This window comes from Palaemon carinicauda, chromosome 5, assembly GCF_036898095.1.
Source record: "Palaemon carinicauda isolate YSFRI2023 chromosome 5, ASM3689809v2, whole genome shotgun sequence".
Classification (NCBI taxonomy): domain Eukaryota; kingdom Metazoa; phylum Arthropoda; class Malacostraca; order Decapoda; family Palaemonidae; genus Palaemon; species Palaemon carinicauda.
Window position 1 is genome coordinate 85799711 of NC_090729.1, and position 125000 is coordinate 85924710.

Here is a 125000-nt window from a genome sequence, read left to right on the forward strand (position 1 = left end):
GAACAATGGTTTGATTTTGGAGTGTCCTTATTCTCCTAGAAAAGCTGCTTACCATAGTTCGTGTGTCTTCTGTCTTTACCCTTAAGAGGAAAGTAGTCATAGTCTTCCTTCTTATCGGTCAGTAGGAATCTGGTATATGTATTTAGACACGTACGAGAGAGAGAGAGAGAGAGAGAGAGAGAGAGAGAGAGAGAGAGAGAGAGAGAGAGACTTTCCTGAAATTTTCTCTAACTTTTTGCCTATTCAGAATTTACTCAACGGTTGAAGTGAAGTTTGTTTAAAGTTGTTTTTCTTTATCAAGTTAACATGGATAGTTTACTAGGCTGCTAAACAGTTTTATCTAGTATAAAATGGATAAAGTAGAAAATGGTAAAACTCATATAAAGGTTTTCAAAGTAAACTAAAATGTTTGATAAGGAGTTTTCTCTTTTTACCCCAAACAAAGGAATGGGCCTACGACGTTCATAATGTCTGTAATATGATTGAGTAATTAGCTTATAGTTAGGCAATTCGTTAATTCCTTGAAAATTATGAGAAGTCGTGTGGTGTAGAGATAAACTATTATAACATTAATGCTTTCTTTTGTGAGATATACTTTTACTTATTCAAGTCTTTTCAGATTTTGAAATAAGTGTAATTTAATATTTTCAAATGTCGACAACTCTTTAAAGTACATTCAGTTTACAATTTCATATTTTAAATAGTTCAATTTTTCTTCCAGGTGTGTATAGCTGTTTCCATGCAAACTACAAGGGCGATAAATGCTTTTAAATTGCGTGACTTTCAACTGGAGGAAATAGAATGACTGGAAAAATGTCTAAAGGCGAAATCAGAGCTTACCAGGATTGGATTTTGAAACTGTTGGAGTTGAAGGCGAGTTGAAACCCAAGTCATTTTCTAAACACTAACACCAGTTAGGGTAAAAAGGAGTGAAATAGAAGGGCGCTCAGTAGAGAGCACACTTCCACCACGGCAGCTTATTTCTCGAACTTTATCCTGAGATTGACCTTTGACCTTTTCCTTTACCTTTAACATTTACTTTTACCTTTAACATTTACATTTACCTTTAACTTTAACCTTGACATTTACCTTTAACCTTGACATTTACCTTTAACCTTGACCTTGACCTTTAACTTTGACCTTGACCTTTGACTTTGACCTTGACATTTACATTTAACCTTGACCTTTACCTTTGACTTTTACCTTTGACTTTTACCGTTGCCTTTTACGTTTTAGCTTTGACTTTACCTGTTATCTCTACCTTTTACCTTTACCTTTGACCATGACCTTTACCTTTGACCATGACCTTTACCTTTGAGCCTTGACCTTAACCTTTGATCTTTGACCTTTACCTTTGATCTAGGAGGATTAATACTACTGGAGATGCCCTGACTCAGAATTCTTTCCTGAACCCGTGAGGCCAGGGGTTTGGCCAGATTCACCCCTTCAAACTGTCAAATCTCGATCCCAAGTTAATCCTCTGACAGCGTACTGGTACTTAGTCAGTTTTACTCAGACCTTTATTTATAGCTGATAACTATTTACTTGTTCTATTTTATTACCGATGGTCCCTTCCTGTAATACTTTATTAAAAAAAAATAATAATAATGTTAAACTTGTTGCTCAACTTATTGGTGAATCAGTTACAAACTCCTTTGAATAATGAACTACAGTAAAGTCGTTGACCTTTATAGCCGTCTATGGATGACATTGAACACAGCTTGTGTTAATCTCACAACTGTTGTTACTGATTTTTGCCTAAAGGCAGGCAGCTGTGTGTTATCATGGGCTCAATCAAATCCTACTTAAACTATCTTCCAGAGTAATCCATAGACTCTTGTCAAGTTTGAAAACCCAAATCCAGGTGTTTTGGTTTACAGACAACCAATGTTAGTAAAGTAGAAGCAAACAACATATATTGTATCTTGCTTTATTGATACTGTTATACCTATCCACAAATTTACTTTATCAAAACTTAAATACAGAAATCATGATAAAACATTTACAATAGTAGACCTCATACATTAAAGAATGAATAATCCTTATATATTAGCTTACATAAAATAAATCACATAGAAACAATTTTATGACATTATACGCATATATATATACATATATATGATATATATATATATATATATATATATATATATATATATATATATATATATTTATATATATATATATATATATATATATATATATATATATATATATATATATATATATATATTTATATATATATAAATATATATATATATATATATATATATATATATATATATATATATATATTTCTACTGGCCACTAAAATGAATAAGTTTTGAAAATATCTGGCGACTTTTCATTTTATTATTGGCCTGTATGGTGGCAGTAAAATGCTTTCCTGCATATGAATAGCGTACCTGCAGGTACTTCTCAGCTATTGCCCTTATCAGTAAAACTAAATGATTTTGCAGTGGGTCACTGTCAAACATATGTTTTCTAATTTTTGAAAAAATTACTTTTCCTGTGTAATACTTCAAAACCCCACATACAATTTTTTGAAACTCTTTTCTACCAAGGCTTATGTCTGAGTTTTCATTGAAGGATATTGATCTTCTAAACAGAAGCTCACATCTCTGGCAGATTTCTACAACATCATCCGAGGGATTAATCAAATATCCCTTATTCTTCAATTTGATTAAGCTTGGTAACATATTTTCATTGGAAGTCAAACCATCTAAGCAGGCTTCACAACGCAAAGATTTCTTTAATTTATAAACAATAAAACCTGCAATGTAAGCAACAATACTACTTGAACAAATTGATAACTGATGAGATGTAGGAATATAAGTGTAGTCTTCGTTATTATCCCTTGCATCTAAACTATGATCTGCTATTAACCTGTTCTTAGGAGAAGACATATTTATAATATCAACAGAATTACGAAAATGAGCTACATTACTTGAACACTTAAGTATGGGGACGGATTCTAGGGGTAAGCAATTTCCACGGAGGACATCCTGAATATCATTTTGAATTAAAATTTTTTTATAGGCAGCAGAAAACTGCACAGAAGTAGGGTTATTATTACACCCACCCATACTTCTTATTTTACCGAAGAAAAGCTCAATATGATCTTGGCTCATTTTATATGATAGTAAAAATTTCAATTTTTTATTAGGACATCCAATTAATTGGTCGTATAGATTTACCAAGCTCCGAATACAAACTATAAAGCCTTGAAATCCCGTTCTTCTGTTTGAATTTAAAATATACTTTCCATCAGAAAGTTTTAAATCCCTAATATAAGCTTCAGCCTTAACTAAAAACTCTTTGATCAAACTTGCATTTTTTGGTTGCATCGGGCATTTGAAGTCCCGACTACAAAAATTTCTTGAGTTAAGAATATCGAATAGATCATTGAATAACCTAAGAAATTTGATTGTTCCCTCACATCCTTCGAAGCCAGCAAGGTTATTTTCTACGCAATACTTCAAGGAGTTTCCAACGGATTCACTTAGAAGTTGCGCAGCAAGCTTTACATTCATTTTTCGTTTTATCCACGCAATGTGTTGCGATCTAAGTTTATTGCCTAAATGCAAACCTTCACACTCCTGCAATTTGTGCAGTTTCTCTATGAAACCCCATTGAATGTGATTTCCTTCTCCGTCTATGAAATTCTTTCTTTCTCCAAATGCATTCCTTACTAATTTTAACATATGGCAAGGATCAAAAAATATGCATACGGGTTCCTGTGTCACTGGATGGGGGAAAGAAGTTCTCATATTATTGTAATCTAAATAGCAACCAAATTCTTTAATCATTGATACATTCGTTGCTGTACCATCAAAAGTTACTGACACAACAGTTACATTGGCACTATGTAACATTTCCAAGCACTGACCAAGCAAATTAGCACGTTCTTGAGCCCCAAGCCCTGCAATAAGAAAATATCCCACTGGTAATTTCCAAGTAAAGTTTAACGCGTTAACCATAAACACCAGAGCCTCTTTAGCAATAGGAAGTCTATCATCGTCAAGCTCAGTGCCCATATCAATATACCCATGATATTTTTTTCCATCCCACTCGACCTGTTGTTTGATGGCTATTTCGTCCATTATTAAAGTGCATAAAACATTTTTATTAATTTTTGCTGCAGCTTCGGCTTTCATTTTCAAAGCTGTAAACGAGTAATTAGTGAACCCTGGTTTCCCATCCACCTGCTGATACCATTTTGCTATTGTTCTTGGATGTGGCAAACACGTGTCGAAAACCTTTCGTACATAACGATACGCGCTCGGAGAATAGAAGTGCAACTTTAGAGCAAAACTTCTAAGCGCTGGTGAATATTCGTTATGTAGCGGTTTTTCATTATGTTTTGCAGTTTGCCTTTTCAAAAGGTCTGCAACACCTGTAGCACAGTTCTCTAGCACAACCAAACTTTCATCACTTACAAAAGATTTTCGCTTTAGTTCACCTATAATGTTATTCAGATCACCATTTTTCTTTATAAGACGACGTTTGCTTTGTTGCAATAGTTTTACTTTCTTTTTTGCAACGGTCAGCTTATTTTCAATATAACGATTTTCCGCTTTAGATTATTAACCTCACTTTGTGAATTTTGTGGCGTTGGGCATTCAGACGTGGAAACCTCGGCTTCTTGGCGTTGCAAATGTTCAGGAAAAGCTTCAAATACACTTGGTACAGCTTGACTGTGCAAATAAACTTTCAGTGTTGTCCGAATAAAGTCCTCCTCTCTAAAGTGCTTAGAGCATAATCGCGAGTATATCGTTGGAGTAAAGTTTTCACGTCCCAAAGCACGAACCCATTCATTTCTCATGACCTCATCTTTTGGAAAACTGCAAGAGAAAGAAATCCAAGAAAATTTTCAGTTAAATTATAAATGTTTCCGTCATAATTTTATCTTGTTTTCTTCAGATTAGTATGACGACAATAAAATAAGAAACATTATCTGCATATTTTTGAGCAAAAAATCAACGTTCTTGACGGAAATACAAATCATTACTACTTACCGATGAAATGTAATAGATGGATTTGAAATCTTGTTGAATTTTTTCGTACAACCAAGAACAGCACAGGAAGGAGCCATCGCTAATGAAGGCACAATAAGGGTTACCGTCTCTAAACAAAGGTCTGAATAGAACTGACTACAAATTCCAATACAGTGACAGAGATTAACTTGAAGGATCAAGAACTGACAGTTTGAAGGGGTAAAACCCTGGCTTCTCTTAATCCGGGTCAGGGCATCTCCAGTTATTTTTCCTCCAAGCCTTTGATCTTTGACCTTTACCTTTGGCTTTTGAACTATGACCTTTGACCTGTACCTTTGATCTCTGACATAGGACTTTCAAAATAATAATAATAATAATAATAATAATAATAATAATAATAATGAGTCCCTCTTAAAACACTACCTTGGGGCACACCACAGTCAAGATTGTAATATTCGGTATAAACATTCTCTATACGGTTTGTAATGTTCTTCCACTAAGATTTCTAATAAAAATAGGAAGGCATCATTGAAAACCATTATGATTATAGGATTTCAGTACTGAATGCTTTGTGAATGTCAAAAACTACGGCTACGGTGATTTTCTTTTATTCGAAACATCTACTTATATAATTTTCTAAGTGTGAAAAGAAAGTCCAAAGTGGATTGACTATTTGCGAACGAATTTTTGAAGCTGGTACAATATTATTACAATGTAAACACCAAATCAGTTCATGATTTTTTTTTTTCCAGTAATTTGCAAACACAATTTGTCAGAGAATTCGGCTCATAATTATTTAGATTAATGGGATCTTTTCTTGGCTTAGTTATTGGTACAGTATGACTATTTGCCCTTTCACCCACAAAGGACGTACCGGTACGTTCTTGCAAAACACTGTTATTTACATTTTTTTTGCAAATTTTTGAAAATTCTATGAGAAACTTCTGGCATTTTCCAAAAGAATGAGACCAACCTGACCTCTCTATGACAAAAATTAAGCCTGTTAGAGCAATTTAAAAAATATATATAGCAAAATGTGCTTGAAATTTAACCTTACATTGGGGGTAAAAGGGTGAAATATTTCCATGCCTTCAGAAATAGAAGTTTGGTCCAAAGACGATTCATCACCATCATCTCCTCCCACGCCTATTGGCCCAAACGGCCTCGGTTAGACTCACTACGGGCTGCAAGATTGCAAGAGCCCGTGTCTGGCCAAAAGAGCCAGGCAATCTTCAACAACAACGGTTAGATTTCGTCAGTCGTCTCTATCTCGAGCTTTTAAAATACTTCTCCATTCATCATCTCACACTTCACGTTTCATAGCCCTCCAAAGATGATTATAAACCTCTAATAGATAGGCCTTTGCCAAAAGAGCTAGATTTCTTATCATACGGAAATTGATATTATCTTTACCATGGAACTGCAATTTGATTAGGAAAATTCCATATCCTCTTCAGTAAATCTTTTATTATAATAGATATCTTCCAGTGTATCAAAATTCAATGTAATTACTCCTTCCTTTCAGGAGAAACAGAATCACTAATGTCGCCACATAAATATTTATTACAAAAGTTTCGAGATTTCAAATTATTATTATTATTATTATTATTATTATTATTATTATTACTCGCTAAGCTACAACCCTAGTTGGATAAGCAGGATGCTATAAGCCCAAGGGAGAATAGCTCAGTGAAGAAAAGAAACAAGGAAAAATAAAATATCTAAAGAACAGTATCAACATTAAAACAAATATTTCCTATATAGACTATAAAAACTTCAACAAAACAAGAGGAAGAGAAATAAGATAGAACAGTACCCTCAAGCAAGAGAACTCTAACCCAAGACAATGGAAGACCATGGTACACAGACTACAGCACTACCCAAGATTAGAGGAAGCACCCTTAAATTAGCAAAGCAGTTTTGGGGAAAAAAAGAGAAATTGAGGATTTTACAAGTCATCTTATTTTTAGTGCTTCAGGCCAAGATGGCGGCGTTTATGACATCATCCGAGTGCCCATAACAGTAACGAAGGAGGAGAACTTTGTAACGGCTCCTCCCATATCTTGCCACCAACTTCCCCCTCGAAGCGTAAATGCTATGTGGGGTGCATATAGCTATGTGGCGTGTCAAGCATACGTCCCCTGTTATTATACGATATCCTAAAGGGAAACCTTAAGGGTACTCGCGCCAGAAGTTAGAATTCTGTGAAACCTCTAGTTTAATTCTCTGGGAATATCTACTGTAGTCATATATACCCTTAGGAAGCTACTGAAGGAACCTTCCATCAGGACGACATGGCCTGAGCCCAAAAATAGATTTTTCGCTTCGCTCAAAATCCGTTTTACATTCAAACAGTGTTGCCAAATGTTCCTAATCAAATTTATTTAGCAAGTAAAATTCCAGAAATATATTCAAAATTCCTCATATACCATATATCTTAACACAAACTTAATCTTTGGACAAAGAAGTCTCTAGAAATTCTCCTATGAGAAATATATTTGCTAATGTACGTGATTTTAGGTCTAGTTATCTTTCTGCTAACAGGGTAGCGCTGCATTCAACCAACAGTGAGATGTTTATTACCTAAGGTTGTATTCAGCAACAGATTCCAAATCAAACTATTGCTTCATTATAAAATATAAAAAATTATGAGAAAATAAAAAATACTGCATAAATAGCTTATATATGTCTAGAGTCGTCTGCTACGAGACCACTAGTTGGCATGTTTGCTCGTGGAAGGGGGTTGGTGATTTATCAGCTGATTACCAAAACAAACATACAACTTGCTACTGTACTTCATTAAACGAAGTTCAATATAAAAATAGATCCATTTATTACATATGAATGATAAATGTAAGTCTATATTTCATGTCAGGTGAAAGCGGGTGTCTTTGTCAGTAGTTGGGTGTTTAATGTTTGTCAAACTCCACTATACAACTTTTTCTTAGTGTTAAGGCCTGGCGTGAGTTTTGGGGGCACTTTTCTGGAATAAAGGTGCGTCTTATAATGTGGGAAATACGGTGTGTTAGGCCTATGGAGGACTAAGACTACATCCTATTGAAGCAGTGACCTAGACTGGCCTTAATCTCCTTACGATACTCTAGAAAAAGGCTTTCAAAATTGCCTAAATACCAGCAATTTTCATTTCCTTAATGACAACTGCTTGACTGACATATCCTGGGACCAGGGAAGACGCTTAGCATTGGAATGGAAGGGGGGGGGGAGACCTGAATTTGCATCATGAAATTGAAAGCTTAGAGAGGTAAGAAGGAAAAAGTTGGAACAGAGATACAGCCCCAAAAGGGACTCTCAGCAGCAGAGGGACGCATAAATTTTTGCTCTCTGATATCCTGTGTTTGCAATATATTCTTCCCTAGAAATTTGTCTCGCTATTTATACATTAACCTAATGGTCTCTTTGACTTGTGTTTGGATTTAAGATACAAATGTGAGGGAGTTGAGGAGGAGGAAAAATGGTTATTCAACTTCTGAAGATACAATACGCAGGATTGAGGAATAACGCAAATGGTACAGGTGGCCAACTGCATGCATGACAGGAGAGAATCATCATAGCAAATTCTGAGGTCTTTATTGGGGGCCATCCGTAAGGAGGTGGGCACTTTTTTAGACTGTAAACACAAGACTGCTCTCTTGAAGAGAGGTAGGTCAAAGTGGTAAATTCCACAAGAGACAGAGAAGGAAAATTATTTAGACTAATGAAATAAAAGGGGTGAACAGTTGCTGTTTCTGTTTTTTTTTCCTAAGAGAAGGCTTTCAGATAAAGAACAGGGGAGTTTGATAAATGTAAGGAGAGCTGTTGAAAATGTCCAACTCTACAAGCAGATAGGAGAGATAGAAAATGGAAAGAAAACTCAAGTCATGGAATCAAAATGAAGCAGTAAAGATTAAAGAGCAGAGTGAATGAGCAGACGACACTGCACTGGACGCTGATTCCCAAGAGAAATTGTAGAGATTGCTACTGGGTGATGTGCATAAGAACGTAGCATGTGGACCCTTAGTGCCTGGAAATCATGTGTGGGATGACGGCACTTATGGATGATTGTGAGCGTAGAAGATCGAGTTTGTGGCGTTCTCATACGAGAGAGATGTTCACGAGTTTGTAACATCTCGTACGCTTAACGTTGGCAATGATCGTAAACTTACACAGGTTCTAGATCAAGCCAGCAATCACGTTTGTGGGAATGATAGTACGTGTAGAGAGAGGCCAAGAGGCGTATGCGAGGAAAAGGTGCTCAGTGCTGATGAAAACTGATCTGAAGCGTCAACCATCATAGGAGAGCTCCTTATGGTAGCTCATGGTCGCCTGCTAGTTCGTGAGTGTGAAGAGGACACCAAATTGCTGGCAAGCATCCTGGCAGGAGAAGAATTAAGAGCAAGGGTATGTATCTTGACCAATACAGCTTGTGGCTCATCTCTTATGAGATTTGGCACTGGTAGCAGGGGGATATCCCCCTTGTACTTTGTATTGTACCTCAATGCCTTCCCAATGGAAAAGTGTTGCTACAACATTGGTCCTCCAACAAAACCATGCAGAGGAACCAGATTGAGACTGTTGAGAATCATATTTATCAGTCGTCCTGTGCTTCTGTAACTTCATCCTCGGCAGCGTCATGTCAGAAGATTCTGTTGTCGTCTCAGGAACCCTTCAACGGGGAGCCAATATGGCATCGGGTATTGACATCACTGGCATGCACTGCTTGCTTTCCAAAGAGAGAGAGAGAGAGAGAGAGAGAGAGAGAGAGAGAGAGAGAGAGAGAGAGAGAGAGAGAGAGAACAGAGAGAGAAACTTAATTGATCAGCCTTTCTGGACCTCTTTGAAGATGAAAGATAGAACTTGAAGTTCATCTTCTGCCGTCAGAGATTGACAGACACTGAAGGGCACGTACACATGAGGGATAGGACAGCATCAGACATGCAACCCAACAGGAACAGGTATACAGTATTTGATAAAGGCAGTTAGCACAGATACTGTAACACAGTTACGCTACCTGGTGTATAGGGGAGGCCTAGTCGCCAACTACTACCACTACTACTACCTGAAGTCATAATCCTATGAAAGGTCAAAGGTTTGTATGATATGTAGCAAAAAACTAATAATAGAAGTTGAAATACAAAACAAATTCAGCATAATAATAATAAACCAACTGAGTGAAATTTAACTAAGTACAAAAATCATTAAAGAAAATTTCATTACAGTAATTATGTCCCTCCTCCACCACATACTGCGTAAGAGATCGGCAGACAAATGCAATGATGCAATGGACCTCAACTTGGGCTCTACGGTTGCGCTTCTATACTCCACTAGCCTTGTATCCGAGGGCTCTTTTCAAGATGGTCACCGTTCCCTTGATGACAGCAATCTGCTCCTCTTTTATGCTTGGGCAACTTGGTATCCCCTGAAGGTATTGTCTCAGGTTTTTCTTCATAAGTCCTGCTGCCCCCACCACCACAGGTATTACTTCTATTTCTTTCAGTTCACAAGTATTTTTCAGATCGTTCTTCAGTTCTTGATATTTTGTTATTCTCTGCCTCTCAGCTCTGTTGAGGCCAAAATCACTGGGTACTGTCACATCTATAATCTTTGCTGTTTTTTCTTTTTTATTCCAGATCACAATATCAGTTCTTATAGCACCTCCTTCTATATATCTTCCTGTTGGGATTATCTTATCATAAAAAATGGTAATGCCTCTGCTGGAGATAACTGGACCTTATCTTGTACTTCAATTTTGTATTCTTTACATATTTTCCAATGTATATATTTACAGATCTTACTGTGTTGAGCTGTGTAGTGACCATCTGCTATTAGAGTCTGGCAGGCTGAAACCAGATAACCAACACTCTCAACTGCTGCATGACAAAACCTACACTGGTCGTTTCCTGATATGCCCACCATTTTCTTGAAGCTGTTTGTTAGGGGGCCTTGGTCTTGTGTTCCTATCATCATCCTTTCTCCATCAAAACCCATTATGAATTTTATGATGCCTTGAGAGATGACTTTTCCGAGAAAATGCTTTGTCACAGAAATTACACTTGAACGGTTTCTCACCCGTGTGAATTCTAGAATGTGTAGCAAGATCACTTTTAAAATGGTATGCTTTGTCACAGACATTACACTTGAATGGTTTCGCCCCGGTGTGAATTCTAGAATGTTTTGCGAGATTACTTTTCGTAAAAAATGCTTTGTCACAGACATAACACTTGAATAGTTTCTCCCCAGTGTGAATTCTAGAATGTTTTGCAAGATGACCTTTAAAACGAAATGCTTTGTCACAGACACTACACTTGAATGATTTCTCCCCAGTATGAATTCTAGAATGTGTTGCAAGATTACCTTTAAAACGAAATGCTTTGTCACAGACACTACACTTGAATGATTTCTCCCCAGTATGAATTCTAGAATGTGTTGCAAGATTACCTTTAAAACGAAATGCTTTGTCACAGACACTACACTTGAATGATTTCTCCCCAGTATGAATTCTAGAATGTGTTGCAAGATTAGCTTTCAAATGAAATGCTTTGTCACAGACATTACACTTGAATGATTTCTCCCCAGTGTGAATTCTGGAATGTTTTGCAAGATATCTTTTTGTATGAAATGCTTTGTCACAGACGCTGCACTTGAATGGTTTATCTCCGGTGTGAATTCTAAAATGTGTTGCAAGATCATTTTTTTTACGAAATACTTTATCACAGACACTGCACTTGAATGACTTTATCCTATTGTAAGTTTTATAATGTACTTTAAGATTAATTTCATTAGAAAATGTTTTGTCACTTTCTCTGCATCTGAACAGGTCTTCGGTGTGAATTAGCATTTGAGTGTTGGGGTCAACTACTCCACTAAATTGCTTTTCAGAATTTCCACCCACAAACAACTTCTCTCTCGTACCAACATCAATTTGACTTTTAGAATCACTTTCCTGACAAAGAGGTTTTTCACAGCCTCTGTTTTCCATCTGCTCCTCTTTCTGTAAACCTTTTTTCCCCCTTCCTCTTCCCTCTCCTTTGTCCTCTTTCCTACTGGATCCCAAATGTGTGTCACTTTCCTCTTTTACACTTGTCTTTACACTCTTCTCCTCCTCTTTATTGACTTCCCTTTTGCTGATTTGTGAATCCTCCTCACTCAATGATGCATCAGAGTCGAAACAGTATTTCATGCCGCCTTCATTTGACTCAAATATTTCTGGTTCTGCTTTGAATTCAGGCTCTGCTTTGAATTCCATGTCTGGATCCATGAAAAGAGTGTCATCATCAAAGAGTCCATAACTGTTGACCAAATCCTCATTTTCTATCTTGACTGCAGAGAGTGAAAATGAATCTTCCATTTCGCTTTTTATTGGAAATTCTATTGATTCAGAGTTCCTCATCCTCTCCCTATCACTGGATGACATCCTCTTCAATATTACCATAAAAAGCAGACAAATATAAAGTTAACCATAAATTTCCTATTCTTCTCATCAAAATCTTATAACATGAACCAACACAGACCCTTCTTCCTTTTTCCCAGTCCTGTATCTCTTGCAGATATCTTCAGTAGTTTACATAATCTTCGTCACAATAGATGGATTATTATTTTCTTTGAGATGAAAAATCTGAAATAAAAGAGAACATCTACCATTGAAATGGGAAAAGATGAATATATTTGTTGGAGTTTTCTGAAATGAAAAGACAATTTTCAACCTAAAATAAATTGTTTCTTAAGTAATTTGAATTATTCCTATCCATACAAACCCGAGTCCTATAATTTGCCAATTATTATAAACCCAATTCTTAATGCTAGGTTGAAAATAATTACAGAGAATGGGATACCTTTTTGGTAGCAACTCAACTGCTGCATTCTTTACCAGTAAATCTGCCATTTCATTTCCAGACACGCCTATGTGAGCCGCAACCCAACAAAATCGATCTGATATACCCCTCAGTCCGATAATAAAAAGCCATTCTAAAATCTTTAAAACTTAAGGGTTACTAGATTTAATAACTTCTAAGGCTTGTAGGACACTTCTAGTATCTTTCAAAATGGTAAAACTGCCCTCGACTTTAATGGTATTTTCTCGAAAGCAGTTAGTATGCCATATAGTTTGCAATAAGTATAGAGGATACCAGAGGAAGTACACCTCTACACTTTAAAACACTACTACATCTCCAAATCTGATGCCAGCATCAGATTTCAAGCCATCACTATATATAAAAGTCGATTCCCTGTTCTTCAACATGTTCCATAAAGAGTAACCTGGCTTCTAAGTCAGTCATGTTCCTTTTTATACCAAAAAAATATTTACAAAAATATATCTCCAGTAATTTCCATGGAGAGGTTGGTGATATCCTACATGGGAGCACTTTATTTCTACCTACTGTATATCGAGACTATCTACTAATGTTTTCACCCAGTAACCATAAAGTCGAGGAGATTTTGGGTGCAACTCAAAATATCTACAATGCCTTATAAGGTTTGCAGTCTGGCAGGCTAAAGAATTAGGTCGTTGCAACTTAAACCAATACCGAACAATAGAAGACTTCCGGTAAAGGTCTAAAGGTAATTTTCCAGCATCAACAAGGAGGCTTGGAATAGGCAAAGTTCTAAAGGCTCCTGTGGACAATCTGATACCAGCATGGTGTATTGAATCGGAAAGTTTTAATCGGATTGGGGTGGCTGAGGAGTATATTTCACAACCATAACTAATTTTTGAAAAAATCTAAAGCCTTGTATAAATCTGAAAGTTTTACGGTCTGTTCCCCATGATGTACGGGAATTTTTTTTTTTAAAGATCCAGAGCCACAAGACATTTTACTTTTAAGACTTTAAAGTGAGAATAACATGTAAGCCTACAATGAAACATCAATCCTAGAGATCTAGCTTCACTTACACATGGGATCCATTGACCTTTAATGTACAGTACAGATCTGGATCTGGATGTACTCCACAAATACAACAGAAATGGACAACAACAGTTTTGCTTGTCAAAAACTTAAATCCATTCATATCAGCCCACTGGATAATTTTGTCAATTGAAGGTTGTAATTTTCTCTCAACCATTGCCAGTCTAGCTCCAGCAAATGATATTGAGAGATCATCCACAAATAATGTTGAGAGAATAACTTTGGGAGTGATGGAGGATATCCCATTAATGGCTGGTGCAAATAGGGTTACACTTAGCATACTACCCTGGGGAACTCCTTCTTCCTGACATTTCCTCTCAGATAGGGCTACCCCTGCACTCACTTGAAAATATCTAAGTGAAATAAATGATTGAATGAACAATGGTAGCTCTCCTCATAATCCCAAATTGTGAATGGTTTTAAGTATACCATATCTCCATGCAGTATCATATCCCTTTTCAAGGTAAAAATAAAACTGACATGGTGCAGTTTGGAAGCAAAGGCTTCACAAACAGAGAATTCAAGTCGTATCAACACATTAGTCGTTGAGTGCATTTTTTCTAAATCCATCTCCAAGGAGATATAACATTTGCTATTCCTCTCATTTTATTTTCCAATGTATTATCACAATGTTGTTGCCAATTATTATAAATTAAGTTCTTAATGCTTGGAAAACAATCATTACAGAGAATGGGATACCTTGTTGGTAGTGGCAACTCAGCTGCAGCATTCTTTGCTGGTAAACCTTCCTTCTCACTCTCATACATACCTACGTGTGCCAGAACACAGCAAGAACAAACTGCTAAACCTCTCAGTGCATTAATAAAAAAAAAACATTCTAAAATCTTAAGAACTAAAGGGTTACTAGATTTAATAACTTTCAAAGCTTGAAGGACACTTCTTGCATCACTAAGGTAAAAATACCTTCTTCCTCCAATGCTATTTTCTCAATGGTGATTGGTAAGCCATACAGCTCGGCAGGAAAAATAGAAGCTGTTAGAGGAAGTGCACCTCTACAATTAAAAGCATTACTATATACTCCAATACATACACCAGCATCAGATTTGGAGCCATCAGTATATATAAAAGTCGATTCCCTATGTTCTGTAACATGTTCCATAAAAAGAGACCTGGCTTCTAATCCGTCATATTCTTTTTATTACCAATAAAATATTTACAGAAAGATATCTCTGGTAATTTCCATGGAGGGGTTCACGATATCTTAAAAAGAAGCACCTTACTTCTAGTTATATTGAGACTGTGTGCCAATTGTTTTACCTGAAAACAATAAGGTTGAAGAGGTTTTCGGTGCAACTCAAAGTATGCTGAGTGCCATATAATGTTTGCTGTTTGATAAGCTAAATAATTAGGAAGTTTTTGCAACCTAAACCAATACCGAACAATAGAAGACTTTCGGTAAAGGTCTATAGGTAATTCTCCAGCATCAACAAGAAGGCTTGGGACAGGCAAAGTTCTAAATGCTCCTGTGGCCAATCTGATCCCAGTATTATGTATAGATTCTAAAATCTTTAGTTGGTCTGGGTGGATGAGGAGTATATTTCACACCCATAACTAATTTTTGAAAAAAAATTAAGACTTTGTATAATTTTAAAATAGTTTTGCGGTCTGTCCCCCATGATGTATGGGCAAAACTTTTAGGATTCAGACCCTCAAGACATTTAACTTTTAATGCTTTTAAGTGAGGAACCCATGTAAACCTACAATCAAATATCAACGCTAGACACACGAGATCCGTTGACCTTCGATGTACATATCAGGGTCTGCATGTACTTCCCGAATACAACAGAAATGGACAACAGCTGATTTGCTTGTCAAAAACTTGAACCCATTCATATCAGCTCACTGAATAATTATGATATTTTGATTATAAAATAAATTTTTGAATATACTTACCCGGTGAATATATAATAGCTGACGTCTCGGACGGCTCGACAGAAACACAAAAACTCGCGAGCGATCGCCATGAAGGTTGCGGGTGTGCCCACCAGCGCCAACTATCGGCCAGATACCGCATATACATGTAAACAGCTCCAGTTCTTCTCATTCCGCTGGGTCTCTATCGGGAAGGAAGGGGGGGCCTTTAATTTATATATTCACCGGGTAAGTATATTCAAAAATTTATTTTATAATCAAAATATCATTTTTAAATATTAAACTTAGCCGGTGAATATATAATAGCTGATTCACACCCATGGTGGTGGGTAGAGACCAGTATTAATACAGTTTACGGCGTATATGCTTAGAGTTTTTGACAGTTATATCATAACAAAACCCAAATAAATATAGGTACCTGGTAAGGAAGCTGACTCTGACGATTACTCTGCCTTGTTAGTCCGCTTTCCTCACGAAGCCCAGCCATCCTCTCAGGATGCTGAAAGACTCCCAGGAGCTGAAGTATCCAGGGCGACAACCCATACAACAGGACCTCATCAAAACCCTTAATCTGGGCGCTCTCAAGAAATGACATTTGACCACCCGCCAAATCAACCAGGATGCGAAAGGCTTCTTAGCCTTCCGTACAACCCAAAACAAGATTAAAAACATTTCAAGAGACAGATTAAAAGGATATTGGAATTAAGGGAATGTAGTGGTAGAACCCTCACCCACTACTGCACTCGCTGCAACGAATGGACCCAGTGTGTAGCAGTCCTCATAAAGAGTCTGGACATCTTTTAAGTAAAATGACGCGAATACCGACTTGCTTCTCCAAAAGGTCGCGTCCATAATACTTCGCAGAGATCTGTTTTGCTTAAAGGCCACGGAAGTTGCTATAGCTCTTACTTCGTGCGTCTTAACCTTAAGCAAGCAACGGTCTTTTTCACTCAAGTGAGAATGAGCCTCTCGGATTAAAAATCTAATAAAATATGACAAAGCATTCTTTGACATAGGCAATGAAGGCTTCTTAACTGAGCACCACAAGGCCTCAGATCCACCTCGTAAGGATTTAGTCCGAGCTAAATAAAACTTCAGAGCTCTAACTGGACACAGCACTCTTTCAAGCTCGTTGCCTACGATCTCTGACAGGCAAGGTATATCAAATGACTTAGGCCAAGGACGAGAAGGCAGTTCATTTTTGGCCAAGAAACCAAGCTGAAGTGAACATGTGGCTTTATCTGTGGAAAAGCCGATGTTCCTACTGAAGGCATGGATCTCACTGACCCTTTTAGCCGAAGCCAAGCACACTAAGAAAAGCGTCTTGAGGGTGAGATCCTTCAGGGAGGCTGAATGTAATGGCTCAAACCTGTCGGACATTAGGAACCTTAGGACCACGTCTAAGTTCCATCCAGGAGTTGCCATACGACGCTCCTTAGAGGTCTCGAAAGACTTAAGGAGATCTTGGAGATCTTTATTATTGGAAAGATCTAAGCCTCTATGTCTGAATACAGACGCCAACATGCTCCTGTAGCCCTTAATAGTGGGTGCTGAGAGGGAGCGAACATTTCTCAGATGTAGGAGAAAATCTGCGATTTGGGCTACAGAGGTACTGGAAGAGGAAATAGATGCTGACTTGCACCAGTCTCTAAAGACTTCCCACTTCGACTGGTATACTTTGATGGTAGAAGCTCTCCTAGCTCTCGCAATCGCTCTGGCTGCCTCCTTCGAAAAGCCTCGAGCTCTTGAGAGTCTTTCGATAGTCTGAAGGCAGTCAGACGAAGCGCGGGGAGGCTTTGATGAAGATCCCTTACGTGGGGCTGCCGTAAGAGATCTATCCTTAGAGGAAGACTCCTTGGAACGTCTACCAGCCATTGAAGTACCTCTGTGAACCACTCTCTCGCGGGCCAGAGGGGAGCAACCAACGTCAACCTTGTCCCTTCGTGAGAGGCGAACTTCTGCAGTACCTTGTTGACGATCTTGAACGGTGGGAATGCGTACAAGTCCAGGTGAGACCAGTCCAGTAGAAACGCGTCTATGTGGGTCGCCTCTGGATCTGGGACTGGCGAGCAATAGGTCGGGAGCCTTTTGGTCAACGAGGTGGCAAAGAGGTCTATGGAGGGTTGACCCCAAGTCGCCCAAAGACTCTTGCACACGTCCTTGTGGAGGGTCCATTCCGTGGGGATCACCTGACCTCTCCGACTGAGACAGTCTGCCAAGACGTTCAAGTCCCCCTGGATGAACCTTGTCAACAGGGAGATGCCTCGATTTTTTGACCAGATGAGGAGGTCCCTTGCGATCACGAACAGAGTGTGGGAGTGAGTGCCTCCTTGCTTAGAGATGTACGCCAAAGCTGTGGTGTTGTCTGAATTGACCTCTACCACTTTGTTTCGAAGAATGCTCTCGAAACTCATCAAGGCCAAGTGGACCGCTAATAGCTCCTTGCCGTTGATGTGCATGCTCTTCTGAACCGACGTCCAAAGACCCGAACATTCCCGACCGTCCAGAGTCGCACCCCAACCCAAATCCGACGCGTCTGAGAACAACACGTGGTTTGGGTTCTTGACTGCCAGGGACAGACCCTCTCTCAGACTTATGTTGCTGTCCCACCAGTTCAGGCATGCTTTTACTGGCTCGGAGACCGGGATTGATACAGCTTCTAAAGTCTTGCTCTTGTTCCAGTGAGAGTCTAGATGGAACTAGAGAGGGCGAAGGTGAAGTCTCCCTAGCGAGACAAACTGCTCCAGGGATGACAGAGTTCCTACAAGGCTCATCCAACTTCTTACTGAACAACGGTCTTTCTTCAGCATGAGTCGGACTTTGAGCAGGGCTTGCTCTATTCGGGTGGCAGACGGAAAAGCCCGAAAAACTAGACTGCGAATCTCCATCCCCAAATAGAGAATCGTCTGGGATGGAATCAGTTGAGACTTTTCTAAGTTTACCAACAGTCCCAACTCCTTTGCCAGACCCAACGTCCAGTGTAGGTCCTGCAGACAGCGATGACTGGACGATGCTCTGAGAAGCCAGTCGTCCAAGTACAGGGAGGCTCGAATTCCCGATAAATGAAGGAATTTTGCCACATTCCTCATGAGCCTCGTAGGTTTCTCTCTTCTTCAAGACTCCAGACGTAAAGGTGGAGGCGAGCTCATTGGAGCAATCGCGGATGGCTTTGTCCATACAAGACATAATAAGCAAGGACACATCCTGGTCAGCAGACGAGATCTTCCTGCTTAATGCTCCTAGAGACCAATCTAAAAAGTTAAAAACTTCGAAGGCCCTGTAAACCCCTTTAAGGAGATGGTCAAGGTCCGAGGAGGACCAACAAATTTTAGAGCGTCTCATGGCCAGGCGACGGGGAGAGTCTACGAGGCTTGAGAAGTCACCATGGGCAGAGGCAGGGACTCCCAAGCCGAGAACTTCTCCCGTGTCATACCAGACGCTCGCTCTAGAAGCTAGTTTAAAAGGTGGGAAGGCAAAGGCCGTCTTCCCCAAACTCCTCCTGGTAACCAACCAGTCGCCTAGTAGACGTAAAGCCCTCTTAGAAGAGCGAGAAAGCACTAGCTTAGTAAAGGAAGGCTTGGCAGCAGCTAAGCCTAGCGCAAACTCAGACGGAGGCGAACGAGGAGCAGCAGTAACAAAATGATCTGGGAAAAGATCCTTAAAAACCATCATGATTTTCTTAAAATCCATGGAAGGTTGCGCAGCCTTAGGCTCTTCCACGTCTGATAAAACGTCCAAAGGATTATCAGTAGGCAGGGGATCAGCAACATCCTCATCTGAAGGAACCTCGTCCGACAATTGATGAGTCTCAAGCAAGGAAGAGACCTGCCGTGGTGGCAATGCTTGACAAGCAAAGTCCACACGCAAAGGAGCATCAGTAGCAGTCAAGGACGCTACGTCATGTAACTGCTTAAAGGACTGACCAGCAACAGCAACAGGAGCGGGAGGACGCTCGACGTCAAGTCGAGACTGCCTTGACTGCCTAGATTGAGCAGTCAAAACAACCCTTGACTGCGGTGCTTGACGCTCAACGTCAAAACAAGGCAACTGAGCTGGTTGGCGAACGTCCTGAACGTCAACACGAACATGCGGTGGCGGCTGAACGTCAACAAGCGGCTGAAAGTCAACACGGGACTGCATCGAGTGAGGCTCCAATTCACGTGACTGACGTGACTTTGTAACGTCAACAGGACGAGTAAAGGCTCGTTTGGGCGGCTGAAGGCCAGGATCTCGATCAGCGTAACGGCGAGGATCATCGTGAACCTGCTCAACGGTATACTCCTCCATAAGGGAGGCAAGCTTATTCTGCATATCCTGCAGGACAACCCATTTAGGATCAACGGGAGTCGGTACGGGCCGAGACGATGGTAACGTCTGTGACGGCAAAACATTGCCTTTACTGAGACTCTCGAAGCCCGTGTTACGCTTTCGTTTAGGCGGCGAGCAGTCTTCCGATGACTGCACAGGGTCAGAGCTGTCCCAATGGCTACAGCCAGGACGCTGGACTTGTCCTGAAGGGACTGACTTCCGCTTTAAGGGTCTAGAAACTTTGTTCCAAGGTTTCTTTCGCGAGAAGCCTTCGGATGACGAGGAGAAAACCGCCTCGCTCGTCTTATGGTAGGGGCGGTCTTGACGAGACACGCCCGAAACCATAGAGGGAACGTCTGTTCGTTGGTTAGAGCCTCTCGTCCCCATAAGTCCTACGACATTACTTCTCCCTGGTGCATGGGAGCTTGCAAGAGGTCTCGGACTAGGAGAACGACAAGCACGAACAGACGAACCCTCGGTCGCAACACTAAAAACACTTTGCGCACTAATCACTTTATCCCCACGATTTTCTAATGTGGCACTCTGACACTTTAACACTTTCACATCCGCCATGAGTTGATTACGGTCCGTTGCCAAAGACTCAACTCTCTCGCCCAACGCTTGAATGGCAAGCAACATATCCCGCATGGATGGTTCATGAGTGCTAGTAGAAGGTTCAGGCACAACTACTACAGGGGAAGGATTAGGTTCAGGGGCATGGGAGGAGGAAAAATCTAATGATCTAGAGGAACTTCTCCTCACCCTATCTCTCTCAAGCTTACGAGAATACTTATCAAACTCTAGCCAGTCGAATTCCGAAAGTACCACGCACTCATCACACCGATCTCCTAATTGGCAGGTTTTACCCCGGGCAATTAGAACACACGGTATGTGGGTCGAGAGAGGCCTTTGGAAGACGTTTGTTACAATCCCTAGCATTACATTTACGAAATTTAGGAATCGGAGAAGGGTCAGCCATTTTGAAAAGTCAAAGAAAATCCAAAAACAATCCAAAGTCATCAACAATAAAATCTATCCAAAAAAGGGTTCAAGAGTTTTAATTGAAGATAAAAACACCTGCACTGCGAAAGCTCAAAACCAAAAAGAAGTACTTCACCAAGAATGACGAAAAAACTCCAGGTCAACAGCGAGTAATGGAATCAACTTGTCGACAAGACCGACAGAGAAGAACTGGAGCTGTTTACATGTATATGCGGTATCTGGCCGATAGTTGGCGCTGGTGGGCACACCCGCAACCTTCATGGCGATCGCTCGCGAGTTTTTGTGTTTCTGTCGAGCCGTCCGAGACGTCAGCTATTATATATTCACCGGCTAAGTTTAATATTTAAAATTGTCAATTGAGAGTTGTAGTTTTCGCTCAACCATCGGCATTCTAGTTCCAGCAAATGATATGGAGAGATCATCTACAAAGAGCGTCGAGTGAATGTCTTGGGAAATAACAGAGGATATTCCATTGATGGCTAATGCAAACAGGGTTACTCTTAGGACACTACCTTGGGGAACTCCTTCTTCCTGACATTTTTAGAACTTCACCTACTTTAACTTGAAAAAATCTATGAGAAACAAATGCTTGAATGAATACCTTTCAATCCCATATTAGGAATGGTTTTAATTAAACCACATATCTCCATGCAGTATTATTATTATTATTATTATTATTATTATTATTACTTGCTAAACTACAACCCTAGTTGGAAAAGCAGGATGCTATAAGCCTAGGGGCCCCAACAGGGAAAATAGCCCAGTGAGGAAAGGAAACAAGGAAAAATTTAATATTTCAAGAACAGTAGCAACATTAAAATGAATAATTTCCATATAAATTAGGAAGAGAAATTAGGTAGAATAGTGTGACCGAGTGTACCCTCAAGCAAGAGAACTCTAACCCAAGACAGTGGAAGACCATGGTACAGAAGTTATGGCACTACCCAAGACTAGAGAACAATGGTTTGATTTTGGAGTGTCCCTCTCCTAGAAGAGCTGCTTACCATAGCTGAAGAGTCTCTTCTACCCTTACCAAGAGGAAAGTAGACACTGAACAATTACAGCGCAGTACAGTACTTAACCCCTTGGGTGAAAAGGAACTGTTTGGTAATCTCAAGTGTTGTTAGGTATATGAGGACAGAGGAGAATCTGTAAAGAATAGGCCAGACTATTCGGTGTATGTGTAGGCAAAGGGAAAGCAAATGATGATCAGAGAGGAGGATCCAATGTAGTACTGTCTGGCCAGTCAAAATAGCCCATAACTCTCTAGTGGTAGTATCTCAATGGGTGGCTGGTGCCCTGGCCAACCTACTACCTACTACCATAGGCCTTTTCGAGGTAAAAAAAAAAAAAAAAACTGTTACATGGTGCTGTTTGGAAGCAAAGGCTTCACAAAAGAGGATTCAAGTAATACCAACGCATCAATCGTTGAGTGCATTTTCCTAAATCCACAATGGTGTTCTACCGTTGACTGAGGAAACAAAAAATATCCAAGACTGGAGCCTAGCTTCTTTCATTGCACAATGGAACTGAGCTCTACATTTCTTGTTTATAATTAAATTCTCTTCAGTACGACATATGCGCAATCAATTTACAGATCTTCTTGTGGCTCTGTGATGGACAGTTAGTTCTAATGACCCCGAAGGGACTGGTTGCCTTTTAAATAAACATGTGGTTTTGGGAATTGAATTGACTCCTCCTGTATGTAGTTCCATTCAGTAAGTCTATGGCATCATCAACACTTTCAAACTGTTCTGCATTCCCTTCAATTTCATTTAGCTCCTGAAATCTATTTCAATCCGCCTTGTCAAGGTTCCATCATGGTGACCTCTGTAATGGTGAATTATTGTTTGTATTTATAATGATTGGAGCATGGTCACTAGTATGACAATCATCTAACGTTCTCCATTTAAAATCTAGAAGGCAGATGGAGCTTGCAACTGAAAGGTCAATGCATAAGAGGGTACCTATCTGAACATGAAAGTGTGTGGACTCTCCTGTATGAAGGAGTTCCACATCTTCATTTTCCACAAGTGATGATATAATATTGCCCTCGTGTTGTAGTAGTTTGCTGACTGCGGCCAGATATACCTTCACTACACAAAGCAAATACGATGGAATGCCCAGAGAGCTGGGTGAAAGGTAAACAGTTAAGAAGAAATGGGTACTGGGTACCACCCGTTGATTTTATACTGGGAAATGGGACCCAGCTAGAACCTCAGAATTGCCTACATCATTCTAGAGTTATATCATCTCTCTTATTATTGATACGTCGTACCAAGTGCTAAATAAACCAAGCAATATTCTTTCCGGGTAAGATTTTTCTTTATTTAAAGTTAATTGAACATTACAAACATTAGGGGAGGAAAAAATCGACATTAAAAGCAATAATGAAAGGCTGGAACATGAACACCCTCTGGGAGGGAATGTTTTGAAAAAGATTAAGAAAAAAAATGATTACAAAATGAAAAATTAAGAAGGTTGACAAAAAATACTTGAATGTGAAACTACCATTTCAATATCAAAATTTATATTGTAAGGGAAAAAAAACTAGTGTCCCTCTTCACTTTACGTTCTACACTAACTAGACTAAAAATATTAAAGATTTGAGAAAACAAGAAATGTTCACAAGTTGAACAAACCCATAAAAATGGTAAGTCCCCAGGAACTGGTTATTCAGTAAGGCCCCAAATTGAGATCAAGGATATAAAAATAGTATAATCCTTTTTGTTTTAATAAAATAGTATACCAGCTGAACTCGGGTGAGTCCCTTGTTAGGCTGGAGGAACGTAGAAAGTAGAGGTCCCCTTTTTTGTTTTGTTTCATTTGTTGATGTCGGCTACCCCTCAAAATTGGGGGAAGTGCCTTGGTATATGTATGTATGTACTATCCCATCAGGTTTATGATGTAAACCTTTATATCCAATCACATCAAGACAGAGCCTTTACAGTCAGGGTACATAAGAAAGCTTCAGGCTAAGGAGAACCCTGCAGCATTGCGGTTCGCTATCTACACAGTAAGTCAGCAGGGTCTGGACATAAATCTCCGACTACCTACTGATAAAGTATACCCAACCGCAGGGCTTATTTCGTTAAATTGTCCATTGTACATACATACATATACCAAGGCACTTCCCCCAATTTTGGGGGGTAGCCGACATCAACAAATGAAACAAAAACAAAAAAGGGGACCTCTACTCTCTACGTTCCTCCCAGCCTAACAAGGGACTCAACTGAGTTCAGCTGGTACTGCTAGGGTGCCACAGCCCACCCTCCCCCATTATCCACCACAGATGAAGCTTCATAATGCTGAATCCCCTACTGCTGCTACCTCCGCGGTCATCTAAGGCATCGGAGGAAGCAGCAGGGCCTACCGGAACTACGTCACAATCGCTCGCCATTCATTCCTATTTCTAGCACGCTCTCTTGCCTCTCTCACATCTATCCTCCTATCACCCAGAGCTTCCTTCACTCCATCCATCCACCCAAACCTTGGCCTTCCTCTTGTACTTCTCCCATCAACCCTTGCATCCACTGTACCATCACCAATACCTTATCAAAAGGGGTAATTTCAGGTCCCATAGCTCTAATCTCCAAAAAGTTGTCCTTAACACTATAGGTTGACAGCCATTAATCAAATGGGTTAATGTGATGAATATGGTTTCTTCATACACTTAATAACAATATGAGAATTAACCACTGCATTTACTTATGAGCTGCCCATGTTACACACTACAGTATTTACAGTCTTTATAAACCAATACCTGATAAGAGGCAGAAAGCGTGACGGGAACTCAACTGTCAGTGATAAGACTGATCACACAATAAACTTCATATCATATGTAACCCACAACTACAGTCTAAAAGACGCGTCAGTCATCTGGTTACATCAGCAGATGAAACTAAGTGCCTTGACAGTGGGTTCTGCCATTGGCAGGATTCTTAGTATTTCGAAATCTGAAAGACTGAGCTCTAAAAGCTGATCCCTGCTGGGTGCAGGGTGCCATTACTCTGTAAAAACAAAGTAAGGGGGTCATGAAACAAGGAATAAAGAGCTCACAATATTTACATAGAATATAAAAACAAACATATAAAAATTAAGACTACAGTATAATTTGTATATTCCCTAGATAAACATTTTTTTTACAGTGTTTGATAAAACGTCGCCCCATAAAGGAGCCTACCATTCAAATCTCCGAGTAAAAGAAAAGGTTGAGGGAGCTGTTGAGTCACCTCTATTAGATTATCATACAAAATGTTATCATTTGAGGCAAGTGAATAGAGCAAATTGTATATTTTCTCCCTATATTCATTTGAACAACCGCTGCCGGCAGATGTGAACGAAGACAAATGTATTTGGGGAACATCTTGACGAAGATACGTAAGACTTCCGCCATGTCTCGCTGCTCGTTGATCATAGTGTCCTATAGCTAACATACTCTCGAGGACAAGGAGTATTAGCATCGAGCTTGAACTCCTGTAGACATAGAATTATAGGAGAGTGCTTATGAATGAGGAGCTTAAGTTCTTCACATTTGGCCCTTAAACCCCGACAATTCCAATTTTGGAAGACACCTTGGATGAAGTCTTCCCAGAGGTTTCTTTAGAGAGGGTCTTGATATATTGGGTTTGAGATTTGCCTTTTTCTTTATGTCCTTTTTATCTAACTGTTGAATGGGATGATGGACCTCAATTTGAATTTCTAATTTAAGCTGTCTTCCATTTGATCAGGAACATCAACAGACAAAACATCAAATTTATTCGATGTCATAACTTCAATGTTTCTTATGGAAGGGGGCGAGAGAGATGGAGGTCTCTCTCTCTTTTGCGATTAATAGCTGGTGAGCTAACCAAGTTTTTACTTTACTTTATTTACTTTAAGGGCTGCTTAACTGGTCCTGTACAGCAGGGGAACCCTAATCTCTACCAGACCTCCATAGTCATTTTACGATGTTCATTCAGGAGCATTTAACATTTCACAATGTGCATTGTTCGCTTACTGTTAGATCATCACTGTTAATACACTAGCCAAATAAGAAAGACTTTAGTTTCCTCTTGAAAGCCTTAATATCTCCAATTATTCAGATGTCTCGTGGAAGCCTATTGTATGGTCACGGGGCCACATATTCAAAGGCTCTATAGCCTACAGTAGGCTAGTTTGAAACCCTCTGTAACTATTCTCATGTCGCGACGATTTGTTGGCTGCACAATATTATTATTATTATTATTATTATCATAATTATTATTATTATTATTATTATTATTATCATTAATACTAAGCTACAACCCTAGTTGGAAAAGCAGGATGCTATAAGCCCAGGGGCTCCAACAGGGAAAATAGCTCAGTGAGAGAAGGAAAAAAGGAAAATAAAATATTTTAAGAAGAGTAACAACAATAAATATCTCCTATATAAACTATAAAAACTTTAACAAAACAAGAGGAAGAGAAATAAGATAGGAGAGTGTGCTCGAGTGTACCCTCAAGCAAGAGAACTTTTACTCTAATATGTAGCAATTCTCTTAGATATTTTGGATGACAAGTTCTGATAACTTAGTGGGTTAAGGTGCATATTTTAAATTTAATTCTCATTTTAATAGGCAGCTAATGTAGATTAATTAGTACAAGGGTGATCTTTCCTCTAGGTGGGACACCTTTTTTCAGTCTTGCTCCTCTGTTTATTATGTTTTGTAATTTTTTAAGTTGCACTTTTGTAGATTGTAGTAAATGGAGTTACAGTAGTCAATTCTAGCAATCACACAGTTTATCACAAGTTTCTTTACGGAACATTCACCCAGGTAATTTTTTATAAAAGCAATATTTCTTCGACGATAACCAGCCGTTTTTACTACGTTATTTATTTGGGTATTGAGAGACAAGATGCAGTCAAGGAATACACCTAGATCACGAACTTTACTAGATATCAGGACAGTCATTATTTATGTTTATTTGAGTATCACCCACGCTTCTCTGTGTCTCTCTTTCCCACCATCATAAACTCAGTTTTGTTCTCATTTAATTCTAGTTGTTTAATAATCCTCCATTATCTAACACTTTCAAGGATTCAGTTTAGAGTTTCATTAGTGTTGTCTATACCATCTATGGAGAAGTAAAACTGTGTCCTCCGCAAATAGTTTGATCTTCACACCATGCCTTTGTAGTACAGTATTTTCAATAGACCGATAGTATAGATGCAGAATAAGATTGGGCCAAGTAGACTCCCCTGGGGTACACCTCTGTTTAAAGGTTCATATGATGAATATGAGTTTCCAATTTGCACACAGTCATTTCTACCAACCAAGTAATCTTTTAGGTATTTGAAAGCTTGATCTTCAAAGCCAATGAACCGTAGATCATTTAGTAGCAGTTCATGCACGACTGTATCAAAAGCAGCACTAAAATCGAGTAATATTAAAATACCACATTTATTTTCATCCATCATTTCCAACACATCATTTACAGGGGAGTAGATGGCTGTCTCCGTAGAGTATAGTTTTCCGTAAGCAGATTGGTTGTCTGGAAAAATCTTCTATTAATTCTAAGTGACTATTTGTTCAAGAATTACATATTCTAGCACTTCTGAAACAAAGATTAAATTCGAAATAGGTCTGTATGAGCTTAATTCCTGGTAATCTCATTCATTTTATCTGTGTATCTGTTATATCATTAATCTGATGTTGAATATTTACCAATGACCTGGTTATATTTTCAATTTTGTTCTTAAAGAATACTAGAAAATTATTTACTAGTTCCTGGTCACTGTATCCATCAGGTAGCATTTTCTTAATTACATTTCCCATGATACCACTTAGGAGACAATATAACTTATTTACGTCTGTTGCTGCTTCGCGGATCTTTCTCTTATAGCATTCACTGTTTTACCTTCTTAGTAGGCAGTTGCATTGATGCAAAGCAGTTTTGTACTCTACCCATGTAATTTCAGTTTTTAACCGATTCCACTTTCTTTCTTTACATCTTTTTTCTCTCTTTTTCACTAAAGGCTCTCCATCAAGATAAGAAGATTGGTCTTCAACAGTTATAGTAGGCACATGGTATCATATTCACTTTTACTCACTTTATTATAAGTGGTCGTGAGACAGTTAACTCACTTAGCTCCTAACAGACGTTGGTCATCATGATCACAGGGAATGTTGATAGCAATGTTTATTTTCTTTATAACTTCTCCAATAAATACAGTAAGAGAAATATTTGATTTATGTCTAAAGTTTATTTTCTTTACTACTGTATGTTTCTGTAGAGATGGACTAAATGTAATAAGTTTGTGCACTGGGCAGATAATACACTTCTCTCCAACATTTATATCAGATACAATGTTATTCCTTCCATCACTCAAAACTAGGTCCAACGTATGCCCAGTTAAAGTAGTTGTACCGTCGACATTATTCAATAATCGATATGATTCTAATAACTCACTAAATACCACACCGTCAAGATTTAAAGCGTCATCCATCCAAAGATGAAAGTCTCCACAAATAACTAATTCATTTTCCTCCATGATAATCATCTCAATGAGTTCAGTGAATTCTTCATAGATGATACTAGTATTTGCTCTTGGAGGTTTGTAGACTGTTACAAAGGATTTCTTTTTTGTTTTAGCGTAAAGTTTATCTCTATATATTCAAAGACTGTTACACTAGTTCTTTTTAACATTTTGATATTTGAGTAACCTTTATGAATAAAGAGTCCAACACCCCCGCCCCCAAGACCTACCCTCTCTCGGAATGTGAAAGAAGTTATGTGTGTGGGGGGGGGAGGTCATTTCAGTGATCTTAGCCTTGTCAAAGTTATTTAACCATGTTTCAGACAATGCTAGTATGTCTAAGTATTTCCCGTTTATCAATTCTCAAATTTGGATAGTTTTATTTAAGTAGCCACAGTTTATGACATCCTTAGTATCCATGATCAGTATTGTCTACTAGTCTTTTCAATTCCAACTCAAAAGCTTTGCAATCTCTTGAATTTACTGTATGGTCATTTGGTTTGTTTGAGTTTGTGCATTACACTTTGGCATCTGCGAGTTACATTCCTTGGTGGAATGTGTTCCTGAATATTTCCCGCAGATTTTATCATCAGTTTTAAACTTGTAATCTATTTCGAGATGTCCATACCTCTGACAGTGGTGGCAGGTGATGACGGGCTATCTATCAGGAATGTCATAAGTACCCCATCGCAGCATAACTTTGTCCTGATTATCGTGAATAGCCTTTCAAACTTCAGGATCACCAATAGCATTTTTCTTCAGTACCACACTTATCTTCTCTTCTATGTTTTGGATTTGGTCTAGGTATTGATTTCTTTGAATCAAGGCATTTATTACTTCATCTTCATCATTGTACACGTTGCATATCATTGTTTTTGGTTTTAATTTTCCATTTTTTTCTCGTTTCAGTGTCGACAAACAATGTCTGAATTTTGTTTTCAGCCTCTTCTCTGATCATTTTGTTAGTAAAGTTTACAACAACATTTCCACTTGAAGTTGACCTAGGGCTAAGTATTGGAATATCTTTAATTGTCTGTTCGACATCGGTTTTTTCTTTCAATAATTTTAGTCGTTGTATTTATTGATTTAATTACACATAGATTTATTTTCCTTAACTTTGTCAGCGTATGTCATTTTCTCTGATTTTGAGTCCATCAATGTTCAACACAAGATTGTCAACATTCTCAGTGAGGTCCATTGTCTGGGTGGAATTTGCTGCGCGTGCGCAGCTTCCCCACTACAGGTGCACCTGGTATCTTGGTTTCAAGGGGAACCTTTATCAAATCAGGCAAGGACATAGCATGAGAGAGATTAGTACTACTGTTGGAAAGGGGGGTGGATAAAGGTTGTACAGAGATAGGCAATGTCCCAGTTTTAACACCATGGCAAATCCTCAGAAGGCAATAGGCTTACCTCACCATGCACCACTTAATTATTAGATGACGTATTTCTTTTCTTGGAACTACTGGCAGTACTAGGTGGGTTTGATGTCTCCTGTGGTAAATTTCCTTATGATTTTAAGAACTTTGCATAGCCAGTAGATTTATTCAGCAGTTTTTTTGCATGTCCCACACTTATATGCTCCAAACTGGATTTGTTGAGGGCAGCTTCTTCCAACTTATACAGCTCATCGTTCCTACCACTGGAGTTATTATTAGAATTGCAGTATTTGAAGCACATGGCTTTTAGGGTACACTCTCCATGGTAAGATTTGGAACAAGCGCTATAAATTTTTTCATTTTTACAAACTATAGATGGGTGTCCAAATTTCAAACAATTCAAGCATTGCAGTGGCTTCTGCTTGAAAGGGCAAACTTTAATCCTCTCATTTTCAATAATAATATGGATAGGTACATCAGCATCCTGGAAAGTAAGGATAATCAAGGGCAGTACTGGACACCCCTTCCCCCTTATTAGTCCGTTATTGGGAGGTTCTACTGTATACACATTAAGAATGTTTCCATATATATAGGAGAAAAATAAAAAATTTCAAGTAATTTTTATTTTTCCTAACATACTTACCGAGAACTACTTTCTTAGGAGTTACCTGTAATCTCCTCTCTACCGACCAGAGTTTTGTGTAGTATACCCTACACCCGTTTTCTATGGAGGGCTAACCCGGGAGTGAGAGAACGTGCCCCGAGGGTAGCCTTGAGCTAGGTCGAGGTCCACTTGGGTCCCGTTAGTCAGTAAGTTCCTCGGATGTTGCAAAAAGTCCCTGCAAGGGCAGAAAGGCACTCGGGGAAGGTAGGGAGGGCCATTACCCGAAAGTAGTTCTCGGTAAGTATGTTAGGAAAAATGTTATTTTTATTAATAAAATAAATTTTTGAATATACTTACCCGGTGATCATATAGCTGCAACTCTGTTGCTCGACAGAAAAACCTACGGTCAAAATACGCCAGCGATCGCTATGCAGGTGGGGGTGTACATCAACAGCACCATCTGTCGAGCAGGTACTTAGTACTCCAAGTCAACGAAGAACCAATTTTCTCCTCGGTCCACTGGGTCTCTATTGGGGAGGAAGGGAGGGTCCTTTAATATATGATCACCGGGTAAGTATATTCAAAAATTTATTTTATTAATAAAAATAACATTTTTCAATATTAAACTTAGCCGGTGATCATATAGCTGATTCACACCCAGGGGGGTGGGTAGAGACCAGCATTACATGTTTACATTATTATGAGCTAAGTATTTTGTATTTCATTTTAGCAGTTATTCAAAATAACAAACATAAAATAAATAAGTACCTGGTAAGGAAGTCGACTTGAACAATTACTCTGCCTTTTTAAGTACGTCTTCCTTACGGAGCCTCGCGATCCTCTTAGGATGCTGAGCGACCCCTAGGATCTGAAGTATCAAGGGTTGCAACCCATACAACAGGACCTCATCAAAACCTCTAATCTAGGCGCTTCTCAAGAAATGACTTTGACCACCCGCCAAATCAAGTAGGATGCGAAAGGCTTCTTAGCCTTCCGGACAACACAAAAACAATAATAAAACATTTCAAGAGAAAGATTAAAAAGGTTATGGAATTAGGGAATTGTAGTGGTTGAGCCCTCACCCACTACTGCACTCGTTGCTACGAATGGTCCCAGAGTGTAGCAGTTCTCGTAAAGAGACTGGACATTCTTAAGATAAAAAGACGCGAACACTGATTTGCTTTTCCAATAGGTTGCATCGATTATACTTTGCAGAGATCTATTTTGTTTAAAGGCCACGGAAGTTGCGACAGCTCTAACTTCGTGTGTCCTTACCTTCAGCAAAGCTTGGTCTTCCTCATTCAGATGGGAATGAGCTTCTCGTATTAACAGTCTGATAAAATAGGATAAAGCATTCTTTGACATAGGCAAAGATGGATTCTTAACTGAACACCATAAAGCTTCAGACGGGCCTCGTAAAGGTTTTTAAATAGAACTTAAGAGCTCTTACAGGACATAAGACTCTTTCTAGTTCATTTCCAACCATACGATAAGTTTGGAGTATCGAACGATATTGGTCAAGGCCGAGAAGGCAGCTCGTGTTTGGCTAAAAAACCAAGTTGTAGAACATGTAGCCGTTTCGGATGAGAATCCGATGTTCTTGCTGAAGGCATGAATCTCAGTGACTCTTTTAGCTGTGGCTAAGCATATCAGGAAAAGAGTCTTAAAGGTGAGATCTTTTAGGGAGGCTGATTGTAGCGGTTCGAACCTGTCTGACATAAGGAATCTTAGTACCACGTCTAAATTCTAACCAGGTGTAACCAAACGACGCTCCTTCGTGGTCTCAAAAGATTTAAGGAGGTCCTGTAGATCTTTATTGTTGGAAAGATCTAAGCCTCTGTGACGGAAGACTGATGCAAACATGCTTCTGTAACCCTTGATAGTGGGAGCTGAAAGAGATCGTTCTTTCCTCAGATATAAGAGAAAGTCAGCTATTTGAGTTACAGAGGTACTGGTCGAGGATACGGATACTGACTTGCACCAGTTTCGGAAGATTTCCCACTTCGATTGGTAGACTCTAAGGGTGGATGTTCTCCTTGCTCTAGCAATCGCTCTGGTTGCCTCCTTCGAAAAGCCTCTAGCTCTCGAGAGTCTTTCGATAGTCTGAAGGCAGTCAGACGAAGAGCGTGGAGGCCTTGGTGTACCTTCTTTACGCGTGGCTGACGTAGAAGGTCCACCCTTAGGGGAAGTGTTCTGGGAACGTCTACTAGCCATCGAAGTACCTCGGTGAGCCATTCTCTCGCGGGCCAGAGGGAAGCAACTAGCGTCAACCTTGTCCCTTCGTGAGAGGCGAACTTCTGCAGTACCTTGTTGACAATCTTGAACGGAGGGAATGCATATAGATCTAGATGTGACCAATCTAGTAGAAAGGCATCTATATGAACTGCTGCTGGGTCCGGGATTGGTGAGCAAAATATTGGGAGCCTCTTGGTCATCGAGGTTGCGAAGAGATCTATGGTTGGCTGGCCCCAGGTGGCCCAAAGTCTCTTGCATACATCCTTGTGGAGGGTCCATTCTGTTGGAATTATTTGTCCCTTCCGACTGAGACAATCTGCCATGACATTCAAGTTGCCTTGGATGAACCTCGTTGCTAGTGAAATGTCTAGACCTTTTGACCAGGTGAGGAGGTCCCTTGCGATCTCGTACAATGTCAGAGAGTAGGTCCCTCCTTGCTTGGAGATGTACGCCAAAGCCGTGGTGTTGTCCGAGTTCACCTCCACCACTTTGCCTTGAAGGAGAGACCTGAAGCTTTTCCAGGTCAGACGTACTGCCAGTAGCTCCTTGCAGTTGAAATGCATTGTCCTTTGACTCGAGTTCCATAATCCCGAGCATTCCCTACCGTTTAATGTCGCACCCCAGCCTACGTCCGATGCGTCCGAGAAGAGAACGTGGTTGGGAGTCTGAACAGTCAGGGGAAGACCCTCTCTAAGGTTGATATAGTCCTTTCACCAAGTCAGACAAGACTTTATCTTTCTGGGAACCGGGATCGAGACCGCTTCTAGCGTCTTGTCCTTTTTCCAGTGAAAAGCTAGATGGTATAGAAGAGGACGGAGGTGTAGTCTTCCTAGTGACACAAATTGATCCACGGATGACAGTGTCCCTACCAGACTCATCCACAGCCTGACTGGGCAGCGTTCCTTCTTCAGCATCTTCTGGATGGATAGCAGGGCTGGGGGTTGATCGTCTTGTTCAGCAACGTCCTCATCAGAGGGTTCCTCATCCGAAACTGATGAGGAAACGGCAACGGAGTGGGCAACGTCTGACTCGTTGAATCCGGTCGCACTGGTGGAAGCGTGACGGAGCCGGACGCAATATCATGGCACTGCTGCACAGTCTGTGAACTGTCAACAACCATGGGTGCGCGAGGAAGTACAGCGTCAACCCGACACTGTCTAGACTGTCTGGGTTGTGCAGTCAACACCCTACCAGGTTGCTGAGGTTGACGCACTGCGTCACAACAAGTCACCTCTGCTGGTTGTTGAACGTCTTCCTAGTGACACACTGAACGTCAACAACCACCTCCGAGCGTCGCTTAACGTCAACGTGCGACTGGCAACCCACACTGGGTCGCATCGGTGGAGGAACCACCTCAACTGGCAGACGCGAGTAGGATACCTCAGCGTCAACAGGGCGCACAACCAACCGGTTGGAAGGTTGTTGGCCAGAAGGTTCTTCTCCGCATTTAAGTCCTCTATCAAGGACACAAGCTTGGACTGCATGTCTTGCAGCAAAGCCCATTTAGGGTCTACGGGAGCAGGTGTGGCAACAGACGGGGTTAGCGACTGAGGCGGAACCATTTACCATCCCTGGAAGCCTTGTTATGTGTGACATAATAGTACAGCAAAACTTCAAAGGCTCGACAAAAGTTGAGAAGTTGACCTGTAAACAACTTGGAGCGTCTCCTGGCTAGGCGCCAGGGCGCATGAACTCCCAAGCCGAGAACTTCTCTCGTGTCCTATCAGACTCTCGCTCTATAAGCCAGTTTAAAAGAAGGGAAATCAAAGGCTGTATCCCTAAAACTCCTCCTGGTGCAAAAACCAGTCGCCTAGCCAACGTAACGCTCTCTAGGAGAGCGAGAGAGCACTAGCTTAACAACAACGGCTTCGAAGTAGCTAGGCCTAGTGTAAGTTCTGACGTTTAGGCGAACGAGGAGCAGCAGTTACAAGATCCGGACGAAGATCCTTAAAAAAATCATCATGATTTAATTAAAGTCCATAGGAGGCTAAGCAGCTTAAGGCTCCTCTCCAAATGACAGAGTCCTCAAAGGAATAACAGTAGGAGGGAGAACAGCACTTTCTCATCTACAGGAACCTTGTCCGATAAAAGCTAGGCTATCTCAGTGAGTCTCTCACTGGTGCATTAGTAGCAGACCAGAAGGCAACGTCATGTAACTGCTTGACAGTCTGTGAACTGTCAACAAATGAACTGTCAACCACAACAGGTGCGTGAGGACATACAGCACTGGTGCATAGGACATACAGTGTTCACTCGATACTGCTTTGACTGTCTATACTGAGCAGTCAAAACAACTCTAGAATGCGGAGGTTGACGCACCGCGTCAAAACAAAACAACTTAGGTTGTTGTGGTAACACGCGAACGTCAACGGAGGGTTCCGTGCGTCGGTGAACGTCAACATGCGTCTGGCAGGGTCGACTGCGCATGGGTGGTGGAACTCTCACAGCTGGAGTGCGGGAGCAGGTAGCCTCAGCGTCTACTGGACGCACAACCGTGGTTGGTTGTAGGCTAACGGGTGCAGCGTCAACCTTCTCCGCACGATACTCCTGCATAAAGGAAGCTAACTGAGTCTGCATAGACTGTAGCAAAGACCACTTAGGGTCTACAGTAGCAGGTGCGGCAACAGACGGTGTTACAGCCTGTTGCGGTACCGCTTTGCCTCTCTTAGGAGGTGAGCAGTCGTCGGAAGACTGCAGCGAGTCCGCACTGACCCAGTGGCTACAACTGGGCCGTTGGACTTGCGCGGAATGGACCGACTTGCGCTTAATAAGCTGCGAGACCTTGGTCCATGGTTTCTTACGAGAAACCTCTTCCGCAGACGAGAAATAAATGGGCTCTCTCGTCTTTGTGTGGGTGGGGCGATCTTGGGTAGATACGCCCGAAACCACGGAGGGAAAAACGTCTGTTCGTTGATCAAGGCCTGACGAACCCATAAGTCGTTCGACATTACTTCTCCCCTGGGCTTGGGAGCTTGCAAGAGGTCCCGGACTAGGTGAACGACAGGCACGAACAGACGAACCCTCGGACGCAACACTGTAACACTTTGCGCATATCACTTTATCACTTCGATTTTCTGTTTTGCACTTATTTCACTGAAATCGAAACTTTTACTGATTTCTACCTGAAACACGCAATTCTACCCTTCATTAAAAGGTAGTAATTGCGAAAACAGTCGTATAATGCAGCTCATTAATACTAGCAAAAACAGAAAACATATATAAAGATAAAGAATTCAGTGGCTGGGAAAGAGACTAAACACTAGTTCAAATAAACTACGTTTACAATCTCTCACCGCACATAGCCTGGGGACAAGAATAAAACCCTAGAAACGTTTTACCTTCTTCCCCGTACAGCGACTAGGGAGGAGAGTAACACGAGAACAACGTTACCCGCTTGAACGGAACGTTTTTTCTCCTCTCTCTCCCTCCGTCTCTATCTCTCTCTCTCTTTCTCTCTTGATTTCGCACCTGAGAGAAGAGCCCAATTATATATCGTCAAAAAAACATGTTATTTGGCTAAAGGAAAAAACTGAAAGGTTTTCCAAATAAAAAGTTCCTTTAATTTAGAATTTAAACCATTTAAGCTAAGAAAGAATGAACGAAACGTCAGAATCGATTTACTCTTACTGCAAAGTGAAACCGTGATACACTCTCTCTCTATCGTAACGATAGAGCGCATGTTGAACGTCCTGAACGTCAACAACTGCGTAGACTAAAAAACTAAACGTTAGTTCATCTTTGAAAACAGTACGAAGACTATCAAAGAAATTCTTTCATAACATATTAAATTTAAAAAGTTTTAAATTCTTTAAAGGCTAAATACGATATAACGGGCTCAACGTTGATTAACTTCGGTTCCAAGTTAGGACCGCCTACTATCAGGAAAGGTCGCATATTAACAAAACATAAAAATTTATTTTTATATGTTTATAATAAATGGAAAGTTAATCGAAGAGGCCTAATAAAGGCGGAGAGATATAAAATATATAGATCTATAACGTGTTAAGCAAAATTACTAAAAACCTAAACACACTTCCGTCTAAGGGAAGGGTCGGCCATTTAAAAGTGAAAGAGAGTCCATACTCTCTTTGTCACCATAATTAAATCTATCCAAAACGAGTTCAAGTTTTGAGATGAAGATAAAACCCCTGCATAGCGAAAGCTCAAAACTAGAATAGTGTACTTCACCAAATAGTTGTGAAAACAAATCCAGTTAGTAACAGCATATTAGTAGGTCTTGCCGGTAGCCCGACAGAGAGAAAATTGGTTCTTTGTTGACTTGGAGTACTAAGTACCTGCTCGACAGATGGCGCTGTTGATGTACACCCCCACCTGCATAGCGATCGCTGGCGTATTTTGACCGTAGGTTTTTCTGTCGAGCAACAGAGTTGCAGCTATATGATCACCGGCTAAGTTTAATATTGAAAAATAAAAATTACTTAAAATTTTTGATTTGTTCCAACACAAATACTTACCTCGAACTACTTTCTTAGGAGACTTACACTTTAGGAGGTGGGAGTGGCTTCCTGACCTTCAGACCCAGAAAAGCGGACGCCAAGAAGCCTAGATATGAACTAGGTTCTAAAAAACAAACTGGGAAACGGACGGTAGGGTAAACTACACAAAGAGCTCACGTTAGTGTCTAAGTACTCACCCTTTGAAAAATCTTCTGATGTTGAGTCCAGTAACAAGGTTGCAGAGACGTGTTCTTCATTGGTTACATAAGTGTGGTTATCTCCGATAGGGATAGGAAACGGGGATTAGGGTGAAAAGGAACGAACCTGTGTCTCCTGGTTTTGCTATCCACGATTGTGCCTGGCGCTTTACGGTTAAATCACTTGGAGCGCGGAGATGACTGTCCCAATGGAGAATCCGTCTAAGGACCTTCTTGAGTAATCCTTGAGGTAATGGGCAGTAAAGGTCGACTGGTTCGACCAGGTGCACGCTCGAAGGATCTGGCCCACTGCCATGTTCTTCTCAAAGGCTAAGGAAGTGCTCAGACCTCTGATGTCATGGGGCTTGGGAGTACCTGGCAAGGCTAGTCCTTCCTCCTTGTAAGCCCTGGCAATAACTTGTCTCAACCAAAAGGATATGGTATTCTTCGAACCTGCTTCTTTGTAACACCTGTGGAGACGAAAAGGCTCTTGATGCCTGGCCGGAGATGTGCAGTCCTCTCAAGGTATTTTCTAATGGCACGGACAGGGCATAACCTCAAATCCTCAGGATTCCCAGTCCTAGGAATAGCTGGCAGAGAGAACCCCTCGAATTTAGGATCCCAGACTGCTGGGTTCTGGGTTTTCGCCACGAACAAAGGGACGAACTTGAAAGAGATCTCTTTCCACCCCTTCGAATGAGAGACGTCATAAGACAGCCCATGGATCTCACCTACCCTTTTCGCAGAGGCCAAGGCCAACAAAAAGACTGTCTTGAGAGTGAGATCCCTGTCTACAATATCCTTCATTGGTTCGAACGGGGGGGGCTACTTAACATCTTCAGGACCCTAGCTAAGTCCCACTGAGGCACCCTAACAGTTTGAGGGGAGCAGGACTGTTCAAAACTCCTGACAAGCATAGAGATGTGTCTAGAGGAGCCCAGGTCGATGCCCTTCAGAAGGAAGACTTGACCAAAGGCTGCTCGTACTCCTTTTATAGCTGGGATTGACATCCCTATCTCGTCTCTGAGATATACTAGAAAGTCTGCGATATCTGGGACTGAGGCTTTGAGGGGTTTTATGTGCTTCGAAGCGCACCACTTCGTGAAAGAGGCCCACTTCGCTTGGTAGACCGCTGCCGACGACCTTCTCAGGTATCGCGACATCCTCTTAGCCGTTCCTGACGAATATCCTTCCTTCCTCAGGAGGCACTCGATAGTCTCCAGGCATGAAGGCGTAGAGACTGTGGGTTGTCCTGGAACCTGAGAAAGTGTGGCTGTTGTAGAAGATCTGGCCTGTCGGGGAGTGGCCACGGAGGATGGTTTGTCAGGTCTTTTAGGTCTGCGAACCACTCTCTCTCCGGCCACCAGGGCGCTACCAAAGTCATCCTTAAGTTCCGGGCAGCCCTTACTCTGTTGAGCACTTGCCTGATCAACGTGAAGGGGGGAAAAGCGTACACGTCTAGGTTGTCCCACTTGTGCTGAAAGGCATCCTCCAAGGCTGCCTTTGGGTCTGGGACAGGAGAACAATACACGGGGAGTTGTGCGTTCAGCTTGGTTGCAAAGAGGTCCATCACCGGGGAACCCCACCGTTGAATGATGAGCCTGGCTACTTTTGGGAGGAGGGACCATTCTGTTCCTATTATCTGACCCATCCTGCTGAGACCGTCGGCTAGGAAGTTCTTTTTCCCGTGGATGAACCTTGCCAATAACACTATCTGGTTCGCTTCCGCCCAATCTAGGATCTCTAGGGCGAGATCGCACAACTCCCTTGATTTTAGGCCCCCTTGCTTCTTTATGTACGCTACCACTGTGGCGTTGTCACACATCAACGCCACAGTGTTTCCCCTTAATAGATCGATGAAGTGCAGGCAAGCTTTCTGGACTGCCTTCAACTCTAGGACATTGATGTGTAGGCCTTTCTCCCCGTCCATCCAGGTTCCTCTTGCCGTCCCGTTGAGGAGATGGGCTCCCCATCCCTGGTTGGAGGCGTCTGTGAATAGGAGCAACTCGGGAGGTTCTGTCGCAAAGGGCATCCCCTTGAGCGAGTTCGACCGGCAATGCCACCATTCCAGGGAGGGTATTGTGCTTGGCAGGACTGGAATTAATTTCTGGGGCGAGTCCAGTTGGTTCCAGAAGTTCTTCAGGTTCCATTGGATGGCCCTGAGTCTGAGTCTCCCCTGGGGAACCAGTTTCTCCAACGACACCAGATGACCTATTAGCCTTTGCCAGTCCTTCGCCCTCCTGGGTTGCCCCGACAGAAAAGGAAGAAGGATCTTCATAAGATTGCTTATCCGCTCCTCTGACAGAAAAGCTTTCACTAGTAGGGAATCCAGTGTCATCCCCAAATAGGTCATTCTGGTGGAGGGAGATAGGTTCGATTTTTCTGGGTTGATCATGATACCCAGACCCTTGCAAAACTGGAGAAGTTTTATACCCTGCTCCTTCAAAACGTCCTCTGAGGAGGAAAGAAGCAACCAGTCGTCCAGGTACCGGATGAGGTGAATGCCCCGCTCGTGAGCCCACACCGAGACTGTCGTGAAGACTTTCATGAATACCTGGGGAGCTGTCGACAACCCGAACCAGAGGGTCTTGAATTGCAGGATCTGGGTACCCCATTTCACCCGGAAAAACTTCCGACTTGAGGGATGGACCGGGATTTGGAAGTATGCGTCCTTGAGGTCTATGGTCATCATGTAGTCTTTCTCCCTCAAGGACAGCAAGACCGACTTCGGAGTGTCCATTTTGAAATCTGTCTTTCGCACAAACTTGTTGAGAGCTGACAGGTCTATCACCGGTCTCCACCCCCCCGTCGCCTTTTCTACCAGGAGCAGGCGGCTGTAGAAACCTGGCCCTGGGTGCAGGACCTCCTCCATGGCCCCCTTCTCCAACATCGTGGACACCTCTTCTTGAAGAGCCGCCCTCTTCAACGGGTCCTTGGGTGCCAGCCACTCCGACAGGCTGGCCGGAATTAAAGGCGGGGGTTCCGTTAAGAACGGTAGCCTGTACCCCTCCTTCAGTACGGATACTGTCCAGGGTTCTGCTCCGTGAGCCTTCCATGCTTGCCAATGTAGTCTGAGGCATCCCCCAACCTAAGGCTTGGGCAGGAGTAGGGGGCCTCCCACTCTACCTCCTCCTGGAGGAGCGGCCTGAACGGCCTCTCCTGGAGGCAGAATACCCTGTTCTAAACGAGGCTGATGCTGCTGGAGCTCCTCTACGGGGGGGGGGGGGGGGGGGGCTGAGGCGCTGAAGCCCACGAGGAAGAAGGGGCTTCTCTCCTCGTCAGGTTAGGCGGGGCCTGAGAAGTAGAGGGCCCGCCTGATACTGATCTCTTGTAGGGGGGCCTCCTTACCAGTTGAGGCCTGGGAGCGTTCACTTCTTTTCGTTTAGCCACCTTTTCCATGATCTCCTCTAGCTCCTTCAAGGGGAACAAGGAGTCACCCCACACAGGAAGGCTCCTCATGGCCCTCGCCTCCCTGTCTGGGACCTTCCGGGAAAGCTTCGCCAGAATAGTGTCCCTTTTGCGAAGAACCCAATTCGCTGACAGGGCAAGGGACTGATACGTGAGGAACTTCAGGGTCTTGCCCCCGGAGATGATAAGTTCCCTCAGGAGGTTTTGCTGCTCCAGGTCCGTCAAGTCATATGTGGCTTGAACACCTACCAGTGTGGAAGCCCACCAGTCCAACCAAGAGGAGACGTGCATCAAGTCTTTCGACATCTCCTCCATCATCGCAGCCTCCGACTGCGAAAAGCAAATCGGGGCTGAAGAGGCTCTGTCCTCCGTGGCACCCTGTCCCAGAACGTCGAGGGCAGGCTCCACCTTGCAGGCTCCCGGTCGTTGTCCCTCTGGCACATAAAACCTACTCTGTGCCTTGAGCCCTTGGAGCAACTTCGAGGAGCTCTGCGTTTTGGGAGCTTCGGCATTGCCTGCCACAACTCTATCGACATGAGCCCGTCCCAGGACGAGATCTCGGGCCACAGGCAGGGCCAGGGAGGTTTTCTGTTGGACGGGTGCCTGCATCAAGCGGGTCAGGCTGAACCTCTAGTAGTCCTCATCGGTTGGAACCGGTTCTTCAATCCTATGATGCCTTCAAATCAGGCCTATAACCTTCCGATAGGCCGAGTCCTCGGTCGGGGAACCTTCTCTCCCGTCCGCAGTACCTTCCGCCTGATCCCGAGGAGCCAGGTCACCGGGCACTCCCACCGGGTGCTTCGGTTCTGGAACAACAGGCACTCCCTTGCGGTGGTACCGGTCTTCCCCGGCGGGAGCCTCCGCACCAGGTTCGGGGGTCAGAACTGGCATCGCCGTGCCGGCAAGGACTACCGTTCGTGTATTCTCTCTGGGGGACGAGGACGCGGATCCCGTGGGCTGACCCGACGGAGGGAACCGTTCCTTTAAGTCCGGGGGCCGAACCAGCTGTGCTGATTCGGCCAGGCTGCCCGTAAGGAAGCACGGTTCCCCCCGCTGGGAGGGGTGAACCGGAAGCTTCGCGGCCTTACGCCTGCCTGAAGCGGCCTTCTCGCATTTCTCCCTGCGAGGGTCATATCTGCGTCTGGAGGATGGCCTTCGTGGCGAGAAATCCCTGGACTGCCGGTCCGGGGAACGCTGCAATTCAGACTTACGGGGAACGAAGACCCAATCACTATCGGGGGACCTACTCCTCCTGTACTTCCTCCGTGGAGAGCGGGACCGTCTCCTACTGAACCTCGAACGGGATCTTGAGCGGGAACGCCTGCTCCTGGACCGCTCCCTCCGTCGCCGATGTCTCCTCCTCGTTTCCTCTTCTGAAGAGAACGAAGCCCCACCATCCGAAGAGCCCGACGAAACTGTACCACCCGCACAACGGGCAGAAGCGGGGGCTACGGAGGGCTTCGCGACTTGCTGCGTACCAGAGGTCGAGGGTTGTAGAAGGTTTCTGGAAACTCCGTCAGAGGAGCTGGAAAAGAGGTTTGGCGCCCTACACTAGGGAACCAGGTATCCAGGCCCTCTTCCATCCGCATTGGGGACCTACCTGGCATTTTAGGGAGCTTCCACCCGAAGGGCTCACTTACCGTGGAGTCAAACTTACCCTAGGCGTCACCAGCCGCTGAAGAACCTGAAACACAGGCCCACGAAGCGGGCGAAGAAACAGGCACAACATTACTACACCACAAGGGGTCGTCGGAGGAAACGTGCCCCCCAAGCACAAGGGCAGAGTCTCCAGAACCCCCAGACACAGCACTACCAGGCCCCCCACTAGCCTGAGAAGTCCCAGCAACCCCCACTTCACACACATTAGACTCCTGGGGAAGAACCCTCGGCTCTTTCCCCGCAACGGACTTACCTCGTCCCCTACTCTGGGTAGGGGAAGTCGAGACAGAAGCCCCGTCGGACCGTCCACTGGGTGACGGTAACGGCGAAGAGATGCTAGATTTCCTGGGCGAACGTTTCGACGACTTCTTCTTCTTAGTGCCGTAACGCACCCACTGTATCTCACCCCAACTAACACACTCAATGCACGTATCCGATGGCGAGAACATCCTGCTCCTACAGGAAGAGCAAAGGGAGTGAGGGTCTACTTCGGGCTTGGAAAGGAACGCTCCACACGACTTTCTGGCTCTAAGCCCAGGACAATGGCGGATCTGCTCCATAGCACACAACCACAAGGCACAGGAACGAAGGGAATCAAAGGGATACACTTGGGAAGCACAAGGAAGGGTAGTGAACACGCAAGAACACAAGGGATAAGCACAAAGATACCACGCGGTAACCACGCGGGACACACGAGCAGACACAAAGGGTCGAGAGAGACGAGAGCGATGTGAGAGTATGGTATCACGTCGCGACCAGAGAACTAACTGACTAATGGGACCCAAGCGGACCTCGACCTAGCTCAAGGCTACCCTCGCTACTGTTCTCTCACTCCCGGGTTAGCCCTCCATAGAAAATGGGTGTAGGGTATACTACACAAAACTCTGGTCGGTAGAGAGGAGATTACAGGTAACTCCTAAGAAAGAAGTTCGGGGTAAGTATTTGTGTTGGAACAAACATAAGTTAAAAAGACAAATATTAATGGCAGTCCAAAATAGGCGAGGAGGAAAAGCGGCAACAACCGCTCACCTTCCAAGCCAAAAGTAAAGTAAAGCACAGTCACAGGTGTGTGAATGAGAGGGGTAGCTAGCTACACCCCTAACTCCGCTAACTAGCGGGATGGGTGGTTGACCCTCGCTAAATTTTAACCGCTTGTCCTTTCAGATTCTTCGAAAGTAATACCCCTATAAATAGCGTAGGTTTGCACTCGTTACGGATCAATTACCATTCTAATTCTATTCTATATTTCTCCCCAGAGTCTATACAAACCTGAGTATGTCTGCAGCAATGTTGTAAGGGCCATTGCTTCATTAATGAGATACAGTATGTAGTGCATGCGAGTGTGTACAGTAGCCGCGCCCCCTTTTCTGTCAAAGACTCTTTACTCTTGATCTTCGTCTTGGAACTGAAAGGGATGTTTGAGGTGGTAAAGGACACAGGATTGCATAGCTCGAGATATATGACAAATCTGGAATAATTTTAATTTTTCCTAACCACACAAACCATTTGTCTATACTATGGTTATATTGTTCTAGCTTAGCTGGGAAACAAGCCAAAAACATCTTACGCGAGATGATTGCTCGTTTTCCAGCTAAGCCAGAACGATAAACCCATAGTAAAGAGCAATATGTATTTGTAGGAACAAATAAATTTTGAAACTACTATATGTCACAAATTTCAAACGTAATCATATTTTTCCTAACTACCATATAAACCTGAGTCTCTAAATAGGAGGACAGAATGATTCAAATGAAGCCGGAAGAGCCGTTGAAATTTAACGAGCCGGGTTGGTTCTCGAAACAGCATTGTCTCTCTCGCTCGTACTGTACGTGCGGAGTGATCGATTGGAATCTCACGAGACTGCGACAGAATGGTCTTATTGAACTTTGACGACTACTTCTCTGGGGTAGAAGGCATGGCATCAAAAGGGTCAGCAGTGGAGGATGAGGTTGAAGGGTTCAAGAAGAAAACAAAGAGATAAAAATGGAAGAGAAATGCGTACGCTTCTTCTCGTTATCAGTCTTCAAAGTTGAGATCTTGGGAGATAGCAACAGCGATTCTTCTCAACAGCAGACAAAATCACGTCGGCGTATGTCACGTCCTCTTTCGCCTCCACAGATGGAACATCAGTGATGCTCAAGGAAGGCCAAAACTTCCATAGGGTAAGTGCTCCCAGATGTCAGTCAGTACAGCAGAATGAAGACTTCAAAAGAAATTTAAAGGAGTACAGAATTACCTTTGCTGGAAAAGGTGATTCTTCAATTTTTCATGAAACATGCTCCCAGCACAAGCCTGGGTTCTAACTCCCCCCACCCCCTTAACGAATTCCTCCCGAGAACCAAGTCCTAGAGGAATCCAAAGGAGAAACAATAGGTCACGAAGGCAAGAGAAAGGACCGACTAAAGAATTATTTTGGCATAAGCTTGGACGTTATCACGTCAAAAGCTGACGAATCTCTCTTAGTTTTCTTTCTATTCTTCTTATAAAACTCTACCCTCAGAGCAAGTGGCCAGGAATGCTAACAGTTATGCCTGCAACAAAAAATCGCAAATTTTAAAAGGATCATCCATGTATTGATGACGATGCAATATATAAGGGTTTGTGTCAAAGAAAGCTAAATGGTTTGTGTGTGTGGGAAAAACATTTTATTTCTTCATATATTGTTAAGAGACACACTGTTATTTTGTATATCCCTTTGTGGCCCACCCCACAAAAAAATGACTTAATCCGTTATTATTTCTTTTAACAGGTACTGACATCAATCCCCTACCCCCAGTAAGGAGAGAAGTTTAGGCTTCTGGCCTCTTACCATTGTTAGTGGTCTGTGATGCTGCTCTGTATTCATATTATCTTGCCTGTGAATTGGAAGTACTTTACTTTGTTGTAAGCACTATTGTTGTTGGTCAGAAAAGTTTCGATGACAACAAAACCTTATCACAGAGTGGGGTTACGATTGGAGATTTTCTAGACATTGCTATCATAAGCCCACAGAGACCTGCGCAGCATCGTAATCGTAAGCTAAGAATTTTTAAGTAACCTTGCAGCCTAATGGTAGACAGGATATTGATAAGGCCAGTATTGCTTTAGGGAAAATTATTGCGGTACAGTATTTTCACAGTTGTATATTTTCTATCTAGATGGTTCATTAGATATTAAGTGTCCAGGTTTATTACTGATCATTACAGATGTCATAAAACCCATAATGTTGTGGAGTTCTCCTTTATTAGATAGTTGGACCACCCAAGCAATACACACGGTTGCGTTTATCATGTACTAAAATAGGTAAATGTTTGTAGCATAGCGTTAGGAACATACCTGGACTGATAAGTGGAACCTCTACACACGAACGTATCTACATCCGAATTTTCCAACATCCGAAGTAAAATTCGAGCAAATTTTTTACTCTACACCCGAATTTTATTTCGACACACGAAGTAGCAATTTTCGTCGTACCGGTTGTATCCGAATTTTTCGACACGCGAAGTACAATTCGAACACGTTCCGACTCTACACCCGAATGTTTTTTTCGACACCCGAAGTAAACAATACTCGTACGCGTAGTCGGTGCTCATAGCGCCTGAAGTGTTTTTTATTTCCGCCGATAGAAGGCAGCACATCGACCTCGGAGGGACGCTCAATTAGCGCGGCTTGGGTCAGTCCTCTGTTCTCGTCGGCTTCTTGCGGTTGTGCTCTTTGCGTTCTGATATTAACTGTGAATTAATCGTGATTTTTTACATGCATCCATTAACGATAATTTACGTAAATCATGGGTCCAAAAAGGCTTAGTTTTGCCAGTGGTAGTGGTAGTGGTGAGAAAAGGAAGAAGGAAATGCTTTCTATAGAAATTAAGCAGGAAATTATTGAAAAACATGAGCGTGGCATCCGCGTGAGTGAACTTGCTAAACAGTATGGCCGTAATATGTCGACGATCTCGACAATCCTTAAACAGAAGGAAGCTATTAAAGCAGTGAAACCTTCTAAGGGGATCAATATAATTTCCAAACGCCATACTCCTATCATAGAAGAGATGGAACGACTTCTACTAGTGTGGATTAAGGATAGAGAGATCGTTGGCGACACCATCACCGAAACCGTTATCTGCGAGAAGGCGCACGCCATCTTTACGGACTTGAAGGAGGAGAGCTCTGGGGGTGATGCTGGGGAGAGTTCAACCGAGCCTTCCTCAGATGATTTCAAGGCATCTCGTGGCTGGTTCGAGAAATTTAAGAAACGGTCCGGGATTCATTCAGTTGTTCGCCACGGAGAGGCTGCTAGTGCGGACACAAAGGCTGCAACTGACTTTGTTAAGAAATTCGAAAATATCATAAAGGAAGAAGGCTACGTAGAGCAGCAGGTGTTCAATTGTGATGAAACCGGGCTGTTTTGGAAGAAGATGCCGAGTCGAACCTACATCACTGCTGAAGAGAAGAAATTGCCTGGGCATAAGCCAATGAAGGATCGGTTGACTCTTGCTCAATGTGCCAACGCTAGCGGGGACTTTAAAGTCAAGCCCTTGCTTGTTTACCATTCGGAGAACCCTAGGGCCTTTAAAGCACACAACGTCGATAAGGATCAGCTTCATGTTTTCTGGCGATCCAACTCGAAGGCCTGGGTCACTAGGCAATTCTTTGTGCAATGGGTAAACCAAGTTTTCGGTCCTTCTGTGAAGAAGTATCTTCATGAGCAGAAATTGCCTTTAAGTGCCTGCTATGCCTTGACAATGCACCCGCTCACCCCCCCGGACTTGAAGATGATATCTTCGATGAATTCAAGTTCATAAAGGTGCTGTATCTTCCACCAAATACCACCTCTATCCTCCAGCCCATGGACCAGCAAGTCATCTCTAATTTTAAGAAGCTGTACACCAAGCACTTATTCAAGCAGTGCTTTAATGTCACGCAAAGCACCAACTTAACTTTGCGTGAATTTTGGAGGGGCCACTTCAATATCGTGCACTGCTTAAAGATCATTGATCAGGCTTGGGTGGGATTAACTCGACGGACCCTCAATTCTGCATGGAAGAAGCTGTGGCCTGATGCAGTTTCTCCCCGAGATTTCGAGGGTTTTGACCCCGAACCTGATCCCGTGGTCGGTGCAGCGGAAGCCGTAGAGGAAATAGTCTCCCTTGGCAAGTCCATGGGTCTGGAGGTCAACGCAGATGACGTTACAGAACTCGTCGCCGAACATCACGACGAACTGACGACGGATGAGCTCAAGGAACTCCATGCTATGTCGGAGCACATGAGTGATGACGAGGAAGAGAGCGAGGAGGTAGGACATATGTTAGGTTCAGCGCAAATAAAAGAGGTGTTAGGAAAATATCAATACGTGGTCGACTTCATCGACAAATACCATCCAAAGAAATTACAGGTTTGTCGTGTAGTTTCTCAATTCGATGATGTTTGCCTAACGCACTTTCGAAACATTCTGAAAAGCCGTACGAAGCAATTATCTATCGATGCTTTCTTTAAAAAAACTGCGAAGCGAACTCGCGATGAAGAGGATGTAAGTGAACCGAAGAAAACGGCAAAGAGTGAAGAGGAAGAAAGTGAAACACAGAAAACGGAAAAGAGTGAAGCAAAAGAAATTCAGTCAATTTTAAATGTAAGTGATAGTGATTAAAATTACGTAATCATCAAAAAGAAAAAAGAAAATGTAAAAAAAAAAATATAAAATATAAAAAAAAAAAAATAAGCCAAGTTATGTTAAAGTTCACTTAGTGTAAGTTAGAATAAGTTACGGTAGTGTTACGTTTATCGTAGTTAACCTCTCTACCTCCTCGCCGTCCGTCCGTCTCCTCTCTCCTCTCTGCGTAGCGAAGACGAACAACACCTGCGCTGGAGTTTCTAAGGTAAAGTGACGCTAAAAACCCGTTTCTTATTTATCATTTTTTGCTAATTCTTCTTATTTACATGTCTATTCTTCTTATTTACATGTCTATTATCTAATTTAGTGTTCATTATTCTCATGGGAAAGTTATGTGTAGTAGTTTATTAAGAAGTTATCATAGGTTTTTGGGCTCAACCACGGATTAATCCTATTTCAATGTATTCTTATGGGAAAATTCGTTTCTACATCCGAACAATTTCTACATCCGAAGTTGGTTCTGGAACGGATTAAATTCGTATGTAGAGGTTCCACTGTAGATGTTTTTTTTGTTACATTTACAAATAGATATTTTTTTTGTTTTCATTCCAGTTCCTTACACCATTGTGTTCCCTTCTCAGCCACCCATTATATATTTAGTATGGCTGTATTTGTTTCCTTTCACCTAATGTTCTGATATTTTACTTATATTCAGCAAGCTCAAGGCAAGGGAAGATAAGAAGGAAGTGAGGGTCCAGCTGGGTGCCCTTACCCAGTAATTGGTGGTGCCCAGTGCCCAGATCATCCTTGATTGTTTGCCTTTTACCTAGATTTTTTAGTATTCCACCGTTGTATATTTTTTGTGTAGTGAACGTTGGGGTGTGGTCGGCATTCGGACACCAGGCAGTTCGGGTGCTACCTCTGGCCACAGTCCACAAACCACTACAACGATCTTTTGGTAACTGTAATACGGGCGAGTAAACTTGAATACGTCATGTGGCACTCTTCTTCATATTGATGATTGTTACAGCGAGAGACCTTCGTGAGTACTAGGATTACGTCAGACAAAGGGGTCTTTGGGTCCCAATCAGAGGCCAATTCCGATCTTTTGGCCATCTCTCTTCTCTCCCTTCTTGCTCCTCCCTGTCCGGGGAAGGAGTACGATCATGACGTCTTTGTAGTAACTTAAGTGTCCTATCCACTGATGCAACAGGTCCAATTATATTCCATCGTCTTGTAGTAGGGGAATAAGGAGGAGCCTCTGGGGAAGAGAAACTTGGACCTGGGACTGATGGAAGAGTTGAAGGAGGATGTGGAGAAAGAGGGGGAGCCAGGAGACTTGTCAACTCTTTGTCATTCAGAAGAGCATATTTTTGCAACTTCTAGAAGTTCTCTAATGATGGAATTTTACTCCATACAAAGGAAGACCACAACTCCTTTGCCAAATTGTCATTAACCTTCGACAAAGGATCTTCCATTCCTTGAATATCTTCTTGTGTTTGCTTCGACAACGTGCGTGAAATGTGTGAAGCCGAAGACAAGGTATCAAATTCAGATGAACCAGAATGCTTGTCTTTTTATTGCAGTATTTGTTTTCCTTTAACCATGCTGTACTCGAACCATTGTTTGGTAGCCCAAGTCCAGCATTCAGGACACAGGAAGTCCTGAGTACTGTACTCACAGGTCGTGTGAAGATCCACATGATGTCCGCTCGTGAAATTATTGCACGTCCTTTCCTCAATTTCAGGAAAAAAGCCGCATCTTTATCCGATGCCAACCAAAATGGGACTGAGGAGCTAACAGCATCCCAGAGGCATGCAGAGCAAAAACACAACCATTGGGCTCAAACACCGGCTACATTAATCAACACAATTGTTTTTACATTCGGACGCTGCGAAAGCTGGACTTTCTCATTGTTAAAGTATAGGGGAAGTAATTTGTATTTTTCCTAACAATATAAACCTTGAGCTCTTTTATAGGGAATATACTTTAAGCAAAGTTGGGAACTACCCATAAGACTTTTAGAAAGGTATATCTACTTCACTGCTAGTTAGCAGGGGGGGAGGGGGGGGGACTTGAGTAGTATGCGTTACCCTGCTCACACTGCGATGAATAAGTGATTGTGTGAAAAAAATCTAATTGTTTGTATGTTAGGATAAATACCTTTTAAAATTGTCAATTTTACTTATTTGCTACAGTAGTTTAGTTAAGCCTCAAGCACCCCCTAAAAAATGACTTAATCTGTTATACTTTCTCTTAACAGGTAACAGCGATAATACCCTACAGGCAGTAGGGAGCCAAGTAGAGGAATTTGAGAGTTCCAGGTGAGGGCAAGTAATGGCTTACAGTGGGGGATTCTTAGGATATTAGGACAGTGGACACTTGGGTAAAAAAGGGAAAAAAAATGCATTTGTCTCTCCTTTATCAGAAGGTAGTCGGAGATTTATGTCCAGACCCTGTTGACTCACTGCATAGGTTGTTAACCGTAATGTTGTGGGGTTCTGCATTAAGCTTGAAGTTTTCTTATGCCACCAGCTTGGAACTTTGTCTTGATTATAATTGCCAAGGTTGGCTGCTGATAACATTTGTGTCTGGATATTTATTGCAGCGGTGGTGTTGCTTGGCGAGATCATTGGACAACAGCACCGTACACACTGTGGCGTTCGTTAATGTACTATAATATTTAGATTTCTGTAGCATGGCTTTAGGAAGATACTATACTGTGTATGATATTTAGCCGTCCCTTCTGAGTGTAGCACTAAGGATAATAAGCCTTTTCTTAATATATTACATAATGTTTTTGTCTTTCTGATGTGAAGGCGAGAATGTAGAGACAGGTCAGATGTGTAACCTTGTCTAATAATACCTTAGATCCTAACTAAAGAAATAATTCAAATTACATTTGAATATAGCCCAAATATATACGCTGTTAGGTTGGTCTTTAATTATACTTATATATGTAAACTAAATATTTACAGGATTGATTCCTAAGAGGTTCTGTATGGAGGTATTTATGTCTCTCCTTCTGGTTTTGTATACCGGCATTTTCATATCATTGTATCTTTTTTTCTTCTTTAATTTTGTAATAATTTTTTCAGTTATTCCTCTTTCAATGCGCTTCCTTAAGAGAGATGTCCCCTGTTCCAGCCTGAAGTTTTTTTCCCCTTCCCTTGTAATATTAATTTTTTCCTCTCCTAATGTTCAATTACCTTTGAATAAAAACATATCTTACCTAGAAAGTATACTGCTCCTCTTATTGAGGATTCCATGCATAGCATTGCGGAGAGAGATGTTGAACCTAAGAAAAGATAATAGGGAAATTTGAGGTTCTAGCTGGGTCCCCTTGCCCAGTATAAAATCAAGTGCTCAGTTCATTCTTGATTGCTTACTTTTGCCCAGATCTCTGGGCATTCCACCATTTTTTCTCTTTTTTTTTTGTGGTGGACATTGGAGTGTGGCCTGCATTCGGATACTAGGCAGTCTGTGTGCTACATCTGACCACAGTCCGCCAACCACTACAAAACTTTGGTGCCCAGACACGGGATACATCGACAAAGGGTCAAAAAGCTAAGAGGAGCCTTAGTCGGGATGTGGGAGGCCTCGACTCGATTGTCAGTGACCTGGCAACTCAGGTGAAGTCACTGACACTTCAGGTGGCGGCGTTAAAGAGTGTTGAGCCGTCACCAAGATGCCACGTTGCCAATGGGGTTACAACCAGTGACCACCAGTGCTCCTTCAGCGTCCCCGGTTTGGCTGAACATCAATGGTCTGCCCATTTCTGTAACTGGAGCAGGGCCAGAATTGTAGGTCTCCAGCCCCCTCCAGGGTTCTTACCGCTACTCCCAGGGTACCTGGCTTCTGGGAGTCTCCTGCTCGGAGTGAACCTCTTGCCTTCTCGCCTGTTCCAGCAACTAACCCTTTTAGTCCGCCAAAGACTTCAGCCAGTAGACTAGAGGAGCAGTTCTTGGGTGACCAAGTGATGTCCAGCAGACCAGAAAAGACTCCAGTAGCTACGGCTGAGTTAGTTCATGCCAAGAGAGGGGCCATACCAAAGCGCAGACGCCAGGCCAAGGACACCAACAGATCAGCCATACCTGATACATTGACCTTGTCCCAGGAGTCAACCAGCAAAGATTCTGGTAGTGTGACCTCTGGGTACAGCTCCAGTTCCTGTTCCAGTCTCAGTTCAGCCGACACTGTCTCCACTGAACATATCTGTCCCCTCCAGTCAGATTGCCGTCTGTCTGACCTGCTCAAGACCCTCGACTCCAGAAAGGGCCCCAAGCCTGGGACCTTCCAGCTAGAAACTGCCTAGAGTTTTGCCTGATTCTTGAAGGATTTTGAGGCCTACTGCGCCAGTTGGTTTACCGCAGGAAGCTCTGGCTGGTGGACCGCTGAGCTAGGAAGGTTCCTGAAAGAGGAAATCAAGGAGACTTTCTCAACAATAGGGAGACCCGAGATCTTATACCGCCACATGAAGGAACGTCTCCTCGACTGGTGCTGAGAAGCCCAGGAGAGGTGTGATGCAGAAAGGAAGGCCCATTTCAACAGTGCCACCTGTGAAGAGGGCGAACTGCTGAAGATTTATGCAGTATGGCTGGCCTCTTTGTACAGATCTGCATATCATCGGCGTAGCTTGGAACAGAGAGAGCCGAGACGAAAGCTCCTCAGAACAGTTCCAAGCAAAGCTGTGACTTGGCTAGAGCAGTCTCTGGCCACTATCAATGTCTCCGCTGGCCGTCAAGAAACTTGGCAGGATGTCCTACACCTGTAAAGTGTACTTAATGAGGCGTCCCTACAGTGAAGACAGAAGGCAGAGGACTTGGCCATTAGTAGTGTGGGACAGTCATAGCACGGCTCATATGGCAATAGGGTTGCCATGGCTGGCCCAAACCGTTCACCTGCACCTGGCCAAGTGTATCCACACACTCTTCCTAGACCTGTCCCCAAACCTGCCTCTGTGGAAATGCATTCGCCACCACCTCGCACTCCGGATAGTTCTCCTCAGCTCTAAAGGAGATACTGTACTTGTGTACTTGGTACAAGAAACCAGGTCACCTGGTGGATGAGTGTCGCAGACGCCTCGACCTGTTCCTACGCTGTGGTTGGCAGTACTCCCCAAGAGCCTCTTTGGGAGTATTATGTCACAACACATGGAGCCTGTTGTCAGCAAGTGCTTTATGCACTTGAAATCCACTCGGCCGATTCAATAAGGACTGCCAATATTGAGCCCGTACTTGTTCCTGTTACTGTAGACTTTCCTAAGGTGGAAGTTGTTTGGCAGCGAGGCTCACTTGCATCGAGCATCTGGTCTAGCACATAACGAAGCAACTGCTTTGCCACAAAGGAGAAGGAAGATGAGAATGGTCAGACTTTCTGTGCTCTGGTCTAAAGCTTTGTTGGGCTCTCTTGCTGCAGCATCTTAGCACCACAGAAAATTAGGTCACTGCGCTTGCTAGTTGCATCTTTGAGAGAGGAGACAGAGCATGATTTGAACCTCGGGTCTTGGATTGCTGGGTTTTGGCAACTCCGAGGACATGTCAGGAACGTCGTCGTAGTGTGTATGAGAGAAGGACGAGAACAGATGACAGGAAGGCAGTGTTCGGTCTGAAGGACTTCTACTACCAATCACATTTATGTCTTGATGGGTATTTCAATACTGGCTGCAGCTGGAAAAGGCATTTGCCAATCCTGTCAACCTCTGCTTCCTCTACCACCCTTCCTGGCACAACCAGGTTGAAGGGCAAAAGTATGGAGCACAGACCCCATCCCTTCTCGAGGCGGAGGACCCTGGAGATGCAGATGGCGGTCTGGGCTTCACTGGCAGTTTCTTTGGCACTGGTTTACTGGGCTGAGAGGAGGAAGCTTGGGAGAGTTGATCTAGAAGAGACACCCCTATTGAAATTCACTAATCAGCAGAGTCGCAACACTTCTTTCTCCCCTGTCAACAGTGTTCTCGATACCATCAGCCCGAGAGGGAGTGAAGATGTTCATGATCGAGACATCTCTACCTGGCTCGAAAAGTGCGCCGCTACTGCATCTCTCCTCTTTAATCCCTAGTTAGCCCACTGGGGTGCCACATGCGCAACCCCTTTCAATCCCGAAAAAACGAGGTTGGCATGTCACAGGACAAAATATATCTATAGAGTTAAATGGGTATTGTGTAAATCAATTCAACCTAAATTACGTCACAAGCCACCGGGCCTGAAGAAAGAGTTGTACCATTAATGGGGACTGTAAACTGTTGTCATTCTTTTACTTCCCATGTCAAAGCATGAGGGAGGTTGGACAAAAGCTGGGGGGCTTTGAGGTGGGGCAACCTAGATCTGGCCGACATAGATCGCAGCTATCACATAGCAGAAGGATACCACCCATCGCCTAGCGGAAGCACCTGACCCCCATAGAGACAGGTGCCATAGAAACTCCCCCTTGGAAGTAGAGTTAGGGGAGTCAGGCGGGGGAAACGGACGTGTGCCCCCTTCGTCTCTGGGCGAGCATTACACTCCACTAGGTTGTGATCGCAGTAGACTTCTAGCGTGAGACAAGTATTAAGTGTGTGCCCCTCCCTCTTGCTTGACTTGGATAGAAATTAAGACTGTAATGCTTAGTTAATAAGTCAGAATTGAGACAAGGTAAATTACTACTGTATTCTACGGATAAAAGCAGATTAACAGTAACTTGCTCTGCATCCGTTCTCCTCGTGTGTGTCTATTATTTACAAGTTAATTAGCCTTATGATTGTTCCAGTAATTGTAAAGTCAGCGAGAAACTTGTACTTCTGTTATGTAATCCCAAGATTAAGAGTTCTATTTCACTCGCTTTGAAGATTTATGCTCCTTTTTGTTGTGAAAATTAACTTAGACAATAAATCCTCTTACGATGTAAATATCGTCTAATCCACCGCCTCTCATCATATTACTTAATTACCTACGCAATGTGACAGGCATATATTTCTTCTCTGCCTCAGGGTGATGCCAAGTATGCTACTGTTCTAGACTGGTGGTCAATCCAGCTACTAGTTCAGTGCTAAAATAGTACTACATTAGTTTTATTCCAGCTGTAACCCAGTTGTGGAATGACCTTCCTAATCAATTAGTTGAGTATGTTGAACTTCCAAAGTTTAAGCTTGCAGGGAATGTTTTCATCTTGAAGAGGCTGACATAAGACTCTCTTTATAGTTTATGTATGAAAGATGACAAATTTGGAAGTCATTCGTATTTTTCCTAATGATACAAACCTTTTACTTCCGAAACTGAGAGGAGCGTTTTCTCACGTAAATATGCAAGAAACTCTGCTATTGCTGGGATAGTGGCATTGAGGAAAGAGATACCCATTCCATGACACCAACAACAGAAGATATTCCACTTTGCCTGGTAGACTGAAGTTGAAGATATTCTCAGGTGTCCAGCCATCCTTTTCCCAACTTGTTGCAAAAATCCTCTCTGAGTGAGGAGGTGCTGGATAGTCTCCAGGCACGAAGTTGTCAAGAAGCTACGGCTTGTGGAATATGTTGGCATGCGGTTGTCTGAGTAGATCGTTTCGCGGAGGGAGCTCTCTCACAAGCTCCGTTAGGAGTTGCAGAAGTTCCGGGAACCATTCTGCGTGATGCCATAGCGGAGCTATGAGGGTCATTGAGAGATTGACTGATGTGCCGGTCTTGTTGAGTGCCCTCTTCATCAGACAGAATGGGGAAAGGCGTAAATGTTGATGTTGTTCCACTGTTGTTGGGATGTATCTTGCCAGAGAGCCTTGGGGTCAGGGACTGGGGAGCAGTACAATGGGAGCCTGAAGTTCAAGGCCGTTGTAAACAGATCCACCGTTAGGGAACCCCACAAAGTCAGGACTTTGTTGGCTACTAGATGATTCAAAGACCACTCACAGCAAACCATCTGAGTCGCTCTCCTCAGGTTGTTCGCAAGCACATTACTTTTGCTGGGAATGAAAGGACCTAATAGGGTCACCAAATTGAATTATGCCCATCTCACTATTTTTACTGTCAGATGGGATAGGGGCTGCAAAAAAGTACCACCTTGCTTGATGATGTAAGCTACTATTGTGGTGTTGTCACTCATTACCACCCCTGAATGGCCCGCCAGGAACTGCTGGACCTGTTGAAGGGCCAGAAAGGCAGCCTTTATCTCTAAGAGATTTATGTGCTGGTACTGTACTTTTCGAACTCTGACCACAGGCCGGAGGTCGAGTGGTGCAGCATGTGGGCCCCACCACTTCTTTTGATGTATCTGAGAATAGCATCAAGTCCTGGGGGAGGGACAAGAAGGTCGACACCCTTTAGTAGATTTTCGTCTGCCACCCACCACTCGAAGTCCGTCCATTCTTCTGGTCCCATGAGATCGCAATGTCCAGGGAATCGAAGGCCTGATTCCAGTTGGACTTTAGCCATTATTGGAGAGATCGTATCCTCTCAGGCAGGCGTTGAGAACTAGACGGGCCATAGATGATAGGTGCCCGAGGAGACATAACCACCTTTGGGGTGGGAGATCTTGTCTGAGGAAAGGTCTTGCAACCTTCCTCAGCTTCTCTACCCTCTCGTGTGATGGGAAGGCTTTGTGAAGATTGGTGTCTATTATCATTCCTAAGTATACCAGTCGTTAAGAGGGAAGCAGAGATGACTTCTTGAGGTTAACTAAGATTCCCAGATCTTGGCAAAGTCCCAGAAGTTTGTAACTGTGCTGAAGAAAGGGCGCCACCGAGTCTGCCAGACTCAGCCACTCTTCCAGATAGCATAGGAGACGGATGCCGATTCTGGGATCCCAAAATGACACTAGGGTGAACACTATTGTGAACACGTGAGGTGCTGTGGAAAGACCGTAGCACAGTACCTTGAACTGGTATTTCTTGTTGTCTAGTGTGATTTTGAGATACTTCTTTGAAGATGGATGGATTGGGATCTGGAAGTATGCATCCTTTAGATCTAGGGTGCACATGAAGTCCTGTGGTCTTCTTACCCCTTGTCTGACTTATAATGAATTATATTTTTTTTTCATGTGACTATGCAATCTAGAGGGGCCTCTTTCTGATGTTAAAATGAGAATGTAGAGATAGGTAATATTGTTTTACAATCCCTTTGATCCTAACTGAAGTGACCTGTCAAATTGCATTTGAATTGAGCCCAAATATTTACACTTATGTTGGTCTTTATCTATACTTGTATATGTAGATTAAATATTTAGAGGATTGATTCCAAAGAGGTTCTGTATTAAGAGATTTATCTCTCCTGGTTTTGTAGACCTGTATTTTCACAAATATGAAATTTGTTTTTCTCTCTCAATTATTTGAATAATTTTTTGTTAATCCTATTTCAATGCACTTCCTCACCTAAAATATTCCCCGTTCCAGCCTGAAGTTTGCTTTTCTTTGTAACATTTTTTTCCCTCCTAATATGACAAATTCGAAGATAATTTGTATTTTTCCTAACCATACAAACCTTAGCTATTTACAAAGGGTTACCTTTTAGCGTAGCTGAAATGGCGAGCCATTAGAATTTAACGAGGGTGTATTACCCCCGCGCTAGTTAGCGGGGGGGTAGGGGAGTGGTAGCTAGCTACCCCTCCTCCCCCTCACACACAGGTGAATACTCACTTTCACTTAGAGGTAGGACTTGTCTTGGGGGACAGGGCTGGCGGGCAAATATGTGTAAATAGCTAAGGTTTGTATGGTTAGGAAAAATACAAATTATCTTCGAATTTGTCATTTGTTCCGTAACCGAAATACAAACCACGCTATTTACAAAGGGTGACTTACCCCTTAGGAAGGGTGGAAAGTCCCCAGCCATACTAGCTTTGGCTTTACCCGGGGACTCAGAATCCGAGTGAGTCGCACTCGAGAAAAGGAGTCCCTGCACCTCACAAGTTCCTTGCTCCGCAAGGAACCATGTGGCCTACGTAAGCTTGTGTGTGAAGGAAGAAGTGTGACCCATCCTAGGCCGTTGACCTGGAGTTCCAGAAGGAACTCTGGGTTAGGACGTTCCCAATACCACCTCGTCAGGGTATGGGTATTGACTCAATACTCGGAACACAAGGAAGCATGGTTTACCTGCAGAGGTTCGAGGTCAGCTATGCAGAGACCAGGATGCTGCTTCCCCGTAGAGGGGATGATGAAGAAAGAAGTAAGGGCCAGACATACTTCTTTCGTTCATGCAGACTAAAACCTGATAACAATGCCCTCAACCTTCTCCTACCTGTCCAAAAAGGAGCCTGAGGTTAGACCAGCTGTTGTGTAGCCACCACAGAGCGATAGAAAACGTATCGAGACTCCTGTGGGTCACGCCCTGCAAGAAGCGGGCTGCGAAGGTCATTAGACGCTTCCAGACTCCTGCTTGTAGCACCTGCGTCACAGAGTAGTATTACTCGAAGGCGAGGGACGTTGCGATGTATCCAACATCGTGCTGTAGGGCGACGCGACGGGGGAGGATCTGGAGACAGGTCGAGATGAATGTCCTTGAGTCCGGGCTGAAGAGGTATACTGGTGACTCTCCCCCCATGTCCTCCTTGTGCTCCCAAATCGGCTGCAACTGAGGACAAACTGCAGCTGTTCCCAGCGCTAACCTCTCGATTCCTTTACTGGCAAGAAAGAGAAGGTCTTGGGACATCAGATACAGAATGGAGACTCAAAATCTTGAATGAATCGGACCGAAGGGCCGGGACCCTCAGATTCTGAGTCTAGCCAACAACTCAGGAGCGAGCCTGAATGTTGCCTTCCCCTCTTCCTTAGAAAGGGGGGAGTAGTAAGAGACCAAGAAGATTGCTTACACACTGGCCGTGGCCAGAGTGAGCAGAAGACCCAAGGCAGAATACAATCCGAGGCCTGTCGTAAAGGGTCTTGAGAAGATCTCTTAAAGGACTAAAAGTCCGAGCCATGCTCCAAGTTGGAGGTCTTCCTCCGACTAGGGCAGGGACGATCGTAGCTTCGCATGAGCGAGGATAGATCCAGCGGGCAGGAAAAAGTTATTCCTTTAAGCCTGAAGGTCAGGGAAAGGCTGAGCAACAGGCTTCATTGCCGAGAGCGGAAAGGAGTTTCCTCCCGCCGAAAGGCAATAAGACCATTATTGCTGGAGAAGAGACCTCAAGGGAAGAGGTATATCTCCCACGGCACCAACCACCGAAGACTCTTCACTTTGCCTGGGAGACCCCTGTGGATGACTATCGCAGATGACGCGACCTCCGTACCGCGACTGTAGCAGGTTGTCTCTTCTTGAGGAGGAAGCGTAGTGTCTCCAGGCATGAAGCCGAAGCGACGCCCCGGTTCGGGAGAGATGTCGCAGTGTGGTTGCTTGAGTAGTCTGCGCCGTGGGAGAAGCTCTCCCGGGAGTTCCGTCAGGGGAAGCAGAGGGTCCAGAAACCGTTCTGCGCATAGTCCCAGTGGAGCTCTCCCATTGAAAGGTTGACAGACAACCTGGTCTTGTTGAGACCCATTGTCCACAGACAAAAAGGAGGGAAGACGCAGGCGTCGAAGTTGTCCCACCATCACCGGAATGCATCTTGCCAGAATCTCGTGGTCTGAGACTGGGGGGGAAGAATAGCGGAAGCTTGAGGTTCCAAGCTGTCGCGATCAGGTCCCCCAGACCAGCACTTGCTGGTTACCCAAGGTCAAAGACCCCCAGGTACACTCTCTCTACGAGGCTCTGCTCGGATAGTCTGAGAGAAACATTCCCCTGCCTGGAATGAGAGAGCCGATGGTGGTATTGAGAGAATCTCAATCATCCCGGTATCTCTACTGCAAGATGTGAAGGTGTGAAAATGCGTCCCCTGCTGGTTAGAATGAAGTCGACGCGCAACGGGGCGACTCGGCAGGAGCTGTAGGATCTGAAGAGGGGCCAGACTAAGGCCCCTAAGCCTGCCTGAATGATGGAGAGGTATCCTTCAGGTCTTGACCATAGGCCTGGACCGGAACATGCCCCCCCCCCCCCCCCCTTTCCTTTGACGAGTCCGAGAACCGCATCAAGAATGTGGGGAAAGGACGAGAATATCCACTACCATCAAGAGGCTCCATAGGTCAACACCCATTGCAGGTCTAATAGTTCCGCTGGTCCCATAGGGCCAGGGAGTCCGGTTAAACATTGCCTAAAGCCACCGGAACTTGGATCGCCCCACATGGAACTTATCCTGAGGCGACCGTTCGGACTATAGACGGGTCAATGAGGAAAGGAGATCTAGGAAACGTTCCAAGGTAGGGCTGAAAGCTCTGCTTGACTGAGAACAGGTACTGCGACTCTCCTCAGTCTTGCCACAGTCAACCAAAAGGAAGGCTCGTAGGATGTGGTAACAGAATCTGGCGTCCCCAGGTGGTCACCCATCCAAGTACCGACGTTGCTTAACCTCGCTGGACGGACGAGAAGCGGGGTTTCCAACGTGGTAAGGCCGTTGACTCAATATCATGGCCAGATACTCCAGATGTTGAGGCAGAGGAAGAGAGGGCTCCAAGCAAAATACCATGAGCCCACACTCATGGTAAGCATCCGGAAGCTTGTCCCGGCGCTGAAGAAGGTCGAACCCGAGCCTACCGGAGTTGACCAGCCCTCCAAACAGCAGAGGAGGCGGAAGCCTGCACCTGAGCGGCCAAGAGGAAGGCAGGGAGAGTTCTCTGGGGAAACAAACCTGCTATGCCACGGCGGGATAGCCACACTGCATCATAAGCAGGAATACTTGCAGTCTAGGCTGAATTCGACGAGCACCCTGGAAGATGGATGGAATGGAAACTGAAAGTACCCGTCCTTCCGATCCAGGGTTTAAGGAGTCCTGTCGCCTCGTTACCAGTCTGATCGATTCTGCTGGTCTACGCTGGCCGAAGTTTGTTCGACAAACTTGATCAGGGCTGAGAGGTCGACTACGGACATCCCCTCTCAGATCCTTCCTTACAAGAAAGGATCGACTGAGGGGGCCGGGGGTGAAGCCGTCGATGATCCTAAGGAAGACCTTCGCCTAAGGTATGAATCATTCTGCCCAACCGGTTAACTCTGCTGACGCTATGGCATAGAGGTTCAGAGACACTGAATTCGCTGACAGAGACGGCAGGCGCGATATCCTTGGCTAATCAAAGAGATTGTGCGGGAATGGGCATCGGGAAGCTGTCATTGGGATGAGTAACCTTAAGCATCCTCCCAGCGAAAAAACCTGCAATCCTAGAGTTCGTGAACTCCTTTTAGGACTATGCCCCCCCGGGGGAGTCTCCCGTGCCATCTGTTCCTGACAGGAGGAAACTGTAATTGGACACCTTGTCCCAGTTGTCGTAGCCGATAACTTAGGCCGACGTGGTTGAAAGAAAAGGGCGCTGGAGCCCTGCAGAGTCTGGAAGAAAGCGCCTTGGAGGAGTGAAAACGGAAGTCGATTTCCTCCGCACAGCCGCTGTCTAAGTCTCTGTCCTTGGGCACAAACAAACTCTTCTCAAGGATGGAAGGGTGTCTGAGGCTGTCGACCTCCACAGATGAAACACCCGAAGGAAGCCCTCAGTCAGCGCGTCCAGATGGTACAACATCGAGCTTGTCCGCAAGTTAGATACTTAACGACGAAAGGCCAAGGTGCCTGAGCTCGAGAGGAGGAAAGTACCCTTGATCTTCCTGTAGCTTCCTTGAACCAAACCTCGGGCCGTAACCGAGGAGGGAAAGAACCTGGTAAGCCCCCAGAGGAAGAGGTAAGCAGTCACCCCTTGTCCGATGGAGAAAACTCGAACGGAAAGCCCCCCCGCCAAAAATCCTTCCAGGGAATGACAGGGAAGGGCTAACCCAGGTTCAGGAAAGAGGAGTGTTGCTCAGATCTCCCTTAAGTTTCTCCTATTCTTGCAAGTGCCATGCTCTGCGTTTACGGGGTGAGGCCGTGTTCTGGAAATACGCTCCAGAAGAACTCGCCAGGCTGGTCATGCTGCGATAACTCCATTGGGAATCGTGGTCGTAATCGCCCTGGAGCTCGCGCGACGGAAATATGTTATTTTTATTAGTAAAATAAATTTTTGAATATACTTACCCGATAATCATGTAGCTGTCAACTCCGTTGCCCGACAGAATTCTATGGAGGGATACGCCAGCTATCACAATACTAGAAGGGGGTGTACTTACCAGCGCCACCTGTGGCCAGGTACTCAAGTACTTCTTGTTGACACCTCCTCAATTATTCCTCGGTCCACTGGTTCTCTATGGGGAGGAAGGGAGGGTCGATTAAATCATGATTATCGGGTAAGTATATTCAAAAATTTATTTTACTAATAAAAATAACATTTTTCAATATTAAACTTACCCGATAATCATGTAGCTGATTCACACCCAGGGGGGTGGGTGAAAAACCAGTGTACAAGACTAAAGGATAGCTAAGTATCCCGTATTTCATATAATCAGTTATCCACAATAACAATGAAATAATAAGTACCTGGTAAGGAAGTCGACTTGAACCGTTACTCTGCCTTTAATAAGATCGTCTTCCTTACTGAGCGCAGCGTTCCTCTTGGGAGGCTGAATCAACTCAAAGGTGCTAAAGTATACAGGGCTGCAACCCATACTAAAGGACCTCATCACAACCTTTAACCTCGGCGCTTCTCAAGAAAGAATTGACCACCCGCCAAATCAACAAGGATGTGGAAGGCTTCTTAGCCGACCGTACAACCCATAAAAAGTATTCAAGAGAAAGGTTAAAAGGTTATGGGATTATGGGAATGTAGTGGCTGAGCCCTCGCCTACTACTGCATTCGTTGCCACGAATGGTCCCAGGGTGTAGCAGTACTCGTAAAGAGACTGGACATCTTTGAGATAGAATGATGCGAACACTGACTTGCTTCTCCAATAGGTTGCATCCATAACACTCTGCAGAGAATGGTTCTGTTTGAAGGCCACTGAAGTAGCCACAGCTCCCACTTCATGTGTCCTTACCTTCAGCAAAGCAAGGTCTTCTTCCTTCAGATGAGAATGTGTTTCTCTAATCAGAAGCCTGAATAGTAAGAAACTGAGTTCTTAGAACTTGGAAAAGAAGGTTTCTTGATAGCACACTATAAGGCTTCTGATTGTCCTTGTAAAGGTTAAGACCTTTTTAGATAGTACCTAAGAGCTCTAACTGGGCAAAGTACTCTCTTCAGATCATTCCCCACCAAGTTGGACAGGTTTGGGATCTCGAACGACTTAGGCCAAGGACGTGAAGGAAGCTCGTTTAGCAAAAACCGAGCTGCAAGGAACATGTAGCCGTTTCAGATGTGAAAACAATGATCCTGCTGAAGGCGTGAATCTCACTTACTCTTTTAGCTGTTGTCAAGCACACGAGGAAAAGAGTTTTTAATGTGAGGTCCTAAAAAGAGGCTGATTGGAGAGGTTCAAATCTTGATGACATAAGGAACCTTAGGACCACGTCTAGATTCCAGCCTGGAGTGGACAACCGACGTTCCTTTGAGGTCTCAAAAGACCTAGGGAGGTCCTGTAGATCTTTGTTGGTGGAAAGATCCAAGCCTCTGTGGCGGAAAACCGCTGCCAACATACTTCTGTAACCCTTGATCGTAGGAGCTGAAAGGGATCTTACTTTCCTTAGATATAACAGGAAGTCAGCAATCTGGGTTACAGTGGTACTGGTTGAGGAAACTGCATTGGTCTTGTACCAGCTACGGAAGACTTCCCCTTGAGACTGATAGATTCTGAGAGTGGATGTTCTCCTTGCTTTGGCAATCGCTCTGGCTGCCTCCTTCGAAAAGCCCCTAGCTCTTGAGAGTCTTTCGAAAGTCTGAAGGCAGTCAGACGAAGAGCGTGGAGGATTGGGTGTACCTTCTTTACGTGAGGTAGACTTAGAAGGTTCACTCCTAGAGGAAGAGTCCTGGGAATGTCGACCAGCCATTGCAGTACCTCTAAGAACCATTCTCTCGCGGACCAGAGCGGAGCCAACCAACGTCAGCCGTGTCCCTTTGTGAGAGGAGAACTTCTGAAGTACCCTGTTGACAATCTTGAACGGCGGGAATGCATACAGGTCGAGATGGAACCAATCCAGCAGAAAAGCATCCACGTGAACTGCTGCTGGGTCTGGAATCGGAGAACAATACAACAGGAGTCTCTAGGTTATCGAGGTAGTGAACAGATCTATGGTTGGCTGACCCCACAGGGCCCAAAGTCTGTTGCAAACATTCTTGAGAAGGGTCCACTCTGTGGGGATGACCTGACCCTTCCGTCTGAGGTGATCTGCCATGACATTCATACCGCCCTGAATGAACCTCGTTACCAGTTAGCTTTCGATCTTTAGACCAGATGAGTAGGTCCCTTGCGATCTAGAACAACTTCCACGAAAGAGTCCCTCCCTGCTTGAAGATGTAAGCCAGGGCTGTGGTGTTGTCAGAGTCCACCTCCACCACTTTGTTAAGCTGGAGGGACTTGAAGTTTATCAAGGCCAGAATAACCGCCAACAACTCCTTGCAATTGATGTGAAGTGTCCTTTGCTCCTGATTCCATGTTCCCGAGCATTCTTGTCCGTCCAAAGTCGCACCCCAGCCCGTGTCTGATGCGTCCGAGAGGAGACGGCGGTCGTGTTTCTGAACAGCCAAAGGTAGACTTCCTTGAGAAGAAAGCTGTTCTTACACCACGCGAGAGAAGACCTCCTCTCTTCGGAAACAGGAACTGAGACTGTCTCTAGCGTCATGTCCTTTATCCAGTGAGCAGCTAGATGATACTGAAGGGGGGGGAGGTGGAGTCTCCCTAACACGATGAACAGGGCCAGCGATGAAAGTGTCCCTGTTAGACTCATCCACTACCTGACTGAGCATCAGTTCCTTCTCATCATGCTCTGGATGCATTCTAGGGCTTGGAAGATCCTTGGGGCCGACGGAAAAGTCCGAAAAGCTCGACTCTGAAGATCCATACCCAAGGAGACAATGGTCTGGGATGGAACGAGCTGAGACTCCTCAAAATTGACCAGGAGGCCCAGTTCCTTGGTCAGATCCATAGTCCATTTGAAAATCTCCAGACAGCGACGACTTGTGGGAGCTCTTAAAAGCCAGTCGTCTGACGGAGCCGGACACAAGATCATGGTACTGCTGCACAGTCTGTGAACTGTCAATCATGGGCAAGCGAGGAAGTACAGTGACAACCCGAATCTGTCTAGACTGTCTGGGTCGTACAGACAACTCCTTATCGGGTTGCTGAGGTTGCCGCACTGCGTCACAACAAGTCACTTCTGTTGGTTGTTGAACGTCTTCCCCGTGACACATTGACTCCGTAAACAAAAAATCCTCTAACAAGGACTAAGCTTGGACTGCATGTCTTGCAACACAGCTCAAGGTCTATGGGAGCAGGTGTGGTAACAGACGGGATTAGCGACTGAAGTGGAACCATTACCTTCCCTGGGAGCATGTTACGCTTAAATAAAAGTCCATAGGAGGCTATGCAGCTAAAGGCTCCCTCCAAATGACAGAGTCCTCAAGGGAATATCAGAAGGAGGGAGAAAAGAACTTTCTCATCTACAGGGACCATATCCTAGAAAAGCTAAGTTCTCTCAGTGAGGGTTCACTGGTGCAAAAGCAGCAGACTAGAAGGCAACGTTATGAAACTGCTTGACAGTCTAGTGAGTTGGCAACAACCAAAGATGTGTGACTGAGAAGCATGCGGTAAGGTATGCAGAGCATGTTGTATGCAGAGTATGCTGTATGCAGAGCATGCTGAATGTAGAGCATGTTGTATGCAGAGCATGCTGAATGCAGAGCATGCTGTATGCAGAGCATGTTGTATGCAGAGCATGCTGAATGCAGAGCATGCTGTATGCAGAGCATGTTGTATGCAGAGCATGCTGTATGCAGAGCATGCTGTATGTAGAGCATGTTGTATGCAGAGCATGCTGAATGCAGAGCATGCTGTATGCAGAGCATGTAGTATGCAGAGCATGCTGTAAGCAGAGCATGCTGTATGTAGAGCATGCTGAAAGGTAAGCAGAGCGTGTGCATGGCGTTTAACATTTCTCAGAAATTCCATGACCAGTGCTAGAGTGCTATATGCATGCTTGCATGGGTTTAAATATCAACATAATATTTACCTTACATTCATAACTCATGATTCATATTTTTTGCCATATTCTGCGATATTGTTAAAAATATATTGCAAGGAATACAAATATATTTTTATAAGTAATACAAATAACCTCCATTATCATAAGGTTTGAAAATGGAGGTAAGGTATGCTGAACAGCAGAGTCAGAACGAGCTGGAACAACAATAGTTGTGGTTTCCTCTTCAAGACTCTGTTGAGGGAACACCTGAGGCTCAGTCTGCAAAGGCTGATCAAAGGAAGTAGCAGAAGGTAGGCGCATGGGTGGAGGAGGCTGACTCCTGGCATGAGTGGCTGAACCCAAGGGTTGCGCTTGCTGAGCGGTTGGCGGAAGCGGAGTAGCAAGTTCCTGTTCCTGTGGTGTGAGCGGAGGCTGCGCAGAACAAGGTAAATGTCTCGCAAGCTGAGGCTCCTGAGGCGCAAGGCTAAGGTGTAGTGGTGCTTGCCTTGTGGAGGGTTGAGCTCGCTGCAGCGAGAGCTGAGGAGACTGACTCAAGGACGGGAGAGGTTGTTGTACCTCAACCGAGTGTTGCATCACTGGTGGAGCAGCAAGTGGAGGCGGAGGAAGAGAGGTATAATCCTCCTGATCCCATTGTAAAGGTTGCCTTAAAGAAGGCGGAGGCTGAGCACCACTGGGAACAGCCAACTCAGAACGTGGCTCAACATCGTACGCCTGGCAGGTGGTACTGCGATCAGGCGGAGCGAGCGCAGGCGGAGGGAGTGTAGGCGGAGGCGGAGGCGCAACACTCTCAGCCCGACACTCACGCATCAAGACCGAAAGTTGTGACTGCATGGACTGCAGTAGAGTCAACTTGGGGTCGGCAGACACTAAGGTCTGCTGAGGTAAAGCCTTAACAGCAGAGATCTGTTGCGGCAGAACCTTACTCCTCTTAGGCGGAGTGCATTCAACTGATGACTGAGGAGAGTCAGAGCTAACCCAATGACTGCATCCGGGTTGTTGAACTCTAACTTCATACGTCTGGCATAGGTCTGGACTTTATGTTTAAGAGGTCTTGAGACCTGAGACCAGCGTTTTCTCCCCTAAATTTCTTCTGCAGACGAGCAAAATAAGGGCTCAATCGTCTGCGGGTGGGAGTGACGGTCTCGGTAAGACACGCCCACAACCACCAAGGATACTTCTGTGCGCCGATCAAGGCCTGCTGAACCCTTTTGTCCTTCGACATTGCTTCTCCCCTGGGCTTGGGAGCTTGCAAGAGGTCCCGGACTGGGAGAACGACTGGCGCGCACAGAAGTACCCTCACGCACAACACTGACACACTTTGCGCTAATCACTTATCACTTTGATTTTCTGTTTGCACTTATTTCACTGAACTCGAAACTTTAAGTGGTTTGTACCTGAAACACGCAATTCTATCCTTTCTCAAAAGTTAGTAATTGCGAAAACAGAATTACAATGTAACAGAAAAATCTAATGAAAGATAAATAATTCAGTGGCTGGAAAGAGACTAAACACTAGATCACTCTAGAAACGTTTACTTTCTTCCCCTAAAGAGACTAGGGAGAAGAGCAAAAAACGATAACAACGTTACTCGTACGCCTGGCAGGCTTGAATGAAACGTTTATCCTCCTCTTTCTCCCTCCGTCTCTATCTCTCTCTCTCTCTCTCTCTCTCTTGACTTAGAACCTGAGAGAAGAGCCCAATCATATATATCGTTAAAACATATTATTGTTAAAGGAAAAAACTGAAATATTTCCCAAAATGAAAAGTTCCTTTATTAGGATTAAAACCATTAAGTTAAGAAAGAATGAACAAAACGCTAGACACGGTTACTCTTACTGCAATGTGAAACCGTGAAAATTCTTTCTCTATCGTAACGATAGAGTGCAAGTTGAACGTTCTGAACGTCAACAACTGCAGAGACAAAACAAAACGTTAGTTCAACTTTGAAAACAGTACTAGACTATCAAAGAAATTCTTTCAAAGACATTAAAATAGCATAATATGTTAACAGGTAAAACCGAAATGACGGGCTCAATGTTAATTAACTTCGGTACCAAGAAAAGACCGCCTACTATTAGGAAGGTCGAATATAAACAAATATAAAAATTAATTTTAATAAGTTTATAAAAAAAAGGAAGTTAATCGAAGAGGCCTATAAGAGGCGGAGAGATATAAAATAAATCTATAACTTTTGTTAAGCAAAATAAAGAAAGAGAGTCTATACTCTCTTAGACACCAACACTTCCGTCTAAGGGAAGGGTCGGCCATTTAAAGGTGAAAGAGAGTTCATACTCTCTTCGTCACCATAATTAATCAAATTAATTCCAAAAGCTAACTAAGCTAATATAGAAGTTTCCAGTAAAGCGACAGCCGAAATCAAAGAGAAATACTTCACCAAAGTCGTGAAAATACTCCAAGAACATAAGCGTATCCCAGAACGTCTTGCCGGAAGCACGACAGAGGAATAATTGAGGAGGTGTCAACAAGAAGTACTTGAGTACCTGGCCACAGGTGGCGCTGGTAAGTACACCCCCTTCTAGTATTGTGATAGCTGGCGTATCCCTCCATAGAATTCTGTCGGGCAACGGAGTTGACAGCTACATGATTATCGGGTAAGTTTAATATTGAAAATCAAAGATTTTCGCGTGGGCGAACGTGGAAGCGCCCATGCGCGGTAACGCAAACGAAGGTGAGCGAAGGAGCGCAGAAGGAGGGCGAGCGTGGTAGGAAGGGCGAGAGCTGGTGGTCGGCGAGTGATAACCCATAGACGAGCAATGGATACTGCAAGAAATAAGCCGACATTTGTGCGAAGAAACACTGTAGGTTCGCGCGACGGAACACCATCCGTCTGCGCGATGGAAAAACCGTTGGTTCGCGCGTGGGCGAACATTGGAGAGCATGAGCGTAGACGTGCAGGCACGTGGGCGAGTGGTCGCGCGGGCGCACGGGCGAGCGGTCGCGCGGGCGCGCAGGCGAGCGGTCGTGAGAGTGGGCAGGTGGATGAGAGCGAGTCTGAGGCGGCGGACGCAAGCGTTAGCGCGATGGCGAGGAAACCCGCTGCCGCGTGGGCGAGGAAGACCGCTGGCGATATGGATCAACAAGCGATCGGTGGTGAGCGCTAACGCGCAGGTTGGCGATGGCGCGTTGTGTTATGCCGACGCGATGGTCGAGCAGTATGCGCAGGTGAGCGATCGTGCGTTGGCGAGCAGTATGCGAAGGTGAGCGATCGCGAGCAGCCTGTGCAGGAGGGCGATCGCGCGATGGTGATCAGTATGCGCAGGGTCGCGCGATGGTGATCAGCATGCCAGGTGGGCGATCGCGCGATGGCGAACAGCATACGCAGTTGAGGGTCGCGCGATGGTGATCAGCATGCGCAGGGTCGAGCGATGGCGATCAGTATCCGCAGGTGTGTGGTCGCGCGATGGCGATCAGCATCCGCAGTTGAGGGTCGCGCGATGGCCATCAGCATCCGCAGTTGAGGGTCGCGCGATGGCGATCAGCATCCGCAGTTGAGGGTCGCGCGATGGAGATCAGCATCCGCAGTTGAGGGTCGCGCGATGGCCATCAGCATCCGCAGTTGAGGGTCGCGCGATGGCGGTCAGCATCCGCAGTTGAGGGTCGCGCGATGGCCATCAGCATGCACAGGTGAGCTAGTAGCTGGCGAACCATGTTCCTTCAGAAGTGTTGGAGAACGTTGGCGTGCCGGCTGTAACACATGTGGGCGATGCGGAGATCGCCGAGAGACAGGTGATCGCTGGCGAGCTGATGATCGCTGACCAGCAGAAGGCTACGCGTGGAAGCCTGCGCAAAGAAGAAGAGTCCTTGACCCCGACCTGAACCGAAGTTCTAGATCGCGAGGGCGAACGTGGGGCACAGGGCGGCGCGTAACAGGAACCAACAGGAACCGCAGGGATGATCATCTTGAAAGCGCTGACGAACAGGAGAGAGCTGATGAGCAGAAGAGCGCCTGTGTGCTAACACTGAGCAGGAGCAGGAGAGAACACAGCAGAAGGGCGCGCAGGGAAACCCTGACACGCAAGGGAAGAACCCCCGTGGGGGCAACCCTTTGCCCCGAAGGGATCGTTGTCCGCCTGGAGACTGATGTCCGTCGGAAGACCGCTGTCCGTCGGGAAGACCGTTGTCCGTCGGGAAGACCGTTGCCCGTCGGAAGACGAGATCAGACTGCTGTCCATCTGCACCAAGGCGGAAGATCGAGAAAAAGGAGTTGTAGGCTGCAAACGGAGATCCAAAAAGGCGCCTCAAGCACCCTTATAGGGAGATGAGAGGCCCTTACGACGAGGCGGACGGTGGGCCTTACGGCGAGGGAGGCCAACAGCAACAGCAACAGCAACAGAAGAAACCTCCGAAGAGGAGTCTCTATGAGTGTACTCTCTCGCGAACGAAAGAGAAACACTTCGTGGAAGAGACTGGTCAGCCAGTGACCTAAAAGGAGCAATCCTCCGAAGAGGAGCTCCTGCAGTTGCCCAGCCCCTTGAGCGAAACTGCAGGTGCGACCGCTCAGCACCAAGAGCATAGTCGCACGAAAAAAAAAAAAGGCAAGAGAAGAACCCCCCAAAAGGGGAAAAACTCAAGCCTGGACAGGAAAAACTTCCCTCGGAAGGAAAGTTACCCGCCCAAGGAGGCAAGCCTCCTGAAAGTTCTAAAATGAACTGGAGAGCTGTCCGTCGTCACGGGAGTACTTCCAGTAGAAGGAGACACGCCCCTGACGAAAATACAAGGGGGGAGGCAGCAACAACCGAATCCCCAGGACTCAACCAGACAGCTCACACCATTGCCATATTACAGAAACGAACTAGATCGGTAACGTAAAAAAATAAAACAAATAATATTAGTACACATTCATTCCCCCGGGAAGGCTCCGAAGAGGAATCCCGAGGGAAAGGAACAAGAATTACAAAACAGGCACGTGCCCTCACAACCACTTACACTCGCGGAAGGAGAGCTGTAACCAAAACAGAATTATAACAATTATAATTATGTAACTATGTAATTATGTAATTTAAAAATGAATGAACACTAAAGAAAGAACGAAAACCCCGAAAGGAATCGTTCTACAAGCTGAAAAACAAAAAACAACTACAATTAGATTCATAACTAATTGAAACAAACGTACGGCGCAGCAACCCCCCCACACGAAAAGGAAGCTACAAGGGCGTAGTAACACGTAGTAAAAGGGTGAACGACCTCAAGAGAGAGAGAGAGAAAGACATAAGTCAAACTCGATCGCCACCCAAAAAATTACGCCGTGGTGGCCTAACTGCCGAGGCCTCCACGTAGATATCGTACACTACACACACAAATCTGAAAAGGAAACTTACTTATTTCTATACTCAAATATATATACAAACATGAAAACACGTTTACATATATATTGAGCAAATGAAAAGTAAGCGATTAAGTAAAGACAAAACAAACAATGGCTGCCAAGAGAGGACCAAGACAGAGACGTCTGTCACAGTCCGAGCCAATAGTGAAAGTGAGTATTCACCTGTGTGTGAGGGGGAGGAGGGGTAGCTAGCTACCACTCCCCTATCCCCCCCGCTAACTAGCGCGGGGGTAATACACCCTCGTTAAATTCTAATGGCTCGCCATTTCAGCTACGCTAAAAGGTAACCCTTTGTAAATAGCGTGGTTTGTATTTCGGTTACGGAACAAATTTGTAATGTTCAAATAACTTGAAATATAATGAGGAAACCTGCTACCTAGAAAGCATATTGCTTTTCTTATTTAGAACTCCATGCATAGCACTGCAAAGAGAGACGGGGAACCCAAGAAAAGATAATAGGGAAATTTGAGGTTCTAGCTGGGTCCCCTTGCCTAGTATAAAAAATCGAGGGGTGGTGCCCAGTGCCCAGTTCTCTTGATTGTTTACCTTTTGCCCAGATTTATGATTATTCCATTGTTTTATCTTTTTGTTTAGTGAATGTTGGAGTGTGGCTGGCATTCAGACACTAGGCCGTCTGCGTGGTACATCTGGCCACAGTCCACACACCACTAAACCGGATCCGTGCTGAACGAGGTTTGTTTAACAAACTTGTTCAGAGCCGAGAGGTCGATGACTGGTCTCAAGCCTCCAGACGCCTTTTTCACATAAACGAGTCGACTGGAAAAGCCTGGGGAGTCGCCGAGGAATTTTTAGAGAGTGCCCTTCTTCAACATGGTCTGGACTTCAGCCCGAAGAGCCAGCTTCTTTGCAGATCCGTTTGCATAGGAGCTAGTTGACACTAGAGTCTTGATCAGTGGGGGGAGAGATTGAGGGAACGGGACGCGATACCTTGAACTAATCACGGAGACTATCCAGGGTTCGGCCCCAAGCTGCATCCAGCTCTTCCAGCAGCAATGCAGGCATTCCCCCACTGGTGGACAAGCAGGGGAATCACGCATTTGCGGCCACGGATGACTCCTCTAGGATACTTCCCTCCACAGGACGACTTGGAGCCTTGCTTGACTTGACAGGAAAGGGGCTTTTAGACACCTTGTTGTCTGTTGCCGCAGTCCTGTTCATCGTTGGTTTCTGTTGTTTCGTCTGTGGGAGAGAACATAGTCTGTAGGGGAGGGATGTCAAGGCCCTATAGAGGAGGGAGTCCTGGTAGGACTTTCTCCATCTCTCCGCAACTCACTCGACATCCCCAGCTCGAACAAAGAGGAACCCTTCAGAGAGGAGTTTTGGAATTTCGCTATCTCGCAGTTTGGGACTTGGAAATGGAATCTCTCGATTATTGCATCTCTAACCCTTAAGATGGCGTTCGCCCACAAGTTCACTACTTGGTGGGCAACGAACTCAATAGTCCGAATACCCGACAGGAGGAAAGTCTCCATTGCTTTCTGGGAGCCTTCTTTAGAAAAACCTATTGTCTGCACCCAGTTTCTCACTGATCCCAACCATAGATCCAGCCAAAAAGTAGCCTGCATGGCATACTTCGCCACTTTCTCTTTGTCTAGAATTTCCGAAGCCGAGAAGTAAACTTGAAGCCCGAAGAGTCTCTCTAGAGAGATCCCCTTCGTAAGTTCCTCTAAGGAAGGAAGAGCTGGGAGACACTCGTCAAGGACCTCTTAAAAATTTCTCTGCTGGACACTCAGATGTCACAGTAGTTTTAAGGATGAGCCTGATCGAAGAGAGCTAGAGGACTCGGAGAGCTGGGCAGACACCTTTCGCCGGGCACTCTTCAGTCCCTGAGACCAGGGCAAAGTTTCGCTATACTTGGGGGCTTCCAAGTGCCAAAGACGTGGTCCAAGACCATGACCTTGCCCTCCTGAGGAGCCATCAATGGGTCTGCCAACCCATTGAGTGAACTCACGCAAGCTATAACCTGCCAGATGCCATGTTCTGACTCTTTCTGTTCAGCTTCTGAAGAAGGACTGACAGCCGAATCGTTGTCTTCCACGCACGAGACATCATCTCGGGGTGGGTCGTGGTCGTTATCGAAGTGGACAAATGTAGACTGCTTGACCCACTCTGCAGGTCTTGTAATCCCCAATGAGGACTTTGGCAGAGTTTTTGAATCCTTAGACTCTATCCTCGGAGAGAAGAAAGTCTCTAGCACAGGAGGTTTGGATGGAACGACCCTCTGTTGGTCACCCGTAGCGGGAAGGATGGACTCTTCCCCAGGTTTCGAGACTACTCTGTGATCTCGTGGGACTTCCTCAATGAGCAAAGGCTAGAAAGAGTTGGTTAAGGACTCTTCCCTGAGAGAGAACTCTGACTGAATCGATGAGTGAGGAGCAGGAGGGTGAGGAGAAGTGGGCATGGCAACACTTGACCTCCCCTTGGACGACCTGACGGGGGTCAGCTTGACCCTATATGAAGCTACTTCATCAGGGACTCCTCTTTTCCACTTCAGGGAGAAGAAGAAACCAAAGTTTCTTGACGGGGAAGGATCGTGGATCTTCGCCTTGAGTCTGAAAATGTAGAGGAGGACTCTTCCAGGGGAATCCTGGGAGTTCCCAAAGGATGAGCAGGTGGGATACCTGCCGTAATGGCTTGGATTACTGCCCTATTATTATTATTATTATTATTATTATTATTATTATTATTATTATTATTATTATTATTATTTGCTAAGCTACATCCCTAGTTGGAAAAGCAGAGGTTCCAAGGTTCCAAACTCAATACCTTGGAACATAGAGATAACATCAAACTATGAATAAAAAACTCAAAATCATAATGTATTGATATAAAGAGAACAACAACTATGAATAAAACATGATTTTGCAATTCACGGCTGCGGACCGATTGTGTCACTGTCGGAAAGTTACCCTATATAGAACAACGAAGAGGGACCCCACAAGGGAGTCTTATCTGACATCCAGGAGGAGTTAGAGGGAGGATGCGGAGCTGCAGTCTCCTTCCGACCGTGAAGGTGGTCTCTTCGGAATCTTGAATTCCTGCAGCTTGCTTTTTTCCGCTCTCCCAGGCGAGCGTGAGGTTCTGCATTTGCGGAGAGGAGAAAGAGGCAATGGTGGACGATGGGGAGGAGACTTTCGTCTCTCAGGTGGGAGTTCCAGAGCTCGAGGAGGAGAAGGTCTTGCAGGCCTCTCTTCCCACAATCGACGTTGCTCAAATCAGCGCTGGAGATCTAACGAACGTTGGCACCTATCGGGAGGCTGGTTCTTGGAGCCGATGTGCTATAGTAGCCCAGTCATGAGCATCCGTCTGTTGGCGATCATCTGAGCGATCAGTGCATCGGCGAGCGGTGAGGAGCGCACGTCTGGTGACGTTTCCTTTCCTCTTTTGGAGAGCGACAAGTCATTGGGGGAACGACAGGAAAGAGACAGGTGTGCAGCCAAAGGCTGCTGACGAGCTGGAGAAGAACAGGCTGCTGACTTGCCAATCGACGAGCCCAGGGCAGGTACACATGGCTGGCAGGGAAGGCACACACAAACTGAAAAGAAAAAACAAAAAAGTGATTAGTAATGGCTGTCAAAATTGGTGAGGAGGAGGAGCAGTAACAACCGTTCTCCATCTGAGCCAAAAGCAAAGCAAAGTACAGTCACAGGTGTGTAGTTGAGAGAGGAAGCTACTAACACCCCTATCCCTCCACTAACTAGCAGTATGGTTAGTTAACCCTCGCTAAATTCTAATGGCTCGTCCTTTCAGCTTCACCAAAAGTAGTACCCCTGTAAATCCCCTATAAATAGCGTTGGTTTGTATTCCAGTTACGGAACCATTGTCATTTGTTCCAGTATACATACAAACCTTCTGTTCTCTACGTAGGAGACTCACCTAAAGGTGGGTTGAAGACCTCAAACCAACTGGCTGGCTACTGTCCCAGGATGAACTCATGTGTTTCATACGAGCTCCTCAAGAGGCAGCCTGACACCTCATTTTCATCGTAGGATGACAGCCTGGGCAATCAGTGCTGGAAAGAGTAAAAGATTTCAAAGGGACGTGAATAGATAAGTACACAGTGGGGGTGAGCTCGTTCATAATCTATACATTGCCCGACTCCACCTTGTTTGAAGAACGGGGACATAATAAATATGAAAAATTTTCAAGTAATTTGTATCTATCCTAACGATATAAACCTAGAGCTCTTTATTAGGGATATAATTTCGGGGAAGCTGGAGGACTAGCCATAAGACTTTTAGCTAGGTGTTAACTACCTCACCAATAGTTAGCGGGGATGGAGGGGTAGCCTGGTACCCCGATCACACACAGCGGGGGTTGTCACTTCACTTTTGATTGCAAGCAGAACTTATAAGGGTACAAGTAATGGTGGGCCAAAGACCTTAAGGTTTGTATCGTTAGGAAAAATGCAAATTACTTCCAAATTTGTCATTTGTTCCGACATTGAATACAAAACCTTTTCCTCTTTATTAGCGAAGAATCACCCTTTAAGAGGGTGGAAGTCCAAACCAACTGGCTGGTGTTTGACCCAGGGGTTTTCCCCGTACATGCTACGCATGTAACAGGGAGAAACCCTGATATCTCACTATAATCTGTGCAAAACCTGGTTAGCTGCCTGAGCAATCTGTGTGATTGTGTGAAACTAGCAGTGTGGCTAGTCTAGGTAAGATTTCTCAGAAACATAGGACTGATTCAACCACAGACGTTACCCAATCCCACCTTGCCAGAGGGTATGGGGATGCAACAAGCATTATTTCTATGATAGGTTATACAAGGGAATGGTTTTACCTGCAGACAGATGAGGCCAACTTGCAGAGGACTGTAGGTGCTGTTCCCCAAGAGAGGGGAAAATGAAAGAGACAAAGAGTCAGTCATTCTTAACATTCATCCCAGACTAATCCTGGGTAACCTTTGCCCTTAACCATCTGCTACTTGTTCCTCAATGAGCCTGAAGTATTTAAACCACTTGTTGTGCAGCCACCACAGGGCCAATGGAGAACGTCTCCAGTTCATGTAGGTCACGTCTATAGGTAGTGGGCGGTGAAGGTATTCTGAAACTTCCAAATGCCCGCTTGTAAAACCTGCACCACAGAGTAGTTCTTCTTGAATGCTAGGGACGTGCTGATGCCTCTAACTTCATGAGCTCTGGTTTGTCTCGTCTGTGGAGGAGGATCGGGATTCAGGGCCAGGTCAATGACCCTGCGAATTCAAGCAGAGATGGTGTTTTTTGGTGATCTTCCTTTTCACCTTCTCTGTGCTAGAGCTGCTGCTGTTCTCTTGAGAGAGTATCTCAAACTCCTCACTGGTCAAAGTAACAGTTGATCTTGATCATCAGTTACGTTATGAAGACTCCCAATCCAGAAGGGCCTAAATCTAGGCTCTGCTACTCCCAGATTTTAAGTCTAGCCGATAAACTCAGGGACAAAGCCAAACATTACCTCCCCCCATCCCCTTGAGTGGGAGACGTTGTATGAAAGACTGTGAAATTCGCTAACTCTCTTGGCCGAGGCTAATGCAAATAGGAAAACTGTCTTCAGAGTCAGGTGGGGATCTGATGCCTGGTGTAATGGTTTGTAGGGGGCACCCTTCAGGGACCGAAGGACAAGAACCACGTTCATGGAGGTAGTATAACTTCCGACTGAGGGCAGATAAGCTCGAAACTCTGTAAGAGGAGAGAACATTCCAACGAAGAGGAAATATTGACTACTTTCAGCCTTACTGAGAAGTAGCCTTTCATCGCCGAGACCGAGAGGAGTTTATCTTCCCGAAGGTGAATGAGGGACTCCACTATTGCTGGAATAGTGGCATCAAGGGGAGAGATACCCCTTTCCATGATACCAATCACAGAAGAAAGTTCACTTGGCCTGGTAGACTGAAGCGGAAGACCATCGAAGGTATCCAGACATCCTTTTCACAACCTGCTGCAAAAAGCCTCTCTGAAGGAGGAGATGCTGGAAAATCTCCGGGCGTGAAGTCACAGGGATACTATGCCTTTGTGAATGATGTTCACATGTGGCTGTCTGAGTAAATTGCGTTGTCGAGGGAGCTCTCTCGGAACCTTCGTCAGGATACAAAGAAGGTCCAGGAACCATTTGGCGTGATGATATAGCAGAGCCATGAGGGTCATTAACAGGTTCTTAGATGATCTGGTCTTGTTGAGAACCCTTCTCATCAGACAGAACAGGGGAAAGGCGTAAACGTCGATGTTGTCTCACTGTTGCTGGAATGCATTTTTCCAGAAAGCCTGAGGAAGCAGAACTGGTGAGCAGTAGAGAGGGAGCCTATTGTTCAGGGATGTCACGAACAGATCCACAGTTGGTGAACCTCACAAAGTCAGGACTGTTGGCTACTAGATGATTTAAAGACCACTCGGAGCCCATCATCCGAGTCACTCTGCATAGATTGTCTGCAAGCACACTCCTCTAGCCTGGAATGAAGCAGGCTGATAGGAACAATAAGTTGTCTTCTGCCCATCTTAGCATCTCCACTGCTAAACAGCAAAGGTTCTGCGTAAAGGTACTGCCTTGCTTGTTCACCTAAGCCACGACCGTAGTGTTGTCGGTCATCAACACCACAGATTGACCCGCCAGTAAATGATGGAACGTCTGTATGCCTAGAAAGGTTGCCCTCATATCTACGAGATTTATATGCTGGTACCTTTTGGACTCTAACCAGAGCCCCGAGGCCATGTGGTGTAGTATGTGGGACACCACCTCCTTTTGACGCATCTGAAAAGAGCATCAACTCTGGGGGAAGAACGAGAAGGTCGACCGCTTGGCGGAGATTCTCGTCTACTACCCACCACCTCAAGTCCTTCAGCTGCTCGGGTACCACGGGGACCAGCATATCCAGGAAGTCCTCGTCTTAAACCCACCTGGATTTGCTGCACTGAAGAGATCAAATCCAGAGGGTGCTGTTCACACTAGATAGACCAGGGATTGACAGGGGAAATAGGAGACGTAACCACCAGTAAAGCATCTCGTTGGAGGAATGGGCTTACCACTTTCCTCAGCCTCTGGATTTTGTAGTCTGATGGGAAGACTTTCTGCAGGCTGGTGCCGATGATCATTTCCAGGTAAACCAATCTCTGAAAGGAAAGCAGGGATGACTTCTCAAGATTTACCACGATCTCCAGATCTTGGCAAAAGACAAGGAGTCTGTCTCGGTGTTGAAGAACAGTTGCCATCAAGTCTGCTAGTATCAGCCAGTCGTCCAGATATCTTAGGAGGCAGATGCCGATCCTGTGGGCCCAGGTTAACACTAGGGTGAAAACTCTCCTGAAGACCTGAGGTGCTGTTGAAAGACCAAAGCACAGCACCTTGAACTGGTATTACCTGTTGTCGAGTAAGATCCTTAGATATTTCCATGAAGATGGATGGACTGGGATCTGAAAGCATACACCCTTGAGATCCAGTGTGCATGAGAAGTCTTGAGGTCTTACCATTCGTCTGACTGTCTTTATGCTGAACGGAGTTTCTAGAATAAACGTGTTCAGAGCTGAGAGGTCAATGACAGGCCCCCACCCTCCATACGCCTTTTTCACAAGAAAGAGTTGACTGAAGAATCCTATGGACACATCGACGACCTCCTCGAGAGCGCCCTTCTCCAAAATAGCCTGGATTTTGGCCTGGAGGGCCAGCTCCTTTACAGATCCCTTCATATTGGAGCTCAATGGAACTGGATTCTGAGTCAATAGAGGGAGAGATTGAGTGAAAGGGATGCAATACCCTCAATGAATCACAGAGATTGTCCAAGGATCCACCCCGTGCAGCACCTGTAGTGGTTTGCAGACTACGAACAGACATAAGACGCAGACTTCCTAGTGTCCGAATGCCGACCACAATCCACCTTTTCACTAAACAAAAACAATAAGGTGGAATACCCAGAGATTTGGGCAAAAGGTAAGTAAAGAATGAACTGGGCACTGGGCACCACCCCTGGATTTTATACTGGGCAAGGGGACCCAGCTACAACCTTAGAATTTCTCATCTTTTCTAGAGTTTACCGTCCCTCTCTTGGATGTGCTAGGTAATGTATTATGAATGAAGAAGAACCACCTGCTTTTCTTTTTCTTTTCTGGTAGGATGTTTCTTTATTTCAAGTTATTCGTACATTATGAACATTAGGAGAGGAAGTAAAAATAATGACATGACAAAATCAGAGATAATTCTTATTTTTCCTAACGATACAAACCTTTAACTATTTATAGGGAAGATAAGAAGGAAGCAATATTCTAGCTGGGTCCCCTTGCCCAGTATAAAATCAAGGGGTGGTGCCCAGTGCCCAGTTCATTCTTGATTGCTTACCTTTTACCCATAATTATGATTATTCCACTATTTTATCTTTTTTTCTAGTGAGCGTTGGAGTGTGGTAGGCATTCGGACACTAGGCGGTCTGCGTGCTATATCTGGCCACAGTCTGCAAACCCCTGCAACGCTGATGTGCTGGAGAGCGTGGACACGCTGGGGAGCACTGACGCGCTGGAGAGCGCTGGCACACAGGAGAGTGCTGCTGCGCTGGAGAGAGCTGGCGCGCTGAAGAACACTGGAGAGCTAGAGATTGCTGGCATGCAGGAGAGTGCTGGAGAGCTGGAGACTGCTGTCGCGTAGGAGAGTGCTGGCGTCCTGAAGAGCACTGACGTTCTGGTGAGTGCTGTCGTATTGGCGAGCGCTGGCAAACGCTGATGCGCTAGAGAAAGTGGACCCGCTGAGGAGCACTGACACGCTGGAAAGAGATAACGCGCTAGAGAGTCCTGGCGTGCAGGACAGTTCTGGCAAGCTGGAAAGCGTTGGCGTGTAGGACAGTGCTGGCGAGCTGGAGTGTGCTGGCAAGCAGGAGAGCGCAGGAAAGCTGGAGAGCACCAGCGAGCTAATAGACACTGACGTGCTTGTGAGTGCTGACGTGCTGGTGAGCGTTGGTGTGCTGGCGAGAGCTGACGCTTTGATGAAAGCTGTCCTACTGGCGAGTGCTGGCATGTTGGCGAGCTGGCAAACGCTGATGCGCTGGAGATTGGACGTGCTGAGGAGCGCTGACACACTGGAGAGCACTGGCGCACAGGACAGTGCATGCGAGCTGGAGAGAGCTGGCGCGCTGAAGAACACTGGAGAGCTGGAGACTGCTGTCGCGTAGGAGAGTGCTGGCGTCCTGGAGAGCATTGATGTTCTGGTGAGTGCTGTCGTATTGGCGAGCGCTGGCATGCTAGCGAGCTGGCAAACGCTGATGCGCTAGAGAAAGTGGACCCGCTGAGGAGCACTGACACGCTGGAAAGAGATAACGCGCTAGAGAGTCCTGGCGTGCAGGACAGTTCTGGCAAGCTGGAAAGCGTTGGCGTGTAGGACAGTGCTGGCGAGCTGGAGAGCGCTGGCAAGCTGGAGAGCGCTGGCAAGCTGGAGTGTGCTGGCAAGCAGGAGAGCGCAGGAAAGCTGGAGAGCGCCAGCGAGCTAATAGACACTGACGTGCTTGTGAGTGCTGACGTGCTGGTGAGCGTTGGTGTGCTGGCGAGAGCTGACGCTTTGATGAAAGCTGTCCTACTGGCGAGCGCTGGCATGTTGGCGAGCTGGCAAACGCTGATGCGCTGGAGATTGGACATGCTGAGGAGCGCTGACACACTGGAGAGCACTGGCGCACAGGACAGTGCATGCGACCTGGAGAGAGCTGGCGCACTGGACACTGCTGGTGAGCTGGAGATCGCTGGCAAGCTGGAGAGTGCTGGGAATCAGGAGAGTGCAGGCAAGCTGGAGATCGTTGGCGCACAGGAAACCACTAGCAAGCAACAGAGCGCTGTTGAGTGCTATTGTGCTGGAGAGAGCTGACGCGCTGGCACACTGGAGACCACTTGCAAGCAAAAGAGTGCTAGATCGAAGCTAGCAAGTGAGCAGGAGAGTGCTACTGAGCTGGAGAAAGCAGGTGCTCAGGAGAGTATTGGCGAGTTAGAGAGCACCGACGCACAGGAGAGCGCTGCAGAGCCGGAGAGAGCTAAAGAGCGCTGGCGCATAAGAGAGCGCAAGCAAGCTGGAGAGCACTGACATACTGGTAAGTACTGTGGTACTGGTGAGCGCTAGAGAGCTGGCTAACACTGACATGCTGGAGGGCGTGAATGCACTGGGGAGCGCTAACGCGTTGGAGACCACTGCCGATCCAGAGGGTGCTGGAGCGCAGGAGAATGCTGTTGAGACGGAGAAAGCTGGCGCGAAGGAGAGTGCTGGCAAGCAGGAGAATGCTGGCAGGCAGGAGAGCGCTGGTGAGGTGGAAAGCGCTGACGCACAGGAGAGTATTGGCCAGCTGGATAGCTCTGCCATGCAGGAGAGCACTGGCGTGCAAGAGTGTTGGCAAGCTGGAGAGCACTGGTGGTCTGGAGAGCGCTGACGAGCTGGCAAACACTGATGCACTGGACAGCATGGAAGCGCTAGGGAACACGGACGCTCTAGAGTGCTGACGCACTGGAGAGAGCTGGTGCCCTGGAGAGCGCTGGTGAACAAGAGATCACTACCAAGAAGGAGAGCACTAGCGCGCTAGAGACCACTGGCACGTTAGACAGCACTAGGGAGCTGTAGGGAGCTGGCGCGCAGGAGAGCGCTGGAGAGCTGGAGAGTGCTGCCATGTATAAGAGTACTGACACGCTGGAGAGCGCTGACGAGCTGGAGAGTGCTGACGTTCTGAAGAGTGCTGGCGAGCTGGCAAACGCTGATGCGCTGGAGAGCGTGGCCTATGCTGGAGAGCACTAGCAAACTGGAGAGCGCAAGTGAGCTACAGAACACTGACGTGCTGGTGAGCTAGCAAATGCTGAAGCGATGGAGACCGATTACACACTAGAGTGCTGACACACTGGAGGGCGCTGGCGCACAGGAGAGTACTAGCATGCTGGAGAGCTGGAGAGAGCTGGCGCGCAGGAGAGCTCTGGCCAGCTGGCGTGCAGGAGAGTACTGGCGAGCTACATAGCACTGGCACGATGGCGAGATCGAGAGCGCTGGCGAACTGGAGAGCAAACGCAAGCTGGAAAGCCCTCATGCGCTGATGAGTGCTGTCGTGCTGGCAAACGCTAATGTGCTGGAAATCATGGACGCTTTGGGGAGCACTAATGCGCTGGAGAGCGCTGACATGCTGGTGAGTGCTGACGTGACAATCGCTGATGCGCTGCAGATTGTGGACGGGCTGCGGAGCGCTGGCGCGTAGGAGAGTGATGGCAAGCTGGAGAGTGCTGGGAAGCAGGAGAGTGATGGCAAGCTGGAGAGTGCTGGGAAGCAGGAGAGTGATGGCAAGCTGGAGAGTGCTGGGAAGCAGGTGAGCGCAGGCAAGCTGGAGATCGTTGGCTCACAGGAAACCACTAGCAAGCAACAGAGCGCTGACGTGCTGGTGAGTGCTATCGTGCTGGAGAGAGATGACGCACTTCCACACTGGAGAGCGCTGGTGAGCAAGAGAGTACTAGCACACTGGAGAGCACTAACGAGCAAAAGAGTGCTAGATAGAAGCTAGCAAGTGAGCAGGAGAGTACTGCTGAGCTGGAGAAAGCAGGCACTCATGAGAGTGTTGGCGAGTTAGAGAGCACCGACGCACAGGAGAGCGCTGCAGAGCCGGAGAGAGCTAAAGAGCACTGGCGCATAAGAGAGCGCTGACATACTGCTAAGTGCTGTGGTACTGGTGAGCGCTAGAGAGCTGGCTAACAATGATATGCTGGAGGGCGTAAATGCACTGGGGAGCGCTAACGTGTTGGAAAGCACTGCCGATCCAAAGGGTTCTAGCGCACAAGAGTGCTGGCGCGCAGGAGAGCACTGGACAGCTGGATAGCTCTGATGCGCAGGGGAGCACTGGTGAAATGGTGCGAAGGAGAGCACTAGTGCGCAGGAGAGCACTGCTGAGCGGGAGACCGATGGCGTATAATAGAATGCTGGCGAGCTGGAGAGCGCTGCCGCACAAGAGAGTGGTGTCACCCTATCGAGCGCTGGCATATTCTGATGCGCTGGAAAGCGCTGGTAAAATGATGAGCACTGGCGCACAGGAGAGGGCTAGCCGCGCTGAAGAGCGCTGGCGCACAGGAGAGGGCTAGCCGCGCTGAAGAGCAATGCACAGAAAAACGCTAGCGCGAAGGCGAACGCTGCCGAGCGGTAGAGATGGGGGCACAAGAAAGTGCTAGTGAACTGGATAGCGGTGACAAGCAAGAGATTGCTGACGAGTTGGAAAATGCTGGCACACAGGAGAGCGCAGGCACGCAATAGAGTGCTGTCCTGGCGAGCGCTGACAGGCTGGCATATGCTGATGCGCTGGAGAGCGCTGGCACAATAAAGAGTGCTGAAGCGCAAGAGAGGGCTGGCACGCAGGTAAGCGCTCCCGAGACGGGTGCTGGCGAGCATTGGCGTGCAGAAGTGCACTAACGAGCTGGAGAGCAATGGCGAAATGGAGCGCGCTGACATGCTCCTGGTTCTGTCGAGCTCATAAACGCATATAAGCTATTGAGTGTGGACGCGCTGGGGAGCGATGACGCATTGCAGATTACTGGCAAGCTGGAGAGCACTGCCAAGCTGGAGTGCTGGCGTGTATGAGAGCGCTATCAACCTGGAGATCACTGGTGAGCTGGAGAGCGCTGGCGAGCTAGATTGCGCTAACATGCTAGCGAGCGAGTGCTGTTGTGCTGAAGAGCACTTGTGTTCTGGCAAGCTGGCAACAGCTCATGCGCTGGGGAATGTGGACTCGCTGGAAAGTGCTGGCGCGCAGGAGAGTATTAGCGAGCTGGATAAAGCTGATGTGCTGGCGAGCGCTGGCATGCTGGCAAACGCTGATGCAGTGGCGAGCGCTACTGCGCTGGGGAGCGCTGGATAGATGGCACTGGCGCGCAGGAGGACACAGGCGAGCTGGAGGGCCCTGACGTGCTGGTGAGTGCTGTGGTGCTGGCGAGCACTGGAGAGCTGGATAACACTGATGTGCTGGAGTGCGTGTACGTGCTGCGGACCGCTGACACACTGGAGAGCGCTAATGCGTTGGAGAGCACTGCCGATCTAGTGGGTCCTTGGGTGCAAGAGAGTGCTGGCGAGCTGGAGACACTGACAGGCAGGAGAGCTGGTGCGCAGGAGGGTGCTGGCAAGCCGGAGAGCTCTGGCGCACATGAGAGCGCTGACATGCTGGTGAGTGCTGTGGTGTTATCGAGCGGTGGAGAGCTGGATAACAATAATGTGCTGGAGAGCGTGGACGCGCTGGGTAGCGCTAACAGTTTGGAGAGCACTGCCGATCCACTGGGCTCAGGAGAGTGCTGGCGAGACGGGGAGAGCTGGCGCGCAAGAGAGCACTGGCGGGCTGGAAAGCTGGCAAACGCTGATGCGCTGGCCAGCATGGAAGCACTGACGCCCTGGAGAGTGCTGACACGCTGGAAAGAGCTCGTGTGCAGCAGGAGAGCCCTGCCAAGACGGAGAGCGCTGAAGCGCTAGAGAGTGCTGGCGAGCAATTGAGCGCTGGCGAACTGGAGAGCGATGACGTCCTAGCGAGCTGGTAAACGCTGATGCGCTGGTAAGCACTGACAAGCAGGAAAGTGCTGGTGTGCTGGCGAGCTGGAGAGAGCTAGTGGGTAGGAGATCGCTGGCACGCAGAAAAGTGCTAGCGCGCTGGGCAGAGCTGGCCCGCAGGAATTCGCTGGCGAGCTAGAGAGCGCTGACGTTCTGGTGATTGCTGTCTTGCTGGAGAGCGCTGTCGTGCTGGGGTGCGCTGGCGTGCTGGTAAACGCTGATGCGCTGGAGAGCGTAGAAGTGCTGACATGCTGGAGAGTGCTGGGGAGCTGGAGAGCACTGGCAAGTTGGAGGGCGCTAGTGATTTAGAGAACGCTGAAGTGCCAGCGAGCTGGCAAACGCTGAGGCGCTGGAGAGCGTGGACACGCTGGGAAGCGATGACGCACTGAAGAGTGCTGACGCGCTGGAGAGCGCTGGCACACTGGAGAGTATTAGCACGTTTGAAAGCTGGAGAGCACTGGCCCACAAGAGGGCTCTGGCCAGCTGGTGAGTGCTGGCGCGAAGGAGAGTACTGGCGAGGTGGAGAGCACCAGAGTTGCAAGAGAGTACTGGTGAGCTGAATTGCACTGACGCGCTGACGAGATTGAGAGCACTGGCGGGCAGGAGAGTGCTGGCAAGCTGGACAGCACTGGTTTGCAGGAGAGCGCTGGCGAGCTGAAAAGCGCTGATGTGCTTGTGAGTGCGTTCGTGCTGGCGTGCTGGAATACGCTGGGAATCATGGACGCTCTAACGCGCTGTGGAGCACTGATACGCTGGAGAGTGCTGGCTACCTGGAGACGCTTGCGCTGAGGAGAGCAGGAAAATGGAAAATGCTGGTGTGCAAGAGAGCACTGGTGGGAAGGAGAGCACTGGCTGGCAGGACACCACTGCCGAGTGGGAGAGGGATGACGCACAATAGAGTGCTGGCGCGCAAGCGAGTACTGGCACCCTGGTGAGAGCTGGCAAATGCTGATGGGGTGGACAGCACTAGCGTAAAGGAGAGGGCTAGCGCACTGAAGAACTCTACTGCCGAGCGGGAGAGCGCTGGGGCGCAGTAGAGTGCTGTCATCCTGGCGAGCGCTGGCAAGCTGGCATATGCTGATGCACTGGAGAGCATGGACGCGCTGGAGAGCGCTGGTGCGCAGGAGAACACTGGCGTGAAGGAGGTCGCTGGCAAGCTGGAGAGGGCTGGCACAATAAAGAGCGCTAGTGCGCTGGAGGGCGCTGGCAAGCTCTTGTGTACTGGAGAGCGCTGGGGCACTGGATAGATGGCACTGGTGTGCAGAAGAGCGCTGGCACACAGGAGAACACAGGCGAGCTGGAGAGCCCTGACGTGCTGGTGAGTGCTGTGGTGCTGGCTAACACTGATGTGATGGAGGGTGTGGACGCACTGGAGACCGCTGACACGCTGTAGAGCACTAATGCATTGGAGAGCGCTGCCAATCCGATGGGCCCTGGGGCGCAAGAGAGTGCTGGCAAGCTGGAGACGCTCATGGGCAGGAGAGTGCTGCCGAAATGGAGAGAGCTGACACGCAGGTAAGTGCTGGAGCGCTGGAGACCACTGGCATGTTGCAGAGCGCTGGCAAGCTGGAGAGAGCTAGTGGGCAGGAGAGCGCTGGCGAGCTGGAGACCGCTGGCACGCAGAAAAGTGCTGGCGCGCTGGACAGAGCTGTCCCACAGGAAATTGCTGGCGAGCTAGAGAGCGATAATGTTCTGGTGACTGCTGTCTTGCTGTGGAGCCCTGTCGTGCTGGGGAGCGCTGGCATACTGGCAAACGCTGATGCGCTGGAGAGCGTGGAAGCGCTGAGGAGCGCTGACATGCTGGAGATTGCTGGGGAGCTACAGAGCACTGGTAAGTTGGAGAGCTAGAGATTGCTGGGGAGCTACAGAGCACTGGCAAGTTGGAGAGCGATAGTGAGTTAGAGAACGCTGACGTGCCAGCGAGCTGTCAAACGCTGAGGTGCTGGAGAGCGTGGACACGCTGGGGAGCTGGATTGCACTGGTGAGATTGAGAGTACTGGCGCGCAGGAGAGTGCTGGCAAACTGGACAGCGCTGGTTCACAGGAGAGCGCTGGTGAGCTGGAAATCACTGATGTGCTTGTGAGTGCGTTCGTGCTGGCAAACGCTGATGCGCTGATGCACTGGAGAACACTGATGCGCTGTAGAGCCCTGAAGGGCTGGAGAGCACTGACATGCTGGTGAGTGCTGACGTGCTGGTGAGTGGTACCGCGCTGGCGAGGTGACAAACCATGATGCACTGCGGAGTGTGGAAGCGCTGCGGAGTGCTGAGGCACTGGAGAGCGCTGACAACCTGGACAGCGCTAATCCACAGGAGAGTACTAGCTACCTGGAGACGCTGGCGCTGAGGAGAGCTGGAAAGTGCTAGCGCGCAAGGGAGCACTGGTGGGAAGGAGAGCACTGGCAGGATAGCACTGCCGAGTGGGAGAGGGATGGCGCGCAATAGAGTACTGGCACCCTGGCGAGCGCTGGCATATGCAGATGCGGTGGAGAGCGCTAGTGTGCAAGAGAGGGCTAGCGCACCGAAGAGCGCTAGTAAGCCCTGGCGCGCAGGAAAAGGCTAGCGCAGTGAAGAGCTCTACCGAGCAGAAAAGTGCTGGGGCGCAGTAGAGTGCTGTCGGCCTGGCAAGCTGGCATATGCTGATGCACTGGAGATCATGGAGGCACAGGAGAACAATGGTGCGAAGGAGGTCGTTGGCGAGCTGGAGAGTGCTGGCGCAACAAAGAGCGCTAGCGCGCTGGAGGGCGCCGGCCAGCTCTTGTGTACTAGAGAGCGCTGGCGCGCAGGAGAATGCCGGCATGCAAGAGAACGCTGGAGCGCTGGATGGATGGCACTGGCATGTAGGAGAGCTCTGTCTTTGCCCTCTCAAGGAGGGATCTCTGGCTCGGAAAACCCGTCTAGAGCCCTCATTACAGTCAGACCTTGCCAAAACGCATGTTCTGACTTTTGCTGGTCTCCTCCTGCTGTAGGACTTGCAGCGAAGTCTCCTTCTATCCCCGAAGGCTCTTCTTGGGGAGAGTTGTGGACATTCCCTGAGGGGCTAGTTGGCTCCATTCTAGTCCTAGTAGAGGACTTAGGCAATGTTTTGGAGTCTTTAGATTCCTTCCTGGGAAGGATGTAAGACTACAACATTGACGAGTGGCATGTTCCTTCCAATCCCCGACTGAGTAGACCCATCGGCACGAAGAGAGGTTTCCTCCATTGGTGCGATGGGGGAAAGTCTCTCCTCGCGTGATTCCCTTGGGGACGGGAAATCTTCGTCCGAAAGGGAAGGAGAGGCAGTCCGAGGAATAGAAGGAACCTGCCTCGAAGGTCTGCGTGGAAGTGACCGCATCTGGAACTCCTCTTTTTCTCTTCAAAGGGGTAGAAGAAGCCATGGTTCTGGGTCCCAATTCAGAGAAGACAGGCTTGAAGGCCTGAGTTACGGCTCTGATCAGGGCACCGAACCAGGGCTGTTGGCTGACAGACATACCCTTTGAAGGGAAAGGGATTGAAGGATCCCTGGGAGGAGTCACTATCATTGGTGGGATCGCCTGTGGTAGCTTTGGGATCCTGGACCCCTCTGGAAGTTCCCCTTCTACCACAATGTGCGGTGGTATGCGCTTCCAGGGAGGGGAATGAGGCGATGGCGACCTTGTCGTATGTCGTTCAGTAGTCTCGAGCACAGGAGGATATTGACGCTCGCGTGAGGGAGGATATTGATGCTCGCGCGAGGGAGAATAATGGCGCTCACGCGAGGGAGAACAATGGCGCTCGCGCGAGGGAGAATAATGGCGCTCGTGCGAGGGAGAATAATGGCGCTCTCGCGAGAGAGAATATCGGGGCTCGCGCGCGGGAGTGTTCGCGCGCATCTGTGCCGGCCGTAGGGCGCGAGGGCCCGCAGTTGAATCATGTGGAGCATGCGGAAGCGCTGGAGAATGTTGGCGCACATCCCTTGGAGAGGATGGGCGAGTGAGCACAGGGCGCGCGCGCGTATCCGTGTGGATGCACGCAGAAGAAGGCTGGCGCGCAGGAGAGCGCTGGAGCGTTGGTAATGCTTGGCGCGTGAGAGAAGACAGCATTGCTGACTTCCTGGAATTCCTGCTATCTGTTGACAGTTGGCGCGCAGGTTTTACCTGGCGCGCAGGATTTCCTGGCGCGTAGGATGATGCGCAGCATGGCGCGCCAAAGAGTTAGATGTTGGACGCGTGTGTGCGCGTAGGAGACTGTTGGCGCGTAAGCGCAAGGTGCGTGGGCGCAGTTTGCGCAGGAGAACGTGGCCGCATATGTGCATGAGGGCGCGCATAGCGCAAGATGGAGCTATGCTCCTGTTGGAGCGTACGCTCTTGATGCCCTGTGTTAGGGTTATGGTGAATATCCACGCGTAGTGATGGGGCCTGACGAGCTACTATACAGCGCTCGTCAAGTCTCGTGGGCGCGTATGTTGTTGACGCGCAACAGCGTGCTTGGATGGAGCCTTGTTAGGCCCATGTAGAAACGGCGACGGCAGGCCTGTCGGGTGGAAGGTCGACGTGTCCTTTAAAAGGACGACCTTCCGCCGAAGGAGATCGTGAACGATCTGCAGAAAGGTCCAGGACCAATGCAGGAGCAGTGATGGATGATTGGTCTAGAGGCTCCTCTGAGGGGGACTGCATCGAAGATGTTGAACCAAAGAGGCGCTTCCTCACCGCAGGTGAAGGAAGGCCTCTATGGCGAAGAGGAAGGCAAGCCTTCCGACGAATGCGCCCTCTGGGGGCCGTTGGATCAGCAGCCTGACCTTCTGCAGTCCTCCGAAGAGGAATCTCTGTAAGTGAACTCCCCCGAGGGAAAGAAACACTAGCAGGAGAGACTGACGATGGACTTAGTTTCTCCCTCGTAGGTTGAACAGGAATGGAAGAAACTAAGCCGTCAGCTACCGTAGAGTTTGGAGTGGAAGAGGTGATGGGTGATACCGCATTGGATACCTCTAACACCACAACGTCGACAATAGACAGAGGATCAACCTCTGACGGTGACAACGAATGCTTGACAGCGGCACCCATGCGGATGTAGTTGAGCAAAACCTCCTTGGAGGCCGAACCCGTAAGCCCCAAGGAGGACCAAAGCTGAAAAAGGTAGGTTAGTGACATATCCTCCCCTGGGGGGGGAGAGATGGAGCTGCTTCGCTAGAGGAAGCAACGTCATCTCTCAAGCCCCGAGGTTGGTTAATAATACATCGGTCTGCGCTACCACTCGACGGCTTCTCGAAAGAGACCGACCGAGTGGAAGCTTCGGAGGAGGTTTGGGCAACAGAAGAAGAGGCCTTGGATTTTTCTCTTTTCGAAGCAACCTTCGAAAGAGAAATATCCCGTTTGGACTTCTTCTTCCACCGTCGCGAAAATCTCTCCCACTGGGAGGCAGACCACTCCCTACACTTGTTGTTACTATCACACAGTTGGCCCTTACAAGAAGGACAAAGGGCGTGAGGATCAGTCTCGACCACCGACATGAATGTTCCACAGGGGGGGTCGGGAAACCCAGGGCAGGTGCGCATGATCACAGAGGCCAACTTCACATGTACAGAACTAGTAAAAGAAAAGAACAAAAGCAATTAAATGGGTGCCAATATGACGGCGAGGATGAGAGCGGACACGTCCGACCACCATCCGAGCCGAGAGCAAAGTGAGCTCAAGCACAGGTGTGTGAGAGGGGGGTAGCAAGCTACCCTCCCCTACCCCTGCTAACTAGCGGTGTGGGTAGTATACCCTCGTTGAAAATTAATGGCTCGTCATTTCAGCTACACCAAAAGTAATACCCCTATTAAATAGCGTGGTTTGTATTCCAGTTACAGAACAAATGGGTAGTTAACCTTCGCTAAAATTTAATGGCTCGTCCTTTCAGCTTTGCCGAAAGTAATACCCCTAATAAATAGCGTAGGTTTATATTCCAAGTACGGAACAAATGTTATTCTAATTGTTCATTACTTCTCTTGTAGTATATTTACTGTAATGTATTTCCTTTCCTCTATGGGCTATTCTCATAATTTATATATAAAAGTGCTATTCTAAGGTTGTTACTGTTCTAAATATATTATTATAATTGTTCATTTCTTTTCTTGTAGATTATTTCCTTTCCTCACTGCGCTATTTTCCCTGTTGGAGCCCCTGAGCTTATAGCATCCTGCTTTTCCAACAAGGGCTATAGCTTAGCTTGTTATAATAATAATAATAATATTAATAATAATAATGGGGTCCTATGTAGACTTGCAAAAAGGTCATTAATTCATCCTATTCCTGACCTATTACAACATTTGCTACGAAGGACGGGCATTGGCCAGGATGTATTCTGTACTGAACGGGTATACTGTACTGTATAGAAAGGGCAGAGTAGGTATATATCAGCTGTATGTTAGGTTAGGTGGACATAGCCTACATTAGGCTAAGGCAGGAGCCTTTGTAGTATGTTGGGACAGACTGCGAGTAATATTTTGGGGTGTATGTATGATAGCGGCCAACTGTATGCATGATGACGGCTGACTAAGAATATGGCACTGTTAGGGGGGGGGTCACAGAGGGGACTAACATCAGGTAAGTAGGTAAGGACACGGCTTGTAGGTTAGGTTAAGGGGGAGGAAGTTTATGTTAGATGGTGTTAATTTTCAATGCATGCAGGGAGAGGAACTGACCGCTAATATGAAAAGGCTCCAGTATTTTAAAAAGACATTTTAAAAAGGGAAACAAAAATAAGAACATCACCCAACCTAACAAAGGAGCTGTGTCCTTCCCTACCCGGGGGGAGAGGGTAGACCACATTACACTACCGTAACTTTAGCCTACCCTAAGACACCATTACACTACCGTAACTTTAGCCTACCCTAAGACACCATTACACTACCGTAACTTTAGCCTACCCTAAGACAAAGTCTCAACTCTGTGCTTACTTCCCAACTGGATTCACTCCTGGCAAGGTAATACTGAATTGTATTTAGTAAATTCGGGTACATTCTGGACTACCTCGTCTGACTGCATTGGCTCTGCTTCATTTCCCCGTTGCTCTCTCCAAAACAGAGAAATTCCTCGTTGCTCTCTCCACAACACTGTGATTGTGGGCACACTACTAGAAGAAGCGTAGAAGGTGCTGCATTTTGCTGCTTTTTAATACTGAGTTATAATTAGTATATTGTAAAACTAGCTTTATATTATCGTATTTCAGTCAGACATTTTCCTATATTGAGTTTATTTGGTAATAAGATATATTACGCTCTTTCTAACTACATTCACCCCTATATTCAAAAATACATTTAAATATAAACAATAGAGCACAGATTCATTGTTAATATAAACTTACGTTAGTTGGAAATAAAAGAAAAATTGCTTTAATATAAGACATCATCATAAGGTAACTATTTGTTGTTGTTGAAGATTGTCTGGCCCTTTTAGCCAGACACGGTTTCTTGCAATCTTGCAGCCCGTAGGTGTTTTGGTAGGATTTTTGGGGGATAGGTAATTGGGGTAGGGGGTATTCTGCAACTTTTGTTTTAGGATATTGGGTTAGGTTTTGGGTTGAGGATGGTAACAGGCAATGTTAAAGCTTGTTTAGAGAGTGAAGAAGGTGACAGTGGGAAGGGGATATCCTTCCCAGGAGCCCATTGGCTCCAGTTTTTTGTTAGAGAAAAAGATTTATAGTAATAAGTCCCGATAAGTAGGAGGGCTCGGGAAGGAGTTGAGGAGTTTTAGTTGGAGATATTGGTATAGGTGAATTAAAAAACTTCATAGTGGTTTAAGCTTAAGTTATTAGGCAGAGGTATAGTGTGAGATTTCAGCTATGCAAGAGAGAGCTGAAAAGAAGGGAATAGTAGCTGCTTGAGTGGTAGGAAAAGGGTGGAATAAAACATTCACGTACCTGTAAAACTAAGACAAAAATAAAAATAAAGATTTACTTGTAATAGTTATTATTAAGACAATATGGGTTATTAAGGGTTAGATGGGATACCTAAACTGAAAAGAGAGATTGCAAGTGGAAGAGGTGTTAAAAACCAGAAAAACCACCAATGGCTCTGCTCCCCCCCCCCCCCATTGATGAGAGGAAGGACAGGAGCGCAAAACTGTCTCCTTATAAGGAGTACAAGTTGTTGCCCTCAGCCGCAGATAGTCGTTCTGATCTCAACAGAGAAGTTGAAAGGGTTATTCAGATGGCAAACTGGTGCTGTTGTTACGTTATCTCGGTGGATAATAGCTGCGGAGAAAGGCTGAGAGGGCACCAACATTTGCAATTATATGTTTGACAATTGCTGTTGCAGTTGCAGGATTATTGGGGTTGAGATCCTGTCGAAGTAGGCTTGTTTCTTGACAGTACTGTAGGTAGTGCTGTAGCGGTTCTTCTGTGTCTTGATTACAGTAATTGCACGGTCTTATTGGTCTGTGCTGTGTTGCTGGGTCTCCATCGTTGTCTAGGATGATTTGTCATCTGCATAGATATCCCAGTCGCAGTCTACAGATGATGACAGCGTCCTAGCGTGGTTTTTTCCTTGCAATTGGGTGTGGTAGTATGTTTGTAGCTTCAATATACCACTTTGCATATCTTGATCCATCTAAGAAGGCTCGGCTTACTTCGCTAGTGTTTTGGATGTTGCAGTAGGCTGGCATTTGATTCTTGATGGTTTTAAGTGAGGGTTGCACAGTAATGCTTATGGTCTGGCATATTAAGGCTGATTTAGCTACGTGATCGGCCTCGTCATTGAGAGCAATGCCAGTGTGACTTGGAATCCAATTCAAAGTCACTTGCCTGTTGTTGCTTTGGTGATCTAAGGCTAGGAATTGGATTGCTGTTATGAGATAAACATTCTCTGTCGGTTCCTTGTTGCTGAGGGCCAGGATGGCTCCTCTGGACTCTGTATGGATTGTTGTGTTTCCATACTGTATGTGAGTTGAGTGTTCTAGGGCTTTTGCAATAGCCACTAGCTCTGTTTGTAGTGTGGAGACATGGTTAGAAAGCCTCCAATTTTCTCTATATCCAGATGGGGAGACGACTGCAGCAGCAGCTGCAGGGACTGCGCAGTCCACTGATCCATCAGTATAGTAGATGATGGGTGCAGGTGTGTTGTTAATTGCATTCTTTGCAGCTTCAGTAAGTTGCTCCGGTGTACAGAGGGCTTTGCTAGTTGCTGGTAGGATGGTAAAGTTGTATTTGATGGGGTCCTGAGCCCAAGAGGCAGGAGTGCTGTAGCCTTCGTGCATTTGTTTTCCCTTGGTTTTGTGGGCCTCATTCTGCATTTGCATCCTTCTGAGTGTGTCTAGTAGTTTCTTTGCATGAGAACTGGGTGGGTCTATCTCTTCTGCTAGAGGTAGAAGTCTTTTCAGTTTGTTGTTGAGTGGGCTTGTCCTGTCTTCACTGATTGACTTGAATATAATACTGCTATTCCTAATGTCAATTCTGGCTGACAGGGAATTTAGGTTGGTTTCTGCTCTAAGTAAGCATAGTCTTGTCCACATTGGAGCGCCACAGATGAGTCTCATAGCGTTATTTTGCACTACTTCCAATGATTCCTTTTGGGTGTCGGTCATTGTGGTAAGAGTAGGTGCTGCATAATCGATGTGGGATCGAATTGTTTGTAGATAAAACAGTCTAAGGAGATTGTTTGATACTCCTTGTTTGAGAGAGGTCATTCGTCTCATGGCTGATAGACGAATCTTTGTCTTCTCTCTGAGGTATGTTACTTCATTAGCAGGTGATAGGGTTTTACTAATGATCACTCCAAGGTACATAAATTAATTTACCCATTCAATGGCTTCAACCCTCAGAGTAAAGTTTTGAGGGTTTTGCAGATGTTTTATAGCCATGGCTTTTGTTTTGTTGGTATTGATCTTTAGGCCAAGATCATTGCATTTGGTCTGGATCATGTGCAATGCCTTTTGGGTGGCATTTCTTGCATGTGCTTTGTTTGGACATATGATACATATGTCGTCTGCATATATGAAGATTTCCACTCCATTTGGGAGGTTTAGAGTGGCTATGTTCTCCATTAGTAGATTGAAGAGGTGGGGGCTTAGAATGCCTCCTTGTGGTGTTCCGTTTTCTAGGGGGATGAAATCGGTTGTTTTTCCTTGGAAGGTGACTCTGGCTTCTCGGTTTGATGTGTAATTTCGAGTCCAGGCCAGTAGATGTCCTTTTACTCTTTTTTCTACAAGTGTTAAGAGAATGGCTGGTGAGCTGGCTAGCTCAAAGGCTTTCTCTAGGTCGAGGAATATGACAAAGGCTTTTTTGTCATTAATTGTTGTAAGGACATCCGTGATACATTCTTGAGTGCCTATGCCGCTCCTGTAGGCATATAGGCGGTAATGTAATTGGCCTATTTTCTACTGCAGTCTGTCGAGAACCATTCTCTTAGCTACTTTCTCGGTGCGGCTAATCAAAGCTATGGGTCTGTAGGTGTCTGGTTCCTTGGGTTTTGGGATGGGTTTGGTGTCCTGTTGGTTCCATGTAATTGGGCGTAGTCTATCTGTGTGTGTTCTGTTAATCAAGTGCAAGTACACCAACTTCGCATGGCTTCCCATAATCCTCAGCATACTGTATGTGATGAGGTTCCTCCATGGTGTAGGAGCTGTCTGTATCATCTACCATGTTGCAGGTGGCTTCAATGATGTTATTCCTGATTGGGAGCAGTGTTCTCTGCCTGTTTATTGTCTGCAGAGGTAGGTTGGTGCTTATAGCTCTGTCAGCAAAGTTGTTGGCAATTTTGTTGGCTTCAGCTAATGGGTCTGGGTGTGACTCTGGGTGTGTTATACTTCCCAGAGACTTTGTTGAACCAGCCCCATATTTTGGCTAGGGATGTGCTGAAGTTGACTTCATGGCACCATAAGTACCATTTATCCGTTTTGACTTCGAGTGATACTTGCACAGAGTGTTTGATGATCTCCACAAGTCAGTCAGGGAGCTCATCAGTTCTGTGTCTTCTGAGAAGTTTTCTGGTCCTATTTATTCTGGCATTCATTTCTTTGATGCGGCTGTTATAGTACCAGGCGTCGGCGTGTTTCCTGTCAGAGTGTTTTTTTCTGAGGCATGGACACACTTGCAGCTGCATCTAGTTGTTTGTTGAAATCAAGTGATAGGGTGGAGATATCATTGAGAGGGTTTTTTATGTATTCCAGAGCCCATTCTGTCAAAGTTGTTTCGAATTTTTCCCAGTTGGCAAAGTCTGGGTTCCACCTTTTAGGGGGTGGAGGAGGAGGGGGGTATTGCTCCATTTCGAGTTTGATTTCTACGGCAATGTGATCGCTCGTTAATACAGGATGCAGCTGCCATCTAGCGCCTCTTTGTATGGCCCTAGAGAGGAAGGTGAGGTCTAGGCGTCATCCTTTTAGATTGGTGGCTTCTGTAACATTGTTGAGCAGTGCTACATCCGGATATTCTTGCAGTAAGGCATGCAAGTGTCTGCCTGTTTGATTTGCTGCAGATACTGAGTTCAGGAACGGGTGATGGGCGTTGAAATCACCTGCAATTATTGTATCATCCTCGGAGGCGGCGGCGAAAAGTGCCTCAGCATTGATGCTTTTAGCTGGGGATTTGTAGATGTTATGTACTGTGAGAGTTGTAGCAAGCAGGGATATCTGAATACTCAGAGTCTCTGTCTCCGTCCCACAGTCAATGCTCGGTGGTATTTTGGAGGGAATGCTGCTTTTAACAAGAGTTGATAGTCCTCTTGTTGTTGGTGAAAGATAAGTAGAGTATACTTTGTATCCTAAGAACGCAAATGGTATGTTCTCATTGAGCAGTGTTTCTTGCAGTACAATTATGTCAGGGTTTTGCACTGAAGTTTGGGATTGCAGGAATGCAAACTTGTTTCGTAGGCCGCACACATTCCATTGGAGCATTTTCACCTGGGTGTTTTGGTTGTTGTGAGTGGTTGTATTAGGATCGTTTGTGGGAGGGTCTATGTAGGGAATTGAGCGTTGAGTTCAAGGGCGGCATTTTCAAAAACGAAGTCGTCAAGAGACTTCTGAGTGAACTTTACTTTACAGGATTGCAGAAAACTGCGAAGTATATTACAAATGGCTGCTAGAATAGCATCCATGGGGCAAGCAGAAAGGTTGTATATATTACTGTCAACATTTAGGGGGGGTGTTGGCGGGGCGTGAGGCGCTTGGTTGGCTTCTGACAGCGGGACTAGGTAGACTTGGGAATTCTCTTAAGGAGTGAGAGGAATTGGGTGTGTGGGTTGCAGGAGCAGATATGGATAAGGAAGGTTTTTGGGCTGTGGGACAGCGGGAGGAGAGGTGAAGGAGTGGAAGGAGTGCGGGATGGGGATCTTCTTGACTTTGGAGGAGGTTTGGGAGGACGTTGAGGTTTAGGTGCTGGAGGAGAAGAAAGTTCAGGAATGGCATGTCTGGAGGGGTTAGGATTTAGTTGGGAGGTGCGGTTGATTGGTGGAGGGTTGTGGTTGATTGGAGGTTGCTGTGTTCGACGTTTCTGACGTGGATGAAGATTGTAGTGACGATCTGCTCCATGACGGTGTGCAATCCGCTGAAGCCGAAAGGGACATCTTTCATGCCAAGCATGATGAGATCCTCTGCAATTCGGGAAATGGGCGGTGGTGTGATATCCAGCCTTGTGCCTGGCAAGGCAATAGGCAGTAGGGTGCTGCCTGCTGCTACACACTCCACAGATCTCTGGCCCAGTGCAGCGGTCCTTGTGGTGGCCAAACTTCTGGCAGCGGAAGCATTTAAGAGGTTCCTTAAAATACTCCTCGGTGCAGAAGGTGCCCCAAAGGCCGAAAGAGAGCTGAGAGGGGCGAGGTCCCTTGAAGAATGCCTCCAGCTTGTGAGATTTCCTTCCGGCCTTTCCCTCACATCTCTTAGCAGTAAGAATGAAGGGGTGTTGGAACACGGGTTCGAGTGGGAGGTCAAGATCATAAACAATGATGATGGTGGTTGGCCTGTCGGTGTAGTCGAGCTTGCACACGTTCTCCTGCTGCTCCAGGAAGGTCTTAGTAGGTAGATCCTGTGCAAAGATGACCAGCTGTAACTAAACCACAGTGGACATTTAGATGAATGACAGTGCTTTGGAATGGGGAAAAATGTCGTACACATTCACATTTGGTATACGAATATCTACATAAAACTACATTTAAACTGTATCTATTTAGGTGTAAAATTTAAACTATAAATAGTTGTATTCATTTAATCTTAACTTTAGAATCTAGTTTATTTTTTATAAGGATTTTAAAAGTTAATAATTTGGTCGTGCGTCTGACAGTGAAATTCTAATGTTTTGATCCGACGTTTTTTCAAAGAAAATGTTTCATGGCAGACTTCGATAAAGAGAGAGAGAAAGAGAGAGAGAGAGAGAGAGAGAGAGAGAGAGAGAGAGAGAGAGAGAGAGAGAGAGAGAGAGAGAGAGGTCATTTGCAAGAAACAGATAAGGTTGAAGTAAAGACAAGATGTTTTGATTTACTCTCTCTCTCTCTCTCTCTCTCTCTCTCTCTCTCTCTCTCTCTCTCTCTCTCTCTCTCTCTCTCTCTCTCTCTCTCTCACACACACACAACACATTCTGCATCCACCTACATTAAGAAGAGTAAAAATAAAGTGTTCAATTGAAGGTCTAGAGTTAGGATTCATTACAAAACACTACAAAATATTACTTATCCTGTACTCACCACCTAATGCCAGGAGTCTGAAGCTGTAACAGCTCGCTTTTCCTGTTGAAAGAGAAATGCCATATTATTCTAATGATGTTATTACAAATATACAAAATAATAATAATAATAATAATAATAATAATAATAATAATAATAATAACAATACCAAATTCTACCTCTGGGAGTGTATATCCTAAGAAAATTCATTTATGATAAATGCTTCTGGCTGAGCAGGGATTCGAACGTAGGACATGAGCCGAAACAATGGACGACTCTACGATTGGTACAGTTATTTCAGCTCAAGTCAGGTTCGAATCCTTGTTCAGCTAGGAGCATTTATCATAAATGAATTTCCATATAATATACATTCCCAGAGGTAGAAATTGGTATTATATTCCATTGTGGTAGATATTTACATACATATATATATATATATATATATATATATATATATATATATATATATATATATATATATATATATATATGAAAATATATATATATATATATATATATATATATATATATATATATATATATATATGTGTGTATATATATATATATATATATATAATATATATATATATATGATATTTTCTATTAAATATACCATAAAAGGGTTTCGCCCTCACCAAAGGGCTCATCAGGTGGGTTCTGCCTATTTCTTCTGAGAAAAACAGAAGCCAGCAAAGTTCCCACGACCCTCCTCACCACTACCTCATTTAATCCAAGCAGCACGAAGCCAGGCAATGAGGCCGAGCTTCTTCGGGCCAGGCAATGAAGCCAAGCCTTTAAAATCCAAGCAGCACGAAGCCGGGCAATGAAGCTGAGCTTCTTTGGGTCGGGCCAGGCAATGAAGCCAAGCCTTTAAAATCCAAGCAGCACGAAGCCAGGCAATGAAGCCGAGCTTCTTTTGGGCCCGGCAATGAAGCCAAGCCTTTGAAATCCAAGCAGCACGAAGCCGGGCAATGAAGCCGAGCTTCTTCGGGCCAGGCAATGAAGCCAAGCCTTCAATCCAAGCAGCACGAAGCCGGCCAATGAAGCCGAGCTTCTTTGGGCCAGGCAATGAAGACAAGCCTTTAAATTCCTAGCAGCACAAAGCCGGGCAATGAAGCCGAGCTTCCTTTGGGCCAGGCAATGAAGCCAAGCCTTTAAAATCCAAGCAGCACGAAGCCGGGCAATGAAGCCGAGCTTCTTTTGGGCCAGGCAATGAAGCCAATCCTTTAAAATCCAAGCAGCACGAAGCCGGGCAATGAAGCCGAGCTTCTTCGGGTCAGGCAATGAAGCCAAGCCTTTCAAATCCAAGCACCATGAAGCCGGGTAATGAAGCCGAGCTTCCTTTGGGCCAGGCAATGAAGCCAAGCCTTTCAAATCCAAGCAGCACGAAGCCGGGCAATGAAGCCGAGCTTCCTTTGGGCCAGGCAATGAAGCCAAGCCTTTAAAATCCAAGCAGCACAAAGCCGGGCAATGAAGCCGAGCTTCCTTTGGGACAGGCAATGAAGCCATGCCTTTCAAATCCAAGCAGCACGAAGCCGGGCAATGAAGGCGAGTTTCTTCAGGTCAGGCAATGAAGACAAGCCTTTAAAATCCAAGCAGCACAAAGCCGGGCAATGAAGCCGAGCTTCTTTTGGGCCAGGCAATGAAGCCAAGCCTCGGGGCCAGGCAATGAAGCCAATGCTTTCAAATCCAAGCAGCACGAAGCCGGGCAATAAAGCCCAGCTTCTTCGGGTCAGGCAATGAAGCCAAGCCTTTCAAATCTAAGCAGCACGAAGCCGGGCAATGAAGCCGAGCTTCTTTTGGGCCAGGCAATGAAGCCAAGCCTTTAAAATCCTAGCAGCACGAAACCGGGCAATGAAGCCGAGCTTCTTCGGGTCAGGCAATGAAGCCAAGCCTTTCAAATCCAAGCAGCACGAAGCCAGGCAATGAAGCCGAGCTTCCTTTGGGCCAGGCAATGAAGCCAAGCCTCGGGGCCAGGCAATGAAGCCAATGCTTTCAAATCCAAGCAGCACGAAGCCGGGCAATAAAGCCCAGCTTCTTCGGGGCTAGGCAATGAAGCCAAGCCTTTGAAATCCAAGCAGCACGAAGCCGGCCAATGAAGCCGAGCTTCTTCAGAGCCAGGCAATGAAGCCAAGCCTTTCAAATCCAAGCAGCACGAAGCCGGCCAATGAAGCCGAGCTTCTTCGGGGCCAGGCAATGAAGCCAAGCCTTTGAAATCCAAGCAGCACGAAGCCGGCCAATGAAGCCGAGCTTCTTCGGGGCCAGGCAATGAAGCCAAGCCTTTGAAATCCAAGCAGCACGAAGCCGGCCAATGAAGCCGAGCTTCTTCGGGGCCAGGCAATGAAGCCAAGCCTTTGAAATCCAAGCAGCACGAAGCCGGCCAATGAAGCCGAGCTTCTTCGGGGCCAGGCAATGAAGCCAAGCTTCTCAAATCCAAGCAGCACGAAGCCGGCCAATGAAGCCGAGCTTCTTCGGGGACAGGCAATGAAGCCAAGCCTTTCAAATCCAAGCAGCATGAAGCCGGCCAATGAAGCCGAGCTTCTTCAGAGCCAGGCAATGAAGCCAAGCCTTCAAAATCCACACGAAGCCGGGCAATGAAGCCGAGCTTCTTCGGTCCAGGCAATGAAGCCAAGCCTTTCAAATCCAAGCAGCACGAAGCCGGGCAATGAAGCCGAGCTTCCTTTGGGCCAGGCAATGAAGCCAAGCCTTTCAAATCCAAGCAGCACGAAGCCGGGCAATGAAGCCGAGCTTCTTCGGGCCAGGCAATGAAGCCAAGCCTTTCAAATCCAAGCAGCATGAAGCCGGGCAATGAAGCCGAGCTTCTTCGGGCCAGGCAATGAAGCCAAGCCTTTAAAATCCAAGCAGCACGAAGCCGGCCAATGAAGCCGAGCTTTTTCGGACCAGGCAATGAAGACAAGCCTTTAAAATCCAAGCAGCACGAAGCCGGGCAATGAAGCCGAGCTTCTTCGGGCCAGGCAATGAAGCCAAGCCTTTAAAATCCAAGCAGCACGAAGCCGGGCAATTAAGCCGAGCTTCTTCAGGCCAGGCAATGAAGCCAAGCCTTTAAAATTCAAGCAGCACAAAGCCGGGCAATGAAGCCGAGCTTCTTTTGGCCAGGCAATGAAGCCAAGCCTTTAAAATCCAAGCAGCACGAAGCCGGCCAATGAAGCCGAGCTTCTTTGGGCCAGGCAATGAAGCCAAGTCTTCATAATCCAAGAAGCAAGAAGCCGGGCAATGAAGCCGAGCTTCTTCGGGCCAGGCGATGAAGCCAAGCCTTTAAAATCCAAGCAGCACGAAGCCGGGCAATGAAGCCGAGCTTCTTCAGGCCAGGCAATGAAGCCAAGCCTTTAAAATCCAAGCAGCACGAAGCCAGGCAATGAAGCTGAGCTTCCTTTGGGCCAGGCAATGGAGCCAAGCCTCGGGGCCAGGCAAGGAAGCCAAGCCTTCAAAATCCAAACGAAGCCGGACAATGAACCAGCTTTTACGGGCCAGGCAATGAAGCCAAGCCTTTCAAATCCAAGCAGCACGAAGCCGGCCAATGAAGCCGAGCTTCTTCGGGGCCAGGCAATGAAGCCAAGCCTTTCAAATCCAAGCAGCACGAATCCGGCCAATGTAGCCGAGCTTCTTCGGGCCAGGCAATGAAGCCAAGCCTTTCAAATCCACACGAAGCCGGACAATGAAGCCGAGCTTTTTCGGGCCAGGCAATGAAGCCAAGACTTTCAAATCCAAGCAGTACGAAGCCGGGTAATGAAGCCGAGCTTTTTCGGGCCAGGCAATGAAGCCAAGCCTTTCAAATCCAAGCAGCACGAAGCCGGGCAATGAAGCCTAGCTTCTTCTGGGCCAGGCAATGAAGCCAAACCTTTCAAATCCAAGCAGCACGAATCCGGCAATGAAGCCGAGCTTCCTTTGGGGCAGGCAATGAAGCCAAGCCTTTGAAATCCAAGCAACACGAAGCCGGGCAATTTAGCCGAGCTTCTTCGGGCCAGGCAATGAAGCCAAGCCTTTAAAATCCAAGCAGCACGAAGCCGTGCAATGAAGCCGAGCTTCTTCAGGCCAGGCAATGAAGCCAAGCCTTTAAAATTCAAGCAGCACGAAGCCGGGCAATGAAGCCGAGCTTCCTTTGGGCCAGCCAATGAAGCCAAGCCTCGGGGCCAGGCAATGAAGCCAAGCCTTTCAAATCCAAGCAGCACGAAGCCGGCCAATGAAGCTGAGCTTCTTCGGGGCCAGGCAATGAAGCCAAGCCTTTCAAATCCAAGCAGCACGAAGCCGGCCAATGAAGCCGAGCTTCTTCGGGGCCAGGCAATGAAGCCAAGCCTTTCAAATCCAAGCAGCACGAAGCCGGCCAATGAAGCCGAGCTTCTTCGGGGCCAGGCAATGAAGCCAAGCCTTTCAAATCCAAGCAGCATGAAGCCGGGTAATGAAGCCGAGCTTCTTTTGGGCCAGGCAATGAAGCCAAGTCTTTCAAATCCAAGCAGCACGAAGCCGGCCAATGAAGCCGAGCTTCTTCGGGCCAGGCAATGAACCCAAGCCTTCAAAATCCACACGAAGCCGGACAATGAAGCTGAGCTTTTACGGGCCAGGCAATAAAGCCAAGCCTTTCAAATCCAAGCAGCACGAAGCCGGGCAATGAAACCGAGCTTTTTCGGGCCAGGCAATGAAGCCAAGCCTTTCAAATCAGAGCAGCACGAAGCCGGGCAATGAAGCCGAGCTTCCTTTGGGCCAGGCAATGAAGCCAAGCCTTTAAAATCCAAGCAGCACGAAGCCGGGCAATGAAGCCGAGCTTCCTTTGGGCCAGGCAATGAAGACAAGCCTTTAAAATCCAAGCAGCACAAAGCCGGGCAATGAAGCCGAGCTTCTTCGGGTCAGGCAATGAAGCCAAGCCTTTCAAATCTAAGCAGCACGAAGCCGGGCAATGAAGCCGAGCTTCTTTTGGGCCAGGCAATGAAGCCAAGCCTTTAAAATCCTAGCAGCACGAAGCCAGGCAATGAAGCCGAGCTTCCTTTGGGCCAGGCAATGAAGCCAAGCCTCGGGGCCAGGCAATGAAGCCAATGCTTTCAAATCCAAGCAGCACGAAGCCGGGCAATAAAGCCCAGCTTCTTCGGGGCTAGGCAATGAAGCCAAGCCTTTGAAATCCAAGCAGCACGAAGCCGGCCAATGAAGCCGAGCTTCTTCGGAGCCAGGCAATGAAGCCAAGCCTTTCAAATCCAAGCAGCACGAAGCCGGCCAATGAAGCCGAGCTTCTTCGGGGCCAGGCAATGAAGCCAAGCCTTTGAAATCCAAGCAGCACGAAGCCGGCCAATGAAGCCGAGCTTCTTCGGGGCCAGGCAATGAAGCCAAGCCTTTGAAATCCAAGCAGCACGAAGCCGGCCAATGAAGCCGAGCTTCTTCGGGGCCAGGCAATGAAGCCAAGCCTTTGAAATCCAAGCAGCACGAAGCCGGCCAATGAAGCCGAGCTTCTTCGGGGCCAGGCAATGAAGCCAAGCTTCTCAAATCCAAGCAGCACGAAGCCGGCCAATGAAGCCGAGCTTCTTCGGGGACAGGCAATGAAGCCAAGCCTTTCAAATCCAAGCAGCATGAAGCCGGCCAATGAAGCCGAGCTTCTTCAGAGCCAGGCAATGAAGCCAAGCCTTCAAAATCCACACGAAGCCGGGCAATGAAGCCGAGCTTTTTCGGTCCAGGCAATGAAGCCAAGCCTTTCAAATCCAAGCAGCACGAAGCCGGGCAATGAAGCCGAGCTTCCTTTGGGCCAGGCAATGAAGCCAAGCCTTTCAAATCCAAGCAGCACGAAGCCGGGCAATGAAGCCGAGCTTCTTCGGGCCAGGCAATGAAGCCAAGCCTTTCAAATCCAAGCAGCATGAAGCCGGGCAATGAAGCCGAGCTTCTTCGGGCCAGGCAATGAAGCCAAGCCTTTAAAATCCAAGCAGCACGAAGCCGGCCAATGAAGCCGAGCTTCTTTTGGCCAGGCAATGAAGCCAAGCCTTTCAAATCCAAGCAGCACGAAGCCGGGCAATGAAGCCGAGCTTCTTCGGACCAGGCAATGAAGACAAGCCTTTAAAATCCAAGCAGCACGAAGCCGGCCAATGAAGCCGAGCTTTTTCGGACCAGGCAATGAAGACAAGCCTTTAAAATCCAAGCAGCACGAAGCCGGCCAATGAAGCCGAGCTTTTTCGGACCAGGCAATGAAGACAAGCCTTTAAAATCCAAGCAGCACGAAGCCAGGCAATGAAGCCGAGCTTCTTCGGGCCAGGCAATGAAGCCAAGCCTTTAAAATCCAAGCAGCACGAAGCCGGGCAATTAAGCCGAGCTTCTTCGGGCCAGGCAATGAAGCCAAGCCTTTAAAATTCAAGCAGCACAAAGCCGGGCAATGAAGCCGAGCTTCTTTTGGCCAGGCAATGAAGCCAAGCCTTTAAAATCCAAGCAGCACGAAGCCGGCCAATGAAGCCGAGCTTCTTTGGGCCAGGCAATGAAGCCAAGTCTTCATAATCCAAGAAGCAAGAAGCCGGGATATGAAGCCGAGCTTCTTCGGGCCAGGCGATGAAGCCAAGCCTTTAAAATCCAAGCAGCACGAAGCCGGGCAATGAAGCCGAGCTTCTTCAGGCCAGGCAATGAAGCCAAGCCTTTAAAATCCAAGCAGCACGAAGCCGGGCAATGAAGCTGAGCTTCCTTTGGGCCAGGCAATGGAGCCAAGCCTCGGGGCCAGGCAAGGAAGCCAAGCCTTCAAAATCCAAACGAAGCCGGACAATGAACCCGAGCTTTTACGGGCCAGGCAATGAAGCCAAGCCTTTCAAATCCAAGCAGCACGAAGCCGGCCAATGAAGCCGAGCTTCTTCGGGGCCAGGCAATGAAGCCAAGCCTTTCAAATCCAAGCAGCACGAATCCGGCCAATGTAGCCGAGCTTCTTCGGGCCAGGCAATGAAGCCAAGCCTTTCAAATCCACACGAAGCCGGACAATGAAGCCGAGCTTTTTCGGGCCAGGCAATGAAGCCAAGACTTTCAAATCCAAGCAGTACGAAGCCGGGTAATGAAGCCGAGCTTTTTCGGGCCAGGCAATGAAGCCAAGCCTTTCAAATCCAAGCAGCACGAAGCCGGGCAATGAAGCCTAGCTTCTTCTGGGCCAGGCAATGAAGCCAAACCTTTCAAATCCAAGCAGCACGAATCCGGCAATGAAGCCGAGCTTCCTTTGGGGCAGGCAATGAAGCCAAGCCTTTGAAATCCAAGCAACACGAAGCCGGGCAATTTAGCCGAGCTTTTTCGGGCCAGGCAATGAAGCCAAGCCTTTAAAATCCAAGCAGCACGAAGCCGTGCAATGAAGCCGAGCTTCTTCAGGCCAGGCAATGAAGCCAAGCCTTTAAAATCCAAGCAGCACGAAGCCGGGCAATGAAGCCGAGCTTCCTTTGGGCCAGCCAATGAAGCCAAGCCTCGGGGCCAGGCAATGAAGCCAAGCCTTTCAAATCCAAGCAGCACGAAGCCGGCCAATGAAGCTGAGCTTCTTCGGGGCCAGGCAATGAAGCCAAGCCTTTCAAATCCAAGCAGCACGAAGCCGGCCAATGAAGCCGAGCTTCTTCGGGGCCAGGCAATGAAGCCAAGCCTTTCAAATCCAAGCAGCACGAAGCCGGCCAATGAAGCCGAGCTTCTTCGGGGCCAGGCAATGAAGCCAAGCCTTTCAAATCCAAGCAGCATGAAGCCGGGTAATGAAGCCGAGCTTCTTTTGGGCCAGGCAATGAAGCCAAGTCTTTCAAATCCAAGCAGCACGAAGCCGGCCAATGAAGCCGAGCTTCTTCGGGCCAGGCAATGAACCCAAGCCTTCAAAATCCACACGAAGCCGGACAATGAAGCCGAGCTTTTACGGGCCAGGCAATAAAGCCAAGCCTTTCAAATCCAAGCAGCACGAAGCCGGGCAATGAAACCGAGCTTTTTCGGGCCAGGCAATGAAGCCAAGCCTTTCAAATCAGAGCAGCACGAAGCCGGGCAATGAAGCCGAGCTTCCTTTGGGCCAGGCAATGAAGCCAAGCCTTTCAAATCCAAGTAGCATGAAGCCGGCCAATGAAGCCGAGCTTCCTTTGGGCCAGGCAATGAAGCCAAGCCTTTCAAATCCAAGCAGCACCAAGCCGGGCAATGAAGCCGAGCTTTTTCGGGTCAGGCAATGAAGCCAAGCCTTTCAAATCCAAGCAGCACGAAGCCGGGAAATGAAGCCAAGCTTCCTTTGGGCCAGGCAATGTAGCCAAGCCTTTCAAATCCAAGCAGCACGAAGCCGGGCAATGAAGCCCAGCTTCCTTTGGGCCAGGCAATGAAGCCAAGCCTTTCAAATCCAAGCAGCACGAAGCCGGCCAATGAAGCCGAGCTTCTTCGGGCCATGCAATGAAGCCAAGCCTTTCAAATCCAAGTAGCACGAAGCCGGCCAATGAAGCCAAGCTTCTTCAGGCCAGGCAATGAAGACAAGCCTTTCAAATCCAAGCAGCACGAAGCCGGGCAATGAAGCCGAGCTTCTTCGGGCCAGGCAATGAAGCCAAGCCTATCCAATCCAAGCAGCACAAAGCCTGGCAATGAAGCCGAGCTTCTTCGGGCCAGGCAATGAAGCCAAGCCTTTAAAATCCAAGCAGCATGAAGCCGGCCAATGAAGCCGAGCTTCTTTGGCCCAGGCAATGAAGCCAAGCCTTTACAATCCAAGCAGCACGAAGCCGGGCAATGAAGCCGAGCTTCTTTTGGGCCAGGAAATGAAGCCAAGCCTTTACAATCCAAGCAGCACGAAGCCGGGCAATGAAGCCGAGCTTCTTTTGGGCCAGGCAATGAAGCCAAGCCTTTCAAATCCAAGCAGCACGAAACCGGGCAATGAAGCCGAGCTTCTTCGGGCCAGGCAATGAAGCCAAGCCTTTCAAATCCAAGCAGCATGAAGCCGGGTAATGAAGCCGAGCTTCTTTTGGGCCAGGCAATGAAGCCAAGCCTTTAAAATCCAAGCAGCACGTAGCCGAGCAATGAAGCCGAGCTTTTTCGGGTCAGGCAATGAAGCCAAGCCTTTCAAATCCAAGCAGCACCAAGCCGGGCAATGAAGCCGAGCTTCCTTTGGGCCAGGCAATGACGCCAAGCCCTTCAAATCCAAGCAGCACGAAGCCGGGCAATGAAGCAGAGCTTCCTTTGGGCCAGGCAATGAAGCCAAGCCTTTCAAATCCAAGCAGCACGAAGCCGGGCAATGAAGCCGAGCTTCCTTTGGGCCAGGCAATGAAGCCAAGCCTTTCAAATCAAAGAAGCACGAAGCCGGGCAATGAAGCCGAGCTTCTTCGGGCCAGGCAATGAAGCCAAGGCTTTACAATCCAAGCAGCAAGAAACCGGCCAATGAAGCCAACTTCTTCGGGCAAGGCAATGAAGCCAAGCCTTCAAAATCCAAGCAGCACGAAGCCGGCCAATGAAGCCGAGCTTCTTCGGGCCAGGCAATGAAGCCAAGCATTTCAAATCCAAGATGCACGAAGCCGGGCAATTAAGCCGAGCTTCTTCGGGCAAGGCAATGAAGCCAAGCCTTTACAATCCAAGCAGAACGAAGCCGGGCAATGAAGCAGAGCTTCCTTTGGGCCAGGCAATGAAGCCAAGCCTTTCAAATCCAAGCAGCACGAAGCTGGCCAACAAAGCCGAGTTTCTTCGGGCCAGGCAATGAAGCCAAGCCTTTCAAATCCAAGCAGCACGAAGCCGGCCAATGAAGCCGAGCTTCTTCTGGCCAGGCAATAAAGCCAAGCCTTTCAAATCCAAGCAGCACAAAGCCGGCCAATGAAGCCGAGCTTCTTTGGCCCAGGAAATGAAGCCAAGCCTTTCAAATCCAAGCAGCACGAAGCCGGGCAATGAAGCCGAGCTTCTTCGGGCCAGGCAATGAAGCCAAGCCTTTACAATCCAAGCAGCACGAAGCCGGCCAATGAAGCCGAGTTTCTTTTGGAATAGGCAATGAAGCCAAGCCTTTAAAATCCAAGCAGCATGAAGCTGGGCAATGAAGCCGAGCTTTTTTTGGGCCAGGCAATGAAGCCAAGCCTTTAAAATCCAAGCAGCACGTTGCCGGGCAATGAAGCCGAGCTTTTTCGGGTCAGGCAATGAAGCCAAGCCTTTCAAATCCAAGCAGCACGAAGCCGGCCAATGAAGCCGAGCTTCCTTTCAGCCAGGCAATGAAGCCAAGCCTTTCAAATCCAAGCAGCACGAAGCCGGGCAATGAAGCTGAGCTTCCTTTGGGCCTGGCAATGAAGCCAAGCCTTCACAATCCAAGAAGCACGAAGCCGGGCAATGAAGCCGAGCATCTTCGGGCCAGGCAATGAAGCCAAGCCTTTAAAATCCAAGCAGCACGAAGCCGGGCAATGAAGCCGAGCTTCTTCAGGCCAGGCAATGAAGCCAAGCCTTTAAAATCCAAGCAGCACGAAGCCGGGCAATGAAGCTGAGCTTCCTTTGGGCCAGGCAATGGAGCCAAGCCTCACGCCAGGCAATGAAGACAAGCCTTTCAAATCCAAGCAGCACGAAGCCGGCCAATGAAGCCGAGCTTCTTCGGGGCCAGGCAATGAAGCCAAGCCTTTCAAATCCAAGCAGCACGAATCCGGCCAATGTAGCCGAGCTTCTTCGGGCCAGGCAATGAAGCCAAGCCTTTCAAATCCAAGCAGCACGAAGCCGGACAATGAAGCCGAGCTTTTTCGGGCCAGGCAATGAAGCCAAGCCTTTCAAATCCAAGCAGTACGAAGCTGGGCAATGAAGCCGAGCTTTTTCGGGCCAGGCAATGAAGCCAAGCCTTTCAAATCCAAGCAGCACGAAGCCGGGCAATGAAGCCTAGCTTCTTCTGGGCCAGGCAATGAAGCCAAACCTTTCAAATCCAAGCAGCACGAAGCCGGCAATGAAGCCGAGCTTCCTTTGGGGCAGGCAATGAAGCCAAGCCTTTGAAATCCAAGCAACACGAAGCCGGGCAATTTAGCCGAGCTTCTTCGGGCCAGGCAATGAAGCCAAGCCTTTAAAATCCAAGCAGCACGAAGCCGGGCAATGAAGCCGAGCTTCTTCAGGCCAGGCAATGAAGCCAAGCCTTTAAAATCCAAGCAGCACGAAGCCGGGCAATGAAGCCGAGCTTCCTTTGGGCCAGGCAATGAAGCCAAGCCTCGGGGCCAGGCAATGAAGCCAAGCCTTTCAAATCCAAGCAGCACGAAGCCGGCCAATGAAGCCGAGCTTCTTCGGGGCCAGGCAATTAAGCCAAGCCTTTCAAATCCAAGCAGCACAAAGCCGGCCAATGAAGCCGAGCTTCTTCGGGGCCAGGCAATGAAGCCAAGCCTTTCAAATCCAAGCAGCACGAAGCCGGCCAATGAAGCCGAGCTTCTTCGGGGCCAGGCAATGAAGCCAAGTCTTTCAAATCCAAGCAGCACGAAGCCGGCCAATGAAGCCGAGCTTCTTCGGGCCAGGCAAGGAAGCCAAGCCTTCAAAATCCACACGAAGCCGGACAATGAAGCCGAGCTTTTACGGGCCAGGCAATGAAGCCAAGCCTTTCAAATCCAAGCAGCACGAAGCCGGGCAATGAAGCCGAGCTTTTTCGGGCCAGGCAATGAAGCCAAGCCTTTCAAATCCAAGCAGCACGAAGCCGGGCAATGAAGAGGAGCTTCCTTTGGGCCAGGCAATGAAGCCAAGCCTTTCAAATCCAAGCAGCACGAAGCCGGGCAATGAAGCCGAGCTTCCTTTGGGCCAGGCAATGAAGCCAAGCCTTTCAAATCCAAGCAGCACCAAGCCGGGCAATGAAGCCGAGCAATGAAGCCGAGCTTTTTCGGGCCAGGCAATGAAGCCAAGCCTTTCAAATCCAAGCAGCACGAAGCCGGGCAATGAAGCCGAGCTTCTTCGGGTCAGGCAATGAAGCCAAGCCTTTCAAATCCAAGCAGCACGAAGCCGGGCAATGAAGCCAAGCTTCCTTTGGGCCAAGTAATGAAGCCAAGCCTTTCAAATCCAAGCAGCACGAAGCCGGGCAATGAAGCCCAGCTTCCTTTGGGCCAGGCAATGAAGCCAAGCCTTTCAAATCCAAGCAGCACGAAGCTGGCCAATAAAGCCGAGCTTCTTCGGGCCATGCAATGAAGCCAAGCCTTTCAAATCCAAGTAGCACGAAGCCGGCCAATGAAGCCGAGCTTCTTCGGGCCAGGCAATGAAGCCAAGCCTTTCAAATCCAAGAAGCACGAAGCCGGGCAATGAAGCCGAGCTTCTTCGGGCCAGGCAATGGAGCCAAGCCTTTCCAATCCAAGCAGCACAAAGCCTGGCAATGAAGCCGAGCTTCTTCGGGCCAGGCAATGAAGCCAAGCCTTTAAAATCCAAGCAGCATGAAGCCAGCCAATGAAGCCGAGCTTCTTTGGCCCAGGCAATGAAGCCAAGCCTTTACAATCCAAGCAGCACGAAGCCGGGCAATGAAGCCGAGCTTCTTTTGGGCCAGGAAATGAAGCCAAGCCTTTACAATCCAAGCAGCACGAAGCCGGGCAATGAAGCCGAGCTTGTTTTGGGCCAGGCAATGAAGCCAAGCCTTCAAAATCCAAGCAGCACGAAGCCGGGCAATGAAGCCGAGCTTCTTCGGGCCAGGCAATGAAGCCAAGCCTGTCAAATCCAAGCAGCATGAAGCCGGGTAATGAAGCCGAGCTTCTTTTGGGCCAGGCAATGAAGCCAAGCCTTTAAAATCCAAGCAGCACGTAGCCGAGCAATGAAGCCGAGCTCTTTCGGGTCAGGCAATGAAGCCATGCCTTTCAAATCCAAGCAGCACGAAGCCGGGAAATGAAACCGAGCTTCCTTTGTGCCAGGCAATGACGCCAAGCCTTTCAAATCCAAGCAGCACGAAGCCGGGCAATGAAGCCGAGCTTCCTTTGGGCCTGGCAGTGAAGCCAAGCCTTTCAAATCAAAGAAGCACGAAGCCGGGCGATGAAGCCGAGCTTCTTCGGGCCAGGCAATGAAGCCAAGGCTTTACAATCCAAGCAGCAAGAAGCCGGCCAATGAAGCCAACTTCTTCGGGCCAGGCAATGAAGCCAAGCCTTCAAAATCCAAGCACCACGAAGCCGGGCAATGAAGCCGAGCTTCTTCGGGCCAGGCAATGAAGCCAAGCCTTTCAAATCCAAGCAGCACGAAGCAGGGCAATTAAGCCGAGCTTCTTCGGGCAAGGCAATGAAGCCAAGCCTTTACAATCGAAGCAGAACGAAGCCGGGCAATGAAGCCGAGCTTCCTTTGGGCCAGGCAATGAAGCCAAGCCTTTCAAATCCAAGCAGCCCGAAGCTGGCCAACAAAGCCGAGCTTCTTCGGGCCAGGCAATGAAGCCAAGCCTTTCAAATCCAAGCAGCACGAAGCCGGGCAATGAAGCCGAGCTTCTTCTGGCCAGGCAATGAAGCCAAGCCTTTCAAATCCAAGCGGCACAAAGCTGGCCAATGAAGCCGAGCTTCTTTGGCCCAGGAAATGAAGCCAAGCCTTTACAATCCAAGCAGCAAGAAGCCAACTTCTTCGGGCCAGGCAATGAAGCCAAGCCTTCAAAATCCAAGCAGCACGAAGCCGGCCAATGAAGCCGAGCTTCTTCGGGCCAGGCAATGAAGCCAAGCATTTCAAATCCAAGCAGCACGAAGCCGGGCAATTAAGCCGAGCTTCTTCGGGCAAGGCAATGAAGCCAAGCCTTTACAATCCAAGCAGAACGAAGCCGGGCAATGAAGCCGAGCTTCCTTTGGGCCAGGCAATGAAGCCAAGCCTATCAAATCCAAGCAGCCCGAAGCTGGCCAACAAAGCCGAGCTTCTTCGGGCCAGGCAATGAAGCCAAGCCTTTCAAATCCAAGCAGCACGAAGCCGGCCAATGAAGCCGAGCTTCTTCTGGCCAGGCAATGAAGCCAAGCCTTTCAAATCCAAGCAGCACAAAGCTGGCCAATGAAGCCGAGCTTCTTCGGGCCAGGCAATGAAGCCAAGCCTTTCAAATCCAAGCAGCACGAAGCCGGGCAATTAAGCCGAGCTTCTTCGGGCAAGGCAATGAAGCCAAGCCTTTACAATCCAAGCAGAACGAAGCCGGGCAATGAAGCCGAGCTTCCTTTGGGCCAGGCAATGAAGCCAAGCCTTTCAAATCCAAGCAGCCCGAAGCTGGCCAACAAAGCCGAGCTTCTTCGGGCCAGGCAATGAAGCCAAGCCTTTCAAATCCAAGCAGCACGAAGCCGGGCAATGAAGCCGAGCTTCTTCTGGCCAGGCAATGAAGCCAAGCTTTTCAAATCCAAGCGGCACAAAGCCGGCCAATGAAGCCGAGCTTCTTTGGCCCAGGAAATGAAGCCAAGCCTTTACAATCCAAGCAGCACGAAGCCGGGCAATGAAGCCGAGCTTCTTCGGGCCAAGCAATGAAGCCAAGCCTTTACAATCCAAGCAGCACGAAGCCGGCCAATGAAGCCGAGTTTCTTTTGGACTAGGCAATGAAGCCAAGCCTTCAAAATCCAAGCAGCACGAAGCCGGGCAATGAAGCCGAGCTTCTTCGGGCAAGGCAATGAAGCCAAGCCTTTAAAATCCAAGCAGCATGAAGCTGGGCAATGAAGCCGAGCTTCTTTTGGGCCAGGCAATGAAGCCAAGCCTTTCAAATCCAAGCAGCACGAAGCCGGCCAATGAAGCCGAGCATCATCGGGGCCAGGCAATGAAGCCAAGCCTTTCAAATCCAAGCAGCACGAAGCTGGCCAATGAAGCTGAGCTTCCTTTGGGCCAGGCAATGAAGCCAAGCCTTTCAAATCCAAGCAGCACGAAGCCGGGCAATGAAGCCGAGCTTCTTCGGGCCGAGCAATGAAGCCAAGCCTTTCAAATCCAAGCAGCCCGAAGTCGGGCAATGAAGTCGAGCTTCTTCGGGCCAGGCAATGAAGCCAAGCCTTTCAAATCCAAGCAGCACGAAGCCGGGCAATGAAGCCGAGTTGATTCGGGGCAGGCATTGAAGCCAAGCCTTTCCAATCCAAGCAGCACGAAGCGGGGCAGTGAAGCCGAGCTTTTTCAGGCCAGGCAATGAAGCCAAGCCTTTCAAATCCAAGCAGCACGAAGCCGGGCAATGAAGCCGAGCTTCCTTTGGGCCAGGCAATGAAGCCAAGCCTTTCAAATCCAAGTAGCACGAAGCCGGGTAATGAAGCCGAGCTTGTTCGGGCCAGGCAATGAAGCCAAGCCTTTCAAATCCAAGCAGCACGAAGCCGGGCAATGAAGCCGAGCTTCTTCTGGGCCAGGCAATGAAGCCAAGCCTTTCAAATCCAAGCAGCACGAAGCAGGGCAATGAAGCCGAGCTTCCTTTTGGGGCAGGCAATGAAGCCAAGCCTTTGAAATCCAAGCAACACGAAGCCGGGCAATGAAGCCGAGCTTCTTCGGGCCAGGCAATGAAGCCGAGCTTTTTCGGGCCAGGCAATGAAGCCAAGCCTTTGAAATCCAAGCAGCACGAAGCCGGGCAATGAAACCGAGCTTTTTCCCGCCAGACAATGAAGCCAATCCTTCAAAATCCAAGCAGCATGAAGCCGGCCAATGAAGCCGAGCTTCCTTTGGGCCAGGCAATGAAGCCAAGCCTTGGGGCCAGGCAATGAAGCCAAGCCTTTCAAATCTAAGCAGCACGAAGCCGGCCAATGAAGCCGAGCTTCTTCGGGGCCAGGCAATGAAGCCAAGCCTTTTAAATCCAAGCAGCACGAAGCCGGCCAATGAAGCCGAGCTTCTTCGGGGCCAGGCAATGAAGCCAAGCCTTTCAAATCCAAGCAGCACGAAGCCGGCCAATGAAGCCGAGCTTCTTCGGGGCCAGGCAATGATGCCAAGCCTTTGAAATCCAAGCAGCACGAAGCCGGCCAATAAAGCCGAGATTCTTCGGGGCCAGGCAATGAAGCCAAGCCTTTGAAATCCAAGCAGCACGAAGCCGGCCAATGAAGCCGAGCTTCTTCGAGGCCAGGCAATGAAGCCAAGCCTTTACAATCCATACAGCACGAAGCCGGCCAATGAAGCCGAGCTTCTTCGGGCCAGGCAATATAGCCGAGCTTCTTCGGGCCAGGCAATGAAGCCAAGCCTTCAAAATCCCCATGAAGCCAGGAAATGAAGCCGAGCTTTTTCGGGCCAGGCAATGAATCCAAGCCTTTCAAATCCAAGCAGCACGGAGCCGGGCAATGAAGCCAAGCTTTTTCGGGCCAGGCAATGAAGCCAAGCCTTTACAATCCAAGCAGCACGAAGCCGGGCAACGAAGCCGAGCTTCCTTTGGGCCAGGCAATGAAGCCAAGCCTTTCAAATCCAAGCAGCACGAAGCCGGGCAATGAAGCCGAGCTTCCTTTGGGCCAGGCAATGAAGCCAAGCCTTTCAAATCCAAGCAGCACGAAGCCGGGCAATGAAGCCGAGCTTCTTCGGGCCAGGCAATGAAGCCAAGCCTTTCAAATCCAAGCAGCACAAAGCCGGCCATTGAAGCCGAGCTTCTTCGGGACCAGGCAATGAAGCCAAGCCTTTACAATCCATACAGCACGAAGCCGGCCAATGAAGCCGAGCTTCTTCGGGCCAGGCAATGTAGCCGAGCTTCTTCGGGCCAGGCAATGAAGCCAAGCCTTCAAAATCCACATGAAGCCAGGCAATGAAGCCGAGCTTTTTCGGGCCAGGCAATGAATCCAAGCCTTTCAAATCCAAGCAGCACGGAGCCGGGCAATGGAGCCAAGCTTTTTCGGGCCAGGCAATGAAGCCAAGCCTTTACAATCCAAGCAGCACGAAGCCGGGCAACGAAGCCGAGCTTCTTTTGGGCCAGGCAATGAAGCCAAGCCTTTCAAATCCAAGCAGCACGAAGCCGGGCAATGAAGCCGAGCTTCTTCGGGCCGGGCAATGATGCCAAGCCTTTCCAATCCAAGCAGCACGAAGCCGGGCAATGAAGCCGAGCTTCTTCGGGCCAGGCAATGAAGCCAAGCCTTTAAAATCCAAGCAGCAGGAAGCCGGGCAATGAAGCCGAGCTTCTTTGGCCCAGGCAATGAAGCCAAGCCTTTACAATCCAAGCAGCACGAAGCCGGGCAATGAAGCCGAGCTTCTTTTGGGCCAGGCAATGAAGCCAAGCCTTTACAATCCAAGCAGCACGAAGCCGGGCAATGAAGCCGAGCTTCTTTTGGGCCAGGCTATGAAGCCAAGCCTTCAAAATCCAAGCAGCACGAAGCCGGGCAATGAAGCCAAGCTTCTTCAGGCCAGGCAATGAAGCCAAGCCTTTCAAATCCAAGCAGCATGAAGCCGGGCAATGAAGCCAAGCTTCTTTTGGGCCAGGCAATGAAGCCAAGCCTTTAAAATCCAAGCAGCACGTAGCCAAGCAATGAAGCCGAGCTTTTTCGGGTCAGGCAATGAAGCCAAGCCTTTCAAATCAAAGCAGCACGAAGCCGGCCAATGAAGCCGAGCTTCCTTTGGGCCAGGCAATGAAGCCAAGCCTTTCAAATCCAAGCAGCACGAAGCCGGGCAATGAAGCCGAGCTTCCTTTGGGCCAGGCAATAAAGCCAAGCCTTTCAAATCCAAGCAGCACGAAGCCGGGCTATGAAGCCGAGCTTCCTTTGGGCCAGGCAATGAAGCCAAGCCTTTCAAATCCAAGCAGCATGAAGCCGGGCAATGAAGCCGAGCTTTTTCGGGCCAGGCAATGAAGCCAAGCCTTTCAAATCCAAGCAGCACGAAGCCGGGCAATGAAGCCGAGCTTCTTTGGGCCAGGTAATGAAGCCAAGCCTTTCAAATCCAAGCAGCACGAAGCCGGGCAATGAAGCCGAGCTTCTTCGGGCCAGGCAATGAAGCCAAGCCTTTCAAATCCAAGCAGCACGAAGCCGGGCAATTAAGCCGAGCTTCTTCGGGCCAGGCAATGAAGCCAAGCCTTTCAAATCCAAGCAGCACGAAGCCGGGCAATGAAGCCGAGCTTCTTCGGGCCAGGCAATGAAGCCAAGCCTTTCAAATCTAAGCAACACGAAGCCGGGCAATGAAGCCGAGCTTCTTTTGGGCCAGGCAATGAAGCCAAGCCTTTCAAATCCAAGCAGCACGAAGCCGGGCAATTAAGCCGAGCTTCTTCGGGCAAGGCAATGAAGCCAAGCCTTTAAGATTCAAGCAGCACGAAGCCGGCCAATGAAGCCGAGCTTTTTTGGGCCAGGCAATGAAGCCAAGCCTTTCAAATCCCAGCAGCACGAAGCCGGACAATGAAGCCGAGTGACTTTGGCCAAGGCAATGAAGCCAAGCCTTTACAATCCAAGCAGCACAAAGCCGGGCAATGAAGACAAGCTTCTTCGGGCCTGGCAATGAAGCCAAGCCTTTACAATCGAAGCAGCACGAAGCCGGGCAATGAAGCCGAGCTTCTTTTGGGCCAAGCAATGAAGCCAAGCCTTCAAAATCCAAGCAGCACGAAGCCGGGCAATGAAGCCGAGCTTCTTCGGGCCAGGCAGTGAAGCCAAGCCTTTAAAATCCTAGCATCATGAAGCCGGGCAAAGAAGCCGAGCTTCTTTTGTGCCAGGCAATGAAGTCAAGCCTTTAAAATCCAAGTAGCACGTAGCCGGGCAATGAAGCCGAGCTTCTTCGGGCCAGGTAATGAAGCCAAGCCTTTGAAATCCAAGCAGCACGAAGCCGGGCAATGAAGCCGTGCTTCTTCGGGCCAGGCAATGAAGCCAAGCCTTTCAAATCCAAGCAGCATGAAGCCGGGCAATGAAGCCAAGCTTCTTTTGGGCCAGGCAATGAAGCCAAGCCTTTCAAATCCATGCAGCACGAAGCCGGGCAATTAAGCCGAGCTTCTTCGGGCCAGACAATGAAGCCAAGCCTTTAAGATTCAACCAGCACGAAGCCGGCCAATGAAGCCGAGCTTTTTTGGGCCTGGCAATGAAGCCAAGCCTTTCAAATCCATGCAGCACGAAGCCGGACAATGAAGCCGAGTGACTTTGGCCAAGGCAATGAAGCCAAGCCTTTACAATCCAAGCAGCACGAAGCCGGGCAATGAAGACAAGCTTCTTCGGGCCTGGCAATGAAGCCAAGCCTTTACAATCGAAGCAGCACGAAGCCGGGCAATGAAGCCGAGCTTCTTTTGGGCCAAGCAATGAAGCCAAGCCTTCAAAATCCAAGCAGCACGAAGCCGGGCAATGAAGCCGAGCTTCTTCGGGCCAGGCAGTGAAGCCAAGCCTTTAAAATCCTAGCATCATGAAGCCGGGCAAAGAAGCCGAGCTTCTTTTGTGCCAGGCAATGAAGTCAAGCCTTTAAAATCCAAGTAGCACGTAGCCGGGCAATGAAGCCGAGCTTCTTCTGGGCCAGGCAATGAAGCCAAGCCTTTCAAATCCAAGCAGCACGAAGCCGGGCAATGAAGCCGAGCTTCTTCGGGACAGGCAATGAAGCCAAGCCTTTGAAATCCAAGCAGCACGAAGCCGGGCAATGAAGCCGAGCTTCCTTTGGGCCATGCAATGAAGCCAAGCCTTTCAAATCCAAGCAGCACGAAGCCGGGCAATGAAGCCGAGCTTCTTCGGGCCAGGTAATGAAGCCAAGCCTTTCAAATCCAAGCAGCACGAAGCCGGGCAATGAAGCCGTGCTTCTTCGGGCCAGGCAATGAAGCCAAGCCTTTCAAATCCAAGCAGCATGAAGCCGGGCAATGAAGCCAAGCTTCTTTTGGGCCAGGCAATGAAGCCAAGCCTTTCAAATCCATGCAGCACGAAGCCGGGCAATTAAGCCGAGCTTCTTCGGGCCAGACAATGAAGCCAAGCCTTTAAGATTCAACCAGCACGAAGCCGGCCAATGAAGCCGAGCTTTTTTGGGCCTGGCAATGAAGCCAAGCCTTTCAAATCCATGCAGCACGAAGCCGGGCAATTAAGCCGAGCTTCTTCGGGCCAGACAATGAAGCCAAGCCTTTAAGATTCAACCAGCACGAAGCCGGCCAATGAAGCCGAGCTTTTTTGGGCCTGGCAATGAAGCCAAGCCTTTCAAATCCAAGCAGCACGAAGCCGGCCAATGAAGCCGAGTGACTTTGGCCCAGGCAATGAAGCCAAGCCTTTACAATCCAAGCAGCACGAAGCCGGGCAATGAAGCCGAGCTTCTTCGGGGCCAGGCAATGAAGCCAAGCCTTTCAAATCCAAGCAGCACGAAGCCGGCCAATGAAGCCGAGCTTCTTCGGGGCCAGGCAATGAAGCCAAGCCTTCAAAATCCAAGCAGCACGAAGCCGGCCAATGAAGCCGAGCTTCCTTTGGGCCAGGCAATGAAGCCAAGCCTCGGGACCAGGCAATGAAGCCAAGCCTTTCAAATCCCAGCAGCACGAAGCCGGCCAATGAAGCCGAGTGACTTTGGCCAAGGCAATGAAGCCAAGCCTTTACAATCCAAGCAGCACAAAGCCGGGCAATGAAGCCAAGCTTCTTCGGGCCAGGCAATGAAGCCAAGCCTTTACAATCGAAGCAGCACGAAGCCGGGCAATGAAGCCGAGCTTCTTTTGGGCCAGGCAATGAAGCCAAGCCTTCAAAATCCAAGCAGCACGAAGCCGGGCAATGAAGCCGAGCTTCTTCGAGGCCAGGCAGTGAAGCCAAGCCTTTAAAATCCAAGCAGCATGAAGCCGGGCAAAGAAGCCGAGCTTCTTTTGTGCCAGGCAATGAAGCCAAGCCTTTAAAATCCAAGTAGCACGTAGCCGGGCAATGAAGCCGAGCTTTTTCAGGACAGGCAATGAAGCCAAGCCTTTGAAATCCAAACAGCACGAACCCGGGCAATGAAGCCGAGCTTCTTCGGGTCGGGCCAGGCAATGAAGCCAAGCCTTTAAAATCCAAACAGCACGATGCCGGGCAATGAAGCCGAGCTTCTTTGGGTCGGGCCAGGCAATAAAGCTAAGCCTTTAAAATCCAAACAGCACGAAGCCGGGCAATGAAGCCGAGCTTCTTTGGGCCAGGCAATCATCTTTGGCCAGGCAATGAAGCCAAGCCTTTAAAATCCAAGCAGCACCAAGCCGGGCAATGAAGCCGAGCTTCTTTTGGGCCAGGCAATGAAGCCAAGCCTTTCCAATCCAAGCAGCACGAAGCCGGGCAATGCAGCCGAGTTTCTTTTGGGCCAGGCAATGAAGCCAAGCCTTTCCAATCCAAGTTGCACGAAGCCGGGCAATGAAGCCGAGCTTCTTTTGGGCCAGACAATGAAGACAAGCCTTTCCAATCCAAGCAGCACGAAGCCGGGCAATGAAGGCGAGCTTCTTTTGGGCCAGGCAATGAAGCCAAGCCTTCACAATCCAAGCAGCACGAAGCCGGGCAATGAAGCCGAGCAATGAAGCCGAGCTTCTTTTGGGCCAGGCAATGAAGCCAAGCCTTTACGATCCAAGCAGCACGAAGCCGGGCAATGAAGCCGAGCTTCTTTTGTGCCAGGCAATGAAGCCAAGCCTTTCAAATCCAAGCAGCACGAAGCCGGGCAATGAAGCCGAGCTTCTTCTGGGCTAGGCAATGAAGCCAAGCCTTTAAAATCCAAGCAGCACGAAGCCGGGCAATGAAGCCGAGCTTCTTCTGGGCCAGGCAATGAAGCCAAGTCTTTCAAATCTAAGCAGCACGAAGCCGGCTAATGAAGCCGAGCTTCTTCGGGGCCAGGCAATGAAGCCAAGCCTTTGAAATCCAAGCAGCATGAAGCCGGCCAATGAAGCCGAGCTTCCTTTGGGCCAGGCAATGAAGCCAAGCCTCGGGGCCAGGCAATGAAGCCAAGCCTTTTAAATCCAAGCAGCACGAAGCCGGCCAATGAAGCCGAGCTTCTTCGGGCCAGGCAATGAAGCCAAACCTTCAAAATCCACATGAAGCCAGGCAATGCAGCCGAGCTTTTTTGGGCCAGGCAATGAAGCCAACCCTTTCAAATCCAAGCAGCACGAAGCCGGGCAATGAAGCCGAGCTTCCTTTGGGCCATGCAATGAAGCCAAGCCTTTCAAATCCAAGCAGCACGAAGCCGGGCAATGAAGCCGAGCTTCTTCGGGCCAGGCAATGAAGCCAAGCCTTTCAAATCCAAGCAGCACGAAGCCTGGCAATGAAGCCGAGCTTCTTCAGGCCAGGCAATGAACCCAAGCCTTTCAAATCCAAGCAGCACCAAGCCGGGCAATGAAGCCGAGCTTCTTCGGGCCAGGCAATGAAGCCAAGCCTTTCAAATCCATGCAGCACGAAGCCGGGCAATTAAGCCGAGCTTCTTCGGGCCAGGCAATGAAGCCAAGCCTTTAAGATTCAAGCAGCACGAAGCCGGCCAATGAAGCCGAGCTTTTTTGGGCCAGGCAATGAAGCCAAGCCTTTCAAATCCAAGCAGCACGAAGCCGGCCAATGAAGCCGAGTGACTTTGGCCCAGGCAATGAAGCCAAGCCTTTCAAATCCAAGAAGCACGAAGCCGGGCAATGAATCCGAGCTTCATCGGGGCCAGGCAATGAAGCCAAGCCTTTCAAATCCAAGCAGCACGAAGCCGGCCAATGAAGCCGAGCTTTTTCGGGGCCAGGCAATGAAGCCAAGCCTATCAAATCCAAGCAGCACGAAGCCGGCCAATGAAGCCGAGCTTCTTTTGGGCCAGGCAATGAAGCCAAGCCTCGGGACCAGGCAATGAAGCCAAGCCTTTCAAATCCAAGCAGCACGAAGCCGGCCAATGAAGCCGAGCTTCTTCGGGGCCAGGCAATGAAGCCAAGCCTTTCAAATCCTAGCAGCACGAAGCCGGCCAATGAAGCCGGGCTTCTTCGGGGCCAGGCAATGAAGCCAAGCCTTTCAAATCCTAGCAGCACGAAGCCGGCCAATGAAGCCGGGCTTCTTCGGGGCCAGGCAATGAAGCCAAGCCTTTCAAATCCAAGCAGCACGAAGCCGGCCAATGAAGCCGGGCTTCTTCGGGGCCAGGCAATGAAGCCAAGCCTTTCAAATCCAAGCAGCACGAACCCGGCCAATGAAGCCGGGCTTCTTCGGGGCCAGGTAATGAAGCCAAGCCTTTCAAATCCAAGCAACACGAAGCCGGCCAATGAAGCCGAGCTTCCTTTGGGCCAGGCAATGAAGCCAAGCCTCGGGACAGGCAATGAAGCCAAGCCTTTGAAATCCAAGCAGCACGAAGCCGGCCAATGAAGCCGAGCTTCTTCGGGCCAGGCAATGAAGCCAAGCCTTCAAAATCCACATGAAGCCAGGCAATGAAGCCGAGCTTTTTCGGGCCAGGCAATGAAGCCAAGCCTTTCAAATCCAAGCAGCACGAAGCCGGGCAACGAAGCCGAGCTTCCTTTGGACCAGGCAATGAAGCCAAGCCTTTCAAATCCAAGCAGCACGAAGCCGGGCAACGAAGCCGAGCTTCTTTTGTGCCAGGCAATGAAGCCAAGCGTTTCAAATCCAAACAGCACGAACCCGGGCAATGAAGCCGAGCTTCTTTGGGTCGGGCCAGGCAATGAAGCCAAGCCTTTAAAATCCAAACAGCACGATGCCGGGCAATGAAGCCAAGCTTCTTTGGGTCGGGCCAGGCAATGAAGCCAAGCCTTTAAAATCCAAACAGCACGAAGCCAGGCAATGAAGCCGAGCTTCTGTGGGTCGGGCCAGGCAATGAAGCCGAGCTTCTTTGGGTCGAGCCAGGCAATGAAGCCGAGCTTCTTTGGGTTGGACCCCAAATAGCACGAAGCCGGGCAATGAAGCCGAGCTTCTTTGGGCCAGGCAATCTTCTTTGGCCAGGCAATGAAGCCAAGCCTTTAAAATCCAAGCAGCACAAAGCCGGGCAATGAAGCCGAGCTTCTTTTGGGCCAGGCAATGAAGCCAAGCCTTTCCAATCCAAGCAGCACGAAGCCGGGTAATGCAGCCGAGTTTCTTTTGGGCCAGGCAATGAAGCCAAGCCTTTCCAATCCAAGCAGCACGAAGCCGGGCAATGAAGCCGAGCTTCTTTTGGGCCATGCAATGAAGCCAAGCCTTTCCAATCCAAGCAGCACGAAGCCGGGCAATGAAGGCGAGCTTCTTTTGGGCCAGGCAATGAAGCCAAGCCTTTAAAATCCAAGCAGCACAAAGCCGGGCAATGAAGCCGAGCTTCTTTTGGGCCAGGCAATGAAGCCAAGCCTTTCCAATCCAAGCAGCACGAAGCCGGGCAATGAAGCCGAGCTTCTTTTGGGCCATGCAATGAAGCCAAGCCTTTCCAATCCAAGCAGCACGAAGCCGGGCAATGAAGGCGAGCTTCTTTTGGGCCAGGCAATGAAGCCAAGCCTTTACAATCCAAGCAGCACGAAGCCGGGCAATGAAGCCGAGCAATGAAGCCAAGCTTCTTTTGGGCCAGGCAATGAAGCCTAGCCTTTGCAATCCAAGCAGCACGAAGCCGGGCAATGAAGCCGAGCTTCTTTTGTGCCAGGCAATGAAGCCAAGCCTATAAAATCCAAGCAGCACGAAGCCGGGCAATGAAGCCAAGCTTCTTCTGGGCTAGGCAATGAAGCCAAGCCTTTAAAATCCAAGCAGCACGAAGCCGGGCAATGAAGCCGAGCTTCTTCTGGGCCAGGCAATGAAGCCAAGCCTTTCAAATCTAAGCAGCACGAAGCCGGGCAATGACGCTGAGCTTCCTTTGGGCCAGGCAATGAAGCCAAGCTTTTGAAATCCAAGCAACACGAAGCCGGGCAATGAAGCCGAGCTTCTTCGGGCCAGGCAATGAAGCCAAGCATTTGAAATCCAAGCAGCACGAAGCCGGGCAATGTAGCCGAGCTTCTTCGGGCCAGGCAATGAAGCCAAGCCTTCAATCCAAGCAGCACGAAGCCAGGCAATTAAGCCGAGCTTCTTCAGGCCAGGCAATGAAGCCAAGCCTTAAATTCAAAAAGCATGAAGCCAGACAATTAAGCCAAGCTTTCTTAGACCAGGCAATTAAGCCAAGCCTTTAATCAAAGCAACGTGAAACCGGACAATTAAGCCAAGCATCCTCAGAACCAGAACTGACTCTGCTCCCAGTCCTCCATCAGCAGCCATCGGATGAGCATCTCACCAGAGATGCAGCTTCATTCCCCAGCTGAACTATCCTGGGCCAACCTATAAGGACAAGACTGCATAATGGAAGAATCCCAGTTTCATCCCTCTGCATAGCCGGTCGTCTAGATTATTCCCCCAGAACCACCCAAAGGTTGGTATCCAAAAGAATAGATCTAGATATCCGACCATTTGACACTTGACAAAGGTCCTGTACATCCCATCAAGGTACATAGCATACTGAAATCTGCCAGATTTCTTCCATCAGCAGCACCAGTCCACCAGATTATTCCAAGCATCGTCCAAGCTGGAGAGTTAAGCATTGCATTCCTCAAGCCGGACCATATTCCTTTCAAATCAAAAGTGGAAAAATATATATACATATACATTTTTTTTTTTTGGTTTTTTGTTTTTTATTTATTTTTTCTTTTTCTATTTATTTTTCACTGAACTTTTACTCCTTACTCTTCTTGAAGGAAGAATTTTTCTTCATCCTTGAGAGGCAAAAGAGTCATTCCTTTATGGTCCTCATCCTGACGATCCCTGACAAAATGGACCCCAGAGAAGACAATCTTCTTTGACGTGTTCCTTCTCCCATATTCAGCTCCAACATCCATCTCATAATCTCCCCTCAGCATCTCCTCTTCCCACAGCTCCATTTTCTCCTCCCACAGCCGCTGCATCATCTCTTCTTCTTCTCCCTGTAGCTGTGTTTCTGCCACAGCTGTTCTTTTCACTATCCCAAAGTGGAAGACTCGTCCAGGCTGATCCTCTTTCAGATTCTTTTTGAGCATCGCAGCAAAAGTTGTATTTTCTGCTGCAAATTCTTCCTGAACATCTTGCACAGGATTCTCTTCTTCTTCTCCTTCTGATTCCAGTTGAAGAAAGATTGATTCCTGCTCTTCTTCGTTAGTATAATCCATCTTGTCTTCGTTGAGAATTTCTTGGATGTGATCCAAGGCCTTCTCGACTCTTTTCGTAGCTCCTTCCAACAACCCAACTCCTTTCTTTCCTTGGTCAGGGAAAATGAGTTTCACATTGTAGAATTTGCAAAATTCTGAAACTTCTTCTCGTCTTTGGCGTCCGTTTAGGATCTGCCATTCAAGTTTTGACAGATGGAATTCATACAGATTAGGTCCTACTCTCTCCAGAGTCTTTTTTTCAACACGTTTTTCTGCAGCAAGATCCTCTTCCACTGTTTCCACACAACTGGTTTCAGGCGTTTCTTCGCTCTGAAACTGTTTTTCAATTCCATCTTCTTCTGAAGATCTGCTGTTTTCATTTTCCATTTCTTGAACACTTTCACTAACTAGGATTTCTGGCTGAGATTTATCTTTTTCTTCACTTTTACCATCAATGATTTCTTTGCTCTGGAGATCTTCGCTTTCAATGTTTTCCTCTTCTTTAGATAGATTATCCTCATCTGTGTAATTTTCGTCATTTATTTCTTGGAAACCATCACCATCAATTATCTCTTCGGTCTGAAGAGCTTCGTTTTCGATGCAATCTTCTGAAGAGATATTGTCCTCTGTTCCTACCTCGTCACTTGATGACTTTCTACCGAAAGCCCAATAGATTCCACCAGCTAAGGCGACAAAAGCCGCTGCTCCCATGAAAACGAACTTGGCATTTCCTTGAGA

General features: G+C 47.1%; 3 protein-coding genes across 7 annotated transcripts; all 3 read right to left on the reverse strand.

The window, feature by feature from the left end:
* Window positions 1-4546: 4546 nt before the first annotated feature.
* On the reverse strand, window positions 4547-5095 carry LOC137641009 (THAP domain-containing protein 2-like). The gene is made up of 2 exons (XM_068373460.1): window positions 5019-5095; window positions 4547-4844 (listed from the first exon to the last, which is right to left on the reverse strand). The coding sequence occupies exons 1-2, from the start codon at window positions 5093-5095 to the stop codon at window positions 4547-4549; spliced, it is 375 nt and encodes a 124-aa protein (XP_068229561.1).
* A 4700-nt stretch (window positions 5096-9795) lies between these two features.
* LOC137641359 (zinc finger protein 888-like) lies at window positions 9796-91991 on the reverse strand. Of its 5 annotated transcripts, none has more exons than XM_068373834.1 (4): window positions 91920-91991; window positions 75337-75472; window positions 43807-43942; window positions 9796-12609 (listed from the first exon to the last, which is right to left on the reverse strand). In XM_068373834.1, the coding sequence occupies exon 4, from the start codon at window positions 12424-12426 to the stop codon at window positions 10972-10974; it is 1455 nt and encodes a 484-aa protein (XP_068229935.1). In that variant the 5' UTR covers window positions 12427-12609; window positions 43807-43942; window positions 75337-75472; window positions 91920-91991; the 3' UTR covers window positions 9796-10971. The 5 variants fall into 5 exon arrangements, 4 of the variants coding, with proteins under 4 accessions (XP_068229935.1, XP_068229931.1, XP_068229934.1 ...); XM_068373830.1 differs by having other exon boundaries at window positions 91847-91971; XM_068373833.1 differs by having other exon boundaries at window positions 91817-91948.
* Window positions 91992-123821: 31830 nt separating this feature from the next.
* LOC137641010 (FK506-binding protein 5-like) lies at window positions 123822-124973 on the reverse strand. The gene has a single exon (XM_068373461.1). It carries the CDS (start codon window positions 124971-124973, stop codon window positions 123822-123824), a length of 1152 nt encoding a protein of 383 aa, XP_068229562.1.
* Window positions 124974-125000: the final 27 nt, after the last annotated feature.

Coding starts and splice junctions, on each gene's coding strand:
- LOC137641009 (XM_068373460.1), bottom strand. CDS start 5,095: ATGGCTCCTTCCTGTGCTGTTCTTGGTTGTACGAAAAAATTCAACAAG. Junction 4,845..5,018: donor CCATCTATTACATTTCATCG/GTAAGTAGTAAT, acceptor TTTCTCTTGCAG/TTTTCCAAAAGATGAGGTCA.
- LOC137641359 (XM_068373834.1), bottom strand. CDS start 12,426: ATGGTAATATTGAAGAGGATGTCATCCAGTGATAGGGAGAGGATGAGG.
- LOC137641010 (XM_068373461.1), bottom strand. CDS start 124,973: ATGGGAGCAGCGGCTTTTGTCGCCTTAGCTGGTGGAATCTATTGGGCT.